This window comes from Pieris napi, chromosome 19, assembly GCF_905475465.1.
Source record: "Pieris napi chromosome 19, ilPieNapi1.2, whole genome shotgun sequence".
Taxonomy (NCBI): domain Eukaryota; kingdom Metazoa; phylum Arthropoda; class Insecta; order Lepidoptera; family Pieridae; genus Pieris; species Pieris napi.
In genome coordinates, this window is record NC_062252.1 from 5,199,423 (window position 1) to 5,343,601 (window position 144,179).

The window sequence follows — 144,179 nt, forward strand, 5'->3', positions numbered from 1 at the left end:
TTAACTATATTTGATTACTTTTTTTCAGCTATTATATGGTACAGCCGGGGATCGCACGCTGAAGCCACTAGGCCAACACTGCTCTGGTCAAATAATTTGTGCCTCTCAAATCGTTGTGACAGGTATAACTATTGCCATTAATGTCCATTTAGTAACAAAGCGTCACGTTTTCGTAAAACTAATGATACTTGAGAGTTCTCGAAAATAAAATACACAAGTAACTTGGTGACTTGCCTTTGTTTCCGAGGGGGCAAACGAGCCTGTGGGATGCCCATAAAGGGCAGTCACCATAGTCACTTATTGTAGTGGATGCGGTGCCGGCCTTTGGATGCGGTGCAGGGGTATGGAGAGGTGTATAGTCTTTTTATAAACAAATGGAGTTCGTTTCTCCCAGGAAAGACCCCCACCGGCAGTCGTTTCCACAGGGCTATTCTCACCCAGCTTTCTGAGTAGGGATGCCTACAAATTCAAATTTAATGACGTGGAATAAGTGATACATGTATCTTATGTTCCATAATAACTAATTTTTTTTTTTTTCTGTGTACAGATGTCGACGATTATGATGCCAGACAAATTCATGTTGTATTAGAAAAAGTTAACATTCATACATAATACCTTTTAACTAAATATTATTAATTAAAGTATAAAAATGCAATTATAATTCAAAATGCAAAATTCTGGTCTATTTAGTTTAACTACCACAATTATTTTAATGAAGACTGTATAGCGTTAAATTTGTTAAAAGGATTTCAAATTATGTTTTATTAAGCTTCGTTAAATTTGGCAAATACGTCAAATATTTATTTCAAAACCTCTATTGAATATTTTAAATATCGGTCAAGGTCGACATCACTTGAACTAAAGCTCTCAATAAGCTTGAACAACAATGTTGCTTGCATCTGAATAAAATTCGTTCTTAATTAAAAAAATATAGGTTGAATCTATACTAATTATATAAAGTGGAAATATTTGTTTTCGGACGTTTAATAACCTAAAAAACTACTAAAAATTCAGTCAGCGACTCGCTCATTCAAGATTCGTTCGAGGCCACGGGAAGACTTAATGTAGCTTATTAAGTGCAAGCTGTGTCAGCCTGTAAGTGGGTCTGCACCTATATCTTAGCGCAAAAGTAAATATGTTCAGATAATATGTAAGTTCAAAAATAAGAAGCGTTACTAAAGCTACTGATGCCCTATACTATGCTATAAAACTTAAATGGAGATGGGCAGGTCATGTAGCAAGACTCTCTGACGATCGATGGACCATAAGGGTGACCAGGTGGGGTGGCCCTATCGAGAAACGAAACAGAGGAAGACCGCTCACGAGATGGGCGGACGTCATTGCTCAAACGGCTGGCTCGAGCTGGATGCAGCTCACCCAACATCGAGATACCTGGAGATCCCTGGAGGAGGCCTACACCTGCGGAAGGGTTCTTGCAAAATAATAATTGGGAAATAGATATAAAAATTAGGAAATAATAATAATAATTATTATTATTGTGTAATTTACTTTCTTAAAAATATATGTGTAAAAATAGCATTAAGTTTACTTTGTTCTTTTGCAAGAAATAAAAGGGGTTTTTATTTTTTTATTTTTATTTATTTTATTTAATATGTAAGTTGCGGTGCAAATCTGTAGGTTGAAATATATCATATATGAAAAATAGTGCGTGGTGTCCCTCCGCGCGGAAGTAGTGAAGTGATAACATTTACAATAGGATTGATAACTAAAGTAAGATACGAAAGCGTTGAACGTTTTACGCAACATGCTTTCATACCACCTCCATGGTAGCGTTAAACGTTTAACGCAACCTTGTTGGAAGTCGCGTTAGAAGTTTCAATTCAATACAATTTATTCCGCAGTAAAATGTTACATTATGCTCGAATCCAAACTAAAGAAATATCCAAACTAGAAAAATAGGGACAGCCAGCAAGCTGGGAATAACATAGTTGTAATAAGAATATTCATACAGAAATGGTAACCATGTTAACAAACAAGAATCCACTCTTTCTGTCTATAACATATAATGTCTGTTAGATACTTGTAAACGGTTTATATTTTTTAACGGTATTTATTTCTTAGTTTAATATTTTAGATGGTTATTTTTTTTGGCATATGCAGGGTAAATAAATAAAGTGATAATTAAGCGTTTAAAAAAAACTGATGTCAGATACAGCTCATATACAGATAAGGTGTCGTCCGCGATCTGTCCACGTGTTTCATGTTTTGTATGAGAACCATAGAGTATACATAGCAAGTTTCAAGTCTAGAATGACTTGAATTTATCATCAAGGCGCTTTCTCGAACCAGGAACTAAAAGTAAAAAGCACAGAACTAGTACAGACTTTAATTTATGTCTGTGCCAAATTGCAAGATCCCTTATCTGTAGACAAAGTAACAAAAATACGTCCATATTTTCGCAATTATAATAATATTAGTGTAATGTTTGATAGTTAAAGAATATTGTATCGATTCGACTTAGTATATAATATGTTTGACATGGTAGGTATATTTTATTAACTAATCTTATTTATTACAACGTACTTATGTTATATATTTTTCAATGTTGACCAATCATTATATTAAAATAAAATAAATTAATAAATAATCAAACAATAAATAATTTAAACAAATAATAATTACAAAATAGAATTTATAATTAGAAATCAAATAATTCATACAAACGTAACAACTGTTATTGATTATTATAGACTAATAAGTACCAAATTGTATTATTATTCATGTGCTATGCATGGAATTAAATAAAGCTTTATTATTATTATTATTAGACAGCCTTTTGGAGATCCGGTTTACCTGACGCCATATTATATTACCACATGTGAGTTACCAATAATTCTAAGTACTGGTTGATAACTATCAATGGTTAGACATTATAATATCTAACATATCAACAATATTACATATCAAAGGTCTTCGAAGACAATGTATCTCATTAGAGGTGACATACACTTAGGATTATTTCTGGTATTATGATCAACCGAAACGATTTGAATCCCCGAGCTTTCTGGTCTAATGAGGCGATGCTATTATCAGTATGGCTCATTAGATTTTACGCCCCCCTAATCCAGACGACCTCGTTGATTTTGTCAAACAATTTTCGGCTTTATCGCTAAAGCAATTATGACCATTCGCTTCGCTATTGTCTGGTGTAATCAATTTAGCCGGCGGAGTGAAAAATCTTTTAGTAGACGATGTTTAGTGAATTTTAAATGGATTGTGGTTTTCTTGGATTTCTGTATTCAATAGAAATTTATTTACCAAACGGTGGGGGAATTAACAACAGATCTGTTATTTTACTATTTAATGCAAAGTAAAAACTTTTCTGTAGTGTAATAATAAGTATACTATTAAGATATACCTTCATTATTGACATGACTAAATGTTCTATTTCTATCATAGTAGATGCTTCAATTATAAAATGCATTAAATTCGTTACCCAGTGTTGCAAGCACGAGGAGTAAACACAGAATTTGATCTGTCGACGTCATAAATTTGTTTGTTGACATCAGCCGTTTGAAATTGACTTCAGAGTCCACTTTGTTCGACTGCTCATTAGAACTGAAGGCCATATTCTTCTTAAGCCCCATCCACACGCTTGCCAAACAATGGCAAACAGCCAACAGCAAACAGCAAACACGGACGTGTGGATGGGTGTTTGTCGTTGTTTGCCTGTTTGTGTTTGTGTTGGGCAGTGTTCGGCATCGGTGTCGGTTTATCTTGCCAGATCAAAGGATGTTTGGCAAACAGTTTGCAACGTATCCACACGTTTGGCTGCGATCAGTATGCGCATTGCGCGCGAGCTTGCGGGAGGCGGACGTATTTACTTGATACACTTTTACGTTGGCGCGCAAAGCGTAAAAAATGTCTGATTGGTCAGCACCTACGATTTTGACATTTTGGAAGCTTATCAAAATGAGCTCATTAAATTTTTCTTCTATAAATTGTCTGAAACGATAAAAACTTTTAAGTAAAATTAAAATAGGTCTAAAGCAGTACCTTGTACGATTTCTATGTATTTTAATCATCAACCATCGTCTTTACTTTCTTCTTTTTTTCCTTTTTTCTTTCTCTTGCTTTAATTTATAATAAAAATATGTCAACCCGAAAGTAATAGCTGCCACAAGCTCGTCGTCCGCCATGTTTGCCGATTCGGAATGTTATGAACGTTCGCCAAGCATGTGGATGGCTGTTTGTGTTGGGTGATTGTGGTTGGTGTTTGGTATTTCGTTTGCTGTTTGCGGTGTTTGTGACAAACAGCCAGCGTGTGGATGCCCCATAAAGGGTGGAATTTCGCTGATGGCCTGAAGGGCTTAGACAGCTCAGCTCGGGCTGTTTTGACAAGCACAGCTAGATAATGACCGTATGTTTATGTTCTTTTTAGAATGGAATCTCGCTGTTATCCGGAACGGACCCTCCGTTTTGGGGAGCGTAGCTCGACCGGAATGGGTATATCGATTGTCTTTAACATGTAAAGGTTAAAAGTGCTAATAAATTAATTTTAATAATAATAAAGACCATGGCATCATAATCGTCAATTTATAGTAATTTTAGGAAATGAAATAAACCGCTAGTATTAACGGTTTTGAACTTTGACGTTGTTAATTTATAAGCTCTGTGACATAATGACATGCTCCGACTTATTAAATAAAATATATTTGTACACAAGTTGTATACGTGAAATCCTGTTGAGTTTAGAATAGACCCAATGTTGTGTCCTCACTGCTTATTATTGCTTTATAATTATTATGCAAAAGATACAGGGAGTAGATTTTGTCGAATTTTAAAAAGTCAATTTTCTTATAAAAACGCAAAATAAATTATAACTCTGCAGGGATTGAGTTTAAGGACCCCCCGTAGAACAATTTTTTGCAGCCGATGACCTCATCTATCCCCTATTTGCGTTTGATCCACGACTTTTTGACCACGATGTATAGAAGGTATTAAAATACGAAGTGCAGCATCCGGAAATAAACAAAAACCAACACAATATCAAATTGTCCCCTCATAAATTTTTTTCTTAAACCTAACAAGTTCCTAATTAAAGAACAAAGCAAGAAACAATAACCCCGTGGCCGTGAATTTGTACGTGCCTTGTTTCCTAAGCAAAATAAATAATAAAGGATCTTGGTCGTCGCTGAAATAATAATTGTCTGAAGATTGGGAGAATTCGGGTGTGATTGTAAATTAAGTGATGTACGTGATACATTTTAGATCTGAGTGCTTAATTTACTTCGTAAAGGTTGACTTCGTTAAGTTTTCACGAACATTACTTAATCTACATACATTATTTTAAGTGGAAGTAATGGATTTATATAATTTATATAATATCACTGGTGTTAGCTTTAAAAGAGTATATAACACTCATTTAGTTAATTGATAACATAATGTATAGTATAGTACATATCATACATCATCTAAATTTTCTAGGCCTTAAATTTCCGTATCTGTTTCGTAATTTTCTTTTATTTATCTTAATAGAAATGTTGGTAATCAGCCTTCAGATTCCTCACGATGTTTTCCTTCGCCGTTCGAGTGAGTGTTAAGTGCGCACATAGACAGAAAGCCCATTGGTGCACACCCGGGGTTCGAAACTACGACCTCAGGAAAGAGGTGCGTTAAAGCCACTCGGCCAACACTGTTCTAAATCCATGAAGAACTAATATATAGAAGCTCGTAAAAAGAGTAAAAATTAAAAATCGGTTGACAGGAATATAAGTGATAGTGTAGGTACAAAAACTATACATCAAACTGTTTCAAATTTTTAAGTCACTTCAAAGTCAGCATCACTCAATCTTATCCCCCAAATGTAATCTTTATGACTTGCAAGGGTACCTTTGATTATACAAGTGGGCCTTTGATTCTCCCCCACCATTTAGTTCTTAAAGTCGTTACAGCAACCCTCATTTTTAGGAGATACAATGAGATTTACACACAATAACAATAAAACAGAATAACAAGAAATCTTCGGAATATTTGCAGTAAGTGTCGATGTGTCATAACTGGGTGTTACTAACGGGCCAGACACAAAGTAAGTAGGTTTGTACTAACACGAAAAAACTATTGTTTCGCCAGGAATTGATCCCAGCATCTAAGGTACTCATCCTAAGACGGATAATGTTCAGGTTAAGTTGTTCAATACAAACGATTGAACTAAGCCACATGCAACTACTCTAATAAGACATGTATCAACATTTATGATTATCAGAATAAAATTTAATAAATCTTATAAAAAATATTTTAGAGTATTTAACGAGTTCTTGAATAATCTTATTTTTTATTTCGTCTTAAACAACGCCATGGCCAAAAAAACAGCACGGAATCCTTTTGTCAAAACAGTTCAGAACATTTTTGACTCCCGTATAACTTCGCTAGAAACTGAAGATCCAGTAACCACACAGGCAATATGAACACGGTATATTTCAAATTTAATTCAATTTGAACCAGTTATTTAAGAATTATAACTAGACAAAGTTTCTTAATATTGTCACTGACTGACTGACCGATGATCAAAACTCTAAGGCACTTCTAGCAGATTTTCAGAGAACTTTAAAATTTAGCGTTATTTTTTTGATACATTAATATTGATAGTAACTATTAGATGTTATTAGGTCAGCTAATTACGTTATAACTTCTGAAAAAAAATCTGTAGTTACATAACAATAAAGCTACAATACAATAACAATACTTACAATATTCAATATTATATATTTCCAACACTAATAAACTAGATTTAGTTTCAATAAAACACATCTAATACGTTTGAAATAAGCAATTATTTTATTTAATACTGGAGACGAATTAGGAGCTATAAGTATGAAATATGAGCACGCTGCAGTTGTTATAACTCGGAAACCATTTATTTTTCATACTCCACGTATCGCATTATTATATCATTCGTTTATTATTCGTTTAAGAATATAATTCACACTTTAGAATTTTTGAAGAAAGTATTTTATGAATGTGTTTTTAATGATGATTTTATCCCTATTTAAGTCCTAATGAAGACAAAAATAATGATGAATTTAATTTAGATTTAATACTTTATAAGGGAATTACACACCTAGGAGATAAGCGAATAGCAGCTTGCCTTATGTGGCTACGTAAAGCTAGAAACAAAGAAGAGTGGAAGCTCTTAGAGAAGGCCTATGTCCAATGACAAGCTGTATAACAGAAATCATCCGGCTTGCCGATTAATTATTAGTATTTATTTTTAGTGTTAATTTTTAGTAGGTACTTCACATTTTTATGTAGTAGTATAAGTAATTACAGCAATAAAGGCTTTTATTATTATTATTAAGGGAATTACCTTTATTATACAGATGTATAATTAGAGTAGATCAGAGTCTTCAGGTCGTGCGTTTAAACTCCTATTGTGAACTATTCTCTTTCTGAGTGCGCAATTAATTCAAAATTGGCTCATTGCTAAGACCCATTATGGGTTTAGTTCAAATATTTGTAAAATACATCTACAACGTTAGATAGAATTATTATTTACTAGCTTACAACCCTTGACGAAATTCCCCTTTCATACATCAAAGCAGTTAAATAAATGTTAAATGACAACCGGGGAGTCTCCAATATTTCTTTGTTCCCTCAAGAGACCCGCAAGTTATATTGCATATCTTTCGTAATAACAGTAACAGTTGACCCTCCATTCTTACATTTTTATGTGAACGCATCGCGAATATCCAGATTAAATTTGGCAAGAGTTGCCTCTGATAAGAAGAAATCAGATTCAAACTTTTGCTATTTTACTGCATGAAATACTAAATTGGTTGCGCTTTTGAAATATATGCTTTGAAAGTTTTACGATTACACAAAAATATAAAAGCTTAAATGGCTTATGGAAAAAGCACCCTAGGTTATTTTTTTACTAGATAAGACGTTATAAAATCGCGATAAAAACCTAGTGTTATTAAAATTGTAAAACTTTTGTTTCTGAGATTAAATAAAAAAGTCAGTAATAATAACGCCTTATTTACATCACTATATCACAATATCACAAAACACGAGAAAAAAGATGAGTAATATGTCACTTCAGATACACAACCAAGTGTGTATATGTGACCAAAATTTTTTTAGATCAATAAAAAAAATATTTGAAATATCTTTTTCGTGTTCGGGCATCTGTAGGGACTACGGATTCTCTTAACAAAGCAATGGAGTTGCAATTTTTAGTTGCCGAAGACCGACTCCAACGTTTTTTATTTTAAAGAATTGACTTTGTTGTCTGAAAACTCTAAATGCACGCCTCGCGAAAGTTTTCACAATTTTAAGTTAATACCAAATCTGACGTTTGACATGAAATGTTGCTGCAACTGTAATAAGAGCACAAAAACAATAGTTTTTATTATTTGTGATTCGCTCTACAGACTCAATAAAGATCCCTTCTCGCAGATATATAAATGACATGATGTTTGATAAGGCTGCTGAATACATACCACATAGTCTGAACTACTTTAAGTTAAATAATAACTCCATAACAGGAGTTATCAAAGTTGTCTATGCAGTAGTATGCAACTGCCCAGTCATCTATTTTGTGTATGAGCAAAATTGCTTAGAACTTAAACTCCCTTGAATAGCAAACTTTACACGACTAACTTGGGGGCGTGACTGGCGTTGTTGATTTTAGAATTGGGTCAATTAGACTTAAGCAATCTATACGTACTCCGACGACATCATGGATTTTTCTATTTACGCGATTGAGTTGTATAAGAATCGTTTTAGAATTGACTCTTTGACAAGGAGCATACGGCTATAACTGATATATATGCTATTTTTGCTGCTGTTAATGGTTTATTAAAGGCCAGTGATAAGTCTTCTGTATAGTAAATTTTATTGTTTGTTTTATGACATGTAAGATGTGCCATAATTTCGTCTGGTTTTACATTCTCAACTCCTCTCTGGGGGTCGCTTTTCTATTATTTCCGGGAATCATATCAGTTAGTAAGATCTATTATCTTAACTTTCGCATGTCTATAAATCCAGACATAATAATAATTAGTTTGTCGAAATACCTATTATTCAATTGCGATTAAAACCATTTTCAGAATTAATTTAATGGGCAATATTTGTGCTAAAAGTATAGAAGCTATTTTTAAATAAAGTTTGTCAAACAAAAGGATTCCTAGACGGACTTAGTAACGGAGATGATTAGCAGAGTTATCAAATTTCCAAATAGGACCGAGAGGGGTAAATGAAATATAACACGATCCATTAATAGTATGGCTTCTTTTGAAAAAGGTATGTTTCATGTTGAGGAATTTTTCGCTTTATTTAGAGATACATGTTTTGTTAGAGCATTTACACAGCACTGGTAATTCTATAGTTAGATGGCAAGCACCACAATTTTAAATAGCTAGAAAAAGAAATGAATTTATAAAAGTATTAGATCAAAGGTAAGTTTTCTTATTTATAATATCCCTTTGTAAAAGCGATTGAAATTTATGTAGAGATAAAGGCACTTATCAATAAAACTATGCTGTCTCAATACTAAGTAGAAGGTTCTTAAAGAAAAATCAAAAACTTTAATAGTAGTTATAGATATATTAGCATCAAACCTTATTTCTCAGAGACGAAAAACGGAAAATAATTTTTACGCCCATCTAACGCATTTTAACATAAATTTCGAAAATAAATGAAATCAGCTAAGTCTGAAAAAACTTGGTATAAATTGAGGTGCTATTCTTATTTCAACCTTTGACTGATGGCTCAAGCGCTTTCACATTCATTTGAAGTACTTTTGAAACTTGAAAGTCAGCAAAATGAGTCAATAGTCGCTTCAAATTCTTGGTTAAAATATTTCTTAGGAAATACTACTGTGGTTTAAAAGCAATAAATGTTATATTATTTCAAAGTGAGCATAAAAAGTATTTGTATAATCAATTATATAACCAACCATATTAAAACATATAAACATAAGACTCCATAAGCATTCACTGTTTGCGCAAACATTCTTAATAAGGTTTCCTCTATGAGAACTACTTGCAAGATAACTTTATTATTACTTTGAATATTTGTGCATTGCGATACTTTGTATTTAGAATATCAAATCAAGTATGGTCAAAATCCGTGCATTCCTAAGCAAAACAAACGCACACAAAAACAAATGCAAAGCGTCATTACAACACAATAACTCACAATATAAAAACATCGAGCCATTTTAATACCAATAAAATACCACAAAACACGACGCCGTTAACGTTTAATTAAAATCGAACGCTTAACTCTGTGAGCAAGAACTTTGAAAGGATTTGAACTAAAGACGGCGAAATGGAATGCTTTTTCAGCATTCACTCGAATCTTGTGCCAGAAAGTCAAACAGGCGTGATCGAGAATTGAACTGTATATATTTGAAGAATTGTACTGAATAAGGTATTCTGAACGCTTCTCATTTCTTACGTGGATTGAGACGCTACTTTACGTTCAGTTTAAAAGGTATTGTGAACATCTAGAAACTCACTTCAGCGGCATAAGATTACAATGCATTTCTTTTACATTGTAAAGTAGCAAGTCAAGTAAATTTACTTTAATTACGTATTTCTATAGTAATTCATACATAATAGTGTTATATATGTCACCGTAAAATTGTAAAAACCGTTAGATGGTAATCTATCTCGCGAGATTGTAAACTGTCGAAAGATTGTGAACCTCAACGAACTGCTTACAATTTAACGTATAATTATTCGGTAGATTGTAATCTATCGAAGTGAAACCGTCAAATTACAATCTTAAAATTGTCAACTGTCTGAAGGTTGTCCCTGATTGGTCGGCTTATAGTAGACTTTATAGTAGTATACGTTAAATTGTAAGCAGTACGCTGAGGTTCACAATCTTTCGACAGTTTATAATCTCGCGAGATAGATTACAATCTAACGGTATTTACAATTTTACATTAACATATACAACACACAAGACGGCCATCGTAAAATTTGTTGAACATCACAGAATAACTTAAAAAACGAAAACATTCAAAAAAAAATCCACAGAAAACAGTAATACTACCTAATATTTTAAAATTCTGCATCTACGTAAAAAGCCACATATTTTTCACCAATTTCACATTAATAAACTGTACAAATTGGTCCATTGAATACCTGACGCATATCGTATACATTTAAGGCAGTAGCAAATGGTCGTCTGTAAACAGTAAGGGTGGGACCGATCAATGGACTTGTTTCACGGCACGTTGGTTTAGGCTATTGTTTATTGTTTAATTAATGATACTGGCTCTGTATTTACAATTAACGGAACTTGTAGATCTCTTTCTGTTCAAATACATTAATTATTAGGCACTTGACAGCCTTCAAACTTGTTTTGGGGGCAACATTTCAGTGTTGTTTGGGTTTTAAACAAGCCTGGAGTATTAACTCTGACAGTATTCTGAAGGCTTTTTGTAATTGAATAATAGGTATATAGGTTCCGTCTATGCTTCGTTGTATGATTACATGATTCAGTTTAGAGGGATATCCTTTTGTTTTAAGCGCGTTTTACTTTATTGATTCGTGAATAGCCAATTATTTATTGCATTAAAATATCAATAATTATTTACTATGTTTATTCAAATGTATAGGTAGAAAATTGTAAGAGATTTTAAAGTTGTTTTTCTTCCGATAAATTTTATAGAAGAGCAGTGTCGGCCTAGTGGCTTCAGCGTGCGACTCTCATACCTGAGGTCGTAGGTTCGATCCCCGGCTGTGTACCAATGGACTTTCTTTCTACGTGCGCATTTAACATTTGCTCGAACGGTGAAGGAAAACATTGTGAGGAAACCCACATGTCTTAGACCCAAAAAGTCAACGGCGTGTGTCAGGCACTGGAAGCTGATCACCTACTTGCCTATTAGATTGAAAAATGATCATGAAACAGATTCAGAAATCTGAGGCCAAGACCTAAAGGTTGTAGCGCCACTGATTTATTTTTTTTTTTTATACAAGTCATACTTGTATCCTTAAAATAAAATATTTACCGTTTGCACTTGTATAAACAGGAATAAAGTAATAATATATCGTTAGTCGTTCCACTCAAATCATAATTATCATTAACCCAAATGTTTTGTTTTAACTAATTGTTATTTAACTGCCCCCGTGATAATATTGTTTCACGGTATTTAAATGGCGCCCTAAGTTCAAACAGGGTATTTTTAAGAGGGTAAGGGCAAAGTAAGGGTTTGTCCTTTTAATAATAGGTTTTCCTTGATGATTATTTTGGGACGGTGTTCTTTGAGAATTTTCAAAATCAAGTATTTTCTTTATATAACATAGGTTTGTATATCCACACGATAAATAGAACTTAAATTGTTTCAAAATATTGTAAATCGTATCGAACGTTGCAGCGATAATAATTTTAATGGGAAGTTTCTGTGCCTTCATCATCACCTATGCTTTTATTGTCTAAAATGATAAATAAAACTGGCGCAAAAATGTGTCTGTTTATTGTTATTAAAAGGTCAAGTACACATAGGCGAATTAATGACAAATCTTTAGATTTTTAGGATAATTTTTATAAAATTTTACATCAATTTGTTAGATTTTTACACCGCAATTATGCTTTTACAATTAAAATGCATTCTACGCAGACGTAAGAGACGTAATTACGTTTGAAAGGACGTTTTTACAGCCATGCCACAGAATATTATGAACAGTTCCTTTGAATATGTGGGTCAATGAAACAAGTTCGTGAAAGCATAAAAATATCTGTGTGATAATAGTATGTGTATTTTCTTAATACACTCAGATAACAGAAGTAGGTGAGCAGCCTTCTATTCCTTTCACAATAGATATTTATTATGTTCTAAAAATAAACTATTTTAAAAGGTAAATGTCATTATGTTCATTAAAAATTCTTGACATAGCTGCTAACTTCATGCATATTCTATTTCTTTTTACTTGTAGATTGTCTTATTCCCATCTCGCTCGCGCACGCTCGGCGCCCGGCTGGTTTAAAAACTTCATACTGACAATTTTGTGTCACGGTGCGCGCGCAATCGTAAAATTTCACTCTCATCAATTTTCCATAACGCGCCTAAAGAAGTATAACTTTAAAAATATGAATTCTATTAGTCGAACAAAGACCACAATCGGACACAATTATTTATATAAATTTCTTGTACAGGTTGGATTAAAACGGTCTACTGCATTGCCTAGTCTGTTGCAACGAGCAGGCGTGAAACGTTTCCCTTTAATTTTGTACTTCGCTTCACCTGGCGCGGGTTGTTAACAAGCTCCACTTGAAGGCAGCTCTAAAGAAAATCTCACAACTAACGCCATACACTTGCAACTCCAACATTGATTGGGAACGTTCGCATAACGGAGTACGAGTTGCTTACATTATTAAAAGTTTATTAATATACATATTTGTATGCTGATGGCGAACTCAATTTGATTATAGTTTGAATTTTGAATATAGATTTACGTAAGTACAAAAATAAGTTGGCACGATTTCATGTTGAAGATGGTAAAGAAAGTTTTAATTATGCTTAGAATTCCGATACCGGAAACAAATATAAAAGTTTGGTAGATTAAATATCACCTTAAGAATACTAAAAAAAATTCAATATTCTTCAACAACTGTGTGTTTAATTTTTTTTGTCATATCCACCATTCTTCTTTAACAGAATGATCATACACTTTATAAATAGTGAGTTGAAGAAGTGAAAAATAGTTTTGATAGTCTACTACGCGTTTTGAGGCATTATATTAAGAAATTGAGACTGAGAAAATGTACAAGGCATTGGTTTTTAGATATTAATGCCCTCAATGTAACCTCCCTCCTTGGTTCCTTTCAGCTGTGCATGGCACGAAAGTATCACACACAATAAAAAGCAGCAAAGATTTGGTTTCAGCGCTCTAGAATGTCTGCAGGTTCTCGGGATGCCTCTGTAGCCATTACATCGCAAGATCACGGGTAAAATGACGAAAATTTAGCTTCCCCTAAAACTCAAATACGGAAAAACAATGGTAAATTAAATATATAATAAATACTAAAATATCACTCGGAAGTAGTGACTAATTGCATTCTAACATTGTAATTTTAAAACCCAAATAGACTTTTTTTAGTTCCAGTGTTGACCAAGTTTTCCGTAGATCTATTGTTACTTTCTATTGCGTTTTCTTCGATTTTATGTAATCTGTACTATGAATTCAGAAACACCGCGTGTAAGGCTCACTGAATAGACGTGTTCTTAAGCGAGCTAGGCACTTCACTTCTCACTTAGTTGCCTTTACTATTTATTATACTTGCCTATGATTTATGTATAACCTATAATATATTTAAAAAAAATAATTGTTTTTATAATTTTTTTCTTTAAAGGCAATCCTACATAGACTTCCAGCATACCGGTTAGCATATTATATAATGTCTCACCACCCGAGTAGCGAGTCTGGCACGACGTCCACACCCTGGGACTGAATAAAGCTCAATCACTAAGCCAACAATAGTAATAATTTAAAAAAAACTAAATAACACTTAAATAGAAAAGCTCCACGGTTCAGAATTCATAAACTATACCTTTATTAACTCTAGCTGTACCGGGATAAGCAATCTTCGCGCTTTTAATATAACTAGTTGCGAAGCTTAAGTTAAAAGTTTTATGCACCTAATTATTAAGATAAACAGAAATTGCTTTAAGACTAAAGAATTCTTGTAATTAATGATAGCAGCTTTAATTATATCAGGTTTATTTAAAATTTACTGCTTTTATATTTTGTTAGTCTTATTATATATTTTTTTTATAGAACAGGGGGCAAACGGCAGGAGGCTCACCTGATGTTAAGTGATACCGCCGCCAATGGTCACTCTCAATGCCAGAGGGCATGCGAGTACGTTGCCGGCCTTTTATGAATTGGTACGCTCTTTTCTTGAAGGACCCTAAATCGAATTGGTTCGGAAATACTTCAGTGGGCAGCTGGTTCCATAAAGTGGTGGTGCGTGGCAAAAACTGCCTTGAAAAACGCTCAGTTGTGGAACGGCGGACGTCGAGGTGATACGGGTGGAATTTCGTGAATATAAATTCTAGTATTGCTAGTAAGAGATATCTTTATTACTCGTCTGATACGGCTTTATATTTGTTCAAAAGGAATTTAGTTAAGTTTAAAAGGATCTATTGTAATTAATACTGGTTTAAGCTGTAATAAATTGAAAATAAACGTTGCTAGTTATTGAACTGACCTCGGCGTAAATAGTTAATGCTACACACCGGGATACATTAATGAAAAGGCTTGATTAAAAATTCAAATGAATATGCTCTATACAAAAGAATAGTTAATTTGTGCAACTAAATATCTTGTTGCGGTAATATATATGTATTTAGGCGCGTATCACTTTAAAAACTAGTACTACGCGTCATTTTGGATGTGGTTACAACTCAAAATAAACGCAAAACGAGTTTTTCTATGCAGATTTCAACGTATTTGCGAATGCTCCATTAACTAAATACAAATTAGGATACGGGTTTTAGTGTAGGGATCTTAACATGGAGTATTAATTGTCAAAATAAAGTAGATATTAATGTTATAAAAAAGTATTTGGTTTGTAATAATTAAGCGATCGGAACTTCATTTGTATAAATGCAGATACAAATCTTCGCAGTGAATGCGACCTAGTATGAAAGGCGTAAAGGTTAGATTTTTGCTTAACAAAGTTTTAATGCAACTTTGAATTAGCTAACATCAAACCTCTCCGGTCAATAACGCTAAATCAAAATGAATATAATAAATAGTCTTTACGTTTCAATTATTTATTTTCTTAGTGGAACTTGAAGCGTATGTTTTGTAAGAGCGAGTGTGAGTGGGAATTGCCTGCCAAAATTCAGATGACATTTAGATTTTTGTTAGGTTATATTCATCAACATTATTAATACTAGAAAATGTATAAATTCGATGTTTAAAAAAAATAGATTATATGAATTGCATTATATCGTGGCCTGATTGTCAAGTTAATCACTAATTTATGGAATTCAAATGGATTACTTATCGTCAGTATCATGTTAGTTGCCATAATTTAGTTTTTTGTAAATTACAATTGTAGATATTTTTTTTATGATTATAGAGATGACGGTATGTTATTGCGATTATGAAGAAAGTGATCAGAGAAGTCTCTGATCACATTCTTCTACTACTTACTCTACTGGTAATAATTATGTAAGGGTAATGGTACCTTCCTACATTAGGTTTCAGTGAGACGTTCGGTTAGAACTTGAGTGTCCCGTACCACAAATACGTGACTATATATTATTCACTGTCGTTGCACTTGCCAGGCAACTGAGCTTTGATAACTGCAGCGTAATCCTTGTGGCTCTATTTAGCCGTTTTCAACTGCAATATTGAGTTTAGTTATAAAGGCCGGCAACGTACCCACTAAAATAGGTGTACATGAGTTACGGTGACTGCCCTTTTTGGGCGTAGGCTCGTTTGCCCTATAGGGATATGTATAGTAAACTATAAAAAAAAGCTTGTTCATGTTGTGATATTTGGTTTTCTATGATTAAGCCACAAATAGATATTAAACATTTTGTATATGTCGATGTTATTTATGTAATAAATGGAGACAATTTCTATGGCATATTGTAACTTTTTATGCTATGTTTAAATCAAATTCCTTAACGGATACAATAATTGACGTTATTCTTCTGACTCGACGTTTCGAGCTTTTCAGAACTTTTCAATCATGGCCGGCAAGTTAGTAAATTAATTCTAATTAAAAGGTTTCATTCCATTCAAACTTTAATGATTCACTACAAAAGCAATTATCAATTTGATTTGTTCGTAACAATATAGTAATTTGTCTGAAACAACGAACAACGAAACCTGAAACTACGAACTTACTTTCATACTTCAATGTTGACATCAAAAAGATATACTTAATTTTCTTGCCTTCAATCAATTCTACGAGACGTCTGGTGCCTTCAAATGAGAATAAATTGCCCGTATGCAGCCTAAATCGTGCCCTAACTTAGCAAGTCACGCGGTTCAATTTGGTAAAAAGCTACTCGTGCGAAGGTAATGCGCCTGTAACAATCCGATGGTCCCATTATATCAGAATTTCAAACGACTTTGTACACGGCAAAAAGTACATTTTAATAGCTTACCATAGACAACATTTCTTGAAAATCATGTTACGAATAGTAGTAAGTACAGATCATTGGTTGAAGTTGTTTTTGTTATAGTGGTTTAATTTGTTTTATGTTACAGGAGGCAGGAGGCTCATCTGATGTTAAGTGATACCGCCACCCATGGACACTCGCCAGAAGACTCGTTAGCGCGCTGCCGGCCTTTTAAGAATTGCTACGCTCTTTTCTTGAAGGACCTTAAGTCGAATTGGTTCGGAAATACTTCAGTGGGCAACTGGTTTCACAAAGTGGTGGTGCGCGGCAGAAATTGCCTTAAGAATAGCTCAGTTGTGTAACGACGGACATCAAGGTGATACGGATGGTATTTTGTATTCTGCCTTTACGTTCGATGGTGAAACTCAGCTGCAGGTATTAGTCCGCATTTACCATGGAGAGTGTTCAGAGGAGTTCCTCTGAACACTCTCATTTACCATAAATGCGGTAGAAGATGCAGAGAGAATCTAGTTAAATAATTATGTTAACAGATTAATAGTATCTCAATTTTTTTTTTATTTTAAATTTAATAAAATAATCTCGTGCTTACACTGTGTGACGACGAGAACTAAGAGTGATTCAGAAATTAAACTAAAGCTTAGGTTTCCTAGACAAGCGGTGCCGTTATCTAACGGCCGTAATGTAGCGTTGGGTGACGTCACCCATACGTTGTACATAAATAACATCGGAGTAGGTTTCCTAGAGAACGTTGAGTGTCACCGTAATGTCAAATAGCGATGCCGTCATAGCGGTGATAAACATTAGTTCAACGTTTTTCGCGTGTAGCGGTGCCCATATTTAATTAATACAATGAGTGGAAACGTGACTTGGACGAGCGAAAGTGATGTTTTTTGCATTATATTAAAAATTAAAGACGGCGTTATTAACAATCGTAAAATGACGGCCTATTGACGGATTAACGGCACCTCTTTTCTAGGAAACCTAAGCTTTAGACCTACAACGCACTAGCGGCTGGCCGCATTGCGGTGTGCCGCTGCGGCGGGCCGCACATCGATTATTACATGAAACCGCACGATAACAACGCACTGACTTGCGGTCAACCGTCAACCGCTCCGGTTGATGTGGAGCTGCGGCGAGCCGCACCGGTTGAATGATGCGGCGCGCCGCGTCCCTCCACGCACTCGGCGCGGTTAGCCGCAAATACCACGTCCTACCCGCCTCAGTCATCGCTTGTTCCTTGCGCTAGACACTATGCAGAGATTTTTTGACGATATTTTCTACGATTATATAAATAAATAACTGCCGCAACTTCATCAACGTCTATCATGCGCAATATTTCAAGAAGCACTGACGAGGGACGGTTAGCCGGAATACGGCATACCGCTACGGCAGACCGTATAAACCGCGGCCTGCCGCAGCGGCACACCGCATTGCGGCCAGCCGCTAGTGCGTTGTAGGCCTTACCGCGAACTTTGCCTCCCGTATGTCATAATCCAATACATTTTTGACGTACGGGTGAGAGATAACGTACGAGAACTTTTGAAGAAAGTAAGTACATCGGTATTGGTTACTAAAGTTTACTACTATACCTATTATAGACTTTCTACTGTTTAAAACATTATAACAAATAGAATTGGATTTTAATAAACTCAGTTTCTTTTATTATGTTCTATAAATAAAATAGTAATGATCAAATTATAACGAATTTACATCACATTTTCTCCAACGAACTGCCTACGCAAAATGTAAATAAACGTCTTCATAAATTAGGCACGCCATCTTTCATCTCTTTTCAACGCGATTAGATATTCATAAGGCGCCTCTGGGTCCAGCCCATCTCTTATTCGGCTTTCTGTATTTCCTCGCATGTAAACAAAAAGTTTTGTAAGCGTAATATGAATCTATAATGCTCGTGCGTTAATGGATATTTGTTTAATCGTTATTTTCTGGGGTGGAGCCTCTTCTACTGTCTCAAGTACGACCACTAATGGAGGCGGCTACGAGACAATTTTAGACGCAAGACACTACTTTTCCACCACGTGCGTAAGCGTTTATTATATTCTCCTTACTTTCTTACTATATAACAGATATTTAAGTTATACTTATAGCAAAGAAATCTTGGTTGCCAATTTTATATCTAAGGTAGGCTTAGGTTATACTGAAAGAACTGATGACGTACCTAAGAAAATAAATGATGATGGAACGTTTATATCACTTTACTTACGATGTACGATGGGTAAGACCAACTTAAAATGATAAAATATCTGGTTCCTAGTTCAATCAACACCAATGATAACTGAAGAACAACATTTAAAGTACTGAGATAAAGCGGTTTGACTAAAACGCAATTATTTTTTCAAAACTTTATTATTTTCTTTATAATGTTTATTATACACATAATTTATATCGTGCATAAGCACAAGTATTATACGTACAACAAATCTCAATACTATTGTTATTGTATACAATAATAAACTTTCACATAATAATAACTTGTTAATACTAAAGGAGATCTGATTTACATAGTCGAAGACTTCATCAATTACTAATTAACACCGATTCGAAAGAATTATAATTACGTCCAACGCAGATGTGTATGATTTAGTTAAGAAATGAATACAAAGAGTAAAGGTCGATTATACAGCCGTCTGCGTTTGATTAACAATGTATTGATAAACAAAAATTATTAAACTGTAAGGGGACATGATTTTAGACTTCTTTTAAAGCACATTTACGTTCAGATCGGGTTTTCTACCAATGCTAACATAAAATACATTTTATTGACAGTATCTGTCGTAAAAGCACTTCGAAATTCTATACTTTAACATTACACAGATTTAAAGTAGGACGGGGCACGTCTATAAAATAAACGAATATTGACTAGTTTAATATCGAAATAAGATCTGGGATTATACCTACCGGAATGTTTGTTTCGGAAGAACATTTAAATAGCGTTATTAAAATTATATATAGTTTACCTAAATATTTCATATATTTTACTATCTTAGCTAATTTACACATACTTATTTACAGACCTTTAAAAGCACATGATTTAAAAATAAAAAAATACGAGAGATAGCCTGTAAAAATTCTTCTAATTATAATATTTACAGTAGTAAACGTTTATATGATAATAACTATAGTTACAATTTACATCTTAGACCAAAAATAAAGCTAAATAAAGTGATTCGTATATCATTATATTTAACATATAGTATGTACATGCACATTCTCTTTCTGTTATCATAGTATTGTCAGCTGCTTTTCCGGTGTACTCTAATCATACATTCAATAAATTCTACGATTTGATTTGTAACAATATGTAAGAGGCAACATCGTTTAATATGAACATCCTAAAATCTAAAGATTTTCATCAATAAAATTATAACTAAAAGGCTAATATTTGTGTTTCCTTAAATTTTGTATTAAAAGTAAAATGTAAATATTATGTACGATGTCGTCTCGTTATATATAAAATATCAAGGACTGGTTGAAAACACGAAGACTTTAGACACAAAATTTGAGAATAGATATTTACAATTCTACGTAACAAGCACGTTTGCTACTTGCTCGGAGAGTTAATTATATGTATGGTACAACACAACCCACACTATTAAATAGCATAAATATTAGATTGGCGTAACTGACCTTTAAGTATTCACAGCATTAGAAAAGTACAAAAAAAAACAAAGAAGCATCGTCAATTCAAATGTTTATAAATATAGTTTTGCTCGGAATCTACAAACATAGATTTTTCCATTGAAGAGAACGACTGTCAAATGCTTTCAATAGAGGAATATACGACTCATCACAATTAAAACTGGTATTTAGAACACAGGCTAGATACAGATGTCTTGAAATAAAAAGATTCTTATTCAGTTCTTAGCGTATATTGGCTTATAGGCCAATCAAAGATGGAATGAAACAAAAGAACAATAAAAAAGAAAAAAATAATCCTTAAAGGTCAGCATAGCTATTAGGTACCTATTTACAAACCTCTAACCATTTGATGTCAAGACACGGCCAAGAGAAGCATGGCAGCAAGTAGGATACAGTGAGTGTGCGGCGAAAATGTTTGTCCTCCGCGCTGCATCGCCGCTGGATACTCACCTGATAGGGGAAAAATAGAATTTGCTTCTATGGCAAACATTAAAACTGTCTTTAACTTTGCCGACATAAAAAGTTCCATTGCAGATTAAATAGATAAATTAATACGACTTTTAGTTCTAAGCAATCATGCTGTTACTAATTTAATTAACTTCAGGGTCATCATAATACATTGTTGAGTACTTGAGTATATAGATAATAGGTATGATTCATCACCTAAACAAGGAACTCTTCTTGTTTAGGAATGATATTAAAGTACCTTCTACTTTCAAACCTGTGATCGTGGTTCAAGGCCTGGCTTTTTTAGCAATTGATTTTTATCTATGCATACAATAATAGCTTATTGAGTGAAGAAAACCAGAATGACTATAATGCAAAAATAGATGACACATATCAGGCATGCCTACTTATCTATAAAAATTTTCATGGAACACTTAGTTTATAACGCCATTGGTACGAATTCAGAAATCGTGAGAACACACCGCATTACATAAACCGTGACCTGAAGAATATTTTAGTAGACAGAAAATCAACAGCTTTTTCAATAGATTGGAGCTTTTATCTTTGACCTGTTTACTGCTCGTCAACGCGGGGTCAAGGAAAATTAGTGATACAATCAAAATGAGTCAGGTTATGAAAACGAAATTTATTTCTATGTGATTTTCATAATTTACCCTCAGTTATGATGTTATATAGAGAATTGTACGATGTCTGCCCTGGGATTCTGTAACTCACTTTTCAAAAGGTGGGAGCTTGTAGTTTATTGTTTATCAGAATGTCAAATCATAAAATGACTGCTTCACGACTGATTTCAGAGTGACCGCCGATGCGAAAACCTCTGTGTGAGTTCGAAAAGTGAGTTACAGAATCGCAGGGCTGTTTAGTGGTCGTACTACGTGTTACTTGTTTTGAATTTAAATCGATTTTAGGTTAAATATGAGTAAACAAAAGAATATCCAATTTCCAATTAAGACCTATTACGATAAAATTGATTTACAAACGATTTGCTTCATATAAATCAAACTGATATTCTTTAAGCTGTAAATAATTTCCATAATATCTTAAAATATTTTTTTTTTAATAATTTTTCGTCATCTTCATTAAGTAGAATATTAAGTATAAGTTCTCACCATTTAGTACGTGCACCACCACGCTCTTCGACTGGGCATTGCTGGGGTTACACTGATAGGTCCCCGAGTCAGAAGGCCTCGCCTGCTGAATGAGAAGGAACGATGTTGTCGTCTCACCTTTCTCTGTCACAACTGACACGCCACCTCTCGGCGAGTCATAGCTTATTATCTGTTAAAACGTATACGTATAATTAACAACGCTTTTCAGTAAGGACTTGAGGTCTATAGATTATATTTCTTTACATAGATTATATTTCTTTACGAGTCTATTTCTGTTTAATCTTGATGGTGAATTGTGTGAGAAAATTAACGATTGCTTATCAAATTGAAATGTGCAGTGTGATGAAGATTTGTTGGGAAAAATCAAATGATTTCGAAGCTATTATCATCCGTTTCACCTCGACGTCCGTCGTTCCACAACTGAGCGTTTTCTAAGGCAGTTTTTGCCGCGCACCACCACTATGTGGAACCAGCTACCCACAGAAGTATTTCCGAACCAATTCGACTTAGGGTCCTTCAAGAAAAGAGCGTTTCAATTCTTGAAAGGCTGGCAACGCATTTGCGAGCCCTCTTGCATTGTGAGTGTCCATGGGCTTATCACTTAACATCAGGTGAGCCTCCTGTCCGTTTGCCTCCTATTACATAAAAAAAAATATGAATTGAACTGACCGCATCGTTATGGTTCCAAAAAATATACGCTGGTGGTTCAGGCGAGTAGAGCACTACGCATGTTAAGTTTATAGTGCTGCCCCGATCAATATACAGCTCCGGCCCGCCAATTATCTCCGTCGTTGGCTCTGGAACAATTGCAATCGGTAACGAATAAAAACACAGGCTTTTCAGTCCAACTTTGTCAAGTTTTATTAAGAGCTTAGCTAGAGCTTTTTATCTTCGTTAACAAGACACTGGGGATTTCAGCCTTTTAATTTAGGTTGTATTGTGTAAAATGTTGATTGGAGTTCCAATAGATACCTGGAGTCTATGAAAACATTGAACGTAAGTAAAAAGTTTGTATCAAAAATCCTAGAATTGCGCGTATTACCGCTGTATACCGAGTTACTGTTTCTTACTTGTAGATGGTGTAGCTTTGCTTTACGAATAAGACCTCATTGGTTCGAAATAGACATAAAAAATATTATTTATTACAAACAAAAACACACACACATAAACACAAAATAACAATAATCAAAGAAAAAATTAAATAAAAAATATTATGAAAGATAAATAAAAAAAATGATTTCCCTTTTCCCATTCGGTTCGTTTCAAGTGTGTAAGCTGTAAATGAAAACAAACCAACACAACCGCTACACTGTGAGTCATTCATTAAACGTTATAAAATAATAAATGATTTCCAAAAGTTATTTTAATGAAAATACAAATTTATGGAACTATAAATATAAAATTCTACCTGATATATACCATATAAAAAATAACTTAATCGTCGTGTGTGCGGCTACATGTACTTACTTCTTTATTAAATATACTATCTAAGAATCGCTTTTTAAATACTTTAAACAGTGTTTGAAAACGTCTTGGTATATAATGAATGAAGATATTATATAATATAGCTGAATGTTATTATCTAACATATGTTCTGGTAAAGTAAGGATTCTAGATACCTTTGCTGAGGTGAAACCGCAATGCTCTGGTTTATACGAACTTTATTAACATATAAATGTGAATGTTAGCCGAACTAGTCCTGTTTTATTTGTGTTACTCTGAATGGGACGTATTCAAGGTAAATTAATCGTGGCTTAGACGAACAACTAATATAAGGCATTTTTAAATAAATAATACCTGTTAACTGAAAGGTAAATTAGTTATTTGTGTGTAATGTTCCCTCCAGAAAGGTATGTATATCTCTTTTAGTTGCTCTTCTCTAAGTTGGAATATTAGCTATATTTCAATAAAAATCTCTCTGACTTTTAGTTTCACTTACGAAGTTTAGCACTCGTGCTTGGAGGCTTAAATATATCATACACCAACAGGGCATTATTTTTGGTGTTGGTATTATATGAAGTATTCTAATATATTTAATTTTAATCTAGCGGCATTATAACTTCAAAACTAGTGTTTTATGAGTTTTCATACAATTTCCCAACCCGAGGAGGTTTTAGTGGGTATGGCTCACCCGGAACTTTAAATAGTATCTCTCTTAGATAAATTCGGGTTCCATAATCCTTCTTTTATTTATATTTTGTGTAGTTTGGGTAAGAAAAGGTCCAATGATACCAATAAATAATTTTTATTATATTAAATATATCGGTAATCAAATAAATGTTTTTCTTCTATTCACTGGTTTGTAAACGAAATCAAGTTACCTTCGAAACCTTTTCTGCGAAGTAAAATGAGATTTAAAGATTTGGTCCGTGAAGAACTTAGCCCAGTTCGAACCCTAAGTGTCAAACGCTGATCTCTTTTATCCAGAAATAGTTAAGCCACATATAAAGCTACCAAACTTTACACAGTAATGTTTATTTGTGTATTGTTTATTTAATTACCATGATTAAGAGGAATTGACTTTTGCTTTATTAATAGAAAGAATGATTCAAGAGTAATAACCACATATAATAAAAAGAAATTGCTTGTTGACGTCCATCATTAAAACTAGTAGTTTTCGTGTTTCGCGCAACGTGGCGCGGGAGATAGCTAGTTTTGGAATGAAAAGTACAATAACCAAGTCTTAGTGTAATATTTATTATCTATGTTAATATTATTTATGCCTATTACAATATTCCATCGGTAGAATTCTATAGCGTGTTATAATGGATATTGCTAAAAATTTGTAGGTTAATCATCAAAACCATGCGACTTGACTTTTATAATATTCTTGTTTCAGGTTAGTGAACTAAGACTACAGAAAATAATTTGGTACATGGAAATGAAATTGCTATTGAAGGTAAGGTAAGGTAAACAGGGTAAGCCTGACTATTCGATATCTTTAAAATATTATAATTGATATATAGATTAACTAATCCATTAAAAATTCTCAACCAGCTCTTAAAACCAAACCATCATCTCTGAGTGCTCAGTGAAGACCGCAAAGCAAAATATCTTTAGCAATCATCTAACCGGATTCAATTACTGCCTTTAATCTAACTCCCATTAAACTGTTCACTTTGCTGGAAGACTTTCTTTTATATTGACTTTTCTTATTACTATTCATACTTTCAGCATTTTAAATTGTCTTTTAGAACCATAAAGTGCACATTAAAATAAAATGCTAGATTCTGCTTTCGTTGTATGAATTCAGACCTTTTTTATTCTTGCGGGCGCGGCGGTCGACTCGGAATTTTATGACTTGATAATAAACGACTAGCAGTAAACAGTCTTAACGATGGCGGATTATAACGTGGTTACTGATATATTTATATACTATGTTCGTCGATATTTTAGCAGTTATGAAGGTCGTGCTTTTAGTGGTTAAGACTAAAATTGCGTGGATTGTCTGGAACAAACCATGATAAACATACGTCATAATATTGCTCTAAGATGCTGATGATTATAATTTTTATTAAATTAATTATTTTTAATAAATATTTCTGAAGTTGTATTTATTTGTACAATATTGCATATTTTGCCTATTCGTTTATATTGAAAGATTCAAGTAACACTTGGTCCATAGTTTCGCGCCTAAAAATTTTACTGCGGTGAGTTCATAATTTTTTTTGTCTTTTATTAACATAACTTTTACACATTTAAAGAAAACACTTTTTTAACGGATTGAAGCTATGTATTATTATATCTAATAATTACTTTACATAATTTTAAATTTATAATAATTATAAGTTTATAATAATACATAGCTTCAATCCGTTAAAAATGATTTTTCTTTAAAAAAAATTATATTCGTAAAATTTTCATAGATCAGAGCAGCTCAACTTTTCAGTTTATATATCAGAAACATTAAATCATGTTAATATAGTCCTTATTAAATGTACCAACGCATCATAATTTTTAATGTTTTATCTTCAAATAAGTTTAATTAAAGACATTAGTTAGTGTAATTAAGTTCCAAACAAACTAAACTCATAAAATCCTACCAAATAAAATAGCAATGTAAAACTTGGTCTATTATGTGTATTTTGTTACGATGTGCGTGTCTTCAATATAGCCGAGTTAATTAGTTTTCTTGTTCAAACGAAAACATTCAACTTCTGAGTCAAAAGCGCTTTGTAATATGCCACAGTGGAGTAATTGCAAATGTCATGTATTGAATATGAAAACTTGGGATAACCTTAAGAAAATCATTAACCTTAATGTCAAAAATAAATTACGAAAATAACAGCACGAGCCCAATATTAATTAAAATTTAATTCTAGCAGAACATTTTTAAATATGCTTTTATAATTACTATGTATTAATTAATGTATCAATCAGTTTTTAATACGTCTTGCGGCAAAAGAAATATTATTTTACACCTAGAAATAACAGTTTTAATAATATATTTAAATACATAAAGAAATTGGTTCAATAATTCGAAAAGTTTTGCATAAATTATTATGCAAAAACTAACACAGTTTGGTTCTATTCAGATCCAACGATTCAACATAAATGTAAAATAATATTTCATAATATTGTCTGAGACGGGCAACAACCCGCAACCAACCTAGGGTTTCTTATCCCTTAATAAATTATTTAAGTCTGGATTAGCCGGCTGGTTTTTCATATAGTTTCAACATATGGCAAATTATATTGTTGACATTGTAGTAAACTTCCTCTTTACGTGGAATTTATGCGTTAACAGTAACTATCGCACTTCATATAGCCTTCAATTGTTTTGTATTCTCGTGGACTATGGTCAGTTAATTTTTTGCCATATATATTATTAATTGTAGGTGTAGCTATAATTTATATTTGAACGTGTTTAAGTAAACCGGAGAGCAGTGTTGGCCTAGTGGCTGCAGCGTGCGACTCTCATACCGGAGGTCGTAGGTTCGATCCCCAGCTGTGCACCAATGGACTTTCTCTCTATGTGAGCATTTAACATTTGCTCGAACGGTGAAGAAAAACATCGTGAGGAAACCGACATGTCTTAGACTCAAAAAGTCGACGGCGTGTGTCAGGCACTGGAGGCTGATCACCTACTTGCCTATTATATTTAAAAATGATCATGAAACAGATTCAGAAATCTGAGGCTAAGACCTAAAGAGGTTGTAGCGCCACTGATTAATTTTATTTATTATCAAGTAAACTTGTATTATTTAAAATAATGATTTAACTTACCGACAACATTTAAATGTATGAAATGGCTCATGTGTGGAGTCGTTGATATCTGACATTCGTAGATTCCCGAGTCCCTGTGCTGCGGGTATTTTATCTGTAAACAAATTATAAAAGGGACTTAAGAATAATTATTGTGTTTGTCTGATGAAGACTGTAGAAGTAGATAGGGTGCGTAGGAGACAAAAGACCTAACATAAGTCTTTTCGGGGACAACTCTATGTTCCCCCGAAATTTGAATGTACCCTTGTTTGTACTAATGATATTGAATAAACTATACGATACTAATCTCTGGTTTACATATTCGAGTCATAATTGCTATGAGACGTAGACTTTTCTATAGAACAAAGTACGACTCATAGTAAATTTGTGAGTAAATTGTGTATGGAAATAGGAGGTAAGACATTTATCAAATATTACTTAAAAATCTACCAACAAAATATAATACATTTAAACGTAAAAACCCCCTTCAACATTAATTATAATTACAAATAAATCCAGTACACTTATAATTATAATGCAAGCACCATATTTTATGAATGATATTTTTTTAAATGAATGTCTATACATCGTGAACAACAAACAAAGACCATCATTATCATGACAAGTTCTGTGCTGCGATGAAAAAAACAAAAGCATTTCAAAAAGAGTTGCAATACGAATCTTATTAATGTGAAATCCTATTTTGAAATGAACAATGCTCTACCGTAAACTTTATTTTATTTATATTATAATGGACGTGGAATTGTAATTGTTACATTCTATTGTTCAGCGAAGGCTTGTACTGTATAAAATAATCTGAATTATATTTAAGATTCTTATCTATTTTGCTTTATTCATCCCCACATAAATGGCTTAGAAATTTTGACAATTCATGATAACACTGTGCAAGAAAGAAGCATTTTTGAAGATTCTTTGCCTCGCCGCTTTTTATCAGTATTTAAATATTATTATACCGGATTCAGCGTTGAAAGGGTTTCAGTCATCTCAGAATTAAACCAACCTCGGAACCTTTTGAGGGACAAAATGGCGGATGTTTGTTTTGGCTACGTAGCATTATTCGTTACAATTAAATTACATTGATTTTTAAATGGACTTGCTTTAAAATGTATTGCATGTTTGAGACAATTTTTATGTTTCAGTGATAAAATTTGCCTTAATTGAGGCATACGATACGAATGAATAGGTAAATGTTCAAACATTGTTTAGATTGATGCGGTTTAGTTGATCAATTATCTATTACATGATATTAAAATCTTTTACAGCATAAGGTAACCGTTATAAGGCATCTGCATCAAACAATTACAGTTTATTTATATACAAGCAAATTTATTATAGAAACTGTTTCATTACACAGAAAATAATAGGAAAAGAAATCAATTTCTTCGAGACGTGCCTCTCGCGTCTTCGATAATTACATTTTCTTTTCTCAGTGGGACATGAGGTTGGTTTTCTATTTTTCGATTATTTAGTATTAATAAATATTCATATATTCTTATAGGTAACACAATGTACACTTACGAACGTTAAACAAGAATAGATGTGCTTCTAATTTTACATTTACTGCCAGATCTCAATGGCGTAGAACGAAAGAGAAGAACTGGCAATAAACACTTCGCCACTCTTTTTAATGGCCAAGTTTTTTGTTTTACACAATGTTTGTAAGGAGCTGCAACCATTACACCATGTTCCACATGACATCTTAACTTACTAATAGTTAAATAAATTAAAAATAAAGATTTGTCCTCCATCAGCAGGCGGCATGGTGAAATAGGAGCACGCTTTTACATTCTCGTGAGAACGCCACGCAAATACATAGTCGAAATAACTAACATCACCGCATATACGAATTCAAGTCCGACCAATCACCACAAGAAGCACAGGCACTAAAATACTTTCAGTATTTATTTTTATTGCCATTGGTGTGCCTCTCAATATCCTAATGCGAGTACAGCCGCGAACAATCCTACTTTTTAAAATGTATCACCTGTAAAGTCCAGTCTTCTGAGTGCGGTAAATGTATCGCTCGAAACCGCTGATCGCTGGTGTATGTGTATCTACCAACTGTCAGAAGGTGGATATCTCTATGTCGCACCCATGATACCTGCATGTTGAGCTGAAACAAAACAATTTATTAATATATCTCACTCTGTTGCACATTGATTTCATGTGAAAATAGAAGTGAATAAATATTATGATGTATATTCAGAGGCTGATTCGATTTCTGGCAAAGCTAACTTTCGTTACTTCGTCGGCTTAAACATATAATAATGTTGGTGGAGAATTAAAATGAACAAACTAAGTTCTTCGAAATGTATAATTAGTTTTGTATAGGTAATAAATTATAATAACTGTCAAAATATTGGTTGCTTTAGTTGCTTTTAAATTTTGGTAACATTGGACTGAAACCGATGTTTTTGATAAATTTGTTAGTTTATTGACTGTAAAAATCAATACGTTAAAGTTGTGTCAACGTCACTATCCGAGAGTGTAATTTCATATAAATCTTACAATGTTTTTTAATTTAATCATGAAACTAAGTATAATTATAAGCCATAACTTCCAACAAAGATTACTTAAGTAAAGTAAGTAATGTAATTTACTTATTACTGAAATGCTTAAAAGTGCGTACTTCAAGTAATTAAATAGACTGCGCCCCGAGACTAATTAAATTAAATACCCCGTCGGGACCGAAACCACGGCCTTTAGGAGACGTGTTCTAAATATCATAAAAGCTTTGGGCACTAGCTTTATTACTAAAAAAGTTTGACTGTGAATAATTCACTTCAAAATATACGCACCTCATAAAAAAATTACCATCTTATAATGTTCCAGAATGAGTAGAATAATATTAAATACTTATCGACCTTCCTATCTACCTGTGTGAAGTCACTAGCTTAAGAATAATGTATTAACCATACATTCACATGTCGTCAAGCTAAGATTTATCGCTCTCTATAATGTCATAATTATCATCTTTGTGATCAATTGAATGTTGGCGGTTCCTTTCCAGGTGATATGAGCAATGTCCATGCTCTAATTTCCTCGAAACATATCCGGGATTAGACGGTGGGCGCATTTATGCAATATATACTGATTTAAGCAATGCCTTTGACTAAGTCAGTTACCTAATCTTGATTCAAAAGCTTTGTGGTTATGGAATTGGAAAAAACATACTGAAGTTTTTTAATTCATATGTTCATAAGAGGCCTCAGTCAATAGTTGTTGGAGATACTGATCTACTCCCTACATTCCACGATCTAGTGTTCCCCAAGGTTCTAAATGGGACCATTACTCTTCTTGGTAATTATAAACGACGTTAGGAATCATGTAAAGCATCTCCATTCGCTGATGATTTAAACATTTTTTAATCTATTAACTCTGCCTCTGACGCTGCTCTTGTTCAAGTGATCTTAACGGCATAAAATATTGGTGCTTATTCAATGGTATGATGCACAATGTAAGGAAGTGTATCTGTACAAACCAACCTAGGAGTTCAGGCACCTCTCATTCGAATTATACGCGAATACAACACAATGAACGCTAGTTATTCATATACCTACAGGCAGTCCTCGTACTTACGGCATGTTAGGTTCTCGAAATACGCGACGTAAGTCGAGACATATTTTTTCCTATGTTTACATGTAAAATTCAAGAGTTAGGTTCGACACGGACTCGAAATTTAAAAAAAAACTGCATTTATAACAAAAAATATACATACTTTATTATCAAAAGTAAGTTCTTAAAATAATTATATATACACTTATGAAATTGCTATCATACAGATCTTGGTAACACTGATAGGCTGTTCTTCAAAAAATTTTCATGGCTTTCTCCAAATTTGCACAAGACAAGTGAATTCTCCTATGCCGGAAATCGAAACAAATGACGTATCCTTGAGGAATAGTGTCAAAACATTGTTCGACGTAACTCGAAACGACGTAAGTCGAGGACTGCCTGTGTTCGGTAGTGGGCTGATCAATAAAAAAGCGTAAAAAGCGCATTAGGCGAATAAGTATTTGTAAATAGGTAATAACTAAAATGTGAAGTTAAATTTTTTTTCTACTCTATTTTGGAAGTTGTATTTTTATTTTTATAATTTATGTCCACCATAAATATCATGTAAATGTAACTAACACTGTACATAATGTATGTATTATATGTGATATGGTATACGTTAATAAATAAATAAACTACAATAGATTTTTACTGGAGTTGTACTCAGCGCGAAACCAGTCATCGGTCTCCGAAGTACTCCTTAAATAACTTCATTATAATGGATTTAATTTGTACAGAAGTGGAGTAAACATTTATTTATTCCACAGACATTTCTAAAGGATTTTAGGTTTTACTTGATTACATTGGAACCGATCCTCTTAGATAATCCGTCAGACGTGAAATGTTAAGATTCCACTCAACTAAGTACTTTAGGGGCTGTCTCAATCAATGTTTCGAGGTTGTAAAGGTCAATTTTTTGAATTTATTTTTATAAAGGTCTTTATTTAAATCCAATTATTATCAGGTGAAAGTGATTTGTTGTTTTATAAAAATAAATATTGATGACGACGGAATAACATTTGACAACATTCAAATGTGCAACATAATAATTAACAACGTCACATACGAATTTAAACTGTAAATAATTTGTTTTTTTTGTGTCTTTTTTGTTTAACTAATAATAACATTTAGTGGTTTCATACAATATATGACATGATATGCTGATTTACCTCATTCATATGGAAGTACAATGGGATTAATTTTTTTTCCGCCTTCCTTATTTTGATAATAAGAAATTATTATTATATATTAAGAATAATAAAAAAAGTTTTTAAAAGCTTCAGCAAATTGTATAGTGCTCTTGATTAAAAAGAATTATCTCTAATAATCAATGGCGCTACAACCTTTTTAGGTCTGGGCCTCAGATTTCTGAATCTGTTTCATGATCATTTGGTAATCTAATCGGCAAGAAGGTGACCAGCCTTCTGTGCCTGATGCACGCCGCTGACTTTTTGGGTCAAAGGCAAGCTGGTTTCCTCACGATGTTTTCCTTCACCGTTCGAGCGAATGCACATAGAAAGAAAGTCCATTGAAGTACAGCCGGGGATCGAACCTACGACCTCAGGGATGGGAGTCGCACGCTGAAGCCACTAGGCCAAGACTGCTCTATAATATAATATATATAATAATAATAAATACATCTTTAAACACACTAATGAGGGACAGAAATTATTCAACTAAAAAGAAAATTGTATATACAATTTTCCAATCCCGTATAAATACAGAGGTCTCATTGGCCGGCACTATTCAAGGAAGGGTAATACTATATGGGCTGTAAATCTAATAATATAGTGCTGAATATGGAAGATCCGGTTCCATAGATTCGATCGAGTGCCGAATAACCATTTGCGCATGTATGTAGGTCAAGCAAATGAAAAGGATCGCTTGAAATGCATTTGGGGCGACTCAATTCTCACAGGAAATCATTGTGGCTGAAGGAACTCGATTCATTATTGTCTCTTCATCTATTTTTGTCGGTGAAATTGTGTGACAAATTGTAAGGAAGATTGATTTTCTGTTGTCTTGGCTCGAATTGTTGGGCCGATACGATATGTACTTTTGAAAATACGAAACAAAAAAATATATATAGGACTATATGCGTTAAATGAATTCTGCTTTCTGCTTGGGTGCTTAAATATGTATTTATATATCTATCTATCTATAATATGTATGTATCACCGTTGCCTAGTACCCATAACACAAGCTTCACCAGCTTAGCATGGGACTAGATCAATTGGTGTAAATTGTCTTTATAAAAAAAAAAGAGAACCCTTTGGGAGTAAAGTTAGTGACCCCCAGTGCAGCCACATCTAATATATTGTAAGTAATCACTAATCATCGTAGCGCAGGTCTTCTTTTAATGGATATGTCAATAGGAGAAAACCAGGATGGAGGCAAAATAAACCAAGAATTTTTCCGATTTAAGGCGCAGATTCAATCATTTCCTATCAGTAATCAATTAATAGCTGATGCTAAAAATGGGAACGGGCAATGCCGCTTTTCCATTTTGCTATTATTTTAAATTGAAGTTTATATAAGACGCAATATAATAAATTAAGACCGACAACCACAAATCTTACCACAAAGAGAAAGAAACAGAAAAAACTTTATTATACACAAGATATTTAGATTACAAAACCTACACTCGCTATTTGTATTCATAAATATTCTTGAAAGTGTCTAAAAAACGTTATAAAATTAATTATTTTCCCTTTTATTAAGAGCCCGGCACAATTTACATCAAACATAAGATATTTGATATTTAACTTGAACTAAAAACTTTAAATCTGGGTCAAGTCTATTTAAGTTATAATGAAATGTTGCCATAACACTCACAAATTTCCAACAAATGAATAAAATAAAAACCCGAGCTGACGATCTCATTAGGAACACTTGTCACGACAACAAATGCGATGTCGAATGACCATTTTATTTAAAAATACCCACAGTTTAAAGTTTTTTCCGGCGGTAGAATGTAATAACTGTGGCGGAATTGAATATTTCAAAAAGTTATACATACATTTCAAACGTCGTTACGTTGAAATTCAATATAATATTGAATTACTCAGTATTTTATTCCTTTTATTACGTTAAATTCAGGTATGGAAGCAGCGTTGGGGATTCGTACTGTATCTAGACGTAACTTTATGTTCGTATTATGTCTTTCCCTCATTCACGCGAACTTACCACCAAAAATCTAGTCAAATTACGGTAGGTATTTTTTTTATTGAACAGGGGTCAAACGGACAGGAGCCATGACCCCTCAATGCCAGAAGGCTCGCAGTGCGTAGCCGGCCTTTTAAGATTTGGTAAATTTTTTGAAGGAAAAAACGTAACGAATTTCATGATAAGTTAAGAAGGTCATTTAAATTATGTGTGTTATATCTGGACCATTAAAATCAACTGGATCTTACAACAGCATTCATTAATAAGCAAGAATTTCCCACAAGAATGTAAGTGCGTGCTCCTAATTCACCATGCCTCCTGCTGATAGAGGACAACTCTTTGTTTTTAATTTATGTTATTATTATTAATTACTTAAGATGTCATGTGGAACATGGTTTAATGGTTGCAGCTCCTTACAAACGTTGTGTAAAAAAAAAACATGGCGATTAAAAAGAGTGGCGGAGAGTTTATTGCCAGTTCTTCTCTTCCGTTCTACGCCCTTGATTTGAGAACTGGCAGTAAATGTAAAATTAGAAGCATTAATATGTATTTCTTTACTGACACATCATAAGTGTACAATGTGTTACCAACATGATTAAATGATTTTTGATTTAGTTTTTGATTTTTGCAACGATTGATTTTCCTAGTTAATGTCAACGTAATCTGGCCATCGAGTAAGCTCCACTCATAGCATAGAAATACATTTTAAAGCTACATTTCCTAGACGAGTTTCATTAGCATATCTAATTTGAACCCGACTCTCATTTGTCCGATCGTTAGTTTTATCTCGAGGAAAGTGCAACAGTTTAGTTTTTTCTCGTTTAGCGAATTGGTAGCTATAGAATTGCAGAAGGTACTTTCGCTGAAGTTCGTTTTTAATGTTCATAAGCTTTTTGCTAAGAGCTTATTTCTTGTACAAGGTTAATAATTTATTCAGTGCCACGTTATATAAATTCTATAGCATTTTTCTATTTTTTATTTATCTGTACATCAATACATAGTTAAATAATTGATATAGGTCGTAACTGAGTTACATTTTTAACGATTAGGTTTTTTTATTAATAATATAGGTTGTATTTTTTTTTGGTACAGGACGTTTCAGTTTTTTAAATTATAAACAGAATTACTCAATACTCATTAAATTCAAGCACTTCAGAATAATATTATTAACGAAATGCGGTAGAATAATCTTTTGACCTTGTGATGAAATTCAAAAAACTTGAACAAAAAGTTTATTTTGTGCTTAATGCCGTGCTAATGAGCCATACTAAAATAACGTTTTAGAATAACATTACGTTGAAACGTGAATTGGCAGATAGAATAACCTCATTATGATGAAACTGGAGGGCATTGTTAGGGTTAGTTCATAATAGTTCTTTGAATTAATTTTAATATGTCAGCGTGTTTGGGTATCTCAACTTTGACATTGAGCTTTTGAACCCTGACAACTCGGGTCTTAATGAAATTAAATATTTAAAATTAATTAAAATCCAAATAAGGCTAGGAATTTTAATTGAGATCCAAATTGGACATTGGATTTTTTGGGCCCTGACTAATCCAAAATACCGCTAGATCTGAAAGCACTGAGTTGGCACACAGTCTACACGTTACTACACGAATTAATTGAGCATAATGTGGATACTAAAAACTTGAGTCCAAGTCATCGCAGCAACCTGAAAACAAGCAGTTTTACGAGATTGCCCGGCGATACGCCCGTGCGCCAGCATGGTCACATATAAGATAGATAGAGACTTATAGGCTATACTTTATACTTAATGTATGTGATATTACTTTACTAAAAGTTTATTGAAGTGAAACTTCTTTATCGGGGTTGGAAAAAAATTTAGTGTAACATTTTTTCGTTACGCGTCACATTTTTCGGTTACGCGCCATGTTGCTTTTTGAAGTCAAACTTCTTTATCGACGTATGGGAGAAATTTTGTAGCAAATCGTCACGTTTTTCAATGATAGTAATAATTCTATTACAATTAATGAAATTCTATAATAATCTTCGTAGTAATAAGGTAAAATGAAATAATTGTATTTGTATTCACGTCTATGATAATAAAAGCCTTTTGTTAAACTTTATTTAACCAATTTCTGTAAAGTTGCATATAGTAGATCATTTTTCCAAAAATAAGGTCATAAAGAAGTTTCACTTCTTACGTGTGTACACCTAGTACACGCACAATTTTTTATTTGTAAATATAATGTCGAAATTCAAACTCAAAGTCAAAAATCATTTAATCATGTAGGTAACACAATGTTCACTTATGAACGTCAAAAAAGGAATATACATTACATGCTTCTAATTTTACACTTTTCAATCGCCAAATTTTTTGTTTTACTCCGTTTGTAAGGAGCTGCAAGCATTACACCATGTTCCACATGACATCCTTAGTAATAAATAATAATAAAATGAAATAAAAACAAAGATTTGTCCTCTATCAGCAGGAGGCATGGTGAAATAGGAAAAAAAAGCTGTGGCACTCGGGGACTGCCGCGGTGAAGCTATTGCATAGCATTTTTTATAAACTAAATATTTATTTATTTATTTTTTGCAGTATTTTTTTTTAGTTGATATTAATTCAAGTTTTTTCTTTGATATTAATCCAATCTACCACCGATGTGAGACGCAGTATGCGTTCTGTCCCGCTCTAACGCGTATTGGCCGCACCTATACATATAACATCATCGTGTGTTAGGTTTATTTCGTTAAGGAATCTTGATTCGGTCGCTGCGCTCAAAGCCCGTGATAAAATCTATGCATTAGTTTAAAATCTCTCAAAATAAAATATACAATATTAAAGATACACAGTATCGCTACTGTGTGTGTACTCCCTCAACGAACATATAAAGATGTCAAATGTGTCGGAGACAGCATTCAGTAAGCACAACCTTTCCGTTAACGGGTATGTGTGCAACAGACTGGTATAATTCCCGTATTCTGGCCCTTGATAAGGTACAATGTGGTTACATGGCAATATGAACTCAGCCCTATAACGTGTTTTTAAAAGCGAGCGGGCCATCTCGTTAGCTGTTGTTATTTATATGAAAGATGCGGCAACGCGGCCTAATGAGAGTTTTATTTATAAAGTTGCTTTAACAATAGCGACTTTAAAGTTGCATTGTGCCATTGTTACGTTCATTTTAAGTGGGGTTTTGCGGTGCGCTACGTGATTTGGGATAAGACCTTGTTAGTGCTGTGCTTTTCGCTGCTCGCCAAAAATAATTTTGGTTGTTACGCTGTAACTGTATCGCTGACAGGAGACAATTAGTGTATTTACTTTCGCTATATTAATTTGCATTATGACATACATTGGCCACTTCCATTAGATGCGCAAAGGTCGTTTTCGGATTTACCATAATGTAGTAGTAGTAATGTACTGCGAAGTAAGTTACGCACCACGCAGTTGCAGACCAAAACACGTACTGATGTTGAATATCGCTTGCCCCGGGAAACAAAGTCTTAAGCTTTTAATGTTTCTCATTTTTTATTTCTTTGGCTAACGTAAATATAACTGTAACTTATTTTAGAATTATCGCAAAACATTTTGTTATGAAAAAAACACGAGGATGTATTTATTTTACAAATTATTTATTGCAGAATGTTATTAATACTCGTGTACCTAATTTCGAACATCCATTAAGGTAGTGTTAGTTTAGATTGTAATTCTACGAAATAATCATAAAAGTTAATGCCACAGTTTACAAACAAATAAAGAGTGGTAATAATAATATATCTCTGTTTCACCATCGACATAATATTTCCGCGGAAACAGTGGTAATACATTATTACGTTCTAGACATTCGTAAAAATGTGCCGTCGTAATGTGTAGTACTTGTCGCTGTGTTTAAACAGTGAAACAATCGTAAAACGCTTTTGCTGTTCTGTCTAATTAGATAAATTACTGTAATGTACATTTAATTATTTTTTAACTATTAAGAGTAAATATGTATTTATGTTTAAATCGTCAAATAGGAAAAATTCCTTCATCCTTACGTTTCGATATTGTTTTAATAATTTGCTTCTTTTCAGTATTAGAAATAAATTGTTTTTTTTATATTTAACCCAATTTTAAATAAGGTTAAGTGTGGGGTCTTAATGAAGAATATTAAATCATAACATTCAGTACTTACGGTTTTATTCCCTAAATTCTTGACTCGACAGTTCAGATAGGCGGTTTTGCCCAGTAGCGCAGTGACATTCTTTGAGGAGACCAGGTCAAAGTATGGCCCACTCCTCGGTGTGGGCCTGGGTGTCTCCAGTGCACCCCGTATCGCATTGTCAGCCGCAGGTGGCGCGGTAGCTGAGGTATTAGTGCCTTTGCCCAGCTCTCTTTGTGCGGAGGAAACTGAAAAGAAAAACGTTCCAATTAGCCTTCGGAAATCACTTTTGGAATAAAATATAAGGTATAGATGACACGAGTTATATGAGCAACGGAAATCACTTTTGGAATAACATATAAGGTATAGATGACACGAGTTATATGAGCAATGGAAATCACTTTTGGAATAACATATAAGGTATAGATGACACGAGTTATATGAGCAACGGAAATCACTTTTGGAATAACATATAAGGTATAGATGACACGAGTTATATGAGCAACGGAAATCACTTTTGGAATAACATATAAGGTATAGATGACACGAGTTATATGAGCAACGGAAATCACTTTTGGAATAACATATAAGGTATAGATGACACGAGTTATATGAGCAACAGGTGATTCAAATTTTCACTTCAAATCAATCAATCACAATAATTATCGTTTAGTTATTGAGTGTTTAGACTCGCATTTTGTCAAAATTAGTGTCATAGAAACTAAATTTCTCTTGCACTGGCATTCTAAAATACATGTCACAACTAAGACTCCTGATTAAAAAAATACTCGTCTTCAAGGCTTATTTAAAACGATAAATTGAAATCACGTATCGTTGTTATTCGACAAGGTCGAGGGTTTGAAGTGACTGAACAAACCTTTATCATAATTCAGAGGAATTGTGTGGCGGCTCTTGTGAAAACCGCCATCGCCAGAGTCGGTGCTATCATAGCCTTTTACCCTTTTATCTGAATTGACATTTTCGGCCTATTCTTATCGCACTTAATTTTGTATAACATTATTTAATATTTGAATAGCATAAATATTAAATGAAATTCTGCTTGTTGCTTTATGTTTTTTGTTCTTTTGAAGTCTTATATACACGACATAGTATAATAAGATTATTTACTTAAAAAAATGACTCGTCGCCTTTTCGAGTCCTAGTATCACATTGCATCATCCCTTCTCTATTGTTCATCACCAAAGCAGCAACTGTTACGCATATAAAAAAAGACATGTGTGTACTTATGTACATGCGTTAGAAGTTATACTTCTTTGGAAAAATTTATTCTATGTTTGTAGAAAAAACGACACTATATACGACACTATATATATAAAAAACTAGTATGTTGACTATACCTAACTTCAGGGTGTCGGTTTTTTGAGACGGTGTGCTTCGTAAAAATTTACTCTCATAATTTTTCCCTAACATGCCAAAAGAAGTATAACTTTAAAAGATTGTTACTCAGCAATGGTTTGAATGCACGACCTCAAGGTAGAAAAAAGGTTTAACTACTACAATAACACTGCTCGAATGACATGTTATTTTTTAGCCAACGAGCGTTGTGCCTACGTAATTTGATTCGAAATTCCCTTTGACTTTGCATCAATCAATTTATCCAGCTGTCAACAAAATTGAAACGCGAATGTATGTCAAGTAGGTCTATTTGCTAATAAATGAGTCGATTTCATTACGGAATGATGGAAACGGGTTAATGACCAACTCGTCAACTGACTAACGAGTGACGCCGTGATACTCGAAACGTAGGCCTTTGTGTCCCCAAGTGCGCCTCTGTTACGTCACTCAACCGAAATGTGCCCTAGATACCCCTGAAATATTGCTACAAATTGTGACGTATTAAAATACGTACGACGCACCCGGCATCACACATTTGCACTCAATATCAAACATTGGCCTTTTAAAAAATAGATAAAGGGTTTTTGTATGTAAAATTTACAATAAAAGTTATCCTTAATCTTTTAACCATTATAATATAAGAGATTCACATCAAAATATTTATATGAGAATGAAAAATCTTCTTAACCCAATTAATAAGTAATATTCTTCCAAACAATCAATCAATCAAAATCGTCACATTTTGTTAGTAGGGCCTAATGAAAACCAAAACACATTTTAAAACATAATTTTGTTATTTTAATACAATTCCAGTCCAACTATATATTTTTAAAATATTAATAAAACTATAATTTATATATGGGACGAAAATTCGTGTCTCTAATAACTGGGTTTTTCTTAATAGAATACCTGTAATTACAATTCTTAATACCCACCTTCGACACATAATTGTAGATACCTACCTATCTACAACTATAAGTCGAAGGTAACGTATAAGGTACGTATTATTTTATACTTATAAATATAAAATAATAGGTTTTGTTACCAACAAAATTACATGATAAAAACCGTATGTCGTGTGAAGGCCGACTATTATAACATAAACAGCCCCAAAACCTAATATTTGCTCAGGCATCGCGGCGGCCATGCTTTACCAAGGCCTTTTAGCCCACTTACACGAAATATAATATAACTAAAACACTGGTTAAATAATGGAAAACTTTCGTCGCTGTTTTGTTTTGAAAGGTTAACGTGTTTAGTGTACGTAAGGCCTATGCGAAGGTAACAGCCTGAGAAGAAAATACTTTATTTAATCATCCATGAATTTCAGCTATTTAACTTGTTATTAATAATAAATCATGCATGAAACACATGTAAGTTTAATTCATAACATTAATAATACTCAAATTATTAAAAAAACGTAAAATATAGTAATAATATAACAAGTGCTAATAAACTAATACGTATTCTTTACAAAATCTATAAAAAGTTGTTTCAATGTGGCATATTGCTAAAAAATATTCAGAATTTGTTTCGGAAACAGCGCTTTGAAAGTATTCCGATAAAAATAAATGAGCTTCCACGAGGTACCTTAAAGAAAGTTTATAAATGGTTGCACTTGCGAAGCGCATGTGTTCGTAAATGTATTATTTAGAAAAGCAAATAAGACGTAAATGTTAAATCCAATATACAAGAAGTGTAGAGGAAATAATGTTATGTATTCCATACATATTCTTGGGTGCGGAAACAAATTAGGAAGGAAGCTTACAACAAAACTGTATCAGATTTTCTATTTCACGTCTTCATAATTATGCGCTTAAAAATATATTTATTTCAATAGGTCAAAGTTTAGTAAATATTAAATATGTAGTATATTTTTCTTTTACATTTTTCCTTTTTTTATTATTGTCCCTGTCACTTTTTACATGGTTTAATTGCTTTCCTTTGTTCAATTACTTTTGTCTAAATAATTATATGTCTTAAGTAGTTTTAAACTTCTTATCAAATTTTTTCTCACAGTTGTTGCCTGGAAGAGATCGCTCGAAAGCGATAAGTCAGTTTTCAATATAAATTTGCGTTGGTACATGAATAAAACTTGTTATTTACAATATTTAATTATTACTTTTGTCCATTTCATTTAATTTTAACCTTACGTAAAAAACAGTGGCACACGAATTTTTGTGTCTACTTACCAAGTTTCCTTTAAGGAGGTTATCATTCTGTGCAGGACACGTGGAGATTAATGGCTCTTAAACGTGCTGGTTCGACGAAATGTCCTTACCACGCAGTAAACATTTTCTATTCTTGAGATAGAAAATCTATCGACGTACCGTTAAAATCTTAACTCATGAAGTCAGGGGTGCAAGTAGGTGCAACAGCCTTATGTGATATCTTAATACACGCCGCGAGTTGGCAAGTCGAACAGTGGTGGTAACGCACGATCTCAGGGTTGACCGTCGTACGCCTAAGCTACTAGGTGTAGACCTAAGCAAACGACGACTAACAACGACAGGGCTAACAATGCTTTAGTAAATGTAAATTAAAAGAGCTACTACTAAAATCTATTCTGGTAAATTCAATGAAGTTCGTTCCTCTGAATACCTTGCAAAAAATGAGGTTAAAGTAAAAAACGATGTCACTAACACACGCAAAGAAAGTTCATCGCGAAAGTGCCCAAGTTTAATGCGTGCTTTTACTCTGCATCTTCATTAGACAAAGAGGTGTGCCCTGCTTTTAAGAAATGCTAAACGTTTTACCATGTGTCAAGAATGGCAACCGCCTTACATAAAAAGGATCTAAGTCTTAGTAAAAAATGGTTTTCACGAACCATCTTCATATAATATTGATCAAACCGACACATTTTTTTTTTTTTTTTTTAAATTCCTTTATTTTACAAAAAAATATAATACAATCATAACAAGTTACATTAGCAAACCGCTGTGGTTTATATTCATGTAACCATAACAATCTTGTTTAGGAGCGCGACAAATGCATATAAAAGTAGTTTTTTAATTTGCTGTTTATATTGGTTGGCGTTAGGCAATCTAATATGTGATTTGGTAGACCATTTATTAGCCGCGGTAGCAAATACCTCAACGTTCTCTCGCCATATACGTTGTTTGCTCTTGATGTACAGAGCCGGACTTGCGTTACCGCTCGGGTCTGTACGTCATGCTCTACTCGTTTTTTTAAGTCATCTCGAAAAAAGTGCTCGACTAGAAGACATTTATTAACTTTTTCTGATACGGGCAATATTTTACAGTGTTTGAAAACTCCTTTTTCTTCATTTTTGTATGAGTCGAGCACATTTCTCGAGACAACGTGTTTGAGGATTCGCATTTGGAGGTTATGTATTCGGCTGAGATACGTTGGATAAGTTCTCCCGTAGCTACTTAGACCGTAATTGATGACTGATTCGCAAAGCGCGTTGTAAAGTGAAAGTTTGGTTTTAAATGGGATACGCTTTTTGAGTATTGTTATTTGTGCCAAAAACTGTCGAAGTTTATCGCAGACGTATTCTATGTGTTGATTCCAATGCATATTTTTGTCTATAATTAATCCGAGATATTTTTGTTTATCGACTATTTGTATAGAAGGGCACTTGCACATTGTTGTTTTGTGGAGACAAGCGTGATCGTGAGCCACCAATGCTATACCAGTAGCTTCTTTTATGGAATTGGATTGTATGATAAGTAGTTTTGTCTTTTCAATATTAAGTACTAGTTTAGCATCATGGCACCACTTTAGTATGTTGTTAAAATCTGATTGTAACCTTTCAAAAGCTATATGAGGGTCCCTATCTCCTACTAACAAACACGTATCATCTGCGAACTGGTAGCAAGTGGAGTGTTCTACTTGATTATGCATTTGGTTTACATAAGTCAAAAAATGGAGAGGACCGAGGACCGAGCCTTGGGCGGTGCCTTCTGATACTGAAACAACCTCGCTGTGTGTATTGTTTATTTTCACTACATAAGTACGATTTTTTAAATAATTTGAACACCAAGTGCATAGTGGCCCCTGAATTCCTACATGATTAAGTCTATTCTCAAGTTGTTTATGATCCAAGGTGTCAAAAGCGCGGGAAAAATCTATGAACAAAGCGAGAGTATATTTTTTAAGGTCAAGGTTATTATTTACTTCGTCCGTGAAACGCGATAGCAGCCCCGAGGTATTTTTGCCTGCTTGAAACCCGAATTGGTTCTTGTATATTATGTCATGTCTGTTAAAAAAAGATTTAATTTGTTCCCCAATATATTTCTCTACTATCTTGTTTATAGAAGATAGTATCGTTATAGGACGGTAGTTGGCATAATCATCTTTCTTTCCTTTTTTAAAGACAGGTCTTACACACCCTTGTTTTAAATCGTTAGGATAAAGCCCGTATTTAAGACTTTGGTTAATTAAATTTTTTATTGCGGGAGAAACTTCGTTTTTTATTAACTTTAGGTCAGATACTTTTATGCTATCAAGGCCCGGAGTTTTCCGAGCATTTAGAGTTTCTATAATTTTATTAATTTTTTCTTCGGTCGCGTATTTGAATCGTATGCTTTGTTTCGTATGGTCACACATAATGTCCGTGACTGCTAATTTTGTATCACAGTCAACGACACTTTTTCCAACAGCAGTGCTGAAATGTAGGGCAAAGTTATCAGCTAGTTGTTTAACCGAGATACCTTGCGAGTCGAAAGCTTTCATGATAGCCTCATCGATAGACAGCGTCCTTCGTCCTAGCATTTGATTAAATATTTGATAAACTTTTCTTGAGTTCCTAAAGTACATGTTTCTGTAGAATGCAGCATTATCATACATATTGAGACAGAAGATAAACAATATATGTGTATCTCTAGATGGGAGATTGTTATATAAACAATAATATCAGATGTAAAGCTCTCTAAAAAGCTCGTTTTCAATTAATACTTTACGAAAATAATCTGCGATTGAAAACAAACTGAACCAGTTGCAAAGACCTGAAAATCACAATGACTTGAAGCAGTTGTATTATGTTTATTTACGAAGAATCAATTAAAATGTCTTCGACAGGGATTTCGACTGTGGATGAACATAAGAAATCTTCCATTAAGTTTCAAATACGAAGTGCTCATTGAAAATTAATTTTCTCTCGTCTTTTGAAACAAGCAATGTTTGTGACCGATTTTAACCTCATTTTAGAAATGTCATGCTGATGAATAAAATATTGTCCAGTTTTTCAATTTCCTTTGAGAGGTTTCTTTTTAGGTGTTGAAAGCTAAGATAAATGAGAATAAAATATTTATTTTGTTAAAAATTCTTTCTTGTTTCAATGTAATCTGACTGTGGTTAATATGTTTTTGGTAAATAATTATGAGTTCAACATTTTACATGAATATGTTTTAAAAGTGACAGTAGTACTTATGGTACGTAACTTGGCTTGACGTATCTGTCAGTTTGGTTTTCTTCCATGTCTGTCTTTTTTAACATGTACATAAAGACAAAACAGTTCTTTATTTAAAAATGATGATGTTGAGACTAATTTTGTTTATTACACACACAATTACAGTACATTGAAAATATAGAATTTTTGGTTAAAAACATGTATTTTAATCGAAAGAAATCCACTACATACAGTTTGAGGTGACCTCCCGTCATTCCCCTCCGTCCAACACGAGGGAGTAAACCCTCGGATGGTCTAAGGCACCAACTTGGGACTAATGCTATGGCTTGTAAATATTATATACCCCTATCCTTGCAGTGACCGAACATGATAAGTTTAGGAGTATAAATGATTTTGAATATTTAACTTTTAACGAGTCAATGTTCCAATGTTTTTCGAATCACATAGGTACATGCTTGCATCAGCTAGCACACCGTTCAAAAATATGATCTTAGTGTCAAGAAACTCAGTTATGACAATATTTATTTAAATTATTTCAATAATAGTGGCCTAAGTTAAAATGCTCTGTATAATACAGCATATACTTAAACAATGCATCATTATTATGTAAAATCCGGGTGACTGGATTAGCGGTAATCTAACTTCTTCAGCTTATTATAACTTTACCTGTTTCGTATTCTGAACACAATATTAAAGGAATCATGAATAATTTTACGGGATATGTTTTATTATATACAATAAACATATATACTAAGACGGAACTCTAGAGACACATAGCTATACGGTAAAAGTAATTACGTAACTACTAAGAAATAAATAACGAACAGTGTTATCAGTACCGTTAACACAAAATAAGAAAAATATAATATTCAACGTGATAATAAAGTATATTGTATAAAAATCTTGAACAACGCTCCGTGGGCGTTCTTGGAACTTAATGGAAGCACAAACATATCGTTCGTGTAGCACAAAGATAGAAATTCATTTTCATTGTTCCACATTAGGGTTTCCTGGAAGAAATCGCTTGTTAGCTAAGGCGTTGCCTTATAACTTTTGTAATCTGCTTTTTTATTTTTGTTATTTGTATGTTTGTGAATAGGTAAGGTAATAAAACATAAATAAATAATAAATAAATAAAAATCGTGTTTGAGCTGTAAAGGAGCCAGTCTCTATATTTAGTAGTTATCGGGACATTCTCTGATTAGTTGGGTGCAAGAATCCTTGACACCACAAGATTACTCCAGGAAGCCTGTGTCGCCCCAGGAGGTGTCTGAGCTTTTGGAATGAGCTGGGTTATTAAGCCAAAGCTAATTATTACCAGCAAAATCCACACTTTAAATGATCTCTTCGTCATACACAATATCGGGTACGAAAAAGATTCTTATGTTAACACGCTTCTATTTTTAAATTGATGTACTAATAGCGGATTTAGAATTTCAGAAAAATTCTATATGAAGTTTTTCACAAATCTTCGTTGCAAATACTTGACGACTCATTAGTCTAGTGGTTAGTAACCCTGACTGCGAATCCATGGGTCCCGGGTTCGATCCCCGGCTGAGACGAACATCGATGTGATGAGCATTTGGTGTTGTGCTTAGGTCTTGGGTGTTTAAATATGTATTTCTATGTCGATCTATCTATAATATGTATGTATATCCGTTGCCTAGTACCCATAACACAAGCTTCACCAGCTTAGCATGGGACTAGGTCAATTGGTGTGATTTGTCTAAAAAAAAATGCGCTATTTATTTTATTTATTATTGTATTTGAAATGCCATTTTAAATGTATGAGTGAACAATAACGTTGAAATTACAGTTAAATTTTATCACAGCTAATAGAATTAATCACTGATTCGATAACTGTGATATCGTATGAATTATTTAATGGATATACAGATTTTATTTATCAGTTAAATGCTACATTTATGAATTACTAGCTGACCGGGCAAACGTCGTTTTGCCATGTATATCATTTATAATAAAAAAAATAGGGGTTGATCGTAGAGGGGTGAAACATAGGGGTTGTATGTTGTATCATAAAAAAATAGAAATTAAAAATTTAGGGGTGGACTACCCCTAACATTTAGGGGGATGAAAAATAGATGTTGGCCGATTCTCATAGATACCGGATAAGCACAAAAAATTTCATGAAAATCGGTCAAGCCGTTTCGGAGGAGTATGGCAACGAAAACTGTGACACGAGAATTTTATATATTAGATTTCGATTTTATCAAGTAGTTTATCATCGGTATCTATTTTTAGCTTACACATGAAAGTACTTTACGTTTTAGTTTATTAATCTATTTGGGTGCTTCGCTTTGGTCCGAGGCAATCAGTTAACAAATATGTCAAACTAAGGGCAATCAATACCCGCGTTTTTTTACAGTAATAAAACTAATACATATATTTTAGAATGTTATGTAACTTTAGGCAATACATATGAGTACCGATAAATTAAATACACTTTGATAAAAAGTTAACACATATATCCGACTGTGAATTTGTATATTAATTAGACATTTTAGAAATGTTTTAATGAATATACTGTTCAATTAAATTACTATAAATGTTAAACATTTGGAGAGATATTAGTTTGTCTTTTTAAATGGATTTGCCTTGTGTCTTTCTCAATTGTTTAATTTAACTTTTGACAACTCTCAAATACATTATTAATGTTATGATATCGTAATGTATAAACTAAATAAATAATAATAATGGCAACTACTATCGAGTCCTTAATAAATGTCTACCTAGACCTAACGATCAAGTCGCAAATTTTTCTAACAAATTGTATCTCTGGAACGAGCTTATTTTGTAGCGAAGTGACGGATAATAATTTCTTAAATGTAATACATAGTAGCAGTAACTCCATGTTACTAAAAACAATAGCTTTTCATTAAAGCCTGCAAACGACCTACAACATTCACATTGCATATCGTTTTCTTGACCTGTTCGAGTAGAAATCAGTACAGTATTCAATGTGTATTCAAAGTAACAGACTAGGTCATCACGCTCTCATTCTACTGAAGTATTGTTAGCAGGACAATAACATGCAGCTTCTTTGAAACCTAATCAATACTATTCTAAAATAGCCAATACCCACGCATTGCTTTGTTATTTTATCAATACAACTTCTAATAGTTTTTGCTATGATGTATATTGAGATTCAAAGACTCGTAATTTAATACCATGTGATATTTTATCTTTTCTTATAAAATCGAATTAAAATTGTTAAATGTAAATCTAATCTAACGTATGAATCCACATGCAAAGCGGGGCACAGATAAATATTGTTGTTTTTTTTTCATAAACTATAGGTTTTGCACTTGGAAGCTAAGAAAAAAATTATAATCGAAACTGGTTGAGAAATATCCAAAAAAAACGATACGAGAGATTTGATTCATTCAATGCATATTAAAGATTAACAAAATCGGCAAGGTCAACGAAGCAACCTACTTGCTTGCTTGCTAAAAATGAATAAAATCAAATCAAAAGTATCATACAAAATGACAGTATTATTCATAAGTTTGGTTACTTTTTCTATAATATTTGACCTAAAATGTGCCTACATTTTAGAACAAATAATATTAACAATACTAAGAAGATGATCCTTTATTCTAATAACAATTTTATCGAATAATTTTTGCTTATTATGTTTTTATAATTAAAAATATTTTTCAGAAATAAACTCCTTTGTTAAGTTGTAATAATGAACGTCTTTAAATCCAAAAACGTATACATTACTTTGTTAATCAATTAATTAAGCCAAGCCTTGTTACATTTTATACGTAAGCGTTATTTTTTGTTAAAATCAATATAAATTAAATAAAACAGACATTATTGGTGACAATGGAGACCCTGTCACCAATAAAATGCTATCTTTTTTACGAGCGAAGCCAAATTTTTAATTCAAATTCTAGTTTACGTCGACAACAGCGTTCCATGCGAATGAATGTAATATAAAATGAAATTGTTGAGTAATAAAGTGGAAAATTCCACGGAAGTCTTCGCTTTCGGAGTAAACTATGAAAAATACGCTTGGAAACATTTTATGGTATATTATACGGACTTGTTTGTCATGTAACCCGATTGAGAAAGTGCTGATAAGATCCAACCAATCTATTTAATGTAGGAAGCGGAATTTAATAAATTAGTTTCATATATGGTCCAATTACCTTGGTAATATTAGAATGGTAAATTTAAATTTAAGAATTATATTTATGGAATATTTAGCAAGTAAATTTGAATTGAATATCGACCGATGTGTTCCTTTACCAGTGTTAAATTAAATTAAACCTAGCATAGTAAAGAAGAAACTTTTTAACCGGATTAAAGTTATGTATTATTATACATTTACAATTATTTCACATAATTTTAAATTTAACCGACGTTTCGCGTGCTTTACAGCGTGCGTGGTCACGGTGACTGAAGACAAAAGGTGTTGGATGTCAAAAAGTATCACAGCTGTAGAAAAAAGTGCATTATCTGTATTTATTTCCCCGGAGTTGGTATCGACTAAAAGATGGAGGGTTTGAGCAGAAATGGCTCACGGTGTCCTCTATTGCGGATTGTAACTTTTCGGGCTACGTGGCCCAAAATGTGTTAAAGTAACAAAGAAATATTTATGGATTCAGTATATTTTTTACATAGTCACAATAAAGTGTATTTTGAAATTCGTTTTAGTTAAAGCTAAAGTTATTTAAAATATCTTTAAAGCTAAAACTAAGTCAAACAAATTACACAGAGAAATAAAAAATACAATTTGCCGCAATATTACCTGGTATTATTAGCAAAAACACGCCTCTACGGCGACACGATCACGATTTAGGTTAGTTTGGTCGAATTGGTATAGTTTTAACGCCAAGGAATGTTATCCTGGCTTATTTATGTACGAAATATGTTAGAGATTTAACCGCATGTATATTTCAATTTGTTAAAATTATTTCGGACAAAATAATCGTATCATTGTCTGGTATTCTATCCTTCTATGTTTGTATTATCATGTGTGGCCGGATTTGATTCCCGGCTAAATTAACTTTTTCTGGTTGCTACAGAAGTCTAATATTAAGAATCTATTAAGAATTAGAAGGTATTGAGAATCTAAAAAATCAAGAAACAAAAGCAACTCAAGGCTAAGACCAAGGGCCACTTTTTTAATACTTTTATATGCAAAAAATACCAGTGAGATACCATTCCATACTATACATATAATATATATACCGCCTACACATTTGCGCGTTACTACCATGGGGCGCTGTATTGTATGTATATTTGGCATGAATTATTCAAGTATTTTATTTAAAGCAATATTTTCTGTATGAGAATCTACAGATTATCACGTATAAAAAAGAACTAAAAGAGCGACAATGTCAATTGTCAAAGTTATTGGATGCATCGTTCAGTTCAATATAAATAATGAGGTTTAGTAGATTAGATTAGTATTATTTTTAAATTAGCAACAGCAACAATGTATATATATGTTGACAAGTCATCGCCAGGAGACGCCACCACACGAATGTTTAAATTTATTTGACAGCGCTAGTAGTGTTACCTTCCTTAAAAATAATTCGATCTACTAATTGACTTTTACTGTGCGTTTCATGAACCTTATCGAATTCCGTTACGTGAATTTTAAGCAAATTATTTGGCGCAATCACACAATTTTGTTAGTCCAATCGTGTTACAATAATATTATGTTACATTAACTTCCCGAGCGAGTAATCGCTCAATCGCGTGCGCCAACGACTAGTATTTCGCTACAACTTTAATCCTATTTTCCATCTTAGTTACTCTGTAGCGTATTGCGAACCATTTCTCAATAATGTATATATGTTTTTTATCTTTAACTGTTTATTTTGCGTTCACAATAAAAATTATATATCGATACCTCAAATGAAATTTAGGTTAATACAAACCTTTTTTAAACTTTATGACCAATTAAGTTTGCGATAAATAAACTATTTTGAATTACGAAAAATGAACGCGTTTTAATCGTTTTTATTAGTATTTTATAGGAATACTTAAAACATGTGACGTAATGTTTCGTATACACTCAGCTATAAGCAGGTCGGTAATTTTAATTACAATATGAGCAAATACAAGCACGACCTAGCTAAAATCTGAAGTTCATTATTTATAATACAAAATGATATGGCGGCTCCGAGATGTCCGTGAGGCCATAGATTATTATTTTTATCATGCAAACAAGCTTATGGAATGGCCATATAAGGCGGCCCATGTTAGTGGGAGGATTACCGGCTTTTAAGGGCAGATGCTCTTTTTTTTTAAATTGGAGGTCGTATCTCTCATATCGCATTGAGAAGACCTTTTCCATGCGAATGTATCGTTACTATACTATGACAATTTTTATGAAAAAATATCATAATTTAATTATTAAATCTATTAAAGTTGTTCAAACATTTAAATTGCTACTAGTTATAGTAATCGGAAAGTGATTTACATACTATAGGGAATTGCGTGTTCAGACGCGCAATAATAATTTTCAAAATTCCACAAAGGATTCTAAAATTAATTTGATATCGTAATACTGTTTAGGGCAATTAATTTCACGGTTTTAGGTTTATGAAGACCGATTACTTCGAATTATTAGGCTGTAATTAAGTTATTTTTACGGATTTTTTGATTTTATCGACAAGAATTATAAGACTAAAATCGGATTTTCACTTTAGATCAGCCATCAATAATGTCCGAAATGAGGAAATTTTGCTAATATATATATAAAATTCTCGTATCACAATGGTCATTCCCATACTCATCCGAAACGGATCTACCGAATCTTATGAAATTTTTTATGCATATTCAGTAAGTCTTAAAATCGGACTACATCTATTTTTCATCCCCTAAATGTTAAGGTTGGTCAGACCACATAATTTGATACAGCATACAAAAATACATACAACCCTTAATTGACACCCCTCTACGATCAACCCCTATTTTTGAGATAGTTATTTTTATTAAACTAAACAAATATTTCCTAGAAATGATATACATTGGCAAAACGACGTTTGCCTGGTCAGCTCATATATAAATTATCCTAAATGCAAATACTACCTATATAAAAGTAGGTGGCGCTAACTCGGCTAGCATTGGTTATTGACGTCTTAATCAATCCGCCCATGCTTGTAACGTTATTCAATTAAAAAATATTTTGTTAGACAAAAACTGTGGTAAGTATATAAGTGAGTATGTTTAAACAATAATACGGTCAGGTATTCTAAGGAAGTCCAAGCGATGATACAGGTTAAAACATTCTAAAACCAAGTTGTTCTGTGAACCCCACACATATAGTATGTAAATCATTTATTCATATAGGTGACAAAATGTACACTTATGAACGTCAAAAAATAAATATATATGAAATGCTTCAAATTTTACATTTACTGCCAGTTCTCAAATCAAGGGCGTAGAACGGAAGAGAAGAGCTGGCAATAAACTCACGCCACTCTTTTTAATCGCCAAGCTTTTTGTTATACACAATGTTTGTAAGGAGCTGCAACCATTACATGACATCTTAAGTAATTAATAATAATAAAATAAATTAAAAACAAAGATTTTTCCTCTATCAGTAGGAGGATGAGGAGGATCCTCTATAAACATTTGTGATACAAAATAATCACTTAAAGCATCCTTTTTAGTATTGCAATCAGATTGAGCCCCACCAATGTCGTAATCCCGTTTATTAGCATAGCTGTTAAGCTTTTAGTGACCTACGTCAGAATTCGCCAAACTAGTTTTGTCACTGTTAAATTTGTTATTGGGTCTTTTTGAAAGGAATACCGTCGAAATTCGGGCCCGGATAATTAGGTTTGGAACAATTTCACACGTCCACATTTTAGGGTGGAACACGGTTACTCTGACCTTTTTTCTAATTAATGAACGTAAGTAAGAATTTAACGCATTGTCTAAATGTACAGCGTATAAATGGGTGGCAAATTTTGTATTTAAAAAAGAACTAACTGAATATTAACAATCACAGTCTACCGAAATTAATAGTAGTTTTAATCTTTAGAAATTAATCTGTGTTCCCATATCTACAATAATGTTATTTGTTACGAGTTGCTGATTTCTAGAATGGCTGTTAATTATATAGTAACATACGAATACGAATACGTAGCAAATACGAATGCACATATAGGAAACCATTGTTCATGATTTACATAGTTGGACGAGTCTATGAATGTATTGCTCAAAGACAACAGTTTTATAATTTAAACTTAATGTACCTATTGGTTAATTTTTACGAATTACATATTATATAAGCTGCAAACAAATCCTACGTTGGACAAGTAAATTGCGGGGAAAAGGTACAAATGTTTCTCTGTATTAATTTTCATCTCGGAAAAGGATGATTGTATGAAACCGTAGGAAGGTTTATTCGCAGAATTCGAAAGATAAAAGGGCTTTGTGATGGTTAGTTTAAAATGAACACAAGTTATTTTGTCATATATATATTTACAACACATTACGTAAATATATATCTAATCTGAATTAAATTGATCAACGAGAATGGACTGTTGCTTTAATATCTCGTCAAAAAAGGAGCTAAATAAATCCTGGAGGTGTAGGTACCCATGGGCGTCAGTTAGTTGCCTCTTAAAAAATCTAATTATGATTATTAAACTATATGAGTATGTACGAAAGTTAGTAAAGAAAATTAATTAAATTCATCAAAGCACAATTAAATTTTTTTTTTATAAAAACTTAACTTAACTTTACTTTAACAAATAAAGAACTTAACTTTTTCTAATTTTCTAATTTGTAAATGAAATTTAATAAAAATAAATATCATTCCTATCTAACAAATTTTATCATTTTTGTACATGATATCGTTTTTAAGTTTTACTTCGATTTAAAAACATATTCCACCGTGCATTTTTCGGTTTTTATTTAATTTCGCCCTAAGTTATAAAACTATTGTTTTTTGATCGAGGATATTTGGATATTCCTAAATGCGTAATTACCATTCCATTAAAACCAAGTAAACTAGAATTCGGTACTCTATGTGAAATAATAAAAGAATTAATCATTATTCAACAAGGCGTTCGCAAAACACTTTATCAATTGAACATGGCAGTGTTTGCGATGTCGTTCATGGATAAACGCAATCTTTATACAAATAGAACTTCGATTCCGGAACAGTTGGTCGGAACAAGATGGTAATTCTTTGATCTCGGGAACTCGATAAACAATTCTAGAATATTCTCTTACCTTTTGACCTAGCCTTTGACAGATGAAAAATCGATAAAAGCCTAAACATTGGTATTCTTTTAGTTTTGTGAGGACGAGAAGTATATTGAGGACTTGCTGAGTATGATTTTTGTTATTTAAATTGTTATAAATATCGCAAAACTAGTGAATATGTTTGTCCTCTAGTAAATATGGTCCACACTTACTTGAAGGAAGGATGTTTTTCTCAGAGAAATTGGATAAAAGCTAGTGTTTTTAAAGTAATAAACCCTTGTGTAGTCGAATTATTGTATCTCATTTTAGTACTTTTCAACAAACGGAAACCTTCTATTTAATTCTAACTCTACGAGTGAAGTGAATAATTTAAGAAATTTGTTTTAATTATATACCTAGCATACAAATGTAAAATATGTTAAAGTATTTCATACAAACAAGATTCCGCGAGAATAGGAAAATGTAAAGTACAGATAAAAAACACAAGACCGTCCCGACAAAACCACAGTAAAAACAATAGTACAAAACAGATAAAATACGTACCGTATTCTGGGCAAGTGACACAAAATGCCACCGCCAGGATAAAGCCGACCACCTCGTTGCCGAAACTTTTGTTTGCCATTTTATCTTTTTTAACCCACGCTTGCGTTTAGCGACATCTTTCTTTTTCTTTTCTATCGCGTTGACACTAAAGCTTCTGTACACTCATGGCGTGGTTCGCGATCAATGCTTTTAACTGCATTGTTTCACGCTCGCATTCATATCTGTAACAAAAGATGCATATTTACATTTTCAGGTTTTTGGAACAAATTAAGTTGACGTTCAGTATACATGTATGTGCGTATATAATAAATGTATGAGTATAGAAATTGATCATTAACAAATATGTTTTCAGTAAATAAGTCGGGGTAATATGCTCAAAAATTCAAAATTCAAAATTCAAAAATCATTTATTCACGTAGGTAACACAATGTACACTTGTGATTCGTCATTAAAGAAATAAATATTAATGCTTCTAATTTTACATTTACTGCCAGTTCTCAAATCAAGGGCGTAGAACGGAAGAGAAGAACTGGCAATAAACTCTCCGCCACTCTTTTTAATCGCCATGTTTTTTTTTTTTTTTACACAACGTTTGTAAGGAGCTGCAACCATTACACCATGTTCCACATGACATTTTAAGTAATTAATAATAATAACATAAATAAAAACAAAGACTTGTCTTTGTTTTTATTTATGTTAAAACAGGTAAAGCAGGAGTCATGGTGAAATAGGAGCACGCACTTACATTCTCGTGGGGACAACACGCAAACACATAGTCGAAATAATTAACATCACCGCATACACGAATTCAAGTACGACCAGTCACCACAAGTAGCACCCGTTCACGAGTATGACGCATGGCCAGCCATCGGCCCCCTCGCCATATTTTAGGGAGAGAGACAACCCGACGCATGGACGCCGCCACAAGCAATGACATTTAAGCGAGCATGACGATCCTTGAAATGTGGACTTGGCTACATAAGAAAATAATAATAATACTGAAACAATTGGATACCACATGGATCACGGTTTGTTCCCACTTTACATTAAAACAGTCGTGGATGTTGACGATCGCCCCAGAGTCTGGAAATGCAGCCGAGAGATTCAGTCGTGTTACCTATAATACATACTGGAGCAAGTCATATCCAAGCACTAGGATCGTTTAAATATTCATTTATATTATAATAAGCCTTAGCAAGCAGTTTTACTTTAATGTACGATTTAAATTTATTTATTGACAACGCTTGTATCTCACTAGGGATTTTGACCTCGTTTATATAAAAACGTAACGTTGTTATAAGTGAATAACTACTATGCTAAAGTGTATATCAAAGTCATCATCATTAAATAAAAAATATTTTTTCATCTAACTCAAATATAGGCCAAAGATAAATCAATAAATTCCACAGACGTTTCATATAACATTTCAACCTAATTCTATCTCTCGATCACAATTTCTCAAACTGTCAGTAGCACATGCTCGTCACGTGTCAAACCGTATGTTATAATTTTAGCTATAGGGATATAATGGAGAAAATTTATCTCTTAAAGTTATTATATAAGAACGATTTTAAACACTTAATGCACGAAGTTTTATATAAGAAAAAATCCTCATATAATTATATATGCTTATTACATTCAAGAAGAGTGTTAACATATTGTTTTGAGCGTGCGACTCTCATATCCGTAGACCATAGATTCGATCCCTGGCTGTGTCGCTGTACCAATTAACTTTCTATCTATGAACGCTTTTAAAACTCGCTAGAACGATGGAAGAAACTTGAAAAGATATGCCTTAGACATAATAAGTCGACGGCTTGAGTGAGATGCAAAAATCTTTTAGAAAAAACAAATGATCACGAATCCGATACGTAAATCTGAGGCCTAGATCTAAAAAGGTTGTAGCGCCACTGCCACACAATTTTTTTTTATTATATTCAGACTGCACTGTGTACGACCCCATTTTTCAATGTTCGCCTGTAAGAGATCAGTCATAACATAAAAAAAACTTCATCATTGGATTTTAACAAAAAAAAAATTCATAACATAAATGCGTAACTGCGTAAAGTTATGTTAATTTAAGTATGTTAAAAAGTTTTATTTAAATACGATTTTTGGAAAATTAAAGTTAAAGCAAAACTATATAAATTTAAAGTTTGAATTCCAATACTACGTATATGGATAATTGCTGGTCCACGCAAAATCATTAAAAACAAAATTGTTCAACGAAAGCTGATATTTTTACACAATACACTCTATAATTTGTAGAGTGTATCTGACCTGAAAAGGACTACATGTTATTGTACAAAGGCATCCCAGGCAGAAATTGTATTGTGTAACATCCCTTTATACCGGCCGCCGAGTGTCACTTCTGTTTACCAGTACCTACGTCTATTCTTTGTCTTGACACACCGTTGCTGAGCGTTTTTCTGATGTTTCAACAAAGCTTCATTCTACACGAACGATAATTTATATTAAACAAAACGTATTTGTTAATGGATAAATGAAACTATTATCTCACGCCTATTATTCCAATTTTATAGGACTTCCAACCACGAGGTAGGTAGCGCAATAAACATTTGCATGTACACTAAAAGAAAATATCGTACAGAAATCTATAACTGTCGTGCATTAAGCGCATATATAAAACTGTTACTACTTAATTACATACAATATATTTCCTGGATTAAAACCGTTTGACTAAACTGTAATGCATCTAACTACAATAAATGAACATCAAAATAAAATTTTGCCAAAAAATTGATTCTCTTTAAGCACACAAAGCATTTGCAAGTACACAAAAACCAATATTCGTAAATTAACTAATCCTAATGAAGTCATCTAAATAATGCCTTTACACGGGAAATGGGGACTGATTACTCAAAGAGAGAAAAATCCTATCATTTCTCTGGCTTTCACTCTCTTTTCAATTTATTTCACTTAATGCGGGAAACAAGATTCCTTTCACTGCTCGTTGTACATAACGTGGTCTTTTTATCAAAAACAAGGTCAGTAATTTAGACAAAGGGTGACAGTAACAATGATTTTCAGTATGGTATTCATACCAAAACAACGTCATTATTATACAACGGTACCATTTAGACGCAGAGCCTAGATAGTCGAATTTCTCGGGCAGGAGGCTCAGCTGATGTTAAGTGATACCGCCGCCCATGGACACTCTCAATGCCAGAGCGCTCGCGAGTGCGTTGCCGGCCTTAAAATAAAATAAATATTTTAAATATTATATCTTACATCGATTTTAACTAGACTATTATCAAACCACAAAAGTGTAAACAATAATTGTTCATCGTCGTGATTGAATTATTTATCTTAATATGGTTTTTCATTGTTTTCAGTTAAATTATCTCTTATGTCAGATTAAACTAATAATTTTGTAAGGAATTGTAAGCCACTGAATGATCCTTTTTGGGCTCCAATTGGATTTATATATATATATAACCGATGGTAACTTAGTTACTTATTTACGAAGTGATTATGACAGATATATGGATATCTTTCATATAAGTTAGATTTTATAATACATGTAAGGGTAGGAAATCACCGACATCCTTATTTATTATTTGATCCATTTTTTGCAGAGCCATATACAGGCCGTAAAAGAAAGTTTGTGATCATAAAAGCATTTATGGCGACCCGTGATGCCTTTAGATGACACTGTTTACTTGTAAGTATAGCATCATTTTCAAATGTTATTGCCCTAAAATAATAGTCCAAAGAACTAGCCAAGGTTACGGTAAGAGGTTAGAGGTTTACGTTGAGGTTTTACGTAGTATTATTTGTATAAGATGTAATAAAAATGGTTGGAAAACATCAATATTATGTTGAATATTACATAGTACATACATATTATAATCTTTGCGCAGAGGCGAAGAGAACTTGGGGAAACTTATTTGAAGAAGAATACAAAAGATCACGTGGCCGTTCACCAAAATATGGGGTCTATGTATGGGTATGGCACCAGGGGGCCGATGGCTGGCCATGCGTCATACTCGTGAACGGGTGCTACTTGTAGTGACTGGTCGTACTTGAATTCGTGTATGCGGTGATGTTAGTTACTTCGACTATGTATTTGCGTGTTGTTCCCACGAGAATGTAAGTGCGTGCTCCTATTTCACGATGCCTCCTGCTGATAGAGAGCAAATCTTTGTTTTTAATTTATTTTATTATTATTTCTTACTTAATATGTCATGTGGAGTGTGGTGTGGTGTTGCAGCTCCTTACAAACGTTGTGTAAAACAAAAAACTTGGCGATTGAAAAGAGTGGCGGAGAGCTTATTGCCAGTTCTACAACCTTGATTTGACAACTGGCAGTAAATGTAAAATTAGAAGCATTTAATGTACATTTATTTTTTGACGTTCATAAGTGTATATTGTGTTACCTATATGAATAAATGATTTTTGACTTTTGACCAGATGGACGGATCAAGCGAAAGACTCATCGTCCTAAAAACTGTACACTGTAATAAGAGAGGCGCTAGAAAGAAACCGGTGGATAATCTGTTTCAGATGTTTCCTTGTTGACTTTTTTTTATAGAACAGGGGGCAAACGGGCAGGCTCACCTGATGTTAAGTGATACCGCCCCGCCGCCCATGAACACTCTCGATGCCAGAGGGCTCGCGAGTGCGTTGTCGGCCTTTTAAGAATTGACTTGACTATCTGATATGAGCTACCAACCGAAGAGAGAGTGATAATCTTTTATCACATTTTTAGATGAAATGTATGTTTTATCTTTAGGTATCTGATTCTTACTGATGACCAGGACTCTGTGCAAGATTGTATTTTTTGTTGTAACATGCCAGTTTCGTCACAATGTGATCTTTATATAGATAAATCAAATCGCCGGTGCACAACAAAGGTACGCACGACTTCACGATTAAGAATTCACGGATAATCACTAGGTTAACACACTTTTATCAATATTAAAACTCGTAAATCTCTGTGAAATCGCTTGATATACAAAAATAGTCTATAATTAAAATACATTGCACCGTTATATCAGACATCGTTTGTTAAACTTTGAACCAAATTTAAAAATAGTTATAACTTAATATAGATAAGAAAATGACTTAAATTTCCTCAATCCCCCGAGAAAAGCACTACACAGGCTATGAATAATTTTCTTTTGCTTTCCCTTTGCCACGCCAGATAATCGATTTAAGCTCTGGTCGTATATTCCCGCAAGTAGGCTTTCAATCCAGTCACGCTTAAGAAGATTTACCGGCTGGAGTTTAGGAACTCATTTGCATTGTAACATAGTAACTTTGTTGATGTAAAAACTTCGTGGTGAGGTAAGTGAATTTATGGCGTAATATCTTTCGGGTTAAATGCACTTAGCCGATTTTTCCTTGCAGTTAAGTTACAGTTAAAAAGCGCGCCTTGTTGCCTTTTATGGACTTGATACTTTGTTGCGGTTCATAATTCTTAACTGTCAGCAGGGTGCAACATTAGGGTTGGGAAAGTATATGATTTTTCTATGTTGTTTACGTTTGGGCGTTGTCGCATTATAACTTGCATATAATCTGTGAATGATATTCACAGATTTTAGGTTATGCAAGTTTATTTCCAATTAATGATCATAGTGTTACGAATTCCTCGTATTTATTATCTAGTAACATTCATATGTATTTTAACACCAATAGTTGTCGCGTCTAAGAGTACTCTTAACACGTAGCTGTCCTACCATTCTTTATAAATATAATAATAATTAATGAATACAAAGACATATTTAGTGACATAAAATGTACCGAAAAATATGAGCATATCTCAGGTCCGGCAGGAAAATTAATAAATCGGGCAATCATCACTAATTTTAAATCTATCTATCAACTTGATTCGATTATCTCTCGCTGACCACGACTGCTAAAACGTCGAGTTATGTAAATAATATATTAAATTCGTGTACCTAATAAAGAATTTAACGATAAAGTTTTGAAATATATGTTAAATTATGTTGGTACCATATTTTTATATTGATATTACTCGTAAACAAGCGGCCATTGTGCAGCATTAGAAAACACTAGAAACTTCTAAACGTTTAAAGTATATAGAACGTAACAAGCTCGCGTCTCGCACGGAAGCTGCGAAGAAAATTCTTATCCACGAATCAGGATGCGGACATATGTTGAATATGAAATGAACAGTAGAATGTATTTATTCTATGAAATCTATTTCAAAAAACTTTCGTAGTTTTTTTAGTTTCTGGGCGCGATTGTGCGTAGCGCGAACCCCACCTATGCAAGAATGGATGTATCTCTCTGCTACTGATCACTAACTTCTCTATGAAGAAAAATATTACCGACGCTACTATATAGTATTAGTTGGGAGAAAGAAATTATCACTATAACAGTAACTGTTTGTTTATTTATTTCGTAATCCACCAATCTACAGCTAAAGCAAAAATGGAATACATAATGTAAAAGGTTCAAACATCTACGAAAGGAAAAAAACAAAAAAAAATATTAAATAATATGTACCTAACTCAGCTAATGATTTAACTTTATATTTTAGTATGATACAGTGAGAGCATTCGAAAATTGGTTTACTATCTTTATACTCATTCTTAAGATAAATAATATACAATCATTGTTTTAGCTTTTCCTGACTATAGTTAGATTTATAGTTATCACGGGCCAAATTAAGATGTAACATTTTATATGGCTCCTAACAAGTGCATTATACAAATCCTCCATCCAGAGCCCAAATCATAGAGTTACAGCCATTTGGAATGTAACTCTATGATTTGGGCCCTCCAAGAAAAAATATATTCTCTAATGGTGGAGCGTATTCAAAATAAATTTATGAGATACATAATGAGGTTGTATGGAGTGTACCCATTTTACCCAATAATGTATCCATTGTTTTTCTTGGGCACGGTTGGATACAATAAGTTAGACGTAAGGAGGGACCTTACTATCACGTTATATTTTTTTAAGATCCTTAGAGGTAAAATCTATAATGAGGAAATGTTGGAAAGACTGGGGCTGCGTGTGCCAAATAACCACGCTCGGCGGGGTAAGCGGTCGCAATTGCTGGCAGTGCCTCGGGCGCGGACGAACTTACTTAGAGAAGCACCATTTACGCGTGTTTTGCGCACCCTAAACACTATTGCTTGTGAGACGGATATATTTAGTTGCACACTGGCTGAATTCACAAGAATTTCACTATTTATAATTAGTTATAAAATGGTTTAGGTTTTTAAGTTTTTACTTGTTATGTTTATATGTATTATGTTTTACGTTAGTTTTCTATTGTATTAGTATTAAGTTACTGTAAAAATAGGAAATAAGGAAATAAATAAAAATTAAGAGGTTTTAACTATTAATTAAGTCCGCCAAATAAACGTGTTAATTTTACCTTTTTTTTTAAATACATGTTCTTTACTTGGACATCGAACATTACGATCTAGCGTAACTTAAAACTAATAAGAATTTAGCTCTAATCTAATTGACTAATAAGAATATTTGACATAAGAAAGTGTTCAATAACACTACTTACAATCTCTATGAAAAGGAAAACACTCTGTTCTTGTGTTCTATTTTGATGTGTGAATTTTTTTTAATTAGTTCCCAAAATACGTGATTTTTCCAAGGACAGCATATACTCTTCCTCTAAAACTTTCATAAGTGTTATGAATAACTCTTAAGAGAATACATAAGAACGTCTACGGATATGTTGTTTTAAACTTATTCTCAAATCTTCTAATAGAATTATACTATATTTACATAATCTTGGTATATTTTTCTTTACTAAGAAGTTAATTAATATGCTTTAAACAAGCTGATATATATCATTTAACACCTATATTTCACGCAAGCTTGATAGATGTAATGATTGCTTTTACTTTAAAAAAATGAATCTTACTCAACTCTGACAGACAATGAATGTCAATATTAAACATACCTGAATTTAAATCTTCAATTTAATTTTAATAGAACTTGGACGCTCTTTAGACACCTCTTAAACATTGATATCCCTTACACAAATACTAGCAAGCATAAGTAAAACAATAAAAACGTTGCAACAACACTTTGACCGGCAAAACACAGCTTTTATTCAAACAATATTAGTTCGTGCTCAGCAGTGACTCCCAATATTTCCCTCTTCATATCCCCGATGTGATTTTGGCTCGTTTCCAAATAGCGCGGCCATATTTTTTGTCCACCCACCGTGTTACTCTAAAATATTTCCTTTTTAGGATGATAAGGAAATTTGTTGAGCATATTTCATCTTCATTAGACGCTTTGGGTGATCGTTGAACATCTTTTACCTATACATTGAAAATTGTCTATTGTTACGAATACGGACGGAAATTGGTCGTGTCTTTTGATAAATAAGTAAAGAGCACATTTTTGTTTCAGTAAATATTTAAAGACATTGGTTACGAATGAAAGCCTCCCTTAAGGATCTAAAATACTTAATAAGATTATTTATCGTTACTCTTGAAAAATGTTTTAATCTTTTTTTACATAGAGACAATCATGCTTAAACTGTCACTCCCATCTGTCACGTGGCTAATTGATCCCGATCATGTAATGAACTATTTGCTTAAGAACAAAGCCTTCTTAAGTATCCATATATTAATTTAGTGAAGCTTTCTGCGTATGATAAAAATTTATTTATTGTTAGTACCTACTCGTAGATGGATATGACAGAACAAATAAATAATAAAGTTTGGAAGGATACTACGATATAGCAATTCAACAGATATTTCATGCAAAGTTCAGACGTTTGCGTATTACCGTGTTTACAGCCTGTGTTGTTGTTAATTATGAATTTCAGCCACCTACCCCAGCCTTTATTAATTTAACAAAATCGTTCAAGGCCAAGTGCTTAATTTATTCATAAAATTACTCTCACAAAGAATTACAACCTCTAGGCTACCTCAAGGTTAATATTATATAAGTTTATGAACTTGAAAACAGCTTAAGATTTTTTTTTGAATAATCAAATCAAAATTTATTGAATCATATTGATTACTTTGTACACTTATGAACGTAAATATACAAATAGGAAGATTTAAATTTAGTTTATTATTTTGAGAAGAGCTGGCAAGAAACTCTCCGCCTCGATTTTTAATGACCAAGTTTTTAGTTGATAAAGAAATCGTAAGGGACTACAACCATTACGCCATGTTTTACTTGACATATTGAGACATTGAATCTTGTAACATTAGACGCTAAAGCTCTCGTAAAGTAATTTATCACAAGTAGAGGAATTGTAAGGCTTTCCAGTATGAGGCATCATAATTCTGTACCAATCGACACTGATAATTTTACTTTATATACAAGTACGGCATAAGGTTTTGTGCCTTTCAAAGTAAAACGGCTGCTGCTATTTTACACTCTATATAAATATTCTCTATTATTCGATTAAAATTGTACCTATGTAAATTGTACTATGCACCGGTAGTTAAAGATTTTACGTTTAACTGTTTCTCGTATGCATAAGTATCTAATTCCAGTAATCTCATTTAAATTATATTCTAGTCTAAGCCTCAAACAAGCCTTATAATTAACAAAAGTAATTCGAGTAGCTTACTCGGTATTAACGTAACGAAATTTTCAGCTTGAAAATTTAGCGATAAAAGACCGTGTTGTGAAAAAATGACTGACTCTTTTGAATAATAGCGTTCATTTCGCTTGACGCTGCTTCTCATAATACTCAGGTAATTGCTCCAGTATAATAGGATAAAAATTTTACTGTTATTAATGCGTCCCAGTAAATGCTTCACCACAATTGCTTTATTTTACATGATTAAAATGTGATATTGTTTTATCTTAATTTACACTAATGTTATAAAGAGGATTGATTGGTATTTTTGTAATTTTGTAACGAAATATGTATAGTATTGTCTTTGATTAACATAACCTTAACACATTTAATGAAAAAACTTTTTACCGGATTAAAGTTATGTATTATCATAAATTTACAATTGTTTAACATAATTTTACAATTGTTTAACATAATTTTAAATTTATCTGACGTTTCGCGTGCTTTACAGCGTGCGTGGTCACGGTGACTGAAGACAAAAGGCGTTGGATGTCAAAAAGTATCACAGCTGTAGAGAAAGTTGCATTATCTGTATTTATTTCCCCGGAGTTGGTATCGACTAAAAGATGGAGGGTTTTGGCATTTGGGTCGGATAAAGTTAAATAATTGTAAATTTATAATAATACATAACTTTAATCCGGTAAAAAGTTTTTTCTTTAAACGAAATATGTACTCAATAACTTTACGTTATAAAGGCTATATAATAAATAAATGTGCACCCAGGTTATATAAACTTAATGTTAAATAATTCCGAAATATGAAATATTAGTGACAATAGAAATTCTAATTTACCACAAAACTAGTTGTCATATTTCGTGTCATTGCTCCCAATTAGTGCAGGCTTTCAGGCAACACTCCTGTTAATAAACAGGCTTCGAACAATGATACAGCCTTTTCAGTTCGTGTCGATAGATCCTCAATGCACTTGACCCGTCAGAAAAATATGGCGCGTGACATTTTCGCTAGGGTATCGTTATCGTGGTATATATTTTCAAAATTAGAACTATATTCGAATAAACAACATCCAATTAGGGTAGGGTTGCATGGAATAAATCGCTTGTTAGCGATAAGGCCGCCCGTTGCCTTATAACTATGTAACCTGTTTTTTTATTTCTGTAAATAATAATCTATAAATAAATATCCATTTGCTGCTATGAACCGCGGGAACAATTAATGACATTATAGTGATGTATCCCTCTGTGACATGTGTTGACTTGTGAACTGTACGTAAAGTCCTGTAACCCCAATTGGCTAAGGGGCATTTAAATTGAGAGAGTTATTTGAACTCGGCCAGCAAGGTGAATATTAAAAAAGTTAACTGCCTCTCCTTGTAGTACTTTGAAATGGTATCAGTAATAATAACACCGTCTCGCCTTAGTCAAAATATAGTTTATAATAAAAAATACCTTAGTGAACGGTCATTCAAAGTAAATTCTTTTTTTATTTATTTTTTTTATGATTGGACAATTCACACCAATTAACCTAGTCCCATGCTAAGCTGGTGAGGCTTGTGTTATGGGTTCTAGGCAACGGATATACATACATATTGTACATAGATAGACCTAACACATATAAATACATATTTAAACACCCAAGACCTAAGCACAACACCAAATGCTCATCACATCGATGTTTGTCTCAGCCGAACCCGCGACCCATGGTTTCGCAGTCAGGGGTACTAACCACTAGACCAATGAGACGTCAAATTCAAAAAAATAATATATTAATAACTACGAATCACTTAGGGTAAATTATAATTAAGCATGAACCACCAAATATGAAATTACCTTGAACTAAATTATGTTAACCAAACTTCATAATAGTTCCTCATTAGGCCAAATAATAACAACAGTGTTCCGAAGAAACAATTTATTATGATTTAGTGGGCGTTCCTAAATTGGTCCCCAAACAGCTACTTGTAACGAAACTAAACTAAATTTTGTGCTATAAATATATATTACACCAATTTAGAGAACCTTTGGGAAAGCAAACGTACAACAATGAAACGCAGATTGGACATTGATTTATTATTCAAATGTATTGTGATTTAATATATGTACATAAAATAAGATAGATTCAATCAAACGGATTGTGGGAAATACAAGGATAAATAGAGCTTATATATCTCAAAAGATAAATCAGGGGTTTATTTAACTCTATAATTCATGGTCGTCATTTGTTTGTTTTAATATAGAACAGAGGGCAAACGGGCGGAAGGCTCATCTGATGTTAAGTGATACTGCCGCTCATGGATACTCAATGCGATAAGGCTCGCGAGTACGTAGCCGGTCTTTGAAGAATTGGTACGCTGTTTTCTTTTATATTATCAATAACTTTAATTATAATTTAAAAACATCTCAGTTACAGTCTTTTAGTCATATAATGGGGCATAGTGGCATTGGGGGATTAATTTGATTGAATGAATATTTTTCATATGATGATATTTGTCGCGTCCGTAAAACGAAAACTGACACAATGCCAGTATATAAGTACCAATAATTGAGAAAAGTCAACCTAAATAAATAATAGAGCTCATGGTATGGACTTAAAACGTCTAATCTGGGTTCTACGTCAAAACGCTAGTAATAATTATTGTTGTTCATCATTTGATTTCAGCTTTGACAGCTGTGTTTACACATATAATAAACATATGTTTGGACATAGAAACCACAAGTGTTGGCACTTAACCCCAAAATAATAGTCTGGCTAATAAAATATTTTCATGAACTACGTCTAATACAACCTGATAGGAAGATTTAGAATCTTTGAATGAAGATTTAGGGTCCCAAAAGGGACTGAGTTCGACATTTGACCGATAATATTGAACGAGGTAATATGAAAATATATTCGATCAATGCAAACTTTCAGGTCAGACTAGAGCTCTCTTAGGAACAAACCTATTTGGAAGAGACATTTCATTGATTTTCTTTGTATAAGTTTTTTATTATATTAAACATTGTTATAATGGTTGTAGTATTATGCTTACCTAAGTTTCTTCGAACAAAAAGTATTCTTCGGCTTATAACTTTTTAAGTCCTCTTTATTTAAGATAAGAGACAAAAACATTTAACCATAAATACCAATCATATTAGATATTGTCACCATAATTCATAAAAACTTAATCACCCTTTCGTCTCGTTCTATCAAATTCTTTTAACGCTATGATGGAAAGAGACCGATGAGAACTTTAGTTCGAAAGGTGAATTTGGACTCCTTTATTAGTAAAACTAGCGACCCACCCCGAATTCGCACGGGCAATCGTTTATCTTGATAAGCAAACCCTTACATTTTTCGGGTTAATATTTATTTTTTATAGAACAGGAGGCAAATGGGCAGGAGGCCTGGCCTATACACGGCCTATGACATTCTCAAATAACAGCGCTCTATTGGTAAAATATTTTTTTTTAATCGGTTTTGTACATCCAAACCTTACCACCTACAGCCTCACAAAGTCTATCTGTTTTATTTATATTAGTATTAGCAGACTCGGCGAAGCATTGCTGTGGCTAAGGTTTATGTTATTATTATTACATAGTAAGCTATTCAAAGGAAACAGTAGGAGAACACCAGTCATGGGGACCACCATGCTTTTTTGGTGGTTATGCCAATAAATAAAAATAATAATACGGGTATAAATTGAGATGTAAGCTATCCTATCTTTTAAGTTGGATCAAACTACACACGGTGTGCAAATTTGATTGACATCGGTTCGGTAGTTTGGGAGTCCATAGCGGACAAACAACGTGACACGTAATTTATATATATTAAGATGGATAAAAAGAAAATCGGCGGCGCTACAACCCTTGATCTTAGCCTCATATTCCTATATCGTTTTATTTTTTTTATAAATTAGTAGGTGATTTGATTAGTCTCTGTTTCCTTCACCGAAATTGTGATTTTTAGAGACTACATGAAAAGAAATCGCCATTAGTGTACAGCTAGGGTTTGAACCTATAGGGATGAGAGGCGCACGTCGAAGCGAACGAGGCCTATACTGTTTTTCTCAGTATAATATCCTTTATATTTATTTACTTTTGATAATTTACTCTTAAACATAACTCCGCTGACATTTACGAGCAACATCGTCTCCATTTTACTATACAGGTATCTTTTAAGCTCTTTGGTTTTACGATAGGCTTCAAGCTTTGCATCAATGTCACATCAAAATTACAGTTTTAAAAGAATATATCTAATGATTGAAGGACGCATTTGGTCCACAGTATAAAACAGTTTAAAAAAGAATATGTGGCCTAGTTATCGGAGTCCAATATTTTGGCCGGGACCGACACAGTGGAGGACTTGCTGCAGCTGAAAGCCAGAAATTAGCGGCAGATGGTACAGGCCATGGAGCGCTGGAAATTTGTAATTTCGTAGGCAAATTTTTTGGGTCGCAGACTTGCAGAGCCAGCGGAGTGAGTGAGTAAGTTTTCATGAGAACTAAGTCCCGAGGGCAATAGCAACTGATTTATTAATGTTATATTTTAATGTTGATTTTAAAATAATATTAGGTCTTTACACGTCCGACTCCACCATACCACTTCGGGCGAATGTTCGACGTGAATTTGTAAACGAAATTGAGTCAAATGGCCATCTACATGCCACACCTGTATTAAGATACTTAAGAATATGTTTATAACATTATATATACGCCACGATGTTTCGTTTTGCTATATAATTCGGCGAAAATGTAATTTTGATTGAAAATTGTACATTACGTAGAACTTACAATTGTCATATAGTTCCTGTAAAATGTAAATTCTGCTTAATTTTAATACTTTATTGACCTCACTTCAAACACAATACGAAATAATGTCGACATTCATTAAATATTCACTGATATCAAACACGATTTCAATTCGGTAATATAAATTTTACACAAGAGCGAATTCAATTTTACAAACAATCAAAACACAATTATACCAATTCAATAGATATTGAAATCAGGCTATTGGAAACTAGGAATGCCCTTGAGACTCCAAAGTGGCCTAGAAGTTTATTCATTGTTTGGCTCAAAGCTCTTGATTTGGAGGGATTATTAATTTATGGTAACGCACTGTACGTAGCGAAGTGAGTTTATTAATGTAATCATAATAATCTTTCGTCCAACTCGGATTTCGACGAACTTTGGTTCCCATTGGAGTAGAGACTCTTGGGCCGTGGGGTTCAATGCACAGGCGCTAATTAAAGATTTAAGTTGACGCTTGGTAGATAGTACCGATGACCCCAGAGCTGGTGCATTCCTCGCTCATCGTATAAGTATCGCAATACAGTGAGTACACTGCAACAGGGACCAAACTTTTTAAATTTGTTTTAATTTATTATTATTACTACGTATGTTAAGAAAATTAATAAATACTGTATATTTGTGTATTGGAATTATCTGATAATATAGGTATTTTATAAAGACGGCTCATTGGTCTAGTGGTTAGTACCCCTGACTGCGAATCCATGGGTCCCGGGTTCGATCCCCGGCTAAGACAAACATCGATGTGATGAGCATTTGGTGTTGTGCTTTGGTCTTGGTTGTTTAAATATGTATTTATTTGTCTATCTATCTATAATAATTATGTATGTATATCGGTTTCCTAGTACCCATAACACAAGCTTCACCAGCTTAGCATAGGACTAGGTCAATTGGTGTGAATTGTCCAATCATATTATTTATTTAAAAAAAGACTTGTGTCCTTTATAATTGTTGTTATGATAATCTGTGAAAGACAAGAAGAGCCCTGTATGTGAGAGATGGTAATGAATACTATTTCTTGGGAGACATTTGGTAGCAGCTCAGTGTATGTATAGTCATTTTAGCGTCAGACTTTCATACTTGAGAACCTACGACCTCAAGGATGAAAGTCGACGGGCTGTGTCAGGTATAAATCTGAGGCCTAGACCTAAAAGGTTGTGGCGCTATTGGATTTTTTAATGTTTATTAGGTGTAAAGCGGAATAGTTCTGTATTCTAGTTGATTATATCAATCCAAATTGTTACTAATATCTGATTTTACTTGCATGACTTAACTTAATATTTCCTTTTATTGTTATTGATCAAATAAGCATATGAATGTTAAATAACTGTGATCTTTTAATTCACAAAAATAAAATAAAATAAAAATCTTAGTCACATTACTAACTTTGAATAAGTAAAATCGTTATAGTTAATTTAGTTTTGTACAATGGAATTAGATGTGGAATATTAAGGGAATTCATCAAGAATTGCTCAGAGACAGAACAGTCGTGTGGTGAAGCGTTCATTACGTATTGAGTGCACTCGTGATTTGTCAAGACCGTCCTCAGTTCCTGCAAATAGAGGAATGTGGCTTTTAATAATTAATCTTGCAAGTTGAAGCGTATATATAATTCATTAGATTAATTTTATCGTACATATTGTGATATACAGATAAAATTAATGCTGAAAACAGCAGTCGTGGTCAACGAGAGATATGAATGTTGAGTTATTTAACGTTTTCGTTCGACGTTGGAGTACGTTCCAGATCATTCAGTAAACGAAAGATCGTTCTTAGCGTTTACACCCAAATATCAGCGAGCAAGAATTAGAACCAGATAGATATTTAAATCATCCAAACCAATGCTCATTGCTTACTCGTGTCAATTCTGTGGTCGGTAGTGCTTCTTTATGGCTGATTCTAACAAAAAAAAATCAGTGGCGCTACAACCTCTTTAGGTCTGGGCCTCAAATTCTTGAATCTGTTTCATAATAAAAAAATTTATCTAACAGGCAAGTAGGTGATCAGCCTCCTGTGCTTGACTTTTTTTTGGGTCTAAGACATGTCGGTTTCCTCACGATTATTTCCTTCACCGTTCGAGCGAATGTTAAATGCGCACATAGAAAGAAAGTCCATTGGTGCACAGTCGGGGATCGAACCTATGACCTCAGGGATGAGAGTGGCACGCTGTGCTTCATTTATTATTCGGTCTCAAAAACTCTAAAAGAAAAGAAGAGAAGAGACGTTGGTGGGTGACAAATTTAATGCAGCGAAGGATACTGGATAATGTTGGTCAATCAAGATTAACATAATAAAAACACAACAGGTGACATTTTATGATAATCATTTATGACAATCCCCATTTCATTAGGATTATCCTTAAGAATATCAAATTTTCACATAACGGGTGCCTTTTACTGGAAATCCATTGAAGGCATATGAAAGTGTACTATGTCAATTCATCTCACAGCAAATATACGCGATGTAAGGACGCCCCAGTTCTAAAAGACTGCCTTTCCAACCTAAATTTGCTTTTAAATCCGCTTTCAAACGATTCCTTTGGTTTTCTTTAATCTTTAAATTAAAAGGATGTTAATTTTGTTGAATAAATAAATTTTCTCTCTGTTCCTGGTAAATTTGTGAGCCGTTTTTTGTTTTAATTCTAATGATTAAAGGTTTAATGCTAACTGGTTTCTATATGCGGAATACGTATAAACATAATAGGCAAAGGTTATACTGTATTTCCCTTCAGAATTTTCTTTGAGGCATTAACTTATAAAACTTATTAGAAGAAAAGGTAAGTGTAAAAGCATTTTAGACACTCTATACAACCTCCAAGTTGTGAAGTAAAATCCATTCGGAACTTGCTACAAACTAATGAATTAAAAAGTTAGCCGCACAAAAAGCTGATAGCAATAAACTAACGAAGTGTTGCCGATACTCCATCAAATAAACTTTCTGAAACCACTCCTAATCTATGTTAAGGTTCTAACCTAAACTAACTTAGTTTAAGGTCACAGAATAAATAAAACCTTTTTGCAATTACTGGGAGCACTGGAGAATTTGAATATTGAATAATTATTAAAGTGAAACTTTTATTACATTGTCTCAAACTTTTTCGTTTGTGTGTTTCATGTCGCGTGACGGTCGGCCGCGGAGTAGGGATATAGTGAAAGGCGCTCGTCGTAGCAGCCAAGGCCAATATGGCGGCGCCTATAGTTCGCAGCAGCTGACCGTGTATTGTATAGACTATTATTTAATATGTGTATATAATCTAAATAATTGTTATTAATATGTGTATATAATCTAAATAATTTAATACCCTTAATGGAATAATATTTTAAATTTTTTTAGTTAAATGTCTATAATGTGAAAAAAAGTTTCACTTTTACCGTGGTTTCATAAAACCACACAATCCTTTTTATGTTATCACAGTGAGTGTTATAAAAATTATCTGTCTGTCATCAGGATTAAAAGCCACTACCACAGGGAGCATTACTCTTTGAATTTATTTGGGTTTAATTTATTTATTATTATATACAGCTTAGGTATTGGTATACGAACATAAATTCAGTCATCGCAGTATCACACCGCAATAATGTCAGTGGTGCCTTCCCTTGGTCATCCAAAGTTAAGTTTGACGAGGAGATCGGCCTTCACCTTCGCGGTATGGGTCAGCGAATCGTCCTCCCTGTGCAGTGGTGGAATGAAGGCCTGACATAAATTCCCTTGGACACCTTTAGCAAGAGCCCTGAAGGGAGGTGGGCCAATTTCTTGCCAGATCTGACAATGTGCTCTGGCGTCGACGAAAGTCGCCACAGGATATCGACGCTTCTGGCCAGGCTTCTGCAAGAACATTTCAACCAATGTTGGGACTTGCCACATATAATATATATGTAATGCACCGCATATAATGGTACAAAAAGTTCTATACCCTGCAGGACCACCTCGGCGAGAGAGATTTGGAGTACCCGACGAAAAGCAAATGGGTAGGACGCAAAAAACACCACATCCCATCCGAATAAAGGATTAGTGAATTTAAAAAAACGTGTGTGTACTTATGTACACGCGTTAGAAGTTATACTTCTTTGGCGTAACAAGATAAAAATCTTTTCAAAAAATTTATTCAACCTCTTTAGAAAAAACTCAAATGTTGACTATAGCTAACTTCAGGGTGTCGGTTTTTGTGACGGTGTGCGCGCGCATCGTAAAAATTTACTCTCATAATTTTCCCTAACGTGCCAAAAGAAGTATAACTTCAAAAACAAACCAGCCCTTAGTGTTTAGAAAACCTCTCTTTCTAGATATTTTTTTATAATTACGTTGGACTTAGTAACATTAAGGATAAGTAATCTATTTACTTTTCAGTAAACTAAAGCTAGTTGTACATAACGATAATGATAAATAAATAAATGAACACTAATCGAATTTAAATTCCTTACTTTATATACGCCAAATAAATGGTTACAGAATTTACGTAAATTAACTTAAACATGTACCTTTGAACATTACCACGCTCGTCATCAAAGCTATGAGCTATCAAATTTTCTCCTTCAAACGTTTTTACGTGTTTTTTCAAGGCAACGCAATTTCCTTAAGCTAAATTTCATGAGCAATATACTTCACATGTAACATTTGTTTCAGCGAGCACTTGAACATTTCCTAAAGTATTGAGATATTATTTAACGATGTAGAACTGATCACTTAATATTGAAATTTCTAGTTCTTTAATATCGTCTTAAAGTATTAGTTCTGTATAGTCGAATTTACGTTTTTTAATTTACGAAGTCTATTTTAGTCTGTTTATTATGGTTACCCAAAATTTTTTCGTAACTGGGGATAATAAACACAAAGATAGCTCAATAAGTTATTTACTAGTTTGCTAAAGAAAATATCCTGGAGATAGTCTAAGTGCAACGTAACTTAAGACTTGAATTCTATTGGGGACGAATCACTTCGCATATTTAAAACATTCATGAGACGACGAGATAAGAGCATTCCTTCCGGCCCGTGCCCTGGCTACATAGATTTTCATTCTTTCTGGCTCCCTGCACCATAGACTATAAATAAGGCTGCACCTGCACTATAAATAAGGCTGTTACTAACAGTAAGCAAAGACCATAATAATACACAATACCAAGCTTAGTTGTGTAGTATTATGGTCTTTATTAATTTTAGTTACATACAGATATTTTTATAAATTACAATTATGTAATATGAAAGCTAAATATTAGTAGCTGCCTTGCGATTCTGTAACTCACTTTTCGAACTCACACAGCGGTTTTCACAGCGGCGGTCGCTCTCAAATCAGTCGTGATGCAGTCATTTTATGATTTGGCATTCTGATAAGGAGGGAGCTTGTAGTTTACTGTTTATCAGAATGCCTACAGTGAGTTACAGAATCGCAAGGCAGATCTTCTAATTATATGAGAAATTGAATATTTCCATGAATTGTACAACTATTGCGTTAAGGCCTGTAATGGAGCTAAAACCTTTCTGTCTCATAATCTGTCTGCATCATTATATATTTTTTTGTAATAACTTAAGTAGGTGTCATGACAAACAAATGAGTTCAGGCCGTGCGTTTTCATATTATTCTTAATAAGGTGCAGCCATATATAAACACATACACTATATACAACGATAGTTATGCTTATGTAACCGAAAAACTGCGCAGTTGAGAGTTGACCCTATATTACTTGACCTCAATTCATAAATTACCCAAATACTTATAGAAATTAAGCCTCATAGTAATATTATAATATACTGACGTTCACATTTAATATGTAATACGAACATACATTTGCCATTCTATGCCGCGAGCTGGCAATGCTCCAATATCAATGTAGAGCGAGGCACATTAGGTAGCCGTGGTTTCACAAAACTAGCTGGCCATGCGGTTTTATTTGTTTGAAACCTCTGATTATACCGCATACACGGATTGAAGAAAGTGATGCTGAGTTGAGAGACACATTCGTGAGCTTTAATAATTATTTTCCTCTGGAATATTCATCTTCTTTTAGTGCCTCTCCATTACTGGAGGTTGGCAGTCAGTATCTTGAAGCGTGTCTTGTCCTGTGCCAGATGCAGCAACTCTTCCGCAGTTGTAATACCTGTCCATTCTCTAACGTTGCGAAGCCATCATTTCTTCCTTCTACCAACACGTTTACCCTGGATTTTACCCATTATAATTAATTGAAGGAGGTGGTAGCGGTCATGGCGAAACACGTGGCCCAGGTACACAACTTTCCGTTGTTTAATGTTCTGCAAAAGTTTTTTCGACATTCCAACTCGTTTCAGAACCTTCTCGTTAGAGACCATCTGGATCCAGCTTATTCGAAGCATGCGACGATAGCACCACATCTGAAATGCTTCTAAGCGCCGGCGGGTATCTCCTTTAATTGTCCAAGCTTCACAGCCGTACAGAACAATTGGCCATATGTAACAAAGGAGAAGTCGGACACGGAGTTTATGAGTGTGGAATATGTGTGGAATACTAGTCTATACAAATTTCGGCGTAGTTGCAAAAATAGAAACGTTTACAGCATTGGAGGCTCTCCTCGTTGCCTGAATAAAGTAATATTACTGAAACAGACACAAAATGTCTGCCCTTAAGTGGTAAAGAAACTTTGGGCAACTTTAGGCACTGAATAAATAACTACGTGACCATCCACGAAAGCGCTTACATATTTCATGATGGATAAAAATACATTTTTTTATACAGCTTAGGTCAAGGGCGTGGTTTAGTATGGTATGAGATTATTCATACATTTACGAGCAAAGTTGAACAATAAAGTAACATAGAGTTTATATATCAGCCAAAGCCGTAAAAGTTTAATAAAAGATGTTATTTATCGTAATTTGATAATATTTAATTTGAAATTGTCGCGGCAAAGGTGTTGCATAGCATTTTTTATCAACTTATGCAATTATAATTATTTATTTATTTATTATTTTTGCAATATATTTTTTCTTTGACATTAATTCAATCTACCACTCTACCAGACTCAGACTAACGCGCCTATGTTACGATTCACCGGCCGCGCTTGCGCTACGTCACCGATCTCGTCAGAGAGATGTGAATACGCAGTATGCGTTCTGTCCCGCTCTTACACGTTTTGGTCGCACCTATATTACGTCATCGTGTGTTAGGTTTTTGTTTTCGTTACGGAATTTTTTGATTCGGTCGCCGCGCTCAAATAGCTAAAAAATAGCTGAAAAATATCATTTATTCATGTAGGTAACTCAATGTGCAAAAATTAATGGTTCTCAATTTACATTATCTGCCGGTTCTTAATTCAACGGTATAGAACGAACGAGAAAAACTGGGAATAAACGCTTGCCACTTTTAAGTATTTTTGGGTTTGCTAAACATATTTTTGTAAGCAATTATTACATAATGCTCCTAGTAGTAGTAGTTAGAAAATACACTCACGAGATTAAAACGTTAGCAAGCTTTCGTTTCGCGTGCTTCAAAACATACATGGCTTGAATATGATAAAAGTTTGATTTTTTAATACTTTGGTTTGATTAAAAATGTTCATAGTACCTTTAAGGTAAACTTCTTATATGAATTTAGCATTATTATCGTAAATTACTTGGTAATATAATTTAATGTTGAGAACGAAAAGGAATATAATATTTAAAATCATAATTCAAACATTGAATAGAACACATAGTAGATTGAAGCGTGAAAGAAGCCCTTTGGTTTAAGTTAATGTAATTATTATTCTACTATTTTTTTTTTTTTTTTAGACAATTCACACCAATTGACCTAGTCCCATGCTAAGCTGGTGAAGCTTGTGTTATGGATACTAGGCAACGGATATACATACATATTATAGATAGAATACATATAAATACATATTTAAACACCCAAGACCTCAGCACAACACCAAATGCTCATCACATCGATGTTCGTCTCAGCCGGGGATCGAACCCGGGACCCATGGATTCGCAGTCAGAGGTACTAACCACTAGACCAATGAGTCGTCAAATAGTTATAGTTATAACCTCTATGGTTGACATATATGGGCCAAAAAAAGTAGGTTTTGATTTCTGTCATTAGGGCCTACAATGTGCAAACAATCAGTTTATTATCCAGTTAGTAGTAAAATTCAGAGTCGAGACTTAGTGCAATATTTTTTTGCCATCTACGCATATTGTACATACGTTCATATATTAAATAACAATATCGTAGCAAGATCGTTACACTTTGTAGACATGAGAATACCTCTAAATTTAATTGAAGTCATTAAGTCGTAGAGTAACAGCTATTCTGTTTGTAGAATAAATAATGTAATTGGGATACAGGCGTCTTTGTAATGCTAGCTTTGTGTTGTTAATGAACTCGTTTAAAGTGTGTTTTCATTGTTGTAATACGTTTGGGGCAATCGTAGATGGCTGATAAGCTAACGCGTAATAATACTGCGAAATTCTGGTATTATATTAATTTTAAATGAAATGTTACAGACATTCCTTATTATTTTACTTAATTTGAATCGCGAACAGCATCTTCCAATTTTCAACAATGAGAGATACATGTCACGAAGAAAAATCTAGTTGCATACTATTAAACTTACTAATCTTTCTAATAAAAAAAATATATACAGCTTTTACCAGTCTTCAGATTTCTGTATCTGTTTCGTGATCATTTGTTTTATTCAAATAGACATGTAAGTGGCCTTTTGTGCCTGAGACACGCCATTGACTTTTGACCAGCATGCCGGTTTCCTCACGATGATCTCCTTCACCGTACGAGCGAGTGTTAAATGCGCTAATAGACAGGAAGTCTTTTAGTGCACAGCCGGGTTCCAACCCACAACCTCAGGGATGAGTCGCACGCTACACTAGGCCAACACTGCACTTTGTAATTTCACGCCCGAATCAATAAAGCATAAATATAAAGCAAAATATCACGTAGTTTTCTGTTTAGCTTCAAAATAGATTGACAAGTTATTTTCCGCTTAATGCAAATTTCATCAAACTGCCTACGTTATATCTTCAGCCTGATACGAGTAATAACACGCCGTAATGGCTAATGAAATAGCTAAGCTAAACTTAGATGATTTTAATCGGCGCTACTAAGCTCTCGTGTAAATGTAAACCTACATACTCAAGTTTCAGGTATACGGAATTATACAAATTTCATATGACTTACTTATTAAGACTTAAAATTTATTCGAAAAAGTAAATTGAAGTCTAATTTGTACCCGTGTTTACTTGCGAACTCCTTTCACAGCGCACTTTTTGGTCTAATAAGCTTCGTCAAATAGTAGCGGAGTTAGGTTTTGTGACTTCATTTGAATTAAAGAACTAAAGAAAGAAAGAAAAGAAAGAATAATTTTCTGATGATTTTGACATACATATTTGACAGCGATACAATAAAATGATGAACTACTTTTTGTAATACAAGCCTTAAAGCCGTAGTCATCAAGATACCTACTTAAGATATTTAGGAACTATAAAAATAATTTCAGAATAGATTACATTCTATAACTAAAAACATTCATACTTATTTGAATCGGTCGTTATTTTATTGAACATTTATTGTATGACAGTAACAGCGTTCTCTGCTCGTATATAAGCTACCATTAGCAATAATTGAAGACTTATTACTCGAACTATTGTCAATCATAGTTACCAATATAGGAAGATTCTCAAACACTGGCCTCAAAATGTCGAATTTCAGAAATACTGTAACCTACATAGTACGTGATATATTTAAAATTCGAACGATAAATGTATGTCGCATTACCGACAAAATATAGCTATTTTTTTAACAAAAGCCCAGTGCAAATGGCTTTTAACGTACGTATTATGAGAGCATTCATTTAAGCCCCTCTTAGTAGGTTCGCAGATTCCATTAAGGTGTTATGACACGTGCTAAAACGTTGTATACCTAATCTGGAACAATTTGCGAGACTTGACGCGTTTTATTTCAAGTGTAATGAGCTTTTAAGAAAGAAAAGCAATTTTTATTTCGAATTGTTGAAACAATTTTATTCTTAGATCTTATTCTTGATTAACTTGCGTATCCCACGCAAAATTTAATCAAGAAAACTGTGTTTATTGCAAACCTCATTGAGAGTACTTCATACATATATATTTTTAATAGAACAGAGGGGAAGAGGCTCACCTAATGTTCAATCACACCGCCGCCCACGGACACGCACATTGCTAGAAGACTGCTGGCCTGGTAAGAATTGGTACACTCTTTTTTGGAAGGACTAGGTCGAATTGGTTTGAAAATACATACAAGTGGGCAGCAACGCATTAAATCGTTCGGCTGTGGATCGACGGACGTTCGACGATGACGACGAACATTAAATTTATTCACGAAAAACTTCTTAAGAGTGTCTTAGAACAATGTAACTTTTATTTAGCTGATTTAACACATCTATTAAGAGCCTAGATCGCCATTTACTAAGCTATTTAATGGTCCACTGGTATCAAGATGCTGAGTCAACGGTGGCTTGTAGAAAATCGATTCTGCGTCAGAGATATTTCTAAATGAGATGTAATTAGAATTAGGATCTTTGTGATCACTTTTAGGCGAAGATATTCTGCGTAGAGATTTTTGGAATATTTATATTGGTTATATTGTAATTGGTTTTTGGAATATTATATATATTTTATAATGTGGAAAAAACGAGTTCTACTGTATATCTATACTATATATTATCTGTAATAAAAAGAACTATTTCGGTAAAAGGAGAATTACCACGATTTTACTCGTGGTCTTTTATATAAAATTGTCCCGACGGCTCGCGTGCATTAGGTATGATCACAGGCTTTTTTTTAAATCACAAAATTACTCACGATATAAAAGCCTCAGTATACGCACATTATACCTACTCTTCTTGTATTTAGCTCAATAAATTTTAAACGACTTCATATATGGTTAATCTTAATATATGTATATAAATTACACGTCACGTTGTTTGTTCCCTATGGACTCCTAAACCGATTTCAATCAAATTTGCACACCGTGTACAGTTTGATATAACTTAAAAGATATGATAGCTTACATCTCAATTAGTACCCGCTGTAATGTAGTAATGTAACCCAGTAGTAATGGCGCTGTGTTGAAAGTACCAACGTTTAACACAAGCTACAATTTAATGACAAAACCACAAAAAAAGCATGGTGGTCCCCATGACTGGTGTTCTACTACCGTTTCCCTTGAATAGTTTACTACTATGTAATATAACAAAAACCTTAGCCACAGCAACGCTTGGTACGAACCAATATTGCCTGCACCCAACGAAATTCACATACCAAAATAAACCTATTATTTTCCTTCAAAGGCAGACGTTACGTAACTGAATTTGTTTCAAGTAGAAAATATTTTGGTGAAGCAAAATTTTACAGCTTATTTTGAATACTTTATGTTGATTCTCTGTCTGGAACTTTTGTATAAAGTATTTTAAAAGTCACCTTTCCTTACCATTTCAAGTCCAGACACTTGGCTTTTGACAGTTACAAAGAATAGAAGTGTTAAGTGTTCTTTTAAATAAATAAAATTAAAAATGTTTTTCCTTAACACATATTGTTCAGGTTTTGTAGTATGTTATCTGATTTTTATTGATTGGTTGAATATTGGACGATGTAACTATGATCAGATAGCTGCTGAGCATTTTATTAAAGCACGTTAAAATATATAAAGACCCCCTCCCCCCGACTATTAAAAGACTGAATTAGTCAATTGTACCGTTTTACCCAAGGTACAAACAATGTGTAATAGAAAGAGACGAAAGTGTACATGAGTTAAAAGAATGTAATTAGTATGATCAAGTATATAAACTCAAAATAATAATGCTATATAAAAACTAATATAAGTCGTAGGTATGGAAGACAAGGTTATATTTAACGGTGAAGATTGGCAAAGTTAATATAGTCTGGTTAATGTTCAAGAGATAACGAACGCTGAAGGTATTGTCACGTGCCAAACTTTATATTACTTTAGTATGCACTTCAAGATAACTTTTAATTGTTCTTCTTTAAGATGCAAGTTTATTTTAGAAAAACAACTGGAACCGAGTCAAAAACGGTTATGTCCTATAAAATTAACAAATGCGATTATGATTTGCGTGTTGTTCCCACGAGAATGTAGGTGCGTGCTCCTATTTCACCATGCCTCTTACTGATAGAGGACAAATCTTTGTTTTTAATTTCTATTATTATTATTAATTAACTAATAATTACTTAAGAAGTCACGTGGAACATGGTGTAATGGTTGCAGCTTCTTACAAAAAGTGTGTAATAAAAAAACTTGGCGATTAAAAACAGTGGCGGAGAGTTTATTGCCAGTTCTTCTCTTTCGTTCTACGCCCTTGATTTGAGAACTGGCAGTAAATATAAAATTAGAAGCATTTAATATGTACATAGTATTGTATTTTATTGACATAACTTTATCATTTATTATGTATTTCTTTTTTCACATATGAACGTCAAAAAATAATGTTTATGATTATATGATTTGACTTTTGATTTACTGTTTACATAATATACAAAGCAATACTTCACAAAATGTTGATTCAGACTGAATACCAGCAATTATTTCTTCGCCTCTCGCAGCTTAGTAGTATACATAGCATATAAATCCCGGCGGCTTTTTATTACAAGACTTCATACAATATAATCATTACTATTTATTACTCATAATATAATTGATTTAATTGTTATATATTTTTAAGATAGTGATGATTTCAAAAATAATTTAATATTAATTTTTAAATATCGTTAACTCGGAAAACATATTGCGTATTATCAATATTTTTTAAAGTACGTACATTATTATTTGCTTAGACTCTTCTAAGTGAATTTTAAATGCCTAACGAATAAGACATCAAGATATGATAATTGAAAACAAAATTAAACTACTATTTAAACACACACATACATTTCTGGTAATTCTGAACCGACGTCGCAATGCAAGTAATATTCCTTTGAAAATGGGATTAGTAGTTTCGTAATACATTAGCGAACGCGTCAGCATTTCCCGACTAAAACAAACTAATTTATTCATCAAGATTCTATCTTGCCCATGTCACGGCGGTATGTTACGATAATGTAACTATTACATGGTAAAACGTGCTTATCTAGGCATTAAGCACTGAAACAATGTTTTAATGCAACGATTTATCTGCATTTAACATACATTTCGCGCGTTATTCGTGCTCTAATGCGTGTTTATAAAAGAAGTGTTGTGACTTGGTTAAGTATAAATTTATTTAAAACCAATTTAAGAGCCCTTCAAAGGCTATTAATATAGGAAATAGAAATTCTATTTTATTAACACTCACTTAATTTGTCAACAGATGCTTTTTAATAATTATTTAAATTCATTATTTCATAAGCATACGCAGACTCGGGATTACAACGAACAATTTAGGAACTAACATTAGTGAGAAACCTATCCGCAGAGAAATTTCTATGGTCGAGAGTCCGAGATTAATATATTTGTACACATATAAATGTGACGGCGTGTCTAAGACCTAAAAATAGGCGACGTGTGCCAGTAACTAAATTAACACACACAACTTACTTGCCAAAAGAAAAAAATCAATGACGTGCCATGACTTGATGTTAAAATATAGAAGTCAAATCTCTTTATTGTTGCATATAAAAAGAAAAGCCGCTTACAGAAAGCGATGAATGACCGCAAACCAATTCAGATGAATTCTTTCTAAAACCTGCATTACTAATTTACTGCGCAATAAGAAACTGTTCAAGAATTTTTTTATTTTAAGACATTTCACAAAACCGGTCTTGGCCTCGTTTTAAAATTAAAACGTTAACGAAGTACCCACTATACGTTCAAGAAATAGTATAATACGGGAAAATAACGTAGCTTAATTTTACCCTACTTAGCATGCCACTGCTCTGGTGACTTGAGCGTTAAAATTTGTATAATTTAAACGGGAAATTTTAAATGACCACCTTTGCTTTGGCTAATGAAAATGGGCACGCGCTTGTTGTTTTTTGGCGGAAATTAAATGAGTTTTTCGCGGATTTATTAAACGAGTTGTGTTGGTACTCGTTACTTTCGAATTAAGTAACAAAATTCTACGCATAAAACTGCGGATCAAGAATAACAGCACATCACATCAAAAATTTACATTTAATTGTGATATAATGTGATTGCGGATTGTATACTTAATTCCATTATGTTCTGTAATTCAGGATTAAAAACAGATAAATCTTAAAATTGAAACTGACCTACCCCTATCTTTAAACAAAGCTCAAAGCCTTTGTTTGATTTAATTAGATTAGCGCAAGGATGTAGTTTATAATCAAATCTGTTTATAATAGAGTTCATCAAATAAAATAATTACATTACACATTGCTATGTATTTATTAATGTATTTGTAATGTACAAGTACCAGGTTAACATAACGCTGCAGAAAGCTGTAAATAAAGTTTTATTTGATGTCTTCGTAGAACAGGTATTGCAAAGTAATGGCACCCAAGGGTCGTGTGAGGCAAAGAGCGCATTCTGTACGTGTCAGATACTTTGTAAGCTATTGTATGTTGTACAATTTTTTATCGTATTTTCGTGTATACGGCGTTATTTCAAGATTCATATTCTTAAAAGCGTAGGTGACGTTTTATTTTGTGAAATAATACGGTTATTTTTTTGCTCTGTTGTATACGATTAATAAAGAAGTCGCTGAGTCTACCCGATGAAAACGAATTAAATAATATGTTATAACGTGTTCACATTGTAAACGTTACAAATATTAAATCATGCTACAGTATATTTTGCGAAGATACTTAATTGCCTAAAAATTAAAATTCGTATGTAGACGAAAAGAGTGATATTATTTTGTGGTTATCGCTTTCCTAATATATTTAAATAATATCAGATTTTATTAATTAAAACCATGTTTACGCACATAGACATTCATTTCACTGGCGCTACAACCTTGTAAGGGTTTAAATTAAATTTTTGGATCTGCTCAATATTATGTCATTTACATTGATGGATTTAAGGGTCTAAAACCAAACTGGAGCGAGCATGTTCTAATCGTGCAAATAAAAAGAAAATCCCATTGATAGACACCGTAACGAACTTAGGGTTGAGAATGGTGAGCTTAACCACGAAATTTGACGACTCATTGGTCTAGTGGTTAGTACCCCTGACTGCCAATCCATGGGTCCCGGGTTCGATCCCCGGCTGAGACGAACATCGATGGGATGAGCATTTGGTGTTGTGCTTAGGTCTTGGGTGTTTAAATATGTATTTATATGTCTATCTATCTATAATATGTATATATATCCGTTGCCTAGTACCCATAACACAAGCTTCACCAGCTTAGCATGGGACTAGGTCAATTGGTGTGAATTGTCTTAAAAAAAACCACTGTGTTAACGCATCATAGCATATCTATAAGAATACAGCAGAGTAAAATGAACCTTCTTGTATGAGGTAACAAATCTTCAGTGTCAGCACAATGCCACGGCTGTCGCCGTTCATCAACGTTTTATTTCACAGGATCTTTGAGCTTACGTTCTTTTACGAGTTTCTTTCCAAATGATAAATGAGACTATTGATGTTGCCTTGGGAATATAATGAAGTAATTTTTTTAGAAAGTACGAGAGTAAGAAATTGGTGTTTATTTTCGAATCGTGTTAAATTTAAAATTAGTAAACTGTTTCAGGTTTATTACAATGCTTTGTATGTTTGGGTATGAGTTGATGGTGTTATTATAAGGTTATCTCAATTATTGTAGTTTTAGACCAATTTTGGTAATGGACTTATTTTATTTTTACACGTTTACTACAAAATTTTAGTTTATTATTATATATCATGTATATGTGTGCAATGTGCATGGTCCCAAGTTAAACAGGATGATTAAATGTTACTACTGCCATAATAGCAACATATAATACAAGATTTTTAGTAAAAATATATATATACTAGCTGACCGGGCAAACGTCGTTTTGCCATATATATATATCATTTATAATAAAAAAATAGGGGTTGATCGTAGAGGGGTGAAAGTTAGGGGTTGTATGTATTTTTTAATGCTGTATCATAAAAAAATAAAAACAGAGAAAATATCTAAAGATAAAAAAAAATCTTTAGGGGACTACCCTTAACATTTAGGGGGATGAAAAATAGATGTTGTCCGATTCATACATACCAAATATGCACACAAAATTTCATGAGAATCGGTTGAGCCGTTTCGGAGGAGTTTAACCACAAACACGGAGTGTCGCGGACACGAGAATTTTATATATTAGATATTATTTCCTTATACGTAGGTACGTATAGGTATGTTAAACATTGTTAATTTTATTGCTAATAAAAATATGAATGATTATTATTATTACAATTATTTCCAAACCAACTAAAAACATTAAATGTTTAATAAATCGTCCTGTTAAATTTCATGGTGTAGGATTAATAGGTAATGAGAAACGAGATTAATATTCTTGAAAAGAGTAGGACAAATACTCAATATATGCAGACTGTTTCGGCCTTTTTACGACAGAATTACAAGAGTTATATGAAATGTATTGTATACACATATTGAAATGTCAGACCAGTTTCAGCCTAGCCTGTATCAAAACTTTATTCATTTATTGTGCACTTGACACTTGGAGTGATGTTGGCTCGAGTGTCAGATGTTCGTGTTCACATGTTCTGCTGGTTATTCAATCATATCTTTGTAGTCTGTTGGTTAAGTGTAAGATACTGAATTTTAGTCGCAGTTATAAGACACATCTACTTACTCAACAAAAGTCCCACGGAATTTAATTTTTTATCAACCCAAAAAAACAAAAAACAAAAAATATCTTCTTATTTACAATTATTCTTATTTTTAACTTTTTATTTTATTTTATTTATTATACACCGTTACACACCATCTTCATTACTCACACTTCTAACTTTAATTTATTATTATTATTTTCTACTTGGTATTATTATTATTTATTTTATTTTATTAGAGGCGCAAACTAGCTGCTGTGGTCTCTGGCAAAATGACCAGCGCTGTGGAACTTTTTGCTCCTCAGCATAATGCTGAGCCAGGGCCAATTACAACCACAGTACACACACATTACACACTGGAAGCGAACCGAATGGCAAAAGGGAATTTTTTAATTTTAATTTTTTTTTGTTTTTGATGTCTTATTTTATTTTTTCTTTAAGTATTGTTATTTTGTGTGTTTATGTGTGTGTGTTTTCGTTTGTAATAAATGTTATGTCTATGTCTATGTCAATTAGTTATATTTAATTAAAACTTAGACTTGACTGAAAAACGGACTCACGTGCTGGGCTCAGAAGACTGATTGACCCAGGTTTTAGCCACCAACATTATCAACGAAAATGACAAAAATATGTCTATTTTTGACATTGATGTACTTTGCTCATACGTTATAACAGCTACGTAATTGTTTACAAAAGTATTTTTTTAGTTTCTAGAATGCTGAAGATGCTTTTAAGTATATTTTTTTATGAATGCGCAAAATGAATAGCTCATATAGATAATAGAGTAATTCTATTTTAGCGTGATTTCATCACATTTTACTATTAATGTGTAATTATAATAAAAATAATAATAATTTAATGTGTATATTCGTAATTCTGAGAAAGGTCGTTAACTATTTATTGTAACTCTAAGTCAAAGTCAATCAATTTTTTTTTCATGATTTAAGATTAAAAATACATATGACCCTTAATTTTAACCCCTCTACCACCAAACCACCCATTTTTTAATAGCGATATTAGTACTAATTTTATTCTACTCTCATTGTTTGATAACTTAATTAAGTAGTGGTTATATTGCAAGAGGACATTTGCCGGGTTTTCTAGTTTTTACAGTAACTTTTATTTAACGAGTAAAAGCGTAAACAGACAATATTTATTACGGCTTCGTTGACTTGTTAATAAATCAAATTATTCATATATACTAGCAGAGTGGAAACTCGAGTTAAACCGAGCGAGCGTCGTTTGTCAATGTTTCCTTAAATCTACTTATTTTCCATCGATTAACCTAATCGTAGAAACACGTCCTGTTTCCGGCAAATATTTTCTCACAAAACACAGCCTTATCATTTAAACAACACTATCGTGCGCCTAACACAATGAAATTAATGAAAATAGTTGTGACATTGTAGTTTTATTTTTCTTTAAGGCATACCACTATTAATTTTACTTTTATTATCATTAATGCTTTTACTCCAGTTCCATAGCAGTGGTGGCCTAGTAGCTTCAGCGTGCGACTCTCATGCCCAGTGAGGTTCGAACCCGGCTGTGCACCAATAGACTTCTTTCTAAGGGCGCAACACTCGTAGGTGAAGGAATACATCGCGAGGACACCGGTATGCCGAAGACCCTAGTCGACGGCGTGTGTCAGGCATTATAGGATCAACCTACTGTTGAGAAAAATCAAATGTTCAGGGAACAGATACAGACATTTAAGGCCCAGACCCTAAATGGTTGTAATGCCTTTTTTATTTTCATTGTCTTATAATTTATTAGAAGAAATTATAACGAAGGACTCAGTGGAGGTCTTCCCGAAGATACGTCCTGCAAATTTGAAAGATAGAGCATAAATCCGCCCTAAAAGGCTGGCAATGCACCCGTACGTGTCCACGGCAGCTGCATAAAAAATTCATGAATTGTGTCCAAAAAATCGCAAAAAGAATAGAGTTAGCCCTTTAAGGGGTCCATTCCTACCGAATATACTAATTTAATAAAAATCCGTACAACCGATTCGGAGAAATTTGTTAAGTAAAACTACTTCAAAGCGGTGTCGTTGCAGCTAGATCACACATACATAAAAATAGCAATAATTAGGTACAAATGGTTCTAACAAACAGTATCGTTGGTAATATGAAGAGCTACTAAGGAATATGGTCAATAAAAAATTATAGTGTTATAACAACCTTAATAAAAGCATGACGGGTTCCTAACTGTTACTCGAGACTGTCTGTCTTATACGAGAATGAGCTCGTTACGACTGACTGCACGTAGCTCAACGATATTACCACAGCGAACACATCAAACAGTAAGCAAAATCATGTATTATAAAGTATCTACGTTTAAAAGGTTTTGGGGGATAATGGGTAAGTTTGAAAAACCAATACCAAAAATTATGTTTTGTTTTATGTGATAAAACATTGCGAAATAACAAGAGGTTTGTGGTTAAGATGGTTGTAATAGCAAAAAATATTTCAGTACGAACATTCGGTATGAACGAAATGGTAACCGTTAACTTGCCTTATTGAAATAGACACAGAAATATGTATTTAACCTCAATCGGGCTATGATAATTCATGTGCTTATTCAGCGCAGAGTAAAGGAAATACAAAAAGAGACAAAAGAGTACTTTAATACTAGGAGTGCTGGCTGATTTAGTTTTTATGATAGGTGATCAGCCTTCCGAGACATGCTGATTTTTTAATTTAAGATATGCCGCTTTCCTTACAATGTATTCCTGTTTGGCCAAATAGACAGAAAGTAACATGCACAGCCGGGGTCTCTACGTCCTCGGGGATGAGCGTTGCACTGTTACGACCCCTCAATGCATCCTATATTGCAGAGATCCTCGTCATCATTTCTCCCGATGCATCAACAACCTCACTTTCCCCTCAAGTCAGTCGATCTCCTAACTCTTACCCAAACAGACGTGCTTTTATTTTGTTATATTTTCTTTTTTAAATCTATTGTGAATTATAATCTCATTTAATATACCTTATCTTTGTTTTTAAAGATCTCTAATAATTTCCGCGTAGCAGCACGTTGAAGGCAAACACTGCCTTTATGAATAAGGGATAAGATTTTATATCATTGTTTATTATAATTTTGAGCTACATAATCTTTGTTCCACTCAGATTTTTCTATATACTGTTTGAGCTATTATTAAAGCACTGACATTTACACAGCTCTATGCCCACAAGGCTGGTGCTAATGACACTCCTTTCCAAAGAGGTAAACAATGGAAATAGACCAGTGCAGATAGCCTTCAAAATAAATAAAAAGTGAAAAAAATTACAGTAGGATGAAACCCATTAGAAAGGCAGGGGAATATGATCAAAATGAAAGGAAAAATAAATTACGGTCGATCTGAGGTCGGGAAGGGGTAGGGGGGGGAGTTTTAAGGGTAAAAAACGATTTATCTCGATTTCCGGCAAAACTACAAGTCCTATCGAAGAAAGTTAAATGGCAAAGTTGGAGGTAATAAAAAGATCTAAAACTTTTGTATTTACACATTTTTCACATAACCTCAAAATTTATGTGAAAAATTCAAAAAACCAAGTTTTTGGTTTTTTATTTTTATCTTTAACAAAAATATATTTTTTTTAACGAAATTTGGTGAAAACTTACCTTTCTATGTCCCAAATACACTGTAATTTATTTGATTAAAAATATTTATTTGTTCGCCTTAACTTGAATTAATATCGAAAAAACACCCTAATTTTCAATCGAAAATTCTGACGTCAAAATTTCAGCTTTTTTCAAAAAGTTGGTGTGCTTTCAGTTCGTTGAAATCTCTACTTTCCTATGGTAAAAAAAATATATATATTACCATAGTAAATCTTCTCAGAAAACGCAAAAAATCGTATGCAGTAACGCCCAGGCCTGTCATCCCCTTCCTTACTTCTCTATGAATCTTCTTTAAATTATAATCAGATGCCTATTTATTACTATTTTAAGATAACTTATATATACCTGAGTGACCTAAAAAAAAAAGTTTAGCCTTTAGATGGGCTAAAATTTTCGTATTTCATAGAGAAGTAAGGAAGGGTATGACGGGTCTGGGCGTTACTGCATACGATGTTTTGCATTTTCTGAGAAGATTTTCTATGGTAATATATATATATTTTTTTACCATAGGAAAGTAGAGATTTCAACGAACTGAAAACACACCAACTTATTGAAAAAAGCTGAAATTTTGACGTCAGAATTTTCGATTGAAAATTAGGGTGTTTTTTCGATATTAATTCAAAATAAGGTGAAAAAATTAATATTTTTAATCAAATAAATTACAGTATATTTGGGACATAATAAGGTAAGTTTTCACCAAATTTCGTCTAAAAAAATAAATTTTTGTAAAAGATAAAAATAAAAAACCAAAAACTTGGTTTTTTGAATTTTTCACACCAATTTTGAGGTTATGTGAAAAATGTGTGAATACAAAAGTTTTAGATCTTATAATTACCTACAACTTTGCCATTTAACTTTCTTCGATAGGACTTTTAGTTTTGCCGGAAATCGAGGTAAACCGTTTTTTACCCTTAAAACTCCCCCCCTACCCCTTCCCGAACTCAGATCGACCGTAATTTATTTTTCCTTTCATTTTGATCATATTCCCCTGCTTTTCTAATGGGTTTCATCCTACTGTAATTTTTTTTGGTTTCAAAAATTATCGGCACTGGTCTAAAACGTGAATTTAGCTACTTAACTTTTATCTAACTCGCTAATTTGACGTTACCCACATGTTGTATGACTTAATTACATCCAATAGTAACAACAGGCATATATTATAAGTGAATTAAATCGGTTTTCTTTCACAAATGATTTTTATGTTTTTTATATCATACAACAAAAAAGGCAAACGAGGCACTAAGAAAAGAATATGTAATATGTTTTTTTTTAAAGTTAAAGTTCGTACATCTCTAATAGTCTAGTCGACAAGTTGAAAATGGAACAAAATAGAGATACTGCTCTTAAAATTATGTGCGATAGCTCATTGGAACCGGAATAACGCCTAGAAAAATGTGCTAAAAGCGTGTATTAGCACATAAAAAATTGCAAAAGTTATAGACAATTAAAGATGAAAAAAAAATGGCATTTAGTTTTTTGCCAATATTTAATAAACTATTAATATTTAAGAAATTTCAAATAAAGATTCTGAAAGAAGAGAATATGGCTCTAGAGATCTTGTTAAGTATGTATGTAAGAAAGGCTCTACGAAGCGAAATATTTTTACGACCATTATTTAAACATTTTTTTTCACTTACAATTAAGACGGTCGTTCGAGAAAATTTCGTTTGTTAACAATTATTTAACTTGTTGAAAAATTAACTTTAAGTAAAATTTTCAACGGGAATAAATTAATTATAGTGTTCAGAACACACCATAATTTTTTCAAATTTAAAAAAAAATATTCAATACCTTAAATAAATTAATTAATGTGCCGTAGTCGCTTTTGACGCCACGCGCGAATCCTAAAAATGTCACCCGCAGACCTATTTTCAGCGTTAAATTAAAGTTATAAATAATGGAGATAGAGTTCCGAGAGTTAGGAGTTTTTTATTCATATTTTTATTCAGAATCTTTATTTGAAATTTCTTAAATATTAATAGTTTATTAAATATTGGCAAAAAACTAAATGCCATTTTTTTTTCATCTTTAATTGTCTATAACTTTTGCAATTTTTTATGTGCTAATACACGCTTTTAGCACATTTTTCTAGGCGTCATTCCGGTTCGAATGAGCTATCGCACATAATTTTAAGAGCAGTATCTCTATTTTGTTCCATTTTCAACTTGTCGACTAGACTATAAGGTAATATTCGAATGAAATGAAAATCATTATTGGCCTTATGTACCGTTAACTCGAAATATTAATAATTTTTCTAGTTCCATATTGCATTTCTAATTTAGCCTCGGAAACTCTCATCAACAACTCGCATCTCGTTCGACAGAGATGTATATAAATAGTACATAGTTTACATTGGAAACTTGTCATATTGTGTTATGCAATTCTTATTATTTAAAAATAATCATAAGTAATTAGAAAATATATTAAAAAACAGTGGCGCTACAACCTTTTAGGTCTGGGCCCCCTATATTTATGTATCTGTTTCGTGATCATTTGTTTTTTCTAAAAGGGAAGTTTGTGATCGATCATTTGTGCCTGACACACGCCTTCGACGTTACAAGGCATGCCGGTTTCCTGATGATATTTTCCTTCACAAGCGAGAGTTTAATGCGCACATAGAAAGTCCATTGGTGCACAGGCGAAGATCAAACCCAATACTGTTCTAGAAAGTAGATCATTTCAATAGCAATAATAGTGACCTAGCGCCATCTGTTTTCTGGAAATGGCCTATACTTTTTCTATGATCGTGCATGATTAGTTTCTATACCCAAAGTATTTCGTTATTGCTACGCGATGTTGATGTTTCTTTCCTACAAATGAACTTTACATAAAAGAATACGACTGAGCAAATTCAAATGGTATTTTTATCCATGTTTTCCTTTATATTTAGTTTATTTCGTAATAGTGCAACAACCAATGGACCAGTGACAGTCTCAATCCTGATGTAAGGAACAACTTCAGTATAACATCGTGAACCCTCAATACCTGAGATAACATAGTGGTGACGTATGTAGTCGGAGAAATCTGTACCAGCAAGTTCGACAAACCATATTATTAAATCGCTTGGTATGTAGTTAATATGAAAAAGCTTTGTATATTGTATAGGCCCCACAAACAGTAAAGCCCGGTATGATATGCGTATGGAGTTTGATTAATATATTCTATGATCATTTTTCCTATACAGAAAATATGTAGGCGGTCATGCGTGTGGCTGTCCCTCTCTGCAATACGGCGAAGGGGACGATGGATGGCCATGCATCGTCTCATGAACGGGTCCTACTTGTGGTGACTGGTCGTGCTTGAGCACGTGTATGTGGTGATATTATTTATAATTTCAACTAGAACTGGTAGCAAGTGTATATTTATATCTTCCTTATTTTTAATATGGACGTTAAGAAGTACTGATATTAATAAATAAACTTTAACTTGATTCGTAACTATTGATCCTATAGATCTATTTATAAACATTACATAACATAGTTTTGAATGATAGAATTAACATAGTACATTGATAGTAATTGTTGGAATAGCAAGTTGAAACTGTAATTAGTGTTCCTTGACAAAAATCACGCGAATGCGACACGAAGGCTCTAATGCCTGTATTTTATCGTCCTTCGAATATACATTATTTATGCAGTTTTCAGTTACATAAAACTTTTATTCGCATTTATTGCAACTGAAATTTACAAAGTGGTACCTAATAAATAAAAGTTTAAAAAAACTAAAAAACACGCTTTTAAAGCACATCAAACTAAAAAATGAAAAATAATTCGTAATTTAGGCTGAAAATGGTAATGAACAAAAAATACTGGTATTTTGTGATAATATAAGATATGTGTTTTTTAACGATTATTTATTTTTTAGTTTATTTTTTTTTTCGGATTATTGCATTGTCATCGATCTTTGACAGGTGCGCAAAATTTGAATAAAATCTGTCCGTTTAAAGTGGGTCAAAATCGAGTCCGAAGGAGTCGGTTACATACATACATACATACATACAGGTGAAGCTAATATAAAGCGTGTAAAAAAGTCTTAGTCGACTCCAATTGTATTATTTTATGAATGCCTTAAAGTTTATTCAATTAAGAAATTATGGGTTTCCTTACGGGGTCTTTTAGAGATATTTTCAAAAATATCTTCCTCATTCAATAGCTTATGAATTCAATAATCTTCCCCAGAAAACGTAGTTTCTTCCTGTTTAATTGGTAGAATTACGAAAAATAAATTAGGAAATAACTCTTGAATATATCGATATTTTATACCTTTTTCCGCGTTTCATAAAACATTAGGAATTATGAGTATCGACGTATAAGTCTTAACAAAATTGTTAATTAGTCACTAATGGAAATTTCATGAGTCGTTTGTTTTTAGAGGGCAGCGGAAAAAATTAAATTAATGAATATTACGTTAATAAAATTCGTGACATTTGTTAAGTACTGAGGGTTCTCGGGAAAATTTATGTTTGGTATAATTAAATAAAATAGACATGAAAGTGAATATAATAGTTTCGAGTCTCCTACGATAAATTACTTGAAATATACTGTTTTGTCTCCCCGAGCAAGACAAAGCTTAAAGAAGATATTCAGTCGGTATCGTCTTCAAACAAACTGTATTACAGTGGATTCTCGATAACTCGAATGTCAAGGGAACGGCTAAAAATTCGAGTTAACGAGGTTTCGACTTCAAGAATTTCGAGATAATATGATTTAACTGCTGAAATTTCGTCGTACAGAGGCGCGATTTCTAAGTGTATTTTTCGATTTGTAGAGTCGAATTTGAATAACAATTCAACTTAAGGTTTGTAGTATATATTTTTTTACTAATGTATTTATTCATTGCACGTGTACAAGACAAAAACAATATATTAAAAGCCCCGAACCCGAACATTGATTTTGGATTTTATTTCTATTAATTCGGGGAAGTCCAAGTAAGACGTCATTATATTTTACCAACTACGACATATAGAGTCTCCTTTTTGAAATTCGAGTTAAAGAGTATAAATATGAATTATAAATACTTCATAGGGAAATAACATTTTGTTGGAGTTAGAAAGTCTAAATAATTCGAGATACCGTATACCGTACCGTATAGAGTCTTTAGGGGTTCATCGGAAGGGAATGGCAATTATTTCGACTTACTGATGATTTCGACTTAACGACGTACATATTTTAAGCTTCGGGCTTCTAACTTCAGGCGATCTCTCATGAACTCAGGTGTCTTCTGTGCCTGTCACACGCCTTCAATTTTTGGGTCTAAGGCGTGCCGGTTTCCTCACGTTGTGTCCATCATTATTCAAGCGAGTGTTAAATGCACTCATAAACGGAAAGTCGATAAGTCCAATGGTGGTGGTAAAACCCTGGGTTCGAACTTACGACATCGGTGATGAGAGTCGATTACGTATTTTTTTTTATGTAATTTGTATTGGATTTGAATAAATAGTGATATGATTTCTACAAAGTAGCCTTCTTTTCACTGGCCTGGTCTGTGAGAATAAAAACAAGAGAAAATGGCGCATTTAGTTAGTAATTGCTCAAACGAATCGCTCGCCTCTCTGATGTAAATAGAGATGCTGTTGACCAATCACAATTAATCGAAGCACGCCAAAGTTTCATTTTATATGATTATTTACAGATCATAATTATAGGTATTTCTGAAGATTTTACATTCTCACCTCTCTGGCACCCAGAAACTTTACTAGAATTATAATTATTATAATATTATATAACACATAAATCCAACAAAGATGAGTACAGGATATTTTATTTATATTTTTATAAAACATGGACAACAACATTCACAACTGGGGTTTCACAGAATGGTGACATTTGAGGTGGCCTTTGTCGAGAGACAAGCTCATGTAGTAATCGTGATTAAAATACGAGTATAAAATAATTTAAAAAAGGACTGGACTAGACTATGTACAGCAATAAAGGCTTATTTTATATTAATTATTGATTTTATAAACGTTTTAAAAGCTATAAATTGTCATTAATAATAATATAATATTAGTTAATACTTCACAAGAGGTCACAAGAGGTCACAAAAAAACTCGAAATCCACGCATCGAATTTTCAATAATAATCGAAATTGTTTATATATTATGAGCGAATGAGCAAAAAACATTTTACATAAATATCTTTGATATTTTAATGCTAATAAGATTTTTTACATACGATAAATAATAACAGTGTATGTCTATTTTATTTGTCAAACAGTCGCAGCAAGTTTAATCTTTAAACCAATCTTTTGACTAATATAATAAGTGTTATCGTTTCTTTGAAATTAAATTCCCTTTACTACGATAATATTCGCTATTCACTATGAAAATACATTTAATTTATTCAAAACATCTATTCAGAGTCGGCTAGAACAAAAGTGATTGATTACGGCAATAAAATAAATATTGAGAGAGAACAGATTGCGATCGGAAAATTGTGTTTGTCTTATCTCATTGTAGGGCTTTGTGAGGTCTTGGAAGATCTACATCTATATAATGTTTCTGTGTTGAAGAAATATTTTCAATGATGTTGTTTTATTTTCTGTAATAAATTGATTAGGAAGACTAACGTTTTTATATTGAAAATTTTTGTATTATTTATCGCTAAGAGCGCTCCCTTAAAAGACGTATGTCGGCTTTTAGCCATTTAATACAATTAAATAATTAGCGGTTATTATAATTTTAATTTAGGATAGATGATGACGTAAAAACCAACCAACCAAACATAGAGTAAGAGTATAATAATTAAATGAGTGCAATTAGATTAATTTAGATTTTCTGAATTAGTTTATAGGTACCTATGTCCAAGAATGCGCCATAGTCTGAGAACAACCCTAGAAACTGCCGACTTAAACAAAATTCTGATCTTGTTTGACAAAATATATATTATTTAATGAGAGCTGGTAACACCGGCGAAACAAAAGTTCTTAACCATTAACAAAATAATGGTCGTTTATGGTCACTTGTAAATTAATTAAACCTTTTATATATAAGTCTCCAGTAGTGAGGCGCTAAAAGAACAAATAGACTAAAAGTGTATGAAAGAGAAATGCTATTTAAAGAAAACAGATTTCCGACGCTTCATATAAGTTATTTCATCACCTTCCTACAGGATTTGGGGAATACGCAGTAAATCCCTTATGTAGAACAAGAAATTCCAATTTTAGTACTCAAAAAGTCAAACATCGGTTTTAAATTAAACCAACGTTTATAAATTTTGCGTTCAAGCCCCTACGAGGTCCGTTTCGAATTAAATTCGCTATATTGTACTAAGGCTTCATGCAATATCTTCTGTATCTGGTAATCTGGTAAATTACCTACGTTATTGTACGTGTCGTATTGTCTTATACTTAATTAATAATAATAATAATAGCCTTTATTCATTAATTCATTATTCTTTAGTAATTGTAATATACCCGAGCTTTAACTTGAAAAATAAAAAATCTCTAAATAAATAATGATAATTGGGGATACGATATCCGATAAAGATGTGATTATAAGTCCTCGTTAGACAAACATTAATGAGACGTAAAAAATAGTCAGTTTTAAACGATTCATGTTTGCTACAAGTTATTTTTATTTTATTACAATAGTTAATGAGTGATGAGCATGATAATGGCTTCAGGTGTTGACGATTTAAAAGAGTGACGAGACTTTATTGCCAGTTCTCATCCGTTCCACGCCCTTGATTTGAGAACTGGCAGTAAATAGGAAGACGTTCATAAGTGTACATTAAGCCGATATTTGCATTTTGAATAGGCAAAATACAACTATATAAGAATTTTTAAATAATGCTTGACCGCGACCACCACTCAAAGAATAAATTGTTTAGACTTTTTTATTAAAGTTATAATAATATTAAGTGTATTAAAGAGTCGGTTAATACTTTTTTTGACAAGTTGAATAAGATTTCCACATTGAGAAGATGACAAATAAAAATAAAATTACAAAGTAAAATAGAAGTTTACCAGTAAGAGGTTACACGTGTAATGTGTTTAGTGGGAAGTTACCACTAAAAAAGTCTCCTATGTTTAAAGAACAGTTGTAACACACAGGTATTTGAGAGTGAATATTAAAATCCATTTCCAGTCTTGCTTAAATGGACCAGAGCTGGAAGCGGGTGGATTTTCAATACACAGATGTGCAGAATTCAGTAAAGGTTTCATTTCAAACTGTTCAATACATCAAAAAATAAACAAATTAGATCCCGTTACAGCTATTTCGAACAAATCAATATCTGCCCGGAACTTTGGGTCTACTGAATTATTCAGGTGTTCACGATCAAAGAGTTGATTAACGTGCGTAGCTATTTATATAAAAATATTATAACTTGGTGAAGTTCTAATTTGATACTTTATTGGTCAGTTGACACAATTTATATTACGTTTATCGCAAAACTTTATTTATTTCTTTTGAATCTAGTATTATGAATTTCTGGATCGGTTATTCATTCTCTTTGGAATAAAAGTAATCAAAAAGTATATAATTTATATTAATTATTATAAACGGTGACAAAGTACATTAATGCTTCTTCATATAATGCCACAACTGTTTAATGGCTTCATCAGATTAGACTACAATAAAAATAAGCCAAACCTGCTACGGCTGTCACAATAAAACGTATTTAAAAAAAATTAAGGTATTTATTAATAATAATATTAGCCTTTTTCTGATACTTTTACATTTAGACACAACAAAAAATATGTCTATCTCATTCTTTTTAGGTGTGCTCTTTTTTTACCAATGGCTTCCTTCAAATCCCGCCATTCCTGTCTGCACTGTACCACTCTCTGTAATGACCACCTGCTGTTTCTTTTTAATTTGCTCTATCACCTTCTAAGTTGTCTCCACTCGCCAAATTAAGATAGTAAAAGAAGATAAATGTGTCGAATATTTTTGAATCTATTCGGGCTATATTATGAACCGTACACAATACTAATGAAATGTCAATACTGTTTTCAGAAAACTGGGGAAGTCAGTTGGGGCGTAAAATTATCTGCGGTGACTGTGGTTTCATAGTCCACACTAATTTGATTTAGTAACAACTGCATTTTGGCTATGAGTAAAACCAGAATAAATAAGCCAAAATTAGTAAAATTTTAGGCTAATTTCTAGTTCTGGCAAATACAAGTTAATTTGTATACCATTCGGTTCACAATTGTGGAGTATTTCACATACACACCACAATGGTAACCAATATTTTAGTGAATAATTAATTTGTAATTAGAATTTGTTATATGAAATATATGAGTTAAAAAAATGAATTAGTAGATATTATACCTTTGTAAATTCATACAGAATTAGAGGAAGTTAAAGGTAATATATTGCTATATCGTAAAATGTTGCCTATATTAAATTAAATTTCCTTAATTGATATTAATACGAGTTAATTACATGACTCCATGTTTTTGAATGCTTTACAGTCGTGGTCAGCAAAAGACCGCAGTTCCTATACCGGCCTGTAGGATTAATTAAATATGAAGTCGCCAAACACAATTTATAAATGATGTACAATTAGTAAATTTCTTAAAAATTCCATAATTTCAACGTTATTATATTTATTGTAATTAACTTTTTCCCGTACTCTCTCTTCTTCCTTTTTACGTTATTTTTCTATTCGTCAATTAATGAATTCTATCTCATTGTTATGTACATTAACATACGTTATATTACAATAACATGTTTAAAAATTAAGGTAACCATTGATACATAAATGCCGAACATTTAAAAAAACGCACGCATGTCATATCTGAGGCTTCATAGAAGGCTCTCAAAGCCTGTGCTACGACACTCCACGGAAATCACTTCCTTTAAGCTTTGAATGACCTTTTTGAGATCATGCAAGAACCGTTTGCCATAATATGATCAAGGGTTAAAACCGCCCCTTTTCTGAAAATAGGCTTACGTGTAAGGAACTAGTTAATCAACACCAATACATAAGTATATATTATTAGAATTATAACAACGCCTCTGTTCGCACAAATTCAAATTTATCAAATTACAAGATTTTTCGTATAAAGGTATGTGAAATGTCTACGGATCGTAGAAATTATGATTGGTTTATTAAATTACAAGTGTATCAACACGTTTTCCTTAAGAAAATTAAAGATTTACCTTACCAATTATCGTCGACTTTATTATTAAGTTGTTTTACCTTTTTAATTACCGACACAGAAGTTGCTTCGTACCTGCTTGCGTCAAATGCGCATTGATAAAAATCTTTTGAAAACTGCATTTACTTGCCCTTAATTTTACTATTGCTCTAAGATTTTTCTTCGACCTTTGAATTTTAATAAAACACATCTGCAAAATTGCTATGAAAATTCACATTTAAATTATAATATGTTGATATAAAACTCTGCATAGTTTCGCTTTAAATTTCTAAGAATTATAATTAAACCATTTCCACATGAATGTGAAAGGCAGAACTCAGGTAGTGCTGTGTCATTAGCACATCACAAGTGCCGACTGTAATGCTAAGCATAGATAAGCCATAGACATTAAAAATAAAAACTTACCAACAAAAAACACTAAAATTCCAATTGGCACAAACACAAGTCACTTTAACCGTTAGGGTTGTCAAACTTACACTTCACGTCACAAATAGGGTATGTCACAAATAAATTCAACGGTCAGGGACAAGCGCGCGCTAGATGCAGGCAGCCGAGACTGGCTGGGGCGTCCCTACCGCGCGTGTCCTGATTCCCCCGCCCCGCGCCGCTCACCTCACTACAAGCAAATAGAAATAAAGTATGCGCTGTAAGAACAGAAAGAAAAACGGATGCCGCCAGGATAAATTAGTTGAGCATTAACGTTTTAAAGAAACTTGTGATAGAAACGTGCTTAATTAAAACGTGCACTAATTATATACTCTTTGAATAAAAATACGTTGATGTAACATTTTCCTGTTTTCCGAAAATTTGTGTTTACGTTCACTGCATTTATGTTTTAATTCAAGGCTATTTAAATACTCGTTCGTGTGTTACACTTACTAAAATATCAAAAAGTTTACAGCCATATGCTCGGTCGCACATTAATTATGACTTATTAACTAAATATGGGTTATAAAATCAGGTATAGATTTTTACTTTTTTTAAAGAAACTTTATGAATTTAAATTATTATTAAAAGGCTAAAGCACCTATTAGTATTAATTAACGATTATTAGTTATTACACGTACGTATGGAAAGAAAGAAAGAGTTTAAGAATGTTTTGTCACTTTAATTTGGTAGGTGATGCCAGATTAAATATAACTAACATTAAAAAGCTATGTATACATAAATTTATCTTAAGTTCTCTTAAAATCTAAAGCGGAAAATAAGTTAAAGAAAACGTAGGTTAGAACAGTCGACGCCAGGCCCGCATTTTTCCTAAGCCTTTAAGAACATTCGCCCAATGTGCAAGTCAATTTCGCCGGCTTATTTCGGCTTGACCTACTACGCTAATAAGGATTACGGTGACTGGCAAACTTTTCTAATGTCCTTAATTGATTTATTGTATTTGTTTCATGAGGAATTCATGTTATTGGATTAGCTTGGTGACATTTTATATAAGATACGATTAGATACATGTATAATATGATTCATTACATTATTTATACTTAAACTTAATCATACTGTACAACTATAGACATATTCTTTACATTGGAATAAAATGTTGAATCTGTGTCAGTTGTGCTACGGGTGTAGCTACGCCGTAGCAATCCGTAGCAATTCGTTGCCTAGTGTAATTTGCGACAAGAACATCGTCGAGCCTAAACAATATTACAGATATTTTTAACGTATTTACAGAAATATAGTTTTAGAAGCATATGAGAAGATATTTATTACAATTTATGTCTGTTAAGTTTAATTTTTACGTTAGGTTGTTCAAATCATATATTTCATAAATCATTATATATATTTCATCAACTTTTGAGGTGACAACATCTTATAATACGATGGAGCCGGCTGCACGCACGAAAAACCATGACGCATGCAGCGTTACCTCTGAGGCGTTCCATTTAAGGCTTGAAGTGCAAGCGAGAGCGCGGAACAATTGACATAATTGTATTTATGCGTACAAATAAATGTGACTTGATCAATTCAATTGTGATTTCCTCCTCCTCACCTTCACTATATCCATACAAAATATCTATCAAACAAATAAAATTAATTTTTTTTTAAAAAAATGCAACTATTCCATCAGTATTTTCTTATGATGTTGTCACGTTCAACTATCGTTTTTTTAAAATACTTTATACATATAACTCAGTGCACACGTTCAAAAGTATAATAATACAATAAAGAAATATCCAGTTATTCGGAATTAGTATTCATTTTGATTTAAGTCTCGAGCAATTTTTTATAAACAGAGATCTTATTAATAATAACTCAAGATTATATACATTATTATAAGACACAAAAGAAAATTAACAAAATTTAAAGCAAATTTCAAAATCAAAATCTCGACTAGTGGCAAGGGATTAGGCCTAAACTCTTTAACCGCAAGCAAGTTTGCAAACTCCAATTAACAAATTTTAGCTTGTTATAAATCTCTTGCTTTTCTTGTCTCGATGAATAATAATTCTTGGCTTTGGGCGTAACGTTTTGGCTTATTTTGTTCCGTAAAGCCTCCCTTAATATAATCTTTTTTATGGAGTGAACCGAGTTTTACATTTTCTTAAAATCATCAAAGTATATATTACAGTGTAAGTATATATTTCAAACCCTACTGGACTTTTTAACAAGTTCTTCTCAGATTAGGGCGCGTTCTTGAACATGCCTGGGCTCATATAATATTTATACATAGTGTGACGTTTACAAGGGATACGTATGATCATATGTAATACTTTGTTAATCTATTACCGTATCAAAAATGGTAATGTCGTGTTTAATGACGGTCGGCCAGAGGACAGAGTGGAGGAGGACCTGCTGCAGCTGAAAGCGAAAAGATCCTGGAGGTCAAGACACTTTTTGGGTCACAAACAGCCAGTGGAGTGAATGTTTATTACGTTACTGGCATTGCTTGAAAGGTCATAGAAAAACTAAGAAATATTTTTTTACTATAAATGTTTTATTAAGCAGTATGCAGTGACTCAGGGTTCGTATCTAATCCCTGAGGACGTAGGTTCGATCCTCGGCTGTGCAACAATGGACTCATTGCCGTGATAGAAAACATCTTGAGTTCCGGCATGCTTTAGACCCACGTATTTTTAAGCATAGAAGGCTACTCACTTACTTGCCTATTAAAAAACTGAGGCCCAGAATTAAAATTACAACCGTTTTAACCCCACTGTTTTATTTTAATAAATGATTCAGATAATATACAGATATATGCATTTCATACTCATCACCACGTCACGATGACCAAGTTTCCCATATCAGCATTCTGATTAGTATAAGAACAACATAGATATTAAAAAGAAAAACTCAATATTTTAGCTGGTTTTGCTATCGCTATGCTGTTATTGCTTACATACCTAAGTAAAACGTGCTATTTTATAAAATAAGTTAGTGACGTAAGACAGTGAAATTTATAAACCAATTTAATGATTATTTAAAATCTTAAAGCCACAATAAAAGAGAAACACAGCCGTGGATACTCTAATATTACAATAAATATGATTAAACAATAAACTCTTCTCCGATAAAACTCATACGCGACATAAAGACTTTATCTTCACAATTTACGAAGAATTTATTATAGAATACGATAAAACTTTTTGGAAAATATTTAATCGCGAAGTCGACGCAACCTCTCTTTATAAATTACACCAAGTAATTTTCTTTACCCTTGGGTGGCGTTAAAATCGATCCGTGAACGCATTTTTACAATAGCAAAGCTAATCCAGTTACTAACTCGTAATAACTAGTAGTAAATTACAGTCTAGGGACGAATTATGTATAATAAGCAATTCTTTTTTATTTAAAGTTTATCCTGCTATTTATTTCGCATATAGTTTATTTATAATAAACATTTATATTTTAACACGAACCACTTCATATACGGAAATTCAAGACTCTCGTTAAACGTAAATTAATGAATAAAGCTCTTTATAAATATGTCGATTATTTAAATGACCCTAATCCTGAGTTTCTTGCCAGTTTTTCTTGCTCGCTCTACAGCCTTGACTTGCGTACGCATCTTTTCTGTTGACGCTCAAAAGTGTATATCCCTTTATGAATGAAGTTATTTGAGTTTGAATAGTAAGCTGATATTATTTGTAGTATTCTAAAATAATTTTGGCATTGAATATGTTAAACAATTTCGCAGGATTGTACCGTAACCATCGCCACTGTAATACAGTAATACATGTAAGCAAAGAAGGTGAGTTCCATAAAAAGAAAATAGGGATTTCGAGCAGAAAGCTCAGTAACGCATCGCTACTAGCGCGATCTTAGCATCTTTGTCTAGAAAGTTTCTGCACAGGCACACACTGTTTCTTACTACTAAAAATCGTAAAAAATTTTAACGCGTAGAAACATGGTATCTAGATTTCCTGATTTTTGCCGAAATTCGACTAAACATGTTCCAATCTTGGTCTTTATTGTGGCTTTAATAATAATTTGAATGGTTTCCTTTGAAGAAACTTCTCATTATTCAAGTATTTCAATAAGCTATTGAAATTATCTCAATTAGAGTAAACTTATTTTAGCCTTCAAAACAAGTTGTTTCCTACGGATATAATACAAATTACAGGGAATCTTGTGCAGAATTAGCCTAGTCACTTTTGCGTTTCTCAACCTAATAACTTATGTTCGCAAAAACACATGTTTGTACAGTGAAGGAAGAATATCTTGACAAGTAAATAAGTCAAAGAAAACTATTAATGCACACTATTATTGAATGTTTAAAAATAATGTATTATTTATTAACTTATTTAAGCACTTTATTGAATCTTAATACTTAATAATGTAAATATGGTGAATCATTAGAAACGTCATCAAAACATATGTAATATTTGATTGCAATTTGTGTAATTTCAAAACTACTAATGAAAATACTATAAAAGTGCCTTTTATATTACCAAAAGATGTCATCGTCGAAATCTTGTCAAAATACAATTTATCGCGGAATAGATCGTTTGATTTATACTTCGTCGATTGTCATTCGAGAAAATCGTGTCGATTAAACGTTAATTAATTGCTCTTTATAAATCTCATTTCGACGCTCTATTGCTTTGATAGAGGGTCCTGGAAATCTCTTGAATCTAAATTTTCGAATGAAAGACTAATTTTAAATTTATAACTTTATTTAGTGTCGTTAAGAAACTGAGAGTAAAATCGTTTTATGATAGTGTTATATGAATTTGCAATAGTCAAATATTTTTTGGAATTGTAGCTTATTTTATCGCGAGTTTATTAATTATATTATTATTAAATACGTCAATTAAATAAAAAAAATATTGCAGACAATCAAGATGACGTCATTTTATTTAATATTTTGTTTACTGACCTGAAAAATCCAGAATTTTTTATATGCATTGCGCAATAATAAAATGAATACTACAAAAACAAATATCAGGAAATACTAAAGCGATCACAGACCACAAAAAGTTTATTTACGCTTGCAAGAGATTATTAAATATAGAACGCATTAAATTAAAAAAAAACTAAAACCTGTATGTGCAATCATCTCTATGTTTTGTACACGCTCGTATGAAACTGTTCGAATAATAACGAAACAAGCGAAAAAATGGTCCGAAACGATATTAATGGACGCAACCGGGCCTCGCTATAATCGTTACATTCTACGATCGGGACTAGATAACTCGCTTGATTGAATTTAATTGATTATTCAATACCCAATTGTTACGCTTTCTTTGTAGTTGACTAGTTTGAAGCATTTTTCACTTTAGAATTTTTAATAAAGAACTCTAAAGGCTTTGAAATTTGAAACAACAGTGACGAGCATTGCTTTCGGATTTCCATGATGACTTGTTTCTGTAAATCTAAATTATCATAAACTGAGATTACTATTGTTACTGGGTAATTACCTCTTATCTATAAAGAATATGTCGCAATAACTTTATAGAACTGTGTAAGCATAGTACAATGTTAAAATTAATTAAAATTAATATAATAGCTGTACATTTTTTAATAAACACTCGCCAATTAAAAAAAAAACTATTACTTGGCTTTATTAATTTCAATTAAAATTCTTAACAATCTTTCGCAATGATTAACTATAGAAATATAGAAGCATTATAAAGCTATTTCTTAGAAGACAAAGCATTTTAAATTACATGTGATCTGAAACATGTGTGTCATTTCCTCAATATCCAGCTAGAACAGCCTATGAGCGTAATAAAGGTATGCCTACAAGGTACAAGAAAGCGTATGTACAATAAAATGGCTAGCTTAACGTCAAGAAATCTATGGATGAGGAAAATGTTTTTGTAGCTATTTAAACAAATATATTTCATAACTATGATGGTAAAACATATAAAATACTTTAATAATTATTAAACAATAAAATAAATTTATTATTAGGTGTTACAGGGCAATAGTCAGTAAATAGAATCCTAAAGGATAAACTTATGGACAATTGTCAAACCATTAACACATTATGTAAACACACTATTTATAAAAGTTCCATTCAAAACTACTCTAGGCAAAATATATGTTACGATGCTTTATTTTAAACAGTGATAAAAATAGAAACATTCTCTATTCCTAAAGAACGCTTTGCTTATTAACGTGGTACTGTTATATAACTGCTCGCAACCTACAAGCAAGACGTAATAATATCGCTGGTGTACAAGCTAGCGGAAATTAACAGCTTTTAGCAAGCTGAAGCCAACGGGGTGAGGGGACAGACAATTTATCACCAAATATGAACAATTGGTACACGTTCAATTACTTCGACTGTCTGTAGATACCAATTCACTGCCAGGGTCATATTATGGAGATGACATTCGAAAGAATTGAAAAAAATATGCTGCCACTTTATAGAATCTAAATTAAAATAGGGAAAGATTTGTTTTTATTGTGCGGAGTTTTAAAACGTGTGTGTTTAATATAACCACTTTGTATAGTACAAATAAATCTTCTCGAATGACTATTGATTAACATATTAAAAGATTAGATACATTACGGCATGAATCCACTTTGTATTATTCTATGTAGAGGGGTAGGTTTTTTCCACATCACACATTTCTACTTACTACTATTATTACGCCACTCTCATAATAATAACGATGTACACTCGTAGGTATTGGTGCATTTGATCACCATACAAAATATTAAAAATTTAGTTTTTCAGTCCAAACCTAGACAAAGCTTTTATGTAAGCTTACTCTACAGATAATTCAATTGTTTACTAACAAGAGTATTATTATTTTATTAATAACTAGTAGACTCGGCCAAGCGTTGCTGTGGCTAAGATTTTTGTTATATTAGTACATAGTAGTAAACTATTCAAGAGAAACGGCAGAAAAACACCAATCCACCATGCTTTATTGGTGGTTATGCCATTAAATTGTAGCTTATGTGAAGCGTTGGTATTTATGTTGATAAGGATCAATACCTAGGTACGAATAAAGATCCTTTTCTAGCGGTGGTATCTTAATTAAAAATAAATTAATAAAAGGACGCTTATTGTGACATAACTATAAAAGATAGAAACATGCTGTCGGGATATTTTTTATAGAAAGTGATATGTCCTAAAAAGTTTTAATACATCATTTTGTTCTATCATTAATAGTTACCGCAGCGCACGCGATTGAAGGAAGTTTTTTGTTTATTTTTTTACACCTTGGGTTACAAGTTTTAGTAAGCATCCCTAATTTTTTGAAAATGAAACATAGCCTATGTCACTCGGGAATAGTGTAGCTTGCCAACGGTGAAAGAGTTTTTAAAATCAGTCCAGTAGTTTCGGAGCCTATTCATTTCAAACAAACAAAAAATCAAACCTCTCCTCTATATAATATTAGTATAGACTAGGCACATTTTTGCAGAAGACCAAGTTCTTTCCTACTCAGCCTCTGGGACAAACCAGTTAATATTCAGAGAGAAAATTGTATGCACAAAATAACATAACATTTTTTAAACTAGTTCATTTAAATGAGAAGTTTATCGATATACAAGCGAGTACTAATGCAACATTCATGTAATCCGTGACTAGGCACTTTAGGCCTGACTATGTACATCGTTTTAATATTGATAAATTAAGCTCTAACTGGATTTGCCTGTTTTATTCAAAGGCTGAAAAGAGCCAGTGTTAAAGCGTTTGATGTTAAACCCTAAGATCATGCGTTTGAACTCTGGCTAAGCGTGAAAGCTACGAAGCCAATGCTTTATAAGATATCTTTAAATTAGTGGTCAGAATATTCCATTAGGTTATTGAATATTATGGAGGAGTGTTGGCCTAGTGGCTTCAGCGGCTCTCATCCCTGAGGTCGTAGGTTCGATCCCCGGCTGTGCACCAATGGACTTTCTTTGACCAAATGACAGGCACAGGAGGCTGATCACCTATTTGCCTATTAGATTTCAAAAATGATCATAATTCAAATGAAGATTAAAACATTTGAGGCAGATTTTCTTTTAATTGGATATTTTAAGAATAGGTAAGTATAGTTACAATAATTTGGAAGTGTACTCAAAACAAACATACAAATTAAAATTTCACTAGCAGTTTAGATAAAAAAAAGATTATCACATTAATCTTTGTCAAACGAAGTGGAAGGAGCGAAGTAAGATTAAAATAAAGGAAATTCAAAATGGCGTAATGCACTTTTGCTAACTTTTGAAACCTCCCCACAAACATTCCGTTCGTCAATGCATTTCAAATTCAGAACAATCATAAAGTTCGTGCAATTTATGATTCAAATGAACGTGGATGAAAGTTTTCATCTAAATTAGATTAAATTAGATTCTCCCATAAAACGCGTCTAGTTTATATGATAGTTTCTTATTTGAGAAAATATTATACTTGGTTTGGGAGTTTGACTCGTAAGATGCTCTAAAAATTGATTTATTGTTCCAACTTTATATTTTACTAGCTGATCCGGCAAACGTCGTTTTGCCATGTATATCATCTATAATAAAAAAAAGAGGGGTTGATCGTAGAGGGGTGAAAGTTAGGGGTTGTATGTATTTTTAATGCATACACATAAACAAATAAAAACAGAAAAAAATATCTAAAAATAAAAAAAAAACATTTAGGGGGATGAAAAATAGATGTTGTCCGATTCTCAGACATACCCAATATGCACCCAAAATTTCATGAGAATCGGTCAAGCCGTTTCGGAGGAGTTTAACCACAAACACCGCGACACGAGAATTTTATATATTAGATGATTACCTAACTTATTTATCTTCTTATTGTGACTGATAAATGTATTGTTTTTTTTTACTTATCATCTTTTTGTCCTCTGCATGGAATTTATAAATTTGTATAATTAAATTACTTATTTTAATTGCAGAATATTGAAAAGACAGTTCCTAAATGTGGTTGAGTCTATTCATTAACACAAAAACATTTTTTTTTTCGTTTATTATTAAATGGTAGGTACAATGTCAACAAAGCAAATAAAAAATATGAAAAATTTTATCAAAGGGAGTGCTCAATTCATTTAAAACTTTAAAAATGCAACTACAACAGCTGTAAGTCTTTTAAAAATATCACGTAATAATTCAATAGCCTCTAACATGTTGTGTTCAAAGGAAGCTCTATCTAAGCCTGTTTGTAAAAGAATTCACTTTTCTTTGACGACGGTTTGTCTCATCAATTTTAAGAGGGCCTTTGTATGCGGCAGTTCGCTAAGTACATTATGTAAATGTTACACTGAAGGCTGTACCGGACGAGCCGACCCAACACACCCATATTATTAGCTGGAAAACCCAGTAAAATGCCATTCTATAGAGAAAAATTGTGTACAACACTGTATGGAAAAACGAGTGGCATTAAAATATTTATACGTTGCTGACATTCATAAGCATGCTCTAAGAAGCATCTAAATTGAATAAACGTATTTTGATTGATTGATTGATGGATATAGATTTTGAAAATGTTAGGGATTCAATATAGTGGATTAATATTTTTCATACTGAGGACGATTAAAACTATAACTACATTATATTCATATTTTTTATTTAAACTGTTGGCTGCCTAAATAAATAAACATAGACTATCCTTTTTTCAATAAGTGTACTATTCAACATTAAATTTTTTACACGAATCACATATTCACGAGGTCCGCGAATAAAAATATTCGTCTCAAAATTTATTCAATCGTTCGTTTTAATTGGCAAGTTTCAAGTAAATTAATCCATCAAAACGTTCCATAAGGCTTATAGTATGTAATTGAACTCGAACGTTAATGAACTACAGTTAAATGAAAGTTATCTAATATATAAAATTCTCGTCACAATTTCGAAACGGCTCGACCGATTCTTATGAAATTTTTTATGCATGTTCAGTAAGTCTGATAATCGGCTACTATCTATCTTTCAAACCCCTAAATGTTAAGGGTCAAAATTTTTATTTTTTGGATAAAGTTTTTTGTTTTTATTTTTTTATGATATAGCATACAAAAATACATACAACCCTTAATTTTCACCCCTCTACGATCAACCCCTATTCTTTATTAGTTAATTAAAATCTTATCACTTGAACTCTGAGGTTTATATAGAGTAAAATTAACAGAAAACCCTAAAAAGTTTTCATTCCAGAAAACCGAACTGTCTCTGGGGTAGCATAGCAAAATGTTCCATGTTGGTATGTACTAAAAAGGTTGGCTAAAGCCTATGATCGACGGGCGAGTAAGACCGTGGTTTTAAATACCGACGAGCCTGGCTCGCGGCTCGTTGGTGCTGATCGATTAGCAAGCAAAACAGACGCAAACATGTCTTGTTCTCTTTCTGACACGCGGTTTTGCATGGCGAGCCGAGTAAAAAATATAGCACGACGACGAGCCGCGAGCCAGGCTCGGCGGTATTTAAAACCGTGGTTTTGCAATGATACACCGGCGAGCTTTACCGACGAGCCATAAAACCGCGGTCTTACTCGTCCGACGATCAGGCCCTTAAGTAAATTCACATTAAGGAGAAACGAAGTTCGCGGGGGCAGCTAGTAAATCTATAAAAGTAAGTTTACCAATGTGTAATTTTTTAAAGAAAACAATATCGTCTTCCCCTAGTGTCCGAAATATTTTCAATAATACGTCGGGGTAAATAACATTTTCTATCGTAGCCAAGGAACGTGCGAGGGCAGTTTTAATTTAGTGGGTTTGCTCGTCTAAGTCGGAGCCAGTATTAAAACTTGTGCACATGACTGGTCGTTATTAATTTTACATCCCTGCTAGTTATACCATCCTAGTACCTTCTTTTGATACTCACACGTTTTTTTATGTATTGACAAATCGTAAACCATTAAGGATACTTAAATTTAACATCGCAACGCAGAGCAAACAAATTACTTTATGAACTCTTGTAGGTCTACGTCTTTTATAATATATTGTTATGATGTTGACGCCACTAACAAAATATTTTTTTACAAAATAGATCAAAATTCAATTTTCTTTGAAATTTTTGTGTTGTTTTTTGGATGTTTTGTATAGTGTAGTTTTAATAAGTCTAATATTTTTATATATACATACTTAGTTTATGAGTCTTATGTGCTTTTGTACCTGAATCAGATAAGCGTTGGCAAATACGTATAGAATAATTTTATTATTACTGTTCTACTTATTAGTAAGAAATTGTTTATTTATTTACACTTCATTGCCATAATACACATAATTATACATATAGAAAAAAAAAAGTAAGTAAGTACATAAGTTATTAGGCAACGGGTGGCCTTATCGCTAACAAGCGATTTCTTACAGGCAACCCTAAAATGGATCAATAAAAAAAAATAAACACCTACAGAGGGTAAAGTACAAGAGATGCATAATTAATAAACAAAAAGTTACTAAAAATAACATGCAACTAACTAAAATTAAATAAAATAAAATCTAAAGAAATGGTATAAATAATAGTATGTATAAACAGGCATGTAAAAGCTCAGCTTAAGGTTAATTGACTACCAATTAATATATAAAAGAAGTAGCTAATCACGAGATTATTGAATAATATTAATTTACTATAGTAAAGAAGCACTACCGTACAATTGCTTTGTTAATCCTGCAATACCGTAGTCTTTTATTCTTATTTAACATAAGAAGTCCTGCCGTATATTTTTCATAGAAGTACATCGTATATCTTTTGTTTTGTAATGCCATACAGAATATAAGGGAAAATTCAATTTATTTTTTCACAAGACAGTCTACAAAGTTATGCACAGGGCGACAACATAAGTTCCGAATCGCGGAAGCTTCCACAGTAAGTCGTTTTAAATTAAAATCCAGTCTTTCATCCCCATGCTCGGAGTTAGCTTTGAAAACTTTCTATTTCAAAGAAAGAAATCTTTATACACCGGAACTCATATTAAAGACTCTACGGCTAGCTGTAAGGAACTCTCATTTACTGTTTTATTATGTACTATGTTATTTAATACAGAATTTTCTGTTATCCACTTTGCTAGCAGCGTTATCCTCGTGATTCAGCGAGCGAGTCCCGGCTGTGCACCTTTTTTTTATATTTCTAAGTATAACACTTATTCGTACGGTGAAATCCCTGTTTAGAACAGCCGATAACAATATGTCTGCCCAATGCCTCATGGAGATCATGAATGGGTCAAATAATTTGTATTTATACGTAGGTACATCTGATTCCCTTTCCATAATACGTATCACGGACATTGTGAATAATACTGTTTATGATGATTTATTTTATTTTCTTAAGCGAGTACGTTTAATAATTTGAACCATTTATTTATCTAATTTAAAATTATGAATTGATACAATGCTCTTAGATTTTTCTGATGATGAATCTATCGATTTAACCAAACCGAGAATATGGGGTGAAGGGCAAACGGAACTCTCACTTCATGTTAAGTGAACACTCGCAGTGCGTTGCCGGCCTTTTAAGAATTGGTACGCTCTTATCTTGAAGGACCCTGAGTCGAATTAGTTTGAATTCAGTGGGCACCAGGTTTCACAAAGTGGTGGTGTGCGGCAAAAAGTGCCTTCAAAACGCTGAATTGTGGAACGAGAAACGTTGAGGTGATATGGGTGTAATTTCATATTTAGCTGCAGGTGTTAATCCTGCAGAATTACTGCTAACAAAAAAAAAATGGAAATGATATGGTATCACGAGATCTGGATCTGGACAACTTCCAGCGCAATGAGCAGGTTTATTAAAAAACTTTTACTTTTAACTAACTTTCAAAAAATTAACAATGTCACTCCTATAAATACCACTTATATAATAAAGATCTGAAGCCGATGATCCAGTTAAACAGTGAACAGCAGATTTTACGAGTACGGGATAATACCAAGCGTAATAACGTGTCTATAGACATTACAACAAAATCTCTACCGATACTGGTGTACTGACGTATCAACTGTTAGCCAAAGCAGCAACGTAAGTAAACAATTAGCCGATAGCTAGACTAATATTGTGTGGTTAAAACAACTATTAACTTTGGCATCGACGCGAAATATCTCATTTAAAAATGTTAAGTCACAAATTTTGGAATTATTTAGAATAATAAAATGTTTTGTACTCGGTTGAATAACAAAATCGTTGTCCTTCCAAATAAAGATCAATAATGAATAATGAAATCTTCCATTGATTGATTTTATTCAAACAAAAATTGGTTTGGTGGTATATAATAATAATGGTTTTTACTATCCCGCCAACTCTAAAACAGTATTTATACAAATTTAACGCGCTGTGCATCCAACATGTCATCTGCCCACCTTATACGCCCTTTAATTTATGGTTTAAAAAGATAAAAATCACATCTTGCCGAAATTAACGCACTCATTTAGGGACTCGTAAATGCCCCTATTCCAAAACGCAATATTTTTTTCTGCAGGATTGTATAGTTACTACAAGTAATTCACAGAAAATTAAATAATTTTTTCAGTAATATTGACGTTATAATCTGTCATATCAGTGGCCTACGTTTGCGGATACGATAACGGCAATATTTTAAAATGATTCAATAAAAATGCAATTAGACATAGACATAACATTTATTACAAACGAAAACACACACACATAAACACACAAATAACAATACTTAAAGAAAACATAAAATAAAATAAGACATCACAAACAATAAAAATTTAAAATTAAAATTAAGAAATTTTCTTTTACCATTCGGTTCGCTTCCAGTGTGCAATGTGTGTGTACTGTGGTTGTAATTGGCCCTGGCTCAGCATTATGCTGAGGAGCAAAAAGTTCCACAGCGCTGGTCATTCTGCCAGAGACCACAGCAGCTAGTTTGCGCCTCTAATGAAATAAAATAAATAATTATAATACCAAGTAGAAAAATAATAACAATAATAATATTAAAGTTAGAAGTGTGAGTAAATCGTGTGTAACGGTGTATAATGGATATTTGTTTGTTTTATGGGTGGATAAAAACTAAATTTCGAAAAAAAATTAATAATACAATTGAATAAACATGTAACAGCGTTAGTTTAAATTAACAATTATTGAACCTATTCTTGTGGAGAATAGTACGATAATGTCGTGAAACAAATGTTTACATTGAATGCCCGATGTCTTGTAATTAGTCAGCTGTTTACTTTGGCTCGAGAAACAACCTGAAAATTAACTTCACAGCTGCGTACCTAATTTATAATGATATTTAATACTTTTGATGCAACTTTTCGTTTGTTATAAAGAACAAATTTTACTAATACGAATTATATTTTCTTAGAATAGACACTAATATTCCATGCATAAAGTAGGGAAAAAGGCTAATTGGTAAAAAACTATTTCAGTGAGGTGTAGCATTTTTAAAGATTTTTTTTTTAATTTTTATTTATTAATTTTTCCTTATTTCCTATTTTTACAGTAACTTAATACTAATACAATAGAAAACTAAACTAAAAACATAATATAAACATACCAAGTAAAAACTTAAAACCTAAACCATTTTATAACTAATTATAAATAATGCAATTCTTGTGAATTCAGCTAGTGAGCAACTAAATATATCCGTCTCACAAGCAATAGTGTTTAGGGTGCGCAAAACACGCGTAAATGGTTCTTCTCTGAGTAAGTTCGTCCGCGCCCGAGGCACTGCCAGCAATTGCGACCGCTTACCCCGCCGAGTGTGGTTATTTGACACACGCAGCCCCAGTCTTTCCAACATTTCCGCATTATAGATTTTACCTCTAAGGATCTTAAAAAATCTTTATCTCGATTAAAATGTTTATTTTATATTGTATTGTGCATTTTGGAATTTAACTCTGGACTGAAGATATTAACGACTGTGGCCATAACATCGTAACGGGGTCATAAAAATTATGGACATATTTCGAAATATATCGCCATGTGACAAATCGCGACGATAAATCTCCAAACAGCCCAGGCCTATAAATTTAGGAATATGCAAAAACAAATTCCATGACGCAGAAAACATTGATCGATTCGAGTGCTTTAGTTTTATCTTGTTCTGACTTTGCTAAGGCCTACGTCTGCTTTGAATATTTTAAACTAATGCCAAATATCACCGTATCACCTCGACGTCCGTCGTTCCACAACTGAGCGTTTTCTAAGACAGTTTTTGCCGCGCACCACCACTATGTGGAACCAGCTGCCCACTGAAGTATTTCCGAACCAATGCGACTTAGGGTCCTTCAAGAAAAGAGCGTACCAATTCTTGAAAGGCCGGCAACGCACTTGCAAGCCTTCTGGCAGTGTGAGTGTCCATGGGCGAAGGTATCACTTTACAACAGGTGAGCCTCCTGCCCGTTTGCCTCCTATTACATAAAAAAAGTAAAAACGTGATATCAAATTCGGTACAGTATTTAGTCAACAATTATAAAGCTATGTATCTGTAATCAAACGAGAAAAAAATAAGATATCATGTAATAATATTTAATGGATACACATAAATAAACAACAGTACTCAAATATACCGTCAAAGTAATAGTTATACTTGTAGTCAAAATCGTTTTTCAAAACGAAAAGATTTACTATTTTTTTACATTGGTTTCCATTAGCGGCTAGGACCAAATTTTTGTGTTGTTTAAGATGTAAAAAACCTTTTTCCTACTTTGCTATATGTGATTTACTCTATTTATTTTCCTCTTTTTTGAAAACTAAAGAACTCTCATTTATCAACTAAGATTTTGTTCCACGATAGCTAATTCAAGCAAGGTTGCATGAAAAGTTTAAAAATCCCAGTGAAAATTAAAGTTATCACTTTGAATCAATGTAATGTTGAACTTTCCTATTAACTTAGACTTAAGCCAGTTTAGTATCTAGATAACTGGACAAAGTTGAAATTATATCCGAAGCTTATACCGGATAAAACTCAATTTTTCCCACTCAAAACCTGTCACCGTTACTTTGTTAGGGTAAAAATAATTTAATAGCGTAAGTTCCAAATGTAGATTTTTATCGCAGAAAACACATGTTTTATGAATTTGAGTAATTACTTCTTAGTGTTCGTCAAAAATTACAAATAATATGAATACTGATCTAAGACTTAAAAAAAACCTTTTTTCATCAAGAATGAAAACAGGGTCTTGAGAAGGTATGGAATTAAGTCTAATAGGCTCCAGTACTTGGAGACTATCGAGGTATATCAGACCAGTACCAACTCCTTCCAGTATTCAACGAAGAGCGGATCAATTCGTCGACGACCAATCCCTTTCCGATCAAATTTGAATTAGGGTTCTTCAAGAAAAGAGCGTACCAATTCTTAAAAGGCCGGCAACGCACTCGCGAGCCCTCTGGCATTGAGAGGCTGTATCACTTAACATCAGATGAGCCTCCTGCCCGTTTGCCCCCTGTTCTATAAAAAAAAATCACATATATAACCTTTTTGTTTAAGACAAAGTGCAAATACTAAAAATCTCAAACTCACTTAACTGTCCGCGTTTTAGTTTTGTTGTAAGTCTGCTAACCTTGCCTTCTATATAAAAATAATTTTAAATTTAGGCTTACTGTATATTACTAGTATGTTATCAAAAGCCTCAATTAGCTCTATAAATGTCAAATAATATAGTAACTTCCATTATAAGAGCATAATTTAAAGTTATTAAGTAAAGCACATACAATTATAAAATACAATAGTTCAAAGTTGAGAACGCTTGAACTTGGCAAAATACCTTTTCAGTTAAACGCAGTCATTTACGGGAGCGTTCCAACAATTTGGGCTGATGCTGTTTTAGCAAAGTTCCTCACTCAGCCCTACTTTTGATATTAAAGAAAATAGCTTCAATTTACTCTTAGTCTTTATCTAGCGACTTTTTGAAACTCGCTTAGTATCGCAATTGGGAATATTTAAAATAATATCGTCTTTGGTTAGCTTAAATTATACACCTCAAATAATATAATAGTTGCTTTGCTCTAGTTTATTAACAAATTACGAACCTTGAGCAATGACTTATAGGCGGATAGGATCTTGTCATGTAAAAATAAAATCATCATCATCATTAATTGCTAAACAGTCCCTTAGCCTCCAAAAGTACACTTCGCCATCGCATATCTTGCCTTGCGACTGCTTTACGACAGATTTGAGCGCGACCGCCGCTGTGCGAGTTAGAAAAGTGAATTACAGAATCGCAAGGCTGTGCTTCTCGCGTCCAACTTCGAATCTCTATTGTTTCCTGGTCCTTGACAACTCCATACTACCAACACAGCCTTGGTCTACGGGGATTTCTCTTGCCACCGGGTAGTGTGTTTAGTAAGGACCTTGGAGTTCTATTTCCAGGCATTCGGTGCTCATGTCCCAACTACTTGAGCTTATTCCATTTATGAATTGGACGATGTTGGCGTCGTCAATGATGTTATAAAGTGCTTCGTTGTAGCGAATACGCAAAAGACTTGAGAGGACCAAAGGTTCTTGGAAGATATATTCTAGGTGAAAATAAAATATCCTAGTAAATACAGACAAAAATAAATCTTTACCCAAAAGTATTACTTAATTTTGTTCTCAGAAATCAGAAAATCCCGTCTAAGGTAAATATAAAGGAGCCCGAATAAGCAGTATAATGCAACGCGAAACATAAATAGATTATAGCCAAACAAAGAAAAGATCAAATGCGTCATTCGTAGGAGAAAGAAATTAAGTGTATTTGAAAGAAATTGGCGTGATTTTTTGCGTTATCTGATTTTCTGGCGATTAAATTAAACCTTTTGTTCACGTTACGCCTTGTTTCCTTCCCTTTGTTTTCATTCTGACAAAAGACGCACCTTTCAAAAGGAAATCTAGTAACCGTGTTATGTAAATTAGAAACAGAACAGACCTTTACATTGCGATGCACTGTGGTAAGAAACGGGTAAAACGAAGATGACTTACTATTCTATCACTGTAATAAAAAGTATATTATATTTAGAGATATAATTCACATATACATTGAAATAAATAACTAACCTTATCATAATATAATAACTAAAATATATTATTAAAAGGAGTTCCTTTAGGCAAGGTTCCGAAGATACTGGCAGCGTTCCCCCTTTGAATAGCTAGAATAATTCTTTGTCCGAGGTAGCTGCCAGATCTTCGGTCTCCTGTGATCGACTTAGGACGGACGAAAGGATCCCCCACGGACCAAGGGTCTCGACACCGAATGGGACAAATTCATATTCTGAGCCTAGACCCTTGTATTATCACTGTAATTAAATAAAGAAATATCAAATTATACTACTGTCGATTCTACCACCCATGGATACTTAGGATCCCAGAAAGATCGCTAATACTTTTCGATCTTGAAGAATCGATACACAGTTGCGTTGAAAGACCTTAAGATGGATTATTTTGAAAGTAGCGATGATTATCTTCCTATTTGAGAAAATTAAAATTTGTCAGTGTTTAGTAATTAGTAATTAATTAGGTCAGTGGTATTTTGAAATTTCCAATCTATACTAATATTATAAAGAGGCAAGATTTGTATGTAAGTATGTTTGTAACTAATTGGCGAAATAAGTACTGGACCGATTTTAAAATTCTTTTACCATTTGAATGCTGCATTGTCACTGATTAATATAGGATTCCTACTAAAACTACGTATACAATAATGTTACCCACGGTGTAACAAAAATGCCTATAAAATATCTTTCATCGCATGCGCGGCGAAAACTATTGATGATAGAACCAAAAAAATGTTCCACAATATTAAAGAACATATCAATATCTATAAAAGAATATAAAAAAATAAATGTCCACCTGTGCTAAGCCCGGACGCACCCCTAGCTATTTAATATTCACAAACTTGGTTCTGAGATACCTTAAATTTCCTATTATTAACGCACAGACAAATAGTTATATTGTATATAATTTAAGATAGTATATGCCAGTATCATACCCCAACACCTTTCATGTGTGCATAACAAAGTATTCGGTTTTATTGCTGTAATATACGCGAGCACTCAATTCACTTCAGCGCCGGGGCCTTAATGAAATTTTTCTGATTACCCGCTGCCTATTTGCGATTCTACACATTACTGTTTTCATTATAACTTAGATGAATTCTGAAAATTATATTCTGATACTTCAACGATATCTTAACATGGTCTTATCTAATCCTACGGCAAAATTCTGATTAATTGTACTGTATAATAACAATGAAAGTTAACAAACTTTACGAACAAAAACAACGACGACTATAAACGAATTATAAAAACGTCCGCCATATACGAGTTCCCGCATAATGCGCATATTTGTAATGTTAATATTCATAAAATAACTTCAGTGACGAAATTATAATAGAGCGAAAACAGAACGAAAAATGACTTGGTGAAAATATATTTTAATTGAAAGTATATCTTTATATAACAAATCCCTCAACATTTTCGTTACCAAACAAAATTGTTCCAGGAATATATAAAATTCACCATTTAGCATAACGAGTCCAACTAAAGCACTGTTCGCGCAAGTTTTTCTTTTACTCCATCGCTCCTAGTGTGAGTTGTTACCTATTGAGATCGCGTTTATCGAGAACCTTAATCCTTAGAATTTATATCAAAAAATTTAATCATCAGATTACAATCTATACAGAAGCAACCATCATAGCAAACGCCAGCAGCTCTTTATACGGATTCAGCTAATACTAATCTCTATTGACTCTTGTCACGGGACGGGAGATGCTATAACGCACAACTGTGTACCCAGAAACATGCACTCTTTATTTTATAATAGGGCAGTAGTAACGTGATGATGAGATGTGTTCAGTATGACATTAGTATAGCGATATATATGCAGGAGCTTTTACGCCGTACTCCTCCGAGAAGCAGACATTTATTTGTATTTGATTTTAAAATTACGTTTACTTCATATTAATGTACTAATAAGTACTATTGATATTTATCGCTTGTTAAAAAATGCATCATACTAGAGTAGAATAAACTAAACCACCATTGATTTGCGAACTTTAAATGTACTGTAAGTAAATTTACAATTAATTTAACTTGACAATTCATAAGTGTACTTATTCACCTACATGAATAAAGATATTTTGAGTTTGAGTTTAAAGAAAAATATATTGTGATACTTAAAACGTGATATCGTTCGATAAATCCTGTTAGACCCTCACTAGGCTCTCAGTCCGCAAGTACAAACTAACAATTCATTTCGATCACGTATACCAATGAAACGTTTTCTATTTGATGTTTTGTGAACGAAACTTGAAAGTTTGTCCCTTGTATCGGCAGTACCTTAATAATACAAAGATGCTAGTTAACTTTTTTATACAGAAATTTATTTCATTTTAAATCGAGTTTTATATCATAAATTGTGATTTTATTTTTTTATGTAATAGGAGGCAAACGGGCAGGAGGCTCACCTGATGTTAAGTGATACCGCCGCCCATGGACACTAACATTGCCAGAAGGCTCGCAAGTGCGTTGCCGACCTTTATACTATTTACACTTAATAATGTTGGTTGGTGGTTGGTTATGATACAATAAGAAGTAAACAAGTTCAGAAGCTTTTTATTTGGAATAACTTGTATAAACGTAAAGTCCCATAGCCCCATTATTACTATGTTTTAGTCTCTAGTTTCGAACCTTGGGAAAATTTTCGATTATTTACAGGCATTGTCAAGCACAGTCATGGAGGTAATTCTCATGAACTTTACGTATACCCCTTAATTTTGTTGTATTAAACATGTTTTTATTTTTATGTTTTTCGTGTAATTGAAAGAAAAAATACGTATAAGGTGAACTTATTACTTATATATCCTAAATATTATGTTAAGATTCATTTAAAAATTCATGCACATCGAAGAACTTAATTATTTTTATGTATATTAGGAATATGGCCTGTTAAGCACCCATGGTATTCAAGACAAAGGCAAATGTTTTTTTTCTTTAAGCAGTCAATCGTGTCAATTACAACATAAAGTGCGTGCTAGGAGCATTTTGATATGTTCTCTGCTGGTAGAAGCTCGTTTTTTTTTATTTTCTTTTTCCATTTAATTATAATTCATTCTATGACATTTAGAGCAAAGTGTAAATGTTTCAGCTCCTTATAAATAAAATGATTAAACGTTGTGGCGGAGTTTCTTGCCAGTTATCTTCGTCTGTTCTACAGCCTTGGTTTGAGAACTGGTGTTGAATGTAAGTTAAGAGATTATTTTTTTTAGTTTTAAAAGTACACCAATTTATCAATATTAATATATGGATGGAATGGATATGTTTACACACATTTCATAAGATGCAATCGTATAAACACAGTTTGGCTCAATCAATATTGTGGTTTTAATAACCTAAGATAGACTTAATTGAAAACAGAACTAACATACACAAAATGTTTCATATATGTATTAAATACACTTACATTAATAAACCATTATAAGAAAATATAATTCGTTAATTTAAGCACTTTAAAATTATAGGTTTTAATCTCAATCTCAATTTACTATTAATAAAAAACCTATATTTTTATTTCTTTGACGTAACCACGCCATGACTAATCTTCACAAGTCCTAGGTTTAATTCGGGCGGCCTATCATCTTCAATAAAGAAATTTAAGAATTGAAACACACTGCTCATTTTGATTGCTTACAAAATATTAAAAATACAAAGCAACAAAGTGCCTTCTCTCATAACATCTTTTGTAAGAAATTCTTTAGCAAACAAATGAAATAAATAGCCCTCTCATTCACTTGCCTATGAATGAGAATTCTACTTATTTGTGCTATAATAAAACTAGTCCTTCAGCGATAAGAAAACACAACATTGAAAGTGGGTCAATACAATATTAATTATGTTTCCTTGCTCATAAGAAATAATTATTAACTTCTAATTAAAGCACTCGTACGTAATTGTAATAGATGATTATCACAGGGGGTTTTTAGGGGTCATAAAGGGCAAACATCGCAGCCCATAGATACGCATTTTAGTGGCTGCGTTACCAGCCTGTGAGGGAGAAGTATGCTCTTTAGGAGTACTGCCATGGAAAACCTCTATCGGGAGTCGATTCCACAGTTCGCTAGTTCGCAAAAAAAGGAAGGAAGGAAGAAGGAAGACTTAGCCATCAAGGTGATGCGGATGAAATATGGAGTTAATACGGCTCGTTCAGTGACGAAACGAGGCAGGAGGGATCAACCCAAGGAAAATAAAAGACAAAACGATAGCACTGGTGATACTCTATACACTATACGAATATGAAATTTCACCCGTATCACCTCGACGTCCGTCGTTCCACAATTAAGCGTTTTTAAACGCAGTTTTTGCCACGCAACACTACTTTGTGAAGCCAGCTACCAACTGAAGTATTTCCAAATCAATTCGACTTAGGGTCCTTCAAGAAAAGGGCGTTCCAATATTTAAAAGCCAGGCAACGCACGAGTGTCTATGGGCGGCGGTATCACTTAACATAAGGTGAGCCTCCTGCCCGTATGCCCCGTTATATATTTAAAAAAAAGTAATGTTGAGTTCAATTATGATTCATAGATATATCATGTCAACGCTGTCCACGTCAGTAGTTTCGTTTTACATTGTCACTTTTCAAAAACGTGCTTTACAAATCCAAGCCACACTCGCCTTATATCAGTCCTAGCTCTTACCTAACTCTGCATAGCAAAACTGGGACGAGTATCTAGTATTATAATAAAATCGGTAATTTACGTAAGTATTGTTCTCGGCTCGTAAACTTACGTATTCCTATTTCCTTTCGTCGAGATTTCGTTTCCAATTTTATGCGTCGTTTGCAATAAAATTTCTATATAGTAATCGATATTGCTTATATTATTGAGTTATGGCAGTCGTTTATCAAACCAACTTTATCATCTATTTATACATATTTGTACTATAAAACAGTCGCCTTTCTGTCTTAGTAATATTCGGGTTTATGTGCCTATTTATAACAAAGGCTACAAATACAAAGGCTGCCACAACACATTTTTTAATAAACTAATATTTCCTACAAAGCTACCTATTGCGTGCTGTTTTTTACTGATAACTACTATTATTTATTACTAAATACACGATACTTAATTATTATATTTACATCCAAAGATATATTGAATTCACTCGTAAAGGGGGCCGATGGTTGGCCATGCGTCATACTCGGTGATGTTAGTTATTTCGGCTATGTGTTTGCGTGTTGTTCTCACGAGAATGCAAGTGCGTGCTCCTATTTCACCATGCCGCCTGCTGATAAGTCTGTATTTTTTTAAATTTTTACTACTAATTATATACTCATGTGGAACATGGTGTAATGGTTGCAGCTCCTTACAAACGTTGTGTAAAAAAAATGGCGATTAAAAAGAGTGGCGGAGAGTTTATTGCCAGTTCTTCTCTTCCGTTCTCCGCCCTTGATTTGAGAACTGGCAGTAAATGTAAAATTAGAAGCATTAATATGTATTTCTTTCCGGACGAGTCATAAGTGTACATTATGTTACCTATATGATTAAATGATTTTTTTACTTTACTTTACAAAAATATTTTCCTTTATAACTTAAAACAACATTAATCAACATTAACATCAATGCAATAGGGGCTTAAAATAACAATCAGATCATTAAAAACTCCGCAAAACAATCAATTCCAGTCTGTTTGCCGGAACAAGTGGAAATAAATGAAATTTGTTTTGTTTTCTGAATCTATCACCCGGCGCGGGTGTTGTTCTCTTGAGCAAACACGACCTGATTGCGCTGTTAGGAGAATTATTTCCCGTCTTAGAGACGTCCGTGTCTTTTTAGTTCTGAATTAAGGTACTTGAAAGTACAAGTGTTTGAGAAAAGTATTATAGAGTTATGATTGAAATTTTCGGACTAAGATTTGGAGAGTTTATTGCCAGTACTTGTTTTCCGATCCGTTCTACGCTCGGAGAACTGACAATAAATGTAAATTTAGAAGCATTAATTTGATTCTGACGTTGATAAGTTACGTAAATAAATTTGATGTTTGATTTGATGCAAGTGTTTATTATGGTTTATAAATTTTCAAATCTCGAGAGTAATCAAATATCTATCAAATAAAATATTTATATTTACAATAGATATATTATCGCAGTTCAGATGATCACGTAATAACATTCGGAGTTCAAAGTTAATAACAAAAGTAGAGTTGCTAGTTAAGAAATGTAAATCATATTTTTTAACAGTAACAATTTTTTTTATTGCCTCCAAAATTAGCGAAGGAGAGGTTTATCAATTCATCGTGTAATATATTCTGTTTTACTAGAAGTGCTTATAAGAATTTACTTATAAAGTTTTTCTTATTATTATCAGTGATTACGAAGAGTTTAAGCCTCTTCATAAAAATTTAATGTTAAAAACATTAATATTTTAGTTACTCAAAAAATGTAAAATGTATAACTACTTGGAACTGTTCTCTGGAAGATCCTACAGATTTTACTACATCGGTCTGGAATAAATCTTCTAATGAAATCAACGTAATGCCATGTCCCATGGACGGGGTAAAGGAAGTCTACAGTGACCATGCAGCAGCATCGGTCTTGAGATTATCGATTTATCTCACTCGCAGTTTTCACCTAATCTGTTGATAACATTAAATATATTATTATATTCTAAGATCTATATTCTTAAATATAATCATTATAAAATTTACGAACTACGTATCTCGAACTGTTATATCATAGGTATAATTAAATTTAGAACCTTCCGTGTTAAACTGATTAACGGTGCAAAATGAAATTAATAAGGCGGTGCCGAGAAAATCTTTCTCTCGTAAAAAATCAAGTCCACTCTTTTCGCTTTACTTACTCCTTAATTTTCTTCCTCGTATTTTTAATAAGGAAACGGAAGGAGTTTACCGTAAGATTTATGTGAATTAAAAATATATATTTTGTTTTTATATTAAAAAGTATCTAAAGTGAAATATCTGAATCTCTTGTGGTTGTTTCAAGTCCTACTTTTTTTCTCTCTAGTATCTTTATATAAAAAATGAAACCCGTTTTCCGTTGTCACGACATAACATGAAAACGGCTTGACCGATTTGTCTGATTCTTTTTTTATAATATTCCTTGAACTACGAGGATGGTTCTTACGGAGAGAAAAATTTTAAAAAATTTAGTGAAAAAGTCTAAAAACACTCTATATTCCCATCCAAATATTCGTAATAATATTTAAAGGCAATTTGAACTTTAATACCATATCATAAAGTTTAAGTGTTAGTGGAGGGGTCCCGGGAAGGTAAATTTTTATTTTTTGACATAAGGTATTTGTTGTATTAAATAAAACTTTCTTTTTTTTATCTTACTAGCTAGACCGGTGTCCCGAATAGCAGAATAAGTATTAATATAAAGAATCGATTGTTAGGCGGTACGATGTTCGCCATGCCAGCTAGTAAGTAGCTAAATAAAGTAGTAGACTTTTATAGGCAATAGTAGGAGACACGAAGTTCAATTAACTCCATATATATCTCAATAAAGCACTTGATTTATGGACATTTTAAATATTACTTATGATTTCAATAGCCTCACCTTGCATGTCCACTATAGTGTCAGTCGTCTATAGTGCGTGAACGGCACTCGCAGCAGCTGTGAAAGTCGGCATGAAGCGATTACATTTTCTTTTATATTGACTGTGACGTCATGACAAACATCTGAAATTCTTCTATATGACTGTTACTTCACAGTTACTTTACAGCTGACTAATACGATAGGTAGATAGAGGTATTTTTATCCTTTATTAATCTCTCCATCTAGTGCATTTTTTTTAAATCGCTATAAATCTTAACAGTGAAGAAAAATGTGAAGAAAAAACCAAATCGGGTCCAGTAAGTAACGATGTTATCTTAAAAACTAAAATCTAATCGGCAATTATTAGAACATTGTCATTGTTAGTACAAAATGATCGTCGTGTATATGGTATAATCCTTTTTTGCTACAATTTTAAGTTTTTTTTAATATTATCTAATAATTATCTATAAAAATTAGACCATTTGCAGTCGGCGTCTAAAACTAATTATTTATAAGTGTAAAAAGTGGTATCACGATCGTGGTAATGATGTAGTAGAGTCAGTCCCTGTGATTATTGAGCAATAAATTACTTATCTATTGCTCTCTTCTTAACTTTCCTTAGTCTTGAGTGCAGTGATATTCCTATACCGTTGATGCAAATGCGTTACGCATACCCTTCCGCGCCACGGCTGCCTCGTGGTGACGGGTTATGTAGGACTAGCTGCTGTGCATACGCTCCAAACTACTGACTCCTATCAGGAAAGTTATCTTCGGTACGCCACTAGAATCGCTGACTTTTTGAGAATTGAGAGCACGAGATTTCGGCAGTGCTCGATTTCTACAAAAAATCTCATAATTAGCCTTAGAAGACTCGGATAATTTAAAGCTAGAATTAATTTTAAATCTTCCACTAGTGCACCAGCGCAATAGAGTATGGAAACAGCAGCTCAAGATCGCTCGCTTCTTCAATGCTTGCGACATGCATAGTCCATAGTATTGTTACCCATAGACATTGGCGTGGATGCATCAAAACATTGTAGGTAACTAATTAATTACCAACATAAATAAAAAATAGTTTTATTTATGAAAGCCATAACTAGTCCTATATATTCCAGACAATGACTCCGTGTATTAGCATGATTATTACCGATTCATGCATACTCTCGTCAACACGGCCTTTAAAAAGACTAATATAATTGCACAGATATTAACCTCGCTTCAAAAGGTCACCGAACACATTCAGCCTGATAGCGATAATTTGATAACCGTTAATAAAATTATTTCCCTCCCGCCAAATTAATTGTTGCGACGACAAATTCTCTTTTCCTGTAATTATTCTTTCACGCCACACGATAATTTGCACTGATTGGACCTTTGTCAGCAGGACTTTTATTTATCACGCTTAGATTATTTTAAAACAAGTATATTTTAATACAAATTTATCTTGTTGTAATTAATTATTATTATATTACAAAAACATTGTCAACGTTAGTTTACATTTAATTGTTATAGTGGTATGTTTCGTGACTCGATAGTTAAAAAGGCTGTTAAATAATTATGCATAAAAGTGTTCAATAATCAAAGGTCTCGTTAGGATTAAGAAACGAAACTCTTCGTAGACCGTAGCTAAGTAAAAATCGTTTGTTAGCGATAATGCCGCCCCCTTGCCTAATAAATTATTTAGCCTGTTTTTTTATTATAATATGTTTGAGGTAACGAAATGTAACTCGCTAATAAAAACAAAGTTTATGTGTTTTTAGTTTAAATATATAGCCAAAAGGCAATAGATACATTTAACCATCTGCTTAACTATTTTCAGGTTTATATGAAATAAACTGTAGCCCGCAAAACGCATTGAAACAGAAAATCACTGTATTCGGAAAAAATATTCGTATAAAAGCTATATATAGTTACGCGCAATACTTTAAATTTTACGCAGACTAGCCTACAACTTGTAAGTCATGGTCGAGCTTCTTCCTTTTTGAAGTTATACTTCTTTAGGCGCTTTAGGGAAAAATCATGAGAGTAAATTTTTCAATGGTTAGTGTCGTTTTTTCTACAAACGTAGAATAAGGCGAACGATAAAATTTGTTGAAAATATTTTTATCTTGTTACGCCAAAGAAGTATAACTTCTAACGCGTGTACATAAGTACACGATTTTTTTTGTCATATATGACAAAAAATACGTATAAAAAGGAAGAACCGTCCGAAAGCTAATAAATAATCCCATATTTTGGAACTACATTAGTTTCTATGGCATTGTTTATTTCACGTACATTGTTTTCATGAAAATACTGCAGTATATTTTTACGAAACGTTGGATCAACTCCAACGGTACCCTTTTAACAATATTTGTTTTCAATATTTCATATACGAGAGCTTACGTCGGGTAAATACATTATAGTATACTTTTTAATTTACTTCGCATATAAATTTAAACACTTCCCGGTAAAATATTGTGTATGAACAATAACGTAATAACAATAAACAATCGATTTATGAATACTATTGAACTGAATTGACTCGGTTTTACTCTCTTGTATTTATTTTAACTCTAATATTAGGGTGGGGAGAATATTAAAATCCTTAGTAAATATTGATATTATACCCTGCCTGGTTTTGACTTATGAATGAGGGACTAAGGGGCACTGCTGCCCTAGATACTCGGACCGAGTGACTTTAACGTACGACTCTCATTCCTGATATAGCAGGTTCGAATCTCGGCTGTGCTCTAATAGACTTTGCACATTTAATACTCGCCCGTACGTTGCCTTAGACTCAAAAAGTCAACGTCGTGTGTCAGGCACAGGAGGATCTACTTGCCTATAAAAAAACATATGATTACAAAACAGACACAGAAATCCAAGACAGTAAAGTATTTCCCAACCAATTTGTAAAAGACCAGCAACGCACTCGCGAGCCCTCTGATATGGAGTGACCACGGGAGGCGATATCAATTAACATCAGGTGAGTCTCCTGTCTGTTGCTCTCGGTTCTATAAAAAAAAACAAGGGTTGGAGCGCAATTTTTTGGTGTCTGGGGTAAATCGAAGCAGTCTTAACAAACTATATTTGTATGCATATAAAAATGTATGTCTAAACGTTATAGTTGGAGATGCTAAAGCTATTTTGGTAACTCAACCGGCAAAAACTCACGCAACCTCGCCTCAATCCGAATTATACTACATCCATACAAGACTTCATGCTTTCACATAAGAACGTCTCTAATACTTAAACGACTACGTACTACGTATAATAAATCCAACTTCTTCTTCTTCTTCTTCAAGTTTTTATCAAATATGTTATGTTTATTTATATGGCGCACTGATTATGGAGAAAACATTACATAAAAATTATTATTGTTACACTAAAAAACATAACATCACAATACAGTAAGAATACACGACATAGAGACACATATCATAAGATCAGAAAAAATAAACATTTTAAGATGAAAAAACACTGACTATTATTAATGACAAATTTAATAAAGTGCATTTATTTTCTACGATTTTATATTACATTGATTTTTATTTAATACTTAGGGGCGCTACAACCCTTTATGGGTATATATACCTGCGATTATTTCGTATTATTTCACGTTTTTTCATATATTTTATAAACATACGTCGATCTGATTCTTAGACGAGACGGTATCGTCCGTCCGAGGTTTTAATTGTTCACATAGAAAAGTGCACAGCCGGGGTCCAAATCCACGGCTTTGGGGTTAAAAGTGTACGCAAATTCAACCGATACTGAATTATTTATTGTTAAAATTAAAATGGATTCATTTAATATTTGTGAGCGACCAGACGGAAGAGATATCGTTCTCCTGATATCAACAATGATTTGTTATATTCACAATAACGGGATGCGAATTTCAGTTCAAGTAATGAATTGTATTTTAAGTGCATACAAACAGAATATTAATATGTTATGTTTTCAATTCATAACAAGTTATGTATTCTTTTCAGATTTCCGTTATAAGATTGAAGTTGTGCAAAGATTATTCATACATCAAAAGGCCTGTTTCTTGTTCATACAACTAAATTCATTATAGTAATTAGACCTGACTCTTATATATATAAATCTACCCTAATTTTTATTTTACAGTATTTATTCCGAACACGACAACCTCCGTGTTCATTGGTTCAATCGAAAAAAAACTTTTTCGGTACACGAATCCCAACAAATTGTTTCGTTTTGAAAAAATATATATATCTCCTACAGCGTACCTCATCGGACACAATGCATTAGACATTAGTATGAAAATATATATAAAGGCATATATAACCGGTAATTTACGTAGAAGTTGAAATTTTAACATAAATTGGATTTTAAAAAATCATATCAACTTTATATTCATAACGATAGAATAATGCGCATAATCACTACAAAGTCCAAAAATTCCTTTATCAGGAAGAATGAACAAAATATAACGCAACGAAAACCACTGGTATGCAATATCTAAACCATAACGTCAGGCGGACGGTCATTTTGACTCAATGGCCTGAACCGCGCCAAGCCAACATCACCGGAAAATGCACGCGACACCTACGACCCCGACTTTCTTTTGTATTTTGCAAATACCCACATATTTTAAAAGTTTTCGCTTTCATAAATTATGTACGCTTTTATAAAAATACGCGAGTATCTCACATTTAAATAAATTTATCGCCAACACGCAAATTTATTACACTATTAGCTCAACGTGTCATGCTTTACTAAAGTATTGGTGAGGGTAGTTAGAATGTTTTTGTAACTAGAAAAATATTGTTTTATTTAATTTCATTGTTATTACTATGCTGTCTTTATAAAGTTGCTTAGTATAGGTTATATAATAAAATACCACAAGCAAATCTTTTCTATTGTGTCTTGTACTTCATTTTATACATAATAACAAAAATATGGAAATTAAAGTATAGTTATATTGTGTATTATATTATATATTAAATTTTGCAACCAATATTACTCATCAAATCCGTTGCTTATCTGGCGCAGCTTAATGCAGTTGGCGACATTCTAGGTTTGATTATTGGGAGCAAAACAATTAAACAGACAGAATTGTATTGAAGGTTTCGGGACATCAAACACATTTGTACTTTGCAGACATTGCATGCATTGAAGCCAAATCAAAGACGATCATCCGTATTACATATCACACGCAATTAAAGAATTTATCGAGACATTTTATAGGTTTCTTATTACAGCAAAGTAATGGCTAACTTTGAACACTACTTTTTTTCTACGTTTTGACACTAAATTGTAAAAGCCTGATTTCTTTATATTTATATGAGAAGACAGTACTATAATATGTTATACAATATATTGTTTAAAAAATCCGCTACAACCGCTGTGAGAGTTCGAAAAGTTAGTTACAGAATCGCAAGGCTGGCATTAGCCCCACACCCCTGTATTCTTGATCGTCTTTTCTTTAAAGGCTTTTGTATAAACGCGCATCAGCCACTATAAGTAGTTACTCTAACCCAAGTACTATGTCTTGATTAACCTAAAAACAGTTATCTTCATGCACCAGTGCGAAACCGTTGCGGGTCGCTAGTAAATAATAAATGCGCTAAGTACCTGTACTTAAAAACACTCCCGTTTACGGCAAACTCATACAATTTATGCAAAATGGATTTAGCGAGCAGAAAATATGGCTCTGGAGTGCACGCTTCAGATAATTGCTCAACTCGTCTCCTAATGAGGAGATGTGAGTAAACTTGCCTCGGTAGATTAGAGAATAGCGCCTGACTTGCTCCATTTTCACGTTATTTTTATGTTGCAATTACTGCAGATGTATGTACATTATTTATAGTGGATTCCGGTAGAGTAGAAAATACACAACATTTCTTTCGATGTCCACACTGACAGTATAAGTATCTACAATTTTACCAATAAGATTTAAATGATTAAAAAAGGGATACAAATAAGCTTTTTTGTTTCCTATTGGAACTGTGTGAGGGATTTAGCTTGTCAATAATCGAGGCTGTAATTGCGTTGATTAAATTTGTAAAACATAATAAAACAATATAAGTTGATTTTATTTTAAAAAATCCGCGGGCGTTTTGAAAATAAAAAGATAATAATAAACCAAATGACTAACGTATTCATTATTTAAAGATAGGATGGAATACTAAAATATTAACTATCAAAAGACCCATAAAGTCTACGTTTGCAAACTTAGACTTTTTCGTATTTTTACGTTCACTTTTCCTATAGGTTAATTTAATATATATTACAATTAAATTATGTAAATTTTTTATAAAATTAATGAAATATAAATATGTTAAGAATAAGAATTAAGAATCTTAATATATGACTGGCCATTTGACTCAATTACGAATTCACATCGAACATTCGCCCTAAGTGATATAGTGGAGTCGGAGTAGGGAAGAGAATATATTAGGGATATATAATAATAAAAATAGCTGTCATTGCATGATCTAACCTTTATTACTGTGAATTAATTTACTTAAGAATAATATATTTTCCAACTATGACAGATAATTAAAAGTTGATTAATTGTTCCAGATATTTATTGCCTTGCTAAATTCGTGAAATAAGTTTAGATTTATAAATGAAAATATGAATTAAACACACATACACATTGTTTTTATAGCTATGCCCTTACAGTATTAAAAAAAAGACGGTAGACAATTTTATATAAGATTGTCGTGATTCAATTTAAAACGAAGTTTTGATAAGGGTGGGCGGTCGCTAAAGACTTCCGGTGTAAAGCCACAGTTAGAATGTTATCTTTGCTATAAATACTTGTGCTAATGTCTTTGCCTTCAGTAATCTACTGGCTATGTTAAGAGTCGATTAATGATGTAGTTTTCACAAAGCTTCACAGTATAACGCACCTCATTAATTTATATACGTCTTTGTTATGTTATGTATGTAAGTATATTGCATTACTACGAAAAATAATTTCCATTAGCAAATAGTTAACAATCTATGTAGAAACAATTAAACACATTCATCCTATGTATTATGATAGCTCAAATTGACATTTATCATACAAAATTTTAATAACAAAACAATATACAAATGCGAAAATTCGATAAAATTCTTGAATTACTCTTATACTTCCTAAAGACAAGTACTCAAATAAACACTTATTAGGTCAAAGAGATGTCTTAATTATTATATAATCTTTCCTTTTTACGATGTAAATAACCAATAATATCGTGGAGTGTTTCATATGATTATATTAAAACGGCACGATGCACGTTTAATTAGATTACGTTATGAACAATGAAAACAAAGGGCGTTATCGCCATAAGAAAACGCGAAACATAACGACATACGAAATGAAGTCATTAGCGCGTAAGCCTCCGCAACACTTGCAGATAAGGCGCTGGTTTAAATGACGTTTCAGTTCACTCGATATATACATTTCCCTTCGAATATCACCGAGATAGCGCTTGTGTCAACAGCAATTTGCTCAACGACAAACTATATTAGAATACATATGAGATTATTACATTCTCTAATTAATATTCTACAATAATGTAAGTAACTTTATTAAATCGATTAATTCTAAGATATTTCTTAATTTTTTGTTAATATTTTGCCTTTTTGTTAGAGACCAATGATTTTACTAAGAGTGATGAAATCAAAAGCTTGAAATGAAACTTTTCGGTATTGTCAATAAGCTAGCCTACCGATACTCTGTAACTTAATAGCGATTCCTTCATATTTCTATGAAATTTTAATATTGTTCTTTCAATACGCATTTGTTGTTAGACCTTGAGACCACACCGTGTAGTAGTTGTACCCGCGGTATAGAATTGAATTAGGAATTGCTATTGGTAGTAACTCACTACCGGCGCTGCGAGCACGACACGAGCATACTAAAAAATGTCTTCCCAATTTACGTTGTACGGAATACACTCAAAGTTTGCATACTACACTCGTATCCTCTAATCATATATCTCTCTCCCAGTCCCTCTTGCCCCTCTCTCTCGCGCTTAGTAACACCAATAAATCGTGTTGACGGTGAACGTCACTAGATGGACCGATCAAATGAAAGACTGATCATCCAAAGAATTATACACCGGAAAAAGGAAGCGTGAGAAATTTAGGTAAACTATTAATAGTATATAGCGCCAGATCGATAATCAAATATGAGTTACTGGGTTACTAATAGGTCAAGCGTGCTATGTTTAATTTTTCTTCGATGTACGCAATTATCATACACTCGTATAGTGAAGTAACATCATAAAACTTGTATGTGAAACTTGTGGCATGTCATAGAAGAATGGAAGATGACGATAACAAGAGAACGGACGGTATAAGTTTGAATTCCATGGAAGATGGGCCGGGTGCTGGTATAGGATGCAACCTGTTCAGACACACTGACCCCTTCTGAATGATTACTTCTTAGAAACTCATGTTGACATGTGTTATAGACTTGCGAGCATTCAGACCGCGTGGAGTAAATAGTGGAAATGGAGAAAGCGTGGGAGAAGTGGAATCGTTACCCAAACTAAAACACCCGCCCCGGATCGGATACTGGGTGGCACAGCAAGCCTTTCTCCATAGTAATCTTAAAGCTTTATACGTAGGCCAACAATTCTTCAATCAATTTATATCACATAGATATTTGAAACAATACTTCCCGTCAATATTGTTCTTTAAAATATTTCTTGGCGCTAAAATTGTTTCAACACAAACAGTTTGTTTTACCGCTCGGTCAGTTTTTAGTTTGCTCTGTGGTGCAGAAAATTTTATAGCTGACCCTTTTTGCGGTGCAATATGAATTGAACCAGGATATAAACAACCCACAAACAATATTTGAAAAGTTTTCGTTTCAATAAAGTTGAAATATGTAGTTCATTTCAAAAATATCGCTTTGATAAAGCATCCTGTTTAGTTAAGGTTTGTGACACTAATGAAACAACAGTACCTTTGAGCTTTCGCATTGTTTCGCCATGTGACCGAGTTGTAATAATAATAAGAGTTGTGATATAATTTTTTTGGGGAAAGGGATACTCTTCTTTAATAAAATCCCAGAGGCTCTTTTATCTCTGCCTTTCAATAAATTTAAGAAATGTATTAAAGAAAAGCTGTGTAAAAAGGCTTACTATAAAGTAAACGAGAAATCTAGTTGATAAAAGGGCCTGGGACTAGTGCTAGACAGGCTACTTCTAATTAATTTGCGATATTTGTTTTAAAATAAGTGTTGTTTGATGATTTGCTATTTTAAAAGAGTACCGAGAGTTTTTTACGCCGGCTTTTTCTCTCGGCCTACACCCTCTGTCTTCTTTCCCGATGAGTAGGGATGCCTATAAATTCAAATTTAATGACGTGGAATAAGTGATACATGTATATTATGTTCCATAATAAACATATTTTATTTTATTTTTATTTTTATTTAACATTGTTCGCAATATTTAATTTAATCTCCCTTATATATTAATTTCACCTACCCATTCAGTAGTCAGACTGACGACAGACGCTGTATATTTTGACACATACTAAATAACAATTGACATGTAAAGTCCAGCGATGGGCAGGCCACACTGGAAACAGAGAGGCCAGGGCGTACTGGAGAAAGTCGAAGGAGGTCCACGTCCATAAATGTACCAAAAAAAGAGAGTGATGATGATTATGAATAAGCACAGAAGGATCACCTTAAAAAAACAAATGAAAAAAAAACACGAAACAAATACATAAATCTGAGGCCCACATCTAAAAGTTGGAGCGGCACTAGTACTATGTAAAAAACAAACATGTATGTTACTTTGTAAAGCATGCATGCATGTAGAGAAATCTTCCCGAAATCATAAGCAACAATCAATCTAAATTGAGCGAAAAAAACCTCAAATTTATGCGTCTTAATTTGATATACGAAATTCAAAGGAGACGTGAATTTTCAGAAGGCAATCAGTCATCGCGGTCTCAAGGCCTTTTGTTAGCCAGTTATTAATGTCAGATTAACTTAGTTGGCGCAATGCCCAGTTTTCACTTTTATCATTTGGCAAAAAGCAGGTGTCTTTTACTTTATCCAGGTAAGATTAAAAATGGGCTAAGTAATGAATTTTGTCAAAAACAATCCGATAAATCTAACCTAAAGTTAGTTATGTTATGTGTATTATGATAATTTCAAAAACATAAGAAAATTGTACCGAAATTATAAGAAAAAAAAATCTTACTCTTTATATAAATATATAAAAGTAAGTTTTAGTTTAACTTTTTAGTCTGTACCACGCAGTAGGTTTTAGCGTACAAAAATATATTTTTTTATTAATCATACAATTAAATTCGCCACAGATTCGCACAGCTGGACAATTGTTTTATATCATAATTCTATAGTCTATGTTCATCCGGAATAATGTAAGGTTGTAGTAGTTTTGGAGCCTATTCAACTGAAACAAACAATCAAATCTCTTTATAATATTTATATTTTCTATAAGTACCTAATGTCCCAATAATGATTTCCGGTAAATAGTTAATTATTGTATCAAATGCTTACAATATTCCCACAAATTTAAATAATTTTTATTATGCGTGAAAGTTACCGTGCCAAAACTTTTGCGGTCACAGAGTATCCGCACCGAGTCATTTGTCAGCACCTTAGTGACGTCACGGCCAGGGGACTACAGATAATAACGTCATTAGAGCTCCGAAATGTTAGCAGTTTTTAGCGTAGTCGAAAGAATAATAGCTGTATGATGAATAGGAGTTAGAAAAAGAATTCAGATACTGAATATATATTTTTTTTCTTACGTTTCACGAAATATTTTTTTTATTAGTTTTGAATTATGACATTGTAGAATGCCGTGTTGATACTTTGTTTTTAAACAATTTTATATTTATTTTAAAACTGCATTTTGAATACGAAATCAAAAAAAAATACGTTTATTCAGTTTAGATGTGTTTTAGGGCATGCTTATGAATGTCAAAAACGTTTACAAAATTCGCGAAAGAGCAAGACTACGAAAGAGCAATACATTAAACAATAATTATAAGAAGTATATATTGCACTGATTTGATATTTTTTTGATTAATAATAATAATCTAAGTTTGGCCATTGGGCTATAAATAAATAAATAAATAATAAATCATTTGTTTGCAAGAAAGTGGTACATTTATATCGATCAATTATAAAAATCCGCACAATCAGCCACGCAAAAATAGGCATGCAAATGTCACATTAAAAATAATATTAAATATATAAATTACTTTAATAAATTAATGAAGCAAACAAGGGTATTACGTAAGTAATAATGTACTATGCCTGTTTGTTACCCGATGTCCATAATAATCCTTTAATATGTGTTTGTACATGTACGAGCACATGTCCTGGCTGGTACTAAACGCCTATGTTGATACACTTATGGACTGGTCTTTGTGCCATGAGTAGGTACCTAAAACGAAAGAATGAATTTGTCATTCAGTTTATGAACAAAATGAGGAAACGCGTTTACGTAATATGCAGGTAAGTTTGTAATATATCATTGATAAATTATTATTTATATGGTACACCATACCCATGTTATTATAAAGCTAGGATTTCAAAGATATTAATTATTGCGTTGAGGACAAACATATAACTAATATATAAAATTGTTGAAATACCGTTAAGAATAAAAAAAAGTAAAAAAAAAGGGAATTAATGAAAAATAATTTTATAAATAAACAATCACACAGTATTATACATTTTGGTAATACTTAAATCTAATAGAGAATGAAAACAAATTTTAGTACTTTATCAAAATTTTCAACTCAACTCAACTTCAAATACAGGTAACTCGATATAGATTTCGTTACATTTCCTATTCAGCCATTTTTGTGTCGAAACTTATTTAAATTTAAAAAAGTAAAACTTTGAATTTCGAATGTATGTTCGAGCAGTGCGGAACAGTTCGCAATTCTTAAAAGTGAAGCAGAAAACTTAAAGTTGGTAGCTTGGAATTTTAAACATTGCGAAAACCGCAATCTGTATAACTGAAGTGAGCGGGACAAGCATTTCCAATAATGTAGCCTCCTTTGACTTTTCTCCATATCAGGCTGATATTAAAATGCCTGGCTGTGTTTATACAGGATAGAGTACGAGAGCAGAAATTCCTTGCAGCTAACTGTTATGGTTTCGAGTGTTAGTGTTAGTACAAGTCAATACAAGTTCGTGTTTTGAAAATGTGCTATAACTGTTTTAGTGAAGCGTTATCTTTAATAAAATTTACTTTTTTTACAAGATAATTCATTCAAGAAACAAACAGTTTTGTTTATTGCACCCTTATTTGTACAGGCCATCGTGTGATTTATTAATTGATTTGTTATATTTTTATGCCATATTTTTCATGTGACTTAAAAACTCTATATAAATTATTAGTATAGGTTAGGTTATCACGAGTGTTGTTTCGCAGACGAGTCGACACAAATCAACACACAGATCTCCAGAGTTCTGAACGTAGCTCCCTAACCTTCGGATTGGATCTGTCGCTTCCCATCATAGTAAAAGCTATGGTGAGTCTGACAGCGACGGACCATGAAACATTTTCAAAGCGTTCTGTGAGGCCATCGTAATACTTAGAGAGAGAACGCGGAGAGGGTTCAAGAGACGTCGAACCTCAATACAAAAAAAGTCTGAGAGACGACGACGCGATTACGTACGACACTGTCCCCGCTTTAAAGCCCAAACATAATCCTTAAGTACTTATGTAAATAGATATATCTTACGCTATCCAGGATTTTTTCAAAAACGTGGACTTGGATTTTTTTCGATATTATAATAAACTTTCATTTCGGTATAGAATCTAGTCTTTAGAGAGGCGATCCATAAAATTTAATATGCACGATGGATGTTTTTCCTGTAGAAAACTTTAGAAAGCGCGAAAGTGCGTCCCAGGCAGATAATAAATCATTGTTCGGAAAGCCTCAGGGCCTTAGAGGTTGTTCGAAATAATATCGTCCGTATTATATTAGAGTCTAGTCAGGGATATTTAACCTTTACTTTAAGATAAGCTTTCGCCCCATCGCTCACTATTGTTACACAAATAATCGCTACGATCTATTATTAACATAATAATGTTGTTTGTTGTTTAAAATCTTGTAACTAGAATAATGGGTATCAAACTATTTTCTGGACCTTCTTCCGGCGTCCTTACTTTCGGTGTAATTCTCTAAATATCCGTAGCGCTGATGTGGCACTTTGTGGCTTGAGAGTTACAAAACCTCATTATTATTGTCAGTATCGCTATTGGAAGTTACAGAGTAAGGGCCCAGTAATTCATATTCTTTAAGTTGTTTAGGCCTTCAAACTCAAAACTCAAAATATCTTTATTCATGTAGGTAAACAAATACACTATTTGTCGACATCACAGGAGACCGAAGATCTGGCAGCTACCTCGGACAAAGAATTAGTCTAGTAATTCAAAGGGGGAACGCTGCCAGTATCTTCGGAGCCTTGCCTAAAGGGACTCCTTTTAATGATATATTTTAGTTTATGTTAAGTTTAGTTATTTATTTCAATGTATATTATTTTATTATTATTAGTTTATGTTTATATTTAATATTAGTTTTATTCGTTAGTTAAGTAATTAATACCAATAAATTAACATTGATTTAGTACACTTATGAATTGTCAGAAATAAGTTAAATTAACTGTAAATTTACATTCACTACCAGTTCGCAAGTCAAGGGCGTAGAGCGGCTAAGAAGAACTGGCAAGAAACTTTCCGCCACTCTTTTTAATCGCCAAGCATTGTCATACAAATTGTTTGAACTGGAGCAAATCAATCCCAAGGATTAGAGGATCATTTAAGTATTCCTCAAATTTATAAATAGCTTTATTGATTAATTTTTGTTTAACGAGGGCTTTGAATTTATTTGGTGATAATTCTCTAATTTCACTTGAGAATTTGTTGTAAAAACGAATACAATTTCCATATAAGGAGTGGTTTATCTTTTGGAGCCTGGTTGGTCGTACACTCAAATTAGTTCTATTTCGCGTATTATACTGGTGAAAGTCACCATTTGTTTTAAAATCGTTTATACTTTTTTGGACATACAACAACCTTACTCCGGTAGCGATGAGATTCTATCTCTATTCAATTTAATCATTCATTAAATTGCGTCAAAGTAATAAAGGCCTACATGTAAATGCAATTGCTCAATCGTCATAAATATAAAGGGAATCACAAACATTCATTCACCATACAGTTTGTATAAATGTACAGCTTTCTATTTGCAAAGTAAAGTCTGCAAGTTCATTTCACAACTGAATGACCTCAAATTAGAGTAAAATTTATTCATATGACTCATGCAACACGTCTAGAATGAATTTCCCAGGCGAATTCTTGAAAATAACTATTAAAGTTAGCCCATTTGATCTATCAAACAGGAGTAAATGTGCAATCAAAATCTGAGAAATAATGTATTAAAACATTTAAAGCGTGGACAGCAAAGCTTGCCAAACTTTAAATGAACTATCAACTTTAAACAGAGACTTCTCAATCACGTAAAATAATTTAAAAAAAATCAATGGCGCTACAACATCTTTAGTTCTGGGCCTCAGATGTTAGAATCTGTTTCATGGTCATTTTTAAATCTAATAGGCAAGTAGGTGATCAGCCTCCAGTGCCTGACACACGCCGTCGACTTTTTGGGTCTAAGACATGTCGGTTTCCTCACGATATTTTCCTTCACCGTTTGAGCGAATGTAAAAAGCGCACATAGAAAGAAAGTTCATTGGTGCACAGCCGGGAATCGAACCTACGACCTCAGGGATGAGAGTCGCACGCTGAAGCCACTAGGCTAACACTGCTCAATCACGTAAATTACCACCGCAGATACCTAAATGCTAATATAAAATATTCATTTATTGCAGTTGAAATCTCACATCTACTTACAGTTGTAAGTAGATTTTTAAGTCGAAGGTACGATATGCCAGACTTACCGCTAAGTCTGTCTCCTGTACGTCAAAAGTATTGGAATTTGACAAAAGGGAGTCATAGTTTCTGAATCTGTTTGTTGAAGTATTAGGTTAGGTTAGGTTAAACTTCAAATTGGAGCTATACTTAAGTTCAGATAAGATACGAGCAATCTACAGCTGATACCGCTCATGGACACACACTTCCAAAACGCAGTTACGTTGCCGTTACACTGTTAAACCTTTTAGAATAAACAGGGTAACTAAACTATTGCGACATTATTATTACTCGAAAAATGTTGCTCACATCTGTACAACTAAAGGAATTCCAGAACCACTGTACTAAGTTGTGTAAATATTTTCCTTACATCTTTATTTCATTACATTACTGGTTATTAACTTTATGGATATTTGGAAAACGATGGATCTACTATGATATACAAATATTTACGTCGACCCTTTTAACTGATTAAAATATTCATTTTCTGTGTGTCATGGCGAAATGAAAATGCATCAAAATCTTGTTACCTTTATCCGTCAATTGTTTTATTGGTCTTTTCGTGCCTTATTGGTCCTTGTGCATACAAGATGGATGGATTTTTTTGGTGAAAGTAATGAACAATCAGCCCTTTTAATCTCAAAATTTGATAATAAGCTACTGGAGACGTTACATACATAAGTATAACGGGTGTGCTCAAATTTAAAATAAACTTAAAATATTTTTATTTAAGTGGGATGTATTGAATCGACTCATTAAAACCGTGTTTGAGAGGCACAAGTGTATTTTTTGTAAATATTTTGTCCTTATCACTCTCTAAATAAAAGGAAATAATATATTTTACTAGTATGTTTTTAAATTAGACAAGCAAAATATGAAACCCTACGAAATAATGAAACAATTTACGAAATGTAAATCTATAACATGTCCTTGGTAGTCCCTTTTTACGAAAATTTACAAACAATAAATTACAATCTCCTTTGGATTTTTTATAGAACAGAGGGCAACCACGTCTTATCACTAACAAGCGATCACTTCCAGAAATAACCCTAAGGAGAAAGAAAAAATAATTACTAATGGTAAACTGCAAAAAGTGCATAGATATGCACTTTTTGCAGTTGACATTACGATTACAAAACCAAAATAAAAACGAAAAGCTTATCTTAAGAGTCATGACTCACAATGCTAGGTTCTAAAGAACAAAAAAATAATATGCTTACAATTACAAAAAAAAATGTATAATTATAAAAGTCAAGATTAAACACGGAATTTATATCGTTAAGAGGTCGTTATATAAAAGACTTTTAAAATAATTTAGCGAGGTAGCTAATAGGATCCTGGCGTATTCCATATGGCGGAGATCCTAAAAGACTTGCATACGAAGGATGATCTGTGAGGAGGAATTTTCAAAATGTATGTATTAGAGGAGCATAATATATAGTGTATCTATATATTATGCTCCTCTAATACATACAAGTACCCCATACTTTAAATGCATTTTTAAGCTAAGTAATAGTTCTAGGATTGAAAAGGATTGAGTATAGAAGATGGAGGAGGGCATCACTCTGCACCGAAGTCAAATAGGTATTAAAATAATTCCATTAAAGTTTTTAATAATCTGACAATTTATAAAACTGAAATTCATACCAGTGCACCGTTCCTAAGGGACCGCGGCGTTTTAATCAAATATACTCAATAAATGTCTACTATAAGTTCGAAAGAGAAATAACTTAATCATAGACCGTGTTCAAAATTCCATTAAGTGAGAACTTCAAACCAAATTTTTAATAAGAAAGTTAGTAAAACTTTGTAGGCAGTCAGTCGTGACATACATTTTTACGCTCGAATTTGAATTTTGATTCTGGAATAAAATCTTGTAATATACATTATATACGTATATATATTTTATCGTGATGAGCTATAGTTGACTACCTATTACTATATTAAATGTAAAAACAAGTAATAGGCTATTTGATGTACAAAATTTAGTATAAAATATGCATTAGCCGATACATGCTTTGTAAGTACATAATCCGTCTGTCTAATACTGTCTCGTAATTTCGTCGGTTTTTTATCGAAATATATTTATTTGTGTACAAATTAGATTATAGAGTAAAATAACTTGTAAATAATCATTAATAACAAAAAACTAAAAATTATATATGTCAGTCACAAAACGGATAGGATTAGGCGTTACCCGTTACATGTAATATGCTTTGTAATATGTCTTCGCCTGTCTAATACTGTCTTAGTTTAATTCCTTCGGAGACAGTTTTTGATCGAAATATCATTATTTGTGTACTTTAACACGAAACGCAGGATAATTAACTGATTAAAAATGTTTATAAGTATGATACATACGGACTGGTCTGAAGCCTACGCGTTTTGGTGAGTTTAAATTATTAATGTTTAATTTGAATTATAAAAGCCAATATTTAACTGAATTAATAATAAAAATTTCTATATGTTCTAAAGCTATTCTATATATTTAATTATCTTCATTAAGATTGTGCCACATGATGCAAAGAAAATGAAATTTTAATGGATTGAAATATATGCGAGTAGTGTTGTTAACGTTAATTACCTCTATCCTAACCCAGATTTGAGTGAATTAATATGAAAAAAACTTAAACGTAATTTTAAACCACCAAATTGAATTTCGTTAGAGGGGGTGATTGTCTTAATCATTATTTTAACTATGTTACTTGCATAACAGGCAATAACACTAGAGTACCAAAAATATCTAGAATAAGAAAAATGGCATATGAGCATTCTCACGATACACTGGTGTCGTGGAATTCGTAATAAATCACTCGCTTGTTTTTCCAACAGTATGCTGCATCCCGCATTGAAATGACTTTTTGGACAGTTTTAAAACATTCTGATGAAATTATACGAAAGGTGTCTAGCCATTTTTATTTTAAATAATACAGAATTATTTGAATTTTTTTCCAGGATCTTAAATCTGTTTGGCGATAAATAAAAAAAAATCAGTGGCGCTACAACCTCTTTAGGTCTGGGCCTCAGATTTCTGAATCTGTTGCATGATCATTTTTCAATCTAATAGGCAAGTAGATCATCAGCCTCCAGTGCCTGTCACACTCCTTCGACTGTTTGGGTCTGCGACATGTCGGTTTCCTCACGTTGTTATCCTTCACCATTCGAACGAATGTTAAATGCGCACATAGAAAGAAAGTCCATTGGTGTAGTCCGGGGATCGAACCTACGACCTCAGGGATGAGAGTCGCACGCTGAAGCTACTAGACCAACACTGCTCTTTAATATGTAATAAATCCGATACGCTACAATCTTCTAGGTCTGGGTCGTAGATTTCTTATCATTTGTTTTTTCTAATTGGCAAGTTAGTGATCAGCATTGCCTGACAGTTGACACACGCCGTCGATATTTTGGGTCTAACGATGTTTTCCTTCGCTAGTATTGAATGCGCACATACACAGTAAGCCCATTAATGCAAAGTAATCTGTCCATAATTAATATATTCTAGAATAATCTATGAATATAATATATAAATATAATACATAAATATTTAAAAAATAAACTGAATTTACTTCGGGCGCTTCTTGAACGTTTACAGTATTCCCTTTATCCTTGCATAAAGTGTACGATCTATTTTTAAGATGCAGCTTGGATATGACATAATATCCAGCCAATCCCATCAATAAACTATTCTCTAAGTAACTGATTTTGGTTTTGTCACTATTCCCGATTTCTTTTATTATATTTGTGAGAAACAAAGAACATCAATTACTATTTACATAAAAAAATAATATATGAGAAATTGTTTGTACAATTGTCTTATTAAAAATGTCTACACGAACAGTTAAAAGGACTTGGTCGTATTACGAAAAAAGAATGTCAAATATATGACCTGTATTCA

General features: G+C 32.9%; 1 protein-coding gene across 2 annotated transcripts; it reads right to left on the reverse strand.

Moving 5' to 3' along the window:
* Positions 1-19,465: 19,465 nt before the first annotated feature.
* Positions 19,466-100,143, reverse strand: LOC125059329. 2 transcript variants are annotated; one of them, XM_047663707.1, is made up of 8 exons: positions 99,998-100,143; positions 54,848-55,068; positions 38,407-38,621; positions 29,531-29,659; positions 27,547-27,640; positions 22,990-23,117; positions 22,321-22,489; positions 19,466-21,193 (listed from the first exon to the last, which is right to left on the reverse strand). In XM_047663707.1, the coding sequence occupies exons 2-8, from the start codon at positions 54,924-54,926 to the stop codon at positions 21,096-21,098; spliced, it is 912 nt and encodes a 303-aa protein (XP_047519663.1). In that variant the 5' UTR covers positions 54,927-55,068; positions 99,998-100,143; the 3' UTR covers positions 19,466-21,095. The 2 variants fall into 2 exon arrangements, with proteins under 2 accessions (XP_047519663.1, XP_047519662.1); XM_047663706.1 differs by having other exon boundaries at positions 19,466-21,220.
* Between the last annotated feature and the right edge of the window lie 44,036 nt (positions 100,144-144,179).

Bases quoted from the DNA above. Each gene is read 5' to 3' on its own strand.
- LOC125059329 (XM_047663706.1), bottom strand. From the start codon at position 54,926: ATGGCAAACAAAAGTTTCGGCAACGAGGTGGTCGGCTTTATCCTGGCG. The intron at 38,622-54,847 runs GTACGTATTTTA...TTTTCTTTTCAG, and splicing joins TGTCACTTGCCCAGAATACG to TTTCCTCCGCACAAAGAGAG. The intron at 27,641-29,530 runs GTGATACATTTT...ATTTGTTTACAG, and splicing joins CAGAAGACTGGACTTTACAG to ATAAAATACCCGCAGCACAG.